The following is a 144,179-nucleotide window of genomic DNA, read 5'->3' on the forward strand; positions in this document are numbered from 1 at the left end:
CGTGCCCGTTTGTGACTGAACTCCATCTGTTTTTTCTCCTGGTCTACTTGCAGGAGTTGCGATTTAGAGTGGATTTTTTCAGCCTGCTCCTCCAGCTAAAGAAAGCAAATCAGTACACTGCAGTCAAAGAAACTATTGTACTGCAAAAAGACATACAACAGGCAAGCATACTTTATAAAAGATGGATTTTATGTAGGTCAGGCCAGTTATGCAACCTGAAGAGTAGCATTTATACAGCAGGTTTCACAGACGATGATTAGCACTCATTTGCCTAAGGCGACATTATGTGATCTACCATTACAGTGTTAACCGGTGTCTGTGAATCCAATCAGAAGCGTAATCGTGTGTCTTCGATTGCCTTTACAGTTCTCTCATTAAAGTCGCATAGGAAAACCATGAGATGGGTTTCTGCACTAACGCACCTGCATTCTCTGCTGGAACTGCATCTGAAGAGCACGTTTAGCTGTACTGGGCTCAGACAGGCTCTGTTGGGTGTCCATCCGCTGAGACAAAAAGTTATTGAAAGACTTCAACGTGGAGAAGACAGTGGTGTTATCTTCCAGATTATCCATGCTTGTGGTGTGCTCGGCTCTACTTTAGAGATGGCCTAGAGAGGAGGGGGTAATGCATACAATCTGTTTCAGCGAATGTTTAACAAAGCTAAAAATATAAATAATAAATTACTTAAAAGAACACGTGATTGGAGTCTTGATACACTGGTTTATGTGGAGACTGTTTTGCTGGACCACAGAATAACAAGTTAACCGTTCTGTTTACTTTCTACCTTTTGAACTGATAGGGAAACTATTGTAACGTTTTCTTGTGATTCCAAGGAAATATTTAACATCCTCCACACACATTCTGTTTTTGTTTTCCATAAATAAATAAATAAATACAATAAATAAACGTGCTCTAGACTCGGTTATACCATAACGGTTCTCTATTTAATATTAGGATATAGCGAGATCTGACTTTTAAGTAAAGGCCTGCATGGTCTTTGGGGGGAAAAAAAATACAATTGGTAACTTTGGCAATCCGACATGATCTGTCTGTACACCGACTCTCGCTAGCGTCAAAGTTATTTTTTCGTGTTAATAATAATAACTCAGAAACTGTGTCAGAAAGCATTATGCCTTGTTAAAAATCTAGCCGTGCTACTGTAGCGTCAGTACCTCACCTGCCTAAATTTGTAAAAAAATATTTTAAACTTTAATTATGATATACTAATAATGTAATATGTAACACTTAATTGCAGTTTGCACTCAGTCTCTGTCTGTGTTAGTGCACTTACATTCTTCAGATGCAATGGTAGACTTTTATAAATACTATTACAAATTAGGAAAATCCCTTTTAATTTACCTTCAAACGCCTTGCTTGTTCTCTGTTTAGCTCTCCCTCCGCTGGAACAAAATATAAATCTCGCAGAAATAAACTTTCGCGAGATTGAGCACTTCCTTTACCGTATTTCATATAATAGAAAGGCAGTTACGGTAACAAAATGCTCTACCACACTTCTCACAGTACGCGCACCTTCGTGTAGCTGTATTATGGTTATATAGGTGCCAGAGACGGGTGCCCGCCCACTTTTTTAATACCTCATCGTTCATCCAAAACAGTGACACAGATACGTCAAATAAATCCACAAATTAAATAACCGGGATTGTGTTGATAGACAATAATCCTAACGTGTTGCTAGCTGTGCCGCCAGCTTCGACAGAGGTACATTGAAGCTTTTAACAAATCGTTAGGCTTGGTCCTAACACGTTATTTGCAAAAATAGCATACATGCAAACAGGCCCTATATGGTCGGGACAGTCCCGATTTCCAAGAAAATGCCCCCCGTCCCCATGCATAGGAAGAAAGTCCCAATATTTACCCATTGAAAAATATTTATTCTGCACAGTAGAGTTAGTGAAAACCACACGCTGTGCTGTTCGTGTGGCTGTCACATGTGCTGATCACTAACTTATACAAAGGTAAGAACGCTTCATTATGTCTATTTTTACTGACATGATGGTCGTGTGGTGTTGAGTTGGAAAGATACGTCTATTATATAATGAGTGTTTTTTGCGTATGACCGCTCCGTATGACGCGTATGACATAAAGAAAAACGCCAAATAAATAACATACAATGAATATCATGGAAATATGGGAGCCATCGTTATGCATATTGCATTAATATTGAACATTAGGAATTTCTCATTGCACTTACTAAAGCAGGTGTCAATTGATGTCAATTGCTTAGATGGTGACTTTCTAACTAAATATAATTAAGTCTTTTTACTACTTTTCCCCCCATATTGTACAGCCTGTATCAGAAAGCGGACATTGAATACAGTCTGGTAAGCTTTTGTGCCCTAATGGTGCTGTAGTTTAAACTGTGGGGGTTATCAACACAACTTCCCTCTCCCTGAAGCCTGCTTGCTACAGGCAAACTTTGCAAACAGAACTAAAATCAAGTCCATTACTGACATGCTAGAACATCACCCCTATGACACGAGGTGCCAATTGACCAATCCTCTTCCCCACCTTGCACGCTTTCCCCCCAGGTATATCGGTGAACTGGTTAAGTTACTACTGGATCACTATAGTATATAAAAAATAATTTAAAAAAAGATTTTATAATTCCAGATTCTTCAATTGAAAATGAAACTAGGTTTTAAGTTAGGTTTAAAAGACGTAAATAATTTAAACAAATCACCTTCACGCAAAATTATATATGCTAACCTTCCTTAATTAGATTGGGAGTTCCTTCCCTGTTATGTGGTGAGGTCGAGTAAAAGTTCAAACCTCACAAGGCGGTTTACCGGTTGTGTAAATTAAATTCTATCCTCTGTTTTGAAATAGCTATATTAGAGAATCTGACTATAATACATAATACAGTATGCATCTTAATTATGGAAGAAAAAAACACAGCTGCCAATGCAGACTTTGAAAGAGTATTTTCCACATCAGAAGAACATTAAATATGTATCTTATCTATAATACTATTAAATAGAATGGGTAATATCCATCTGTGTCCTGTTGCTCTGTAGTGGAAACATAATACTTGCTGGAAAGGCACCAAATTTCTTTATTTTACATATTTCAGATTTGATCATGGTTTCATATTCCATGGAAGAACACACCTCATTTGTACAGTGCTCTTTCAGACAAGCTTCACTTTAGTGCATCTAACATCTAAAAGTAACTTTTGACATAAGAAATCAAAACTGCTAATCATTTCTTCCTGTAATTCTTTGCAAGTAAAAACATTTCGGTAGACTCCTTCCTACTGGCCCTTGGTTTAATGGTCCTTATGTCCTGAAAGGACTGAGCAAGCTTGTTTTTGAGCAGGCTGGTTTGTTCTCCATACCAGCATTTACATAGAAATGTGCCCCCCGGGCTGCAGAACTTTTCCGGCCAGCTCCAGCACTGAGAGACACATGCTGATCAGCCTCTCGTGATCCATCTCTTTAAAGCTACTGGCATTGGGTGCCATATCACTGAGGATGACATCCGCCCTGTGTGCAGGGAGAAGCTCCTGGAGTCTGGTTGGGGTTGCTGGGTCTGTCACATCCGAATTAGCCAGAAAATGCGCTCCAACCAGCGGGGCTATCCGAAGAAGGTCGACACCTATTACAAAACCAGTGGGGACTTCAGGATCTATAATGGTAATAGAACTTGGAAAGTTATATAATATACATGTACAAAGCATCATAATACAGCAAGCTGAAAAACAGTGAAATAAACTTTTCAGTGTAGATGAAGTATTTGGGGGAATGTAAGTACACTAAGTGTTTTACAGTGTTTCAAAATTCACAAAATAATGTGAAAATTGTTTACAACGACGTCATACTTAATTTACCATTACACACAATACACATGAATCGATAGTTGTTAAATATGACCAAACCCCAAAAGGTACATCGTGCAAAAAAATACTATCTCGTGCGCACAAGTTAACTTAATACCCTGCTGACTGCAGCCGAACGGTGTTCTCGGTGGATAGGTTAGGAGACATTCACCGTATTTTCTCATAGCATAACGATTCTGCAAACATGGCGTTTTTAGACTGCTATTTTAACGTAAATACATTATGTCATCCAATTGTATTCTCTTACTGTCTGGACAATTTCACCGGTTACAAAAGCAAAAGTGAAAGGAGTAATTTGAGCCATATTTCAGGATTTGCCACTTAATTATCTCATGAAGAAAAATACGCACATATATGCCCTTTTACATTGTACAGTATGATACGTCATACAACAGCTCAATACTGAAGACTACGTTAACTCGCAAGAGAAAGCTATTTTACTCTACGAAAGTCTTCATTAAGGCGTAAATTGACTCATGGCTCAGTGATTTGGGAGTTATTGAACCGACATATTGATGATCGAGCCCTATCCTGCTTTTGTTCTCAGAAAGTGGGTGCAACCGCAACGCAAAATTTCGTTCATCTACAAAAATGACAATATTGCAAAGACTCAGAAATTACAAAAGAATACTTAATACATGTAAGAGATTGTGGTAACCTCATTTGATTTTTTCTTCTTTTGTAACGATCGATACCTGCCCTAGTCCAGTCAAGCGCCCCTAAGTAAATACTGTAGTTGTTTTTATTTCATGTTTAGGCAAGAAAAGCTTATTTCCCCTGACGCTACTGTGACAGGTACAATCAAAAGCAGACGCAAGTCAATTAATACTGAAGTTCCAGCACATTTCCCATGATGTAGTCGAGCATCCAAAGAGTCGCGCACCATACATCGCGCATTTATTTTAATTTGTTTCCAGGTTCATTCAAACACGCAGCGCGACGAGTGTGTGACACCACATATCCCCGGCTCAAGTTTGCAGCACTGAAGGCACGTGCAACCAAACTTATTACTGTGTCGAAATTAGTTCATTTTGAAACGTCTAACCGTTTTTAGATTAAAACGTGGGTGATTACGCGACACATACGGACATGAACTTGTGCACGACTTTAAACCCTAACACGTTTTTTTTTTCTGTTCATGCCTTGTGGCGTTAAAAAGAACGGTAAAAAAAACGGCTAATAAGTCATTCATTCTGCTGCAGACTTGAGGTGAACAATAAGTGTTTTAATAGTAACTGAGCCACGACAACAGGGACCCCTTGCTGCAGTGCCCAGGTTGTCTGCGCGTGTCTCTAAACCCGCTACTGTGCGCACGGTATAGTATTTTTCTTTTACTGTTTCCCTTTAGGGGTTCCGTAAAATATAACAGTGTTATTATTTTTTTAAAGAAAGAAATGTACGTTCATGGTGTCGTGTTCCCCAGCCGAACAGGTTTAAATGAAACACATTTCTGTAGCTGAGGGTCCCGACCACGTGATGGATACAGAGCGCGCTGAATTCAGTAGAGGGAGGGACTTCGGTCATTCCGCGGGATTCACATTGGTTAACAAATACAGTACTGTGTCAGCAAGCAAAACGCTTTTCGTGATTACAAATAATATTTGTGCCAGGTAGGTACCCTCATTTTTTTTTTTTTTTTTTTACAATGTAATATGTTTATTGAAGATTACAGTTAAGGGTATCTGAGAGATGATGGCACGGAGTCAGCGTGCACAACACATTACATACAATACAAAGCAGACATGTCGAGTCTTACTCGACTTTAGTGAGACTCACTATTTTTTAGGAACTTTGTTTTTGAACTTTTTTTTTTTTTTAACCTACTTAATCTAGGAGTAGACTTGCACCCGAGAAGTTAGCATTTTTGATACATGTACGATTCATATTCAGAATTTGATCTGTGTATTGAGGCAGGTGCTTTGTAGGGAGTTAAGAATAATGGAGTCCTCATTGACAGATACTGGTTCAACATTGATCTAATTCTGTTAGTGGGTGGGCTGGACAATGTATGTATTTCGTGATTACTGTCTGTATACTGTGTTTTGCCTTAAGACGTATAACCAGTGTATGGGGGGGATAACTGTATTGGGATTATTCCAGCGCTGCACCACTTATCTTCAGAAGCAAGCCATGAGATTTTAATGTCCACAGAATTGAATTAAATCAAGTATCTTCAAATGGGTGATTCCGTGTTCTGTTTCTCCCATATGAAGCTATTATGATTTTTACCAAAAGCTTGTTCCATTAAAATCATGTGCCAATTTTACATTTCAACTCTGCTAGTCCCACCTCTATAGTATATATAGTAACAGGGATGGAAATAAGACTCCCATTGCATGGCGGTTTGATCCATTCCTGGTTCTACTACAGTACGAGTTTAAATAGACCCACCTGGGCTTGTTACATATACACTGTGGCCGATCAAGCTTGTAGTAAAACCTGGAGTGGGTGAAACTGCAATGCAATAAGGAGTCTTATTTCCATCCCTGCAATAAAGTTGAAATATGACATTGTCAATGTGATCTTTCAACTCTGCTAACCCCACTTACTGTAATATATAGTGTTGAAAGTTTACATTGTCGAGTGTTTAGAATGGAATGAGGAAGGCTGTTCAGTCCTGGACTTTATAATTTTGGAGATAAGCTGAGTCGGCTAAAGGCACGTTTAGAGGGAATATGGTAATAACTTAATATTGGAGCAATTTGTACTGTACAATGAAAAAATAAATGAACCTGTCAATGTTTTTTTTTTGTTTGTTTTTAAGAGAAACTATGCTGACGTCGAAGCTGCTGACCCTGGTTCTGGTGGTGCAGCCTGGGCGGGTGCTTCTGGGGATGAAGAAGAGAGGCTTTGGGGTCGGTCGATGGAACGGGTTCGGGGGTAAAGTGCAACCAGGAGAAACCATCGAGGAGGCAGCAAGGAGGTGAGTTCATTCAGAGACGCAGGGAACAGGAGGTGGAGAATGGAACGGTACAAACTGCCTGAAACCTGGAGCAGGGGGCCTGACTGCTGTGAAATATGTGAAGATCGGGCACTGGGAACTTGACCAGGTGAACACAGGGTCCCTGGCTTATTTGATTTATTCTCAGGTAAAGGTGTATATACCTTTTTGTTAAGAGTGCTGTACAGTTTCATGAAATCATTAAAGTTTCAGTTAGTTCCAGACTTTCAAAGTCGTTCTGGATGTTGCGATGCAATAGTGTTATGTACACAATAGATCTGTGGATTAGTCAACGAATGTGCTATACATTGATAAGCAATTTTAAATGTTTAGTTTTCTTCAGATAAAGGTTCACAATGAGCAACTTGCAGGGTAATTGCCTGTTCCATAGTAAATGTATGAATCTGACTATTTACCGATTGTGAGAAATTTAGTCTAAATCAAACTTCCTGCTGGATGCACATACTGTTGTTGTTTAACTATGAAACTCTTCAGTTTTTGTCTTTATTTGATTTGATTATGTACACTAAATATTTGGTGTGTTTTGACAGTTGGCAGAATAATGCTTTCTCAGCACATCACTTTAGGTCTATACAACTTAAAATATAATTTTAACTGGCAGGGTTCAATCTTTCCTGCCAGACACTAAAATTGCTTTGCACTGCTCTGAAAATCACCCTCAGAGTGGACTGGTAATTCTACAAAGTCTGGTCAGGATACCTGAAATACATCATGAGCTTGGATCTGTAAAAATGTCCACTGTGAAATAAGGTCCTACTAAAATGTGAATGAATGCAGACTCCAACATGCAGGACATGTATTTATTTACTCATGTCCTATACAAAAACACAATTTTAAATGAAGTTGAAAAGCATAAGTGCATAAATTGGCCCAGATTTCTCCAGTGTGCAATTTTCAGTTTACTTGTCATAAAAAAAACACCTGTTATTTAACCAAATAAAAACTGCTCTTAATATTCATTTTATGACTCATTTTTGCAACTACTGTAACTTGCTACCTCAATAACATTTAAAACCTTTTCTTTCATCATTGCATTGGTACAAATCCAAGCACAGTAAATTGTTCCCATTCATTTTTAGGGTAAGATAAAAAAAAAACTATTTCATAGTCCCATCCTCTGAAGTGTCTTTGCTGATGTGGGGATTTAAATAGAAATATATACAAGTAAAGATTTATGAGCTTCATTTACTGTAATTGTGTAAATGTGTTTGGACCCTTAACAGCAATGATAGACTAACCTGGTCTTTGTTGTTAAAAGGCAAGTTTGTTATCAACCACGTTTATCCAAACACCAGTAATTGGCTATTAGAGTTGCTGCAGTCTGGACTAAGGTATTGATGCATTCCACTTGAGACCTGCACCAGATTTCACTTCTGGTATCTCTGCACTGACAAAACTGACAAACACATTTTACTCCCCAATGCCTCCATTACATGATGCTTAAAATTCTGTGTTCTTGTGTCAGGGAGCTGCTGGAGGAGAGCAGCCTAACAGTTGACACACTGGAGAAGATTGGACAGATTAAATTTGAGTTTGCGGGAGAAACCGAGGTGCTTGACGTTCACATTTTTAGAGCTGACAGTTTCCATGGACAGCCAGCGGAATCAGATGGTAATAGTTCATTAAGTGGTAGATTGTTTCTCAATAGCCAGTGTTCTGCAAAGCATGACATTATTATTTATTATAGGTCATAAAATGAAATGCCTTTTTGTCAAGTCTTCTTCTCTGGCAAAAACTTCCATCAGTATCATAAAAAGTACAAAAGTATATCATTTTTAATTTCCATTTTAAAGTGTAAGCTGCATTGAAAAAAAAGATTACTAATCTTTCATATTTTAATTCACAATATGGAACATGAATTAACAGGTGAAGTTATTTTACTGTATCATGAATCTCAGGTCATATCAGTGGAATATCAACTGTACTCTGTATTATCAACAAACTTGGTGTCCTATAAGAATTTTTTTTCACAATGTAATATTATTTATACAGATGTTTAGGTCTACATGTATCTATTTAGACCTCTTTGTATTCGGGTAGGAAAAAGAAAAAAAAAAATCATTAAAAAAAATCAGTTAAAAACATTTCCAGGAGGTTTCTTTGTGAGATGGTTTAATATCACTATCACATGTTCTTGTTCCTCTGTCCTGTAGAGATGCTGCCACAGTGGTTTGATTGTGATAAAATCCCCTTCCATCAGATGTGGCCGGATGATGCTGACTGGTTTCCTTTGATGCTGCAGAAGAAGAAATTCTTGGGCTATTATAAGTTCCAGGGCCATGACATCATCCTTGAGAAAAAACTTGAGGAAGTTAATAAACTTTAAAGAAACACAGGATAGAGTGCAGAATTTAAAGGTTGCATTCAGTGTTGGGCAGCATCCATTTGGGATGGCTATCACCCTCGGTTTGAACCAGCATCTGAAAGATGTAAGACATTTCAGGCTAAGCCATTGCAGATAGTATCGTTAGTTTTTGCTGCATCTTTTTTTGTTTTTTGTTTTGTTGCATACAGTAGGGAATTGAGGAAACATCCTCGACATCTGTTAGCTGTGATGCTAGTTATGACTCCAGATTTAAAACACCTGGTCAACATTTCACCTGTCACAAACAATGTGTCTTGACAGCAGAACGAAAGAAACCTGCGAGCCTTGAACTGGTTGAATGGGATGATCTCTATTACAAGTACACTGCAGAGGACACCTGTAAGTCTTACAGGACAATCTGTTTATTCCCCTTGAATTATGCTTTTGGATGCAAGTACCTCCCCGTCCCAGGTTTTATTTCTATTTGAAGAATCGTTGCATTGCAGCAACACAAAGTCTGCCTGAACCTCTCGTTCCAGCTTGTATCTTTATCAGAAGGGTACAGTATTGGGATTTACTATAAAGTGTTTTTTTTTTTTTTTTAACTGAGCCTTCTGCTTTTTTCATGGTTTTAAAGACACACATGTTTTACAAGGAATTCCCATTTTCTCACAAAGTGCCAGTTGCTTGAAAAAATATTATAAACTTCCCCCTCGGGTTCATCCATGACTTGAAACACCAAATAATAAAACCTATAGTAATACTTCAGAAAAGGGGTTCATTTGACCAATCTGTACCCCACCGGGATAAACCACATCTGGATTTGATTTGAGCATTTTACAGCACCACGGAATGTCCCTGGATTTCATTGAGCACCTAGTTTTTAGTGTATAATCACGGATACAATCTAGGGTGGTTCCCCACTGCTGTAAAATACTCCTGTGGTTTATCCTGGCACTCTATAGGTTAATCAGATCAACCCCTTAGAAAAGTTAGCAAATGCTTCAACTAAAATATATTCATTTGTGTTCATTGATGCTAATAAATCTGTCCTGTTCTGTTAGTATCAAACGCTCCAAAAGGCATTCGACTCTTATTTCCTTGGTGTTAAAATATTAAATTAGAAAAATCTATTTTCTTTTCTGCCAGTACTGCAGTGTTGTAAATCTAAGAAAGTCCTCCAGAAGCCCATGGTGCAGGCTGAGGCTTTATGTATATCAATCAACAAGGTCTTTGTCTAATGAAAGAGCGTTGGGTTTAGACTTTTTAAACTCCTCATACTTTTTCATCATTTAAATTGGCAGCTTGACCCAAGACAGTTGTGTGAATTTAACTAGATTCTAGCAATTCTTTTTAGCGCTTTCCAGATTTTTTGTTCCACTGGGGCCAAAGCAATTTATTGTTTAATTTGTATTCAGGTGTTAAGCGTTAGCCTGGTAAAATGTATGCCTTGAATTGATACCATCGTTGTCAGTCAGCAGGTGAACAGTAAAGGAGACCAACATTATAAACAGGGCTTTTTACTCCACACTATTAAGTCGCTGAAAAGTAGTTATGTTTTGCAATTATGAATTCTACCAATTCATTATGAACTATAGTTTTTTTTTTTTTGTTTTTTTTTTACTAAAGTGCATGTTGTATTTTGAGAAAACTCCATTCTTCTATGTGGGGTTATGATTCTTAACTGAATATTTACCTTCTGTCTCTGCTGAGTTGTTATGGGTAGTATGAATAGTGCTTTAACGTAACTGTTACTGATCAATGTCAGATGTGTCAAACTGGGGAAAGGCAAAAAGATCAAATATCTAAGAGGGTAGGGATATAGTTAAAAGGGTCAGAACTGCTGCTGCTGTTCTTTACTCATCTACACCAGAACCTCAAATCAAACTGCCTTTCGAGTTCAGTTTCAAGTGAGGAACTGATTTTTCTATAAACACTTGTGGAGAATTTTAGAACTCTGAAGACACTGTACATAAAGATCTATTCTAGTGCAGATATACAGCTCATGATACTGCACATATACTTGGGATTGCACTTAAGTAGAAAAATAACTCAATAGCAAAAAAGCTGTTGTACGGCCCTGCAAGAAAAAAAGTATGCAAGTGGTTTTGAAGACAGAAGCCAGCAATAACTGATAAACTACAGTGCTTGTTTTAAAAGCCATTAAGCCACAAGACAACACAGTAACTGATTTAGTGGCTATCTGAAAGCCTGGAATTGTGTATGCTGTTCTATTGGCTATGTTTCATTCTTTAAAGTCATTTAGGATTGTGTCTAAAAAGTACATAGTCCATATGTAACTACTTCTGTAATGTCAAAAAAGCCTTTAAAATAAATCTCAAATTGTAATGAAAGAAAAGGTTTTCCATCATTTAAAACTGACAACGTCCTGTTATCAAGATGTCATTCACCAAAACGTTAAAATTAATTTTCTCAAAAGCAATGAGATTTGGGTATCATTTGTTTAATTAGTTGTCTGTTTTCACAAAAACTGATTAGCGTTTATCGTGTACAACCTTACCTAAGGAAACCCAAGGTCTCCAATCACTGGTAATTGGGGTCTTTGAACACAATTAAGAAAAAGTGAGTTTAATATCCTCTGCAGTGGGCATTCTGTGTGGTAATCTTTCAATGTCATCATCTTAAGCCTAAATACTTAACTTTTACCACCGTCAATTATCAAATGATTTTTACCCTTGCTTGTTTATAACAAACGCTTTATATGAAAACCACAACATGTTCTTTAAGTCACAATATACTTAGAAACATTTAGTACTTAGAACATTTAGAAAATTACATATTTATAGAACATTTGTGGGTGGGTGTATATATATATATATATATATATATATATATATATATATATAATCTCAATTTGTACACATTTAAAAACACATTTCAGCTTTTAATTCATTAGTTGTTCATTTCCACAAAGTGTTATTTTTTGCACTGACAGACATTAAGTACAAGCCAATCACTTGACAAATGCATCTAAATAAAGATCCAAACATTTCATATTGACTTCCTTTTACAACATTCTAGATTTACAATTTACTCAAATCTACATGATTATTGCTGGAAATGGTAAAATAATATACAGTGATTTACAAACGTATGCATGCATTCTGGGGGGTGTTATAGTTTTGGAGTAATTCCAGTAATACCACTAGCTTGGTTTTAACAGGATTTATATATATATATATATATATATATATATATATATATATATATATATATATATATATATATATATATATATAAAATCAAGCAAAAAGCAACACATCCATCTCCATGTCTCTTAAGGCAGAACATATATTTGTTATTACATACTGTGTAATACTGTACATACATTGGGTGAAGCAATTGAAAGAGAATAACATTAAATAGAGTACTATATTTCCTTGCATAACTACCTTTATAAGTGACATAAGTTTACATTTTACATTTTTTACACTAATTTCTGACAATTATGTCAGTGTGCATTATACAGCATATGCTCAAACGTAAGCTATTTACATGGTAAAAAAAACCAAAAACAATGATACGCTCATTTTATATTCCTCTTGTATGGATTAGGAATGCACTTAAAATTGTAATTCTAAGTAATGAAAGACAGACTTTTCTCCTAAACTGTAAGGTGGTCAGATGACCTTCTAAAATACATCTTTTCATTACAGCATGTTAAATTGAATAACAAAAGCAAATGTTAAACACTGTATAACAGCAGCTAGTATGCTGGTACCAACTCTAAACTTGTATTCTGTTATAGGCTACATAAGGCCTTTTCTGGCTAGATTAGATCTAGAGAAAATTACACATGTCTTTTATAACTTCTTTCCCCCCCATACAGGAATTAGCATTGGTCAATACCCAACTAATGACTGGAGGAATATGGCTTTTTAATACAAAGTTATTACTGAATCTCTTTGTGTATGTGTTCAGTTTCAAACTGACACATTCCTGGTGAATCGTCAAGGCACCAAGAACTGAACAATCTAAATGCATCACTGAGTTAATTCTTTATGCAAAACAATTTGTAAAGTGTAGACCTCAGCTCTGTTTCAGCTTCTTTGATAAATCAGACCCATAGTTATTTTAAATCTCTAAATATTAGGATTAATGTATTCACATTTCTATCTTTGGCATTCAGCTAGCATGCTACCCCAAAAGGGATTAATGTTCACAAAATAACTGAGCATTTTTACTTTTATAGCAGGATAATCCTTGTTCCCAAAACTCACCACCTGTTTCACTGTATAACAAAATACTTATATTTTACTTAAACATTTTCTGTATGGCTTCTATACAACAGTACCTTTTATTAAACAGCAAAACATACAATTCCTTGAACACTAGGCTCAAATGTCTTGCATCAAATGCAGCTCTTCACAGTTCTCACATAGAACAATCTACACTGGCAAAAATATGAAAACTAGGAGTGTTTTAATAACAATAACAAACAACAAAATCCCTTTAGTGTCATTATTAACAGAGTTATGAATCATAATCGGAAGAATACATATCTTTGTACTGATATAGTATTCACAATACTTAATTCTGTGATGTTATTAGTGTAAATCTTAGTTTGTCAGCAACCCAAAGAAAATAAAATATAGTACAAGTGTATGCTTGTCTAATCTTGGCTTATAAGTACAACATTTTAAGTATGTATGTTAGTATTCAATTGTAAACTAAGACATAGTAATTTTGATTTGTAAATAAGAATATAAAAATACTGAAAATCCATTTTGAAATAGGGTTAACATTTCTCAAGATATGCCAAATGTAAACTGATTCAAGAAAAAATATATATTTACTGAACTGTGCTTCCAAGACCAACCAAATTTAGTATGGTTCATCGATCCTCTTTGCAACCTTTGTAAAAAAAGACATTTTCAGCAAAACACTACCACCTGCTGGTCTTAAAATATACCAAACATGTGCAAGCCAAATGAAAAAAAAAAAAATTCCTAAACACTTATATTTCAAAGGCACGGGAAGTCCCCAACAAAATCACCAAGCTTTACCAACACAGTCAGATTGCAAGAGTTTAGGTGCAACAGATTACTGCCAGGCTGTGTTTATCCAAATAGGAGGAGTGTTCCCATTAATACTAACATTTTATAAGAACAACAATATTGGGTACAATTTTAGATACAAGACTTGACCCCTATGCTGTTTCCTTAGTGCCGGTCCTTATAAGAACAGTATCTTCTTGGTTGCATTATTGAGGCTCACTGTATTCCAAGCAATCTTTGCTGGAAACAGTGATGTTGATGGGTGCAGTGTCTCCTTCTTCACCAGTTAATTTGGGAAGAAGGCGTTGGGAGGCTTCCAGTTGCCCTGCTGGGGTGTCAGTGGGGGAGATGGCATTCCATTTGGTGCCCCAAACAAGCAGCCCAGCTTAGGCTGTAGGTCATTCCAAACTACACTCATCTGCAGGGAATCATAGTGAACAGATTTTTTAAAAGAAGGAAAATAACATCAGCTAGTATACCTTAACGTAGGATAGATCCGAGTTATAGGTCACCTCATTTCTGGATAAGCGTGAAGGTTTAAGCCCAACCCAAACCCTTACCCTAACCCTAACCCTTGTATCATCTGCTTTTAAAGCTGAATCCTATTCATTCATACATGTGCCAGTAATAACTATAATAAATGTACCTCCTCCTGATGTGTTCTAACTGCTCTCTTATTGTTATACAAATTTGTGTGGGCCTCTCGTACATTCAGTTACGAAATAACGTGTTAAACTGCGTGCTTACCTCCCTGTGCCCCTGTATCTGGGAGTTGACAAAGGCTCCCAGGATATGGGCAGTGATCTGAAGATAAGTACATATCAACTGGGTCTCCTGGTGAAGGCAGAATAGGGAGAAATAGTTCCGAAGCTCCATTGTCACAATTGCATTCTCTTGCTGAAAGGAAAACAGACAATTGGAGGTGTATTTCAGTTCTGTGGAGTCTACACAGTGGATTCATGGTTACTTTATATGAATTCAATGAAATACTCCACACCAAGAATGAATAATAGAGGTGTTCTACAGGTATTATTGCATATTCATATTAGTATGTTTTGCATATTAGTATGTTTTTTTTAGTTAACCCTACTATACCCAATTGTTGAAATCTGTTATATTTTGTGCAGAGTTAAGAGTTCTCTGGTGTGCTCCCCCTGTACCTGTACAATACGGGACTCCAGCTGGTCCACAGACACCTGCTCCTTGCTCTGCACAGTGGCGCTCATCATCTGCCTCTTTATCACACTGTATTTCTGGAGCGCACGCTGGTGATCATGCAGAACGCCTTTCTCATGCCGTTCACATAAATCCTGCAGGCAAAATCAAACGCAGACTTAAACCCCGTGAAGATTTTCAAACAGAGCACAATGGGTAGTTTGTGAATGCAGAGGCTTCTTTGCAGTTCATTTAGCCCCACAGCACAACATGAATCCCATTAAGGCAATTAACCACAAAAAATACACCAGGTGACTTGTTCCACTATTAATGAAAGTAAAGTTCTTTAAATAAAAGTTGTAGAAGCTTGAGAATGCTTTTCTTATAGGTCAGCTTTGCCGCCACCTTATGCAGCCTTACCAATACTGGGCTTCTGTTTACTGTACATTAGACTGCCAGGTTAAACAAGGAAATCTTCCAGAACAGTCAATGACAGGACTATTGATATAAAACGGAAACTGTCCCACCAAAATGCAATTTTTTTCAAGTAACTTTGTGTTTACAAGTGGCTTTGTGTCTGCACTTCTATTTTCTAAAGAAATGTATGGAAGCTGACTTCCATTGCATAGCAGTTTGAATTACTCCAGGTTTTATTATGAAGTTATTAGGCATTCCTAGACACGTTACCTTTTCACTGTGGCTCATTAACCTGAAACTGCTATACAATTAATCGTATTTACATCCCTCTAAGATCTAACCTATTACCTACTCGAATGCTATACCAGACTTGTTCAGAAAAACCTTATACATAACACAGCAAGAGTCTTGCAGAAGGGTTATTCATAGAATGTGGTCGGCACCATTCTGGTCTTCCACTCACTTTATATGACTGTAATAAATCCAGGAAGAGATTCAGTTTTTCCACTACGTCTTCTTCCTCTCTTTTACCCTAAAAGAAAAAAAATGTAACTAAAAAGGCACCCAGTTTAGTTTTAATTAGCAAATGAGAAAACTGCATTTTAAATTAAACATGGCAAAAGATGTACTTCTGTGGCCAACCAGTAGCAGAACAAGGCTTTTCTATTCTAGAAGCAAACACAGTTTAAAGTGGCAGGTCTTGCCACAATACAATGACAACTGGGTATATAACACCAATTAATTACTCATTTGCATTTGTTAACACACAACCCTATTTTATATTCTGATGGTAAAACAGAGGCGATTATTTATGGGGGTTTAAGAGTTTAAAGTCAATGAATATTAGTAGTCTGAGATTCAGATTCATCTTTTAAATAGGTAACCTGTAATATTACAGAGAAAGGCATTTATACAATACTTTTTTTATACTGTATTTATTCAAAATATTTAACCTGGATGAAAGCTGTTGAGATGAATCACCTCGTTTACAAGGATGTCCAGGGAAGATCACAGGGAGTATCAGAGCATATTCAAATATTCCATTTCATGGTACATCATCATTTCACTGTATAAATAGCTTATTGGAAAACCATTGAACTGAACGCTGAAATTGAACGTTTGCGGATTTTAAAAAACTGACACTAGTAAAACACTGCGCCATTACAGCATTTGCTAAGAGAACACTATGGTAAAATGCTTCTCTGCTGTTTTACTCACCTGTTGTGCTGCTTTGTCAGCCAGTAGAGCAAACTCCACCGAGAGCCCTTTCAGAGACTGCCTCATGGTGCCCCAAGTGTTGTTGTTTGTGGAAGCCCAGGACAGCACTGGCATGGTGTCCGAGCCCAGGGAACTGCAAATGTCAAAGACATCTCCCAGTCATTCCATGGGAAACACTACAGAGACTGCAACAATTCATGCACTTGAGAGTTCTGGGCTTCAGAAATCAGATCGATTACTAAGATTTGAAAAGACCCAGAGTCTGAATGTTTTGGCCTGTTTGGAAGCCATTGAATAATAGTAAAGTGTCTAACCACTATTTTTTATTATTATTATTATTATTATTATTATTATTATTATTATTATTATTATTACTTTAAATGGTTAGTTTTGTTGAATTCAAAAGAGCAAATTGATCTTGGGGGTGGGGGGATATTCTGGCATGTTAAAGTTGCAAATGGTTTGTAATGGCAAATCTTCTTTGCTTATCTTGTATTAACAATAATAATGACAAGCCAAAACAAACATTTGGAAAGTCTTTAAGGTATGTATCTGCTTCACTCAAAAGTACAGAGAAAGCACCACCAAGTGACCAAGGCCATTCCTCCCCCAACCTCAAAACAGCACTCAGCCTCACTGCCTGCCTTCTACCTGCCTCAGTTCCCTCCCAAACATCAGCAGATCCGTGGCGGTCTCCACTGAACGCACAGCCATCCTCTCCGCCCGGTCCCGCAGCTTCTGGAAGCTGTTGAAGATGTTTCGGATCATCTCCCTGCTGGAAGAAAACTTGGCTTGGATATCACCTGGAAGGTATTCCTGCAACAGAGTAATCACAATGCAATTATGCAGATCACTATTATTATTATTATTATTATTATTATTATTATTATTATTATTATTATTATTATTATTATTATTATTATTATTATTATTTAATTTATTTTCTCTGTACAGGATTTAGTATTACAAATGATACATTGTTGGTCTTATTGCTACTTGTAGAACTGTAGAAGTTTCTTTAATGTTATGCAGGAAGAGCTGGGGAGTTGGGAGTGTCTGGTTCCTGCAAAGAGAATATGTACCTTGGCCTGTGTTGCTATTTTACATGTCATGAATTCATCCCCAGCTGTCTTGAATGACTCACGCAGTTTGTTTTGTACATCCTAGTTGTAAAAACAAAACAAAAACAAATAAATGAACAAACAGAAAATCAGTCGAAACTCATATGATATCACTATATGAATATTTTTTCATTTTACCCCATTTTACAAAAAACACAGACAAGAAACTACAGAGAAATCTGCAATACAAGCATAGTCAGAATCATAGTTTCAATAAAGTATAAAAGCATTTTGGGCTGTGACATAAATAGCCAACTGAGGAGAACTTAATTACACAAAAGGTATTAGGAGTCTCCAGTGCCGTTATGCTCCTCAGTTTTAATTATGTTGAAATAAGCAAGTGCAGGGGACATGGTGACAGCACTGGGTAGGGTTGATCTGACCTCATTAACCTCCTACATAATTCACTTAAAATTACCTGGCAGGTCTTCCAGAGCCGCTCATCCAGTCAGTGGATATGCATACATTAATTTTAGTGATACACAACACAATGAGTGCAATTTTTAATAAAGGCATCGCCTCTGAATTAGATTATACACCTGAGATTTCTGGCAGCACATGCTGCTTACTGTATGCCACAGAGTATTTTAAAGAACATGTCATTTAAAAATAACACAATCACGAGCGGTATGGTAAATCCAGAGGACTTTGCAAATGTCTGCATCTTAAGAAACTGTGAATGTACACCCCTTTGGCTTCAATCTATTACCATGCCCAATTGTTAATTATAATAAGCATGTCATTGCCGTTGCTCAGATATACAAGGTAAGCCCTACATCATTAAACATAATTATATATGGCATGTTTAGGACTGATCACATTTTTTTTTGTTCACAGAAACAGCATGCAATGTAGCTTCTGCATTGTGAGAAGAATAAGGTGCCATGCTTTCACCTGATTATTGTTAAGCTACTTACTGAACCACTGAAAGTCAAGAAGATTTTTATGAGTCCATCCTCTGAGAAGAAAGGGTGTCGTGCCACCAGGTTAATGAAACGCCCAAGAGCTCTCCTCCGACCCTCAATAAACTCCCGGTCAGTCGTAGATGTCAAGACTGGAGGAGTAGTAAAGAAACAGAAAAAAAGAGTTACATTTTCTCATAGTCATGTTCTAAAGAAATAAAGCAATTCCAAGTCATATTTAAAAAAATAAATAAATAGGAACACTACAAAGTTATATAGACCATCAATACGCAACAGGTAAGTTAAAAAAAGTCGGCGAAATTGGCGTTTCCCGTTCTGGTGAGTTGCTTCACCATTCTGTTAAATAATTTTGTGCGTGTCTTGGATATTGCTCCTGTACATGTATTCATGACGCGTGTAGGGGTGCTGTGTTAATTTAGTCAGACACTTAGTTTATTAACATTAGTTTGTCTGTTACTTTATTATAGTTTATTAACAAACATTAGCCTATTGCTTTTCTCTTACGTATTCTGTTCATTTCATATGTTGATGCACGTGCGCCATGGCAAGTAATCCATATTTATTTATTGATTCATATTGTGTCAGTAGTGAACTCCGTCTTAGAGAACACTTGGGCTAAGAGAATACTCTGCTTGCTTCCCTAAGGCTGTTGTCTTAGCCAGAGACAACTGTACATTATTTCACATAACATTGTGATGGAAATGTTTCTCTCAGAATTTGTACGTCATTTGAATTCCCCTCATCAACTTTCTGAAAAGCTACACCTGAATGCCCCTACACAACCATGTGCAACTATGAACTACTCAGTTCCCTTTTTACAAAACAATGCAAAAATCCCCTTATATTTACTATGACATAAAACAAGTACTTAAAATAGCTTTATTGGCTTTTCCTTGCTGAAGCCAAGACATCATTGTTTTAATCCCCTGCTCTAACAACTTAGGCTATTTCCTTTAACTTCTACTCAGTCCCAAACTTACGAGCACAACTCTATATGGAAAGCGGAATAGCAAATTCTCAATAGATTTGAAATAGAACAATAAAATGACACAGCAGTTCGTTGTGACAGCCGTTTCACTTTTCTTCTCTTTCTGTTATTTTTGTGTTTTTGGAACTCCCAGAATCTCCTGTTTTTCAAGTTGCCTTCTTCCAACAGCACCCTAACAAAAACAAACAACAGGCAACAAATTGGATTGACAGAAAAGGTCACATATTTACCTCCCTTTAGCATCCTTTTGGGTGGGAGTGCTGGCACCATTCTGTAGGCAAACCTCTGTAGCAGAAGCTCATGAAACACATCAAAATCACTGTATCTGCGGTAAACCGAGGCTTGGAAACGCTGCAAAACAAGAACAAGAGTCAACTGCATGCATGTAAATTTCTTCCGAACATAATGTAGAAATGACATTCAGAGTAGGGCAATCAGATTATATATATATATATATATATATATATATATATATATGGTTCACAGCATAACACAGTGGAAGAATCATGTAGTAATTGTAAGACAGTATTGCCACGTGTGAAAACTTTAACAATAAAGCCGAAATTAAAATACTTTAATTTGCTTCAAAATATTTTCCAACTGGGGCTCACGAGTGGCGCATCCAGTAAAGGCGCTCCTTGTGGAGTGCAGGATGTGCCCTATAGTCTGGACGTCGCGAGTTCGAGTCCAGGCTATTCCTTTGCCGACCGAGGACAGGAGCTTCCAGGGGGCGGTGCTCAATTGGCCAAGCACCGCCCGTCTGTAGGGAGGGCTAGGTCGGCCAGGGTGTCCTCGGCTCACCGCGCACCAGCAACCCCTGTAGTCTGGCCGGGCGCCTGCGGGCTTGCCTGTAAGCTGCCCGAGAGCTGCGTTGTCCTCCGACGCTGTAGCTCTTGGGTGGCTGCATGGTGAGTCCGCAGTGTGGAAAAAAGCAGTCGGCTGACAGCATACGCTTCGGAGGACAGAGTGTTTTCGTCTTCACCCCCCGAGTCAGCGCAGAGGTGGTAGCGGTGAGCTGAGCCTAAAAATAATTGGCATTTCCAAATGGAGGAGAAAATAATGAAAAAATAATTGGCAATGACTAAATTAAAAAAAATATATATATATATATATATATTTCCAACTGGTTAACAGACTAGCAAGCACTGGCAAAATACCTGCACGTTGGATGTCTTCAGTAACAGTTGTATCTATCAATCAATCAAACATTTTGTTTCAGACTTTCTAACAAGTCTGGCATAAAAAATGTTGGCTGTTAATTTAAAAAAGTAACACAAAAATGCTTAACATAAAAAAGAAGTCATACTACAAGTATTTCTGGGGAAAAATCGGTAGTATTTCTTGCCCAACTCACGTAATAACTCGGAAAAGCATGGAAACACCCCCTTTTTCACCCCATGGCACCGATATGGAATTCTAGGTTTTACAGCATTGAACTTTGTTCCAAAGATTTAAATAAGATGTTCCAGAGTCATTTACTGGAGTCAGCTGCCACCTTGTACATTACCATGTCTTTCAATTTGAACAATTATTACCTTTTATTCAGAGCCTGGCTTATTTCTCAAGAAGATATAGCACGGTCCACAACTTGTTTCTGGGAGCAACCGTTTAACAAATAACCAACTGACTGTTCAATTTTAAATGCATTCTTACATGCTTTCCGTAGAACGCCAACCTTCAATGAGACTACTACTGTCAACATAATAGAATGTCCTTAGCAAGAAGCAAGCATACAGACTTGCTTTTACCTCGATAACACCAATGTAGGGTAAAAATAAAATATCTATTTGTATTGCAACACTCTTCTCAAAGAGATTACCAATCCACTCTCCCAGAGCATTGCTGGTGTGCTGGCTGTACCTGACTGGTGATCTCATATTCCACGTGCTTGAGAAAAAGCCCTTTCTTCTCAGGAATGAGCTCCACCTGCACAGTGTCGATATCCAGCAGCTCTGCCAGGGTCTGTGACAGGAGGAGAGGGTTTCCGGAGGCCGGCTGCATTCGAAGTGCTTGTAGATCTCCCAGACTGGGCTTTGGAAACTCTACCAAACGAACACAAATATTATGTAGCATTTTGGAACAGATGAGATCACTTGAAAAGACCATGTAAATGCATGCAAAACAAACTTCACCTTTATGTAATGCTTAGAACTGCCAAACAATTTAAAAATGACACAATGCCTGTCTAGAAATTTTGCAATATGTTGTTTGCTTAATATTTGCTTAGCGTCATGTGCAGGCGAAGTCATTCTTAGGGCTGTGTTGGAAGGTTCGTTCGCTGTCTAGCTAGGAATTCGAAGATAGTTTTAAACCTTCGAAGGTTTGTCAGGTGACATTCAGGCACTGTGTGCTTTTTTTTCTTTTTCTTCTGTTAACAGAAACCATTTGACAATTTGTGAATACTATAAATCACACATTAAATATCACGCATGCAAAATTCGATTTTGATTTATATAATGCATATCACTTAAACAAAAGTTGTTGTATTAAAATTCACTACCAAATCATTATACATAGCAACTCTATATGGCGCCGCTGCCGTGTATGCGTGTATGGAGCAGTGTATATTCCAAAGCACTGGAGGGTACCTATAGCGGTTGTACTGCTTCAGTAAAATATGTACCGAATGCCTAGTGTACAAGACAGTGTAAGATAAGTGCTATGGTAGAATATGTTTGAAACATACTAAATATACTTCAACACTAATAATTTAAATTTTGAAAACTGAGCACCATCCGCCCCTCCCCCTTCCAGCTCGTGCTATCCAGAAGCAAACCTTTCATTTCTTCATTTACCATCACGACAGCAAAGCGTTTTATAGCGTAAGCTGTATTGAAAGAAATGTCTCAAAACCCCTCTGCTGTTTGGGATTTTTTTGTTAAATGCATTATAGCTTCGTACTTGGCTTCCTGTAGTTCTGCTTTTATTCGTTCTGAATCTTATTAGAAGTACCCGAGAATACTGTGGCTATTGACAAGCGATTGCATAACATGCTGTCATAGTCAGAAATCAGAGAAAGTAATTCCACATAATTACCTCTGTTTGAGGACCTGGTGCTTTCGCCATGCCCTCTGAATGCCAGTTCTTGTTTGCCAAGGTAAACAACAGAATCAATCAAGCGTTTAAGAACCTCACAATTTTGTGATGTATTGTATCCCTGTGCTTCTGCTCATCCAGTTGAACACCAATCTGGGTTTTGATTGTTACAGTGTTACAGGGGCTCGCAAGTGACTTTGGGAACGCTCATGTTTTAGTGCTGACTTGATAGACATCCTAGATTGCTGTAGCTAGTGCTGTTCCATATCGCCTTTTCTGTACTGAACAAAAGACAGTTCCAGCAGTGTAATGTTTTTAATTGACAGCTACCAGTAAGCCACGGATACCTTTAATAATTTGTATTTTGGAAGTGGCGAGTATATCCCTTCCCTTCCTGTGTCAGTTCAGGTATTTGTGGTGTATACCTCCCTTTTTTTTTTTGTTAACAATCTCCAATTTTTCTGAGAAAGTTCTTCTTGAAAATCGATTCGGAACTAAATCTACTACGATGTCGCCATTGTCTGATGGCTTTTTTTTTTTAATTTGTAAAAAGCAATTCTAAATATTACTTCAAAGTTCTCAATATAATTCTCAATAACAGCCTCTATAACATTAGCAATATCGCTATTCTTACACCACTTACCCTAACATATTTATGTCCCGCCTCTGCTCACTAATGATTGGACAGCTGCAAAACCAGGTTAGATCATTTACTTTCCCATTGGTTAAACTCACAAGACCTTCAACTGAAAGTGAGAATACCTTCAACGGCGTATGTCCCGGCTCTGCTCACTCATGACTGGACGACTGCATAACAAGGGGCAGATCTTTGACTCTCCCATTGGTTAACCCTACTCAAGACCTTCAACTGTTTATGTCCTGCCTCCGTTCACATATGATTGGACTGCCGCAGAGAAAATGCAGATATTCTATTGGTTGATGTGATTTTATATAAAAAAATATATATTCTGCATGATTCAATTGTAAAAAATGTTTATCTGCGATCAACTCTTTAGTTGATTAATCGAAGCAGCCGTAATATAAACCAAACAGAGTCCATTAAAAAAACAGTTCAAATTGCATGAATATTATGGAACACTAAATAAAAATGTAACAAATATGTATATTTATTCAGCCACTTTCCCCAGTGAGTTTAAGGCATCAGAATTCTAGGTTTCAGCATGGTTTACAGGAAACAATGTTTTTCACAAAGGCAGTCTTGCATATTGGGAGCACCTGTAAAAACAGTGAGGCTCAGAAAGAGACTATGAACCGAGGGGCTAAAATCAGAATTGGTTTGAAAACAAGCACCATACTTAAGTAAAACACTCATAGTTAACACAAACACAAATAAATTACATTTTCTGCAGAGTTTTTACTTCTTTAAATAAGATCAATCCTTTCATTGCAGCAAAGTATGGTCCCTTGCATCACACATTACCAGACATTTACACAAGTGTGAACTACATAGTGCATGTTTGTTTTGTTCCATTTTTAGTCCTACCATAGTAAATGTTACTTGGAAATAAAATACAACAGAACTAAAACACAAGCCACTCATTTTAATTCAGGAAGGCAAGAGATTAAAGGTTCTGTCAAAACAAAAAGCAAGCAAAATTGTGCTGAGCCATTCATTTTCTGGTGGAGGAAAGTACAGATTCAGGAAAAAATAAATCAAAGCGTTGAGTGGATGAAAGCCAAGAAAGACAATCATGCATTATGTCCACTTAAGTATTTATGCTAACTTTAACTTTTCCATTATATTAGAGCCATTTAATACTTGCATTAAAATTAGTTTTAACAACTCCAGGTTACAATAAAAAGCACTTTGTATTTATCATGTATGGTAGTTTGTAACTTTCTTTTTTCTCAGTTAATGATCTGTAACACTCCCTATTATAATAGTTCAAATAAAGACATCAATGTCAAGCAATTTAACATCACTCCCGTGCTGTAATACCTTGGGTGAAGTTTTCCAGGAGTTTGGGACTCGGGTGCTTCCCTTTCTGAGCCAAAGCAATCAGGGCCAAGGCTTTGTACAGTGTCAGCTTGGACAGGAAACCCTCCTTACAGTCCAAATGTTCTGCAATCTAGAAAAAAAAATTAAAAATGAATGACACAAATAATCTTTGATGGCCTTTTGATTTGCCCTGACTTAAAAGGTTTATCACCCCATACAAAAAAAACAAAAAACATACCTTAAATGTTTAAAAGGGAGAAAGCTTGGGTGCTTAGAGCTGAAACTACTTTTTGGGGATGTAAAGAAACTGGGTAGCCAACAAAGTCTGGTTTCTAGAGCATACAGGAGGGTAAACAAGATGAATCCTGTGATGAACTTCCCAGATCTCTAATTTTAGTGTGCATTTATACCTAACTGTGGGACACTGTAGCTTTAAGCAGTGCTTCTTTTAAGTGATCTAATATACCTTATACTCCCATCCATTTAACCTAATGCAGTAATTCTGGGAATCTTCCTCTTTTATTGCTGTGATTAATTTGTACTACCTCAAGTGCCCTACCTGGCTGTGATACCACATTCCAGTGTATTCCTGGTCTAATTCGGATTTTCCTTGGAGCAGTTAATGAAAACTAGCAAAACACACACTTTCTCTGGGTTGCTTTGTAAAAAGTGATCACAAAATTGTTTTCAAGTTTGTCACAGCTATTTACACTTGGGAAGGGAAGCTATTTTTTCAGGCCTCCTTTTTGCTTCAGGCCTTCCTGTGCTAAAACAAAAAAAAAAAAAGCACTGACTTTTCTTGTTCGTTCAGTATGCAGCACTTATTATCTTCAATCCACTTGCAAGCATTGCTGATACTGCTTGTTTCTTTAGGCTGCTGTCAGCTGGAAACCCTTTATTGAAATACAGTTGTGCTCTGTTTCCAGGATTTGCCATCAAGACCCTTACAGTACTCTTAAGCACTATTCTAACACTTTGTGTGTGTCTCACTTTCTTGATCCATATTCACACACAGAAAAGATATGTCATACCATCAGATATCAGAAAACTATTCTTGATCTTTCCCATTTTTAATAGGGTGGTGAAGGTTGTGTTTTTCTACCTGATTCTGTACGGCGACTGGCAGGTCTGTCTTCCTCAGCAACCTCTGAAACACATCAGTTTGCACATGATCCTCCTGCTTACAGCGGATAGCCTCATACACCTCCCTGTAATAGGGAGGTACAGAACCTAGGAGAAAAAAACAGGTTTATGACTCCAAACAATTTGTGCATGATCTTTTACACCTACTAGAACAGAAGTGACCTGAAATTAAAATGATATTAATTAAAAAGAGATCCCTGACAAATCCCCGTTCTACCGTCCGCCACTCGACCTACTGGTATATATTTGCCTTAAGCTAATACCTACAACATTTTTTGATCTGCAGATGACGTTCAGTTCAATATTATTCCGTGACTTGACATGTGTTTAAGATATGTTTATTTTACTGCAACAACAACTTTTACTGTATAAAACAAATATGTTATGAGGGCACAGTGGCAGGCAGTCTACAGCGAAGAGTAATTGCAAAAACACTCTACTGAATATAAGAAAAACATTAGCGCTGGAAAACACCACGAACCCCACAATCTTGGCAGTTCATTTGCAATTAATATTTTAAAACGCCAAGAACTGAAAGAGGTTGTTAGTTTGGCTTGACTTAGCTTGCTATCTTCAGTGCGCCTTCAACGCGGGTACACTAGTGGAACTAAATACAAACTAATTAAAAGAAAAAAAGAGACCATTCAAAACAAATCGTTTTTCGCCTCTGTAACTTTTAATTAATTGTCTAGTGTCAACGCCATCCTTCATATGGAAAACTTTTTTTCTGCTGCTGTTCTTGCTGACAAAATTATAAAAGTAATCTTACCACGATATCTTAACACTGCGGACAGTAACTTACAATACGTACAAAATACAGTTTCCACCCACCACCGCGTATTACATAATGCTATGAATATACAGATGTAAGTCTATTAACACACTATGTATGTTTTTACCTTCATTGATCACCACCTCCATAACGCAGGCTGTCATGTGAGCTGATTGAACTCCACGTGATGTCCTGGTGAAACCCAAAGGACAATCCCAACAGCTGATTGCGGACAATAGAATAGTAACTCGGAGTAAAAATCCCTGTCGGAGAATTCCTAGAGCGCATAAGAACTGCTCCTATCCAGAGCTGACTAACATTTAAACATCTTTATGCTTTCCTGTTCATAAAACCATTGCATCTGTATGCAATCTGCAGAAAAAAATCACAAGACACCTCCCACGCAGAAAAGGGATTTTTCTGTTTCTCCAGCAACGCTATGATAAATGTAGGGGGTTTCCCATAGGGGACTTCTGTGATTAAAAGCATATTAGTTTTTTTTGTTTGTTTGTTTTGTTTTTGTATTTCACATTACCTGTACTTAAAATGGTTATTTTAGATTACCGGTATTTCAAAATCATGTACTAATGTCTTAGAATGCAGCCGAAGAGCATGCGTTGTCTAAGAGTGTAATAGTCCACAACAAACTCCAAGTTTGAATTTGGTCGTCCCAAAGAATGGGGGTGTTTTTGGTTGCTATTGACTACTTAAAACAGTGGCTGCGTTCACGATACGCAGGCTTTGCTAAGTCTGCAAAGATTCTGAAAATTAATTGGCTACTTGCTCCGGTTGACAGAATGACAAGAACGCACCCAGTTTTTGTTTGATTTTTAACATTGTGATTTTTTAATAATGCTATGCATGGTTTTTATAAGTTAGAGATATGCTGCATATCTTTGTACTGGTATAGCAGTACTCATTAGAAGTCAGCTATGAAATTTAAACTACAGTAGTTATGCACATATGTAATTTGCTGACGTATAACTGTAATGTCAGTCACAGATGAAGAACTTGAAGATTTGGTAAGTTAGTTATTTCCTGTAAATAGTCAAGAAAGTTATTGATTGTGGTTTATATTGACATTATGTAGCTTGCATGCAGGTTCAAGTTGAATAAAGATTAACTATGTTTCATGTGACGTTCCAAGTTATTTCAGTCAACCTGGTGCCTAAATCATACTATAAAATGATAGCCCAATTCAACTTTATATAACTCACCTCTTAAAGCTTGGTGAATAGGACCTGTGTATTTATACTGCATTAACCATAAACATTAACCTTATCAACTAAAAATCTACCTTTTTTGCTTTTCATTACTGTATGAATTTATATTTAAAAAAAGAATCCTATTTATATTCCTATGTGATTGAACGTTGATGTGTGGAAACCAATTGAAGATGTTAATGTATAACCAGTGTGTAGATGAGTTATAAAAGTCTTTCTTTACATTTAAAGGGTGAAGATGGAATTTCAATAGTTACTTATGAATCTGAGGCCGAAATGGTAAAGATTTGCATTGTGACTAAATATCAGTTAACTTAATTTCCATTCAATCCTAGAAACTAGAACTGTTTTCCTGCAGTATAATTGATAATTGAAATGTGTTTGTGGTCATTTACTTGATGGCTTTTTCACATGCATCTTGTAGTGCAAATTGTTAGCTTTAAGTACTTAACTATATATATATATATATAGGATATGTTCCTAGAACCACTGACTACAAAGAGAAAGAGGACATGTATGACGGGATCATTGAACTCAAAAAGATAAGCACTGTAACACTTTCAGTTAAGAATTACAAAGGAAACTCTTGCAGGATGAACTCTGTCCTTAAGCAGCATTCAAAACATGTTTTCATTTTTCATCTTGCCAAGAATGTGAAAGTCATAATAGTGTAAACAGTATTCATCTGGTGAATATTTTACAAAGGTGCAGTGCACTCTGGAAGTGGTGGTGGCGCTGGCAGCGGTAATGCTGCCCTCAATGCAGGACACTCCGGTGGTAGCAGAGGCGCTGGGCACTCTGGACATGGCATTAGCGCTGGCAGCAATGATATAAGAGAATGATAAAGCAGGAGTTGTGATTCTTATAGCTTGTGACTAATAAAACATCTTATTGTACAACAGCGTGAATGCTGAGCAGTTGTGTTGCTAGAAGGCTAGTTTGTGTACGTGCATAGTTTTTACTATGATATGTTTTTTGTGACTCCAGAAACTAGCAGGATAGAAATATCAATAAATCATTATTGAAAATCATTTGCTTGCCATTAGTCTGAAATCAATGATTTGTCCATTTAACAAACTTACCATTTTCATGGACGGGCTAAGTGGTATTTGATTTCATGTGTTCTTCAAAAATAAACTACCCATTCTTGTTTACAGTGCTAGAGAGCTTCTTCTTCTTGGGATGCTGGGTGCAGGTCCCGTCTCAGTCCTGAACAGGATCAGAGAAACACACCATCTCAACCCTCGTCAGCACGCTCTGAACAGCGCCAAAAACAGAAGCAGGAAAAGGCGGCCTGGGCCATACAAAAATACTGGCACCTGTATAAAGATAAGGTGAGGCTGACATCTTTCAGTAATCAAATCATGTCTTTACGGTGTTGCCTGGTGTTTCTCATAATGATCTCGAAATTGCTGATTTAAAATGTTTTACATAGAGAGAGAGATACATGGTATATAGATGTAAATAAGTACCATATATTTGACTCACATATGTGGACAGAAGCACAATTCACAAAAGTGCAACATATATTTTCATTTTATTTATTGCAATGCAGATATACTGCAGAAGCTATAATGTGTTTTCTAAGTAGGGTTTAGGAAACCAGTGATTTAGTACTATATGTCATTGTGAATATTCATATGTTTGTTTGTTTGTTTTCCCCAGAATGAAGATGAAGATTCAGATGAGGTGAGTGTTGTACAACTCTCTAATATCTTTAGTCTTTAAAATGTAATACTCTCCTTAAGGTACATACAAAAAGAACAGATTAAGTTGTCATAATGATGAAGCTTACATTAGCCAGCAGTACCCCTACAGGCAACAGCTACGGTAATATATTTATGAACGGCAATGACTTTCTATGAAATGTGTTGTCTGGCAGTAGCAAAGATTTTAGATTCTAGGACGTTGTTGTGATTCAGTCTGCTCTGAGAGGACATTTGACCCTGCAAAAGCAACTGGGGCCTGAAAGATTTAGAACGTAAAGGGTTCAAGATAATTCGACTTGTTTTGTATAGTGTATATTTTAAGAAAGAAGTTATTTTAATGTTAAAAAGGTCTGATTTGTGACAAGAAAACAAACTGAGTCACTTTTATACAGGAAGTGTTCACAAAACTCAGAACACCTGTTCTTTTTTTCAAATTGTAAATAGTGATTTTCTGGTATTGCTGTACTTCAGTGGCTTGAGAGCATTGCAGTACCCAGCAACAGCCACAAGAGGGCTTCAAGTACTGTATAATCTGGACCTAAGACAGTACAGTGCAACAGTGCACTAGATATCCTTCTTTTGTTGGAAGTATGTTATGATAATTAAGTCTTGTTATAGCTGCTGCTGACTGGTTGTTTTCAGAGTCCACGTGCAGTGAGAAGTAGCAGTGCTTACAGCCTGTCCCCCGCTGATGAAGACAGAGACGAAGCTGTGACGTTACTCCAGTCTGCATTCAGGGGTCACCTTGCACGTTCGGGACAGGTGGGCAACCGGTGAGATAGCTGAGAAATATAAAGATATATGTTAATATGTAATATAGGGGTTTTTTTGTTGTTTTTTTTTTACAGTTGCAAGAAATATTTTTGAACAAACTCAACTTAACTGAGTGTTGTAAACTTTGCCTTGCCTTGTCCCTAGGTCTTCTGATTCCAAGGTTATAGTTAAAATTTTGTGACAGATCTTTTGAAAGCTGTGGCAATTAGAGATGATGAAGAGATAGAAGAAGATCTGACAGTGGTTACTAGTGATAAAGATAAAGAGTTGGAGACAAAGGGATCAAGACAGCATACACCCCCATCCAACAGGAGGCCTTTCTCAGCTATGAATAATAATGGCGTGAACAAAAAGTATTCCTAGTCCTCTATCTGAGATCTCAGAAGCAAGGGCTTTTTCTGCTTGCTGTGATCATTTGGACTTCTGCAGAAGTGCTGGGGCTGTAGTTCCAACTGCATTTTTTCCAATCTAATAAATATACTCAACCTCTGATTTTGTATTGTATCCAATTGCTATTGTCTATTTATTTAGGTTTATGACTTTTAGAATCTTAACTGAATCCCAAATATCTGTGTTTAATTTGGCCAATTCAATTTTTATATTTGAACCTGTTTTTTCAAAGTTTGGTATTATTTTGAGTAAATCTCTCATAATAAAGAGCAAATAGATTTGTGCATATTAACGTAGACAACATCATTTCAAATGCGATCCAATGGTTACGTCTTACAATTTTTTTTTTTTTTCTGGCAACTGTTGAATGAACGAACTAAGTGTAACATTGAGATGCAATTCTTACCAAGTTGTTCAAGTCCAAACAGTTTTGATGTTGATATTGACCAATAAAATGTAGGAAAGTACTGTATATCTTTCCCTTAAGAGTTCATTCAATTTAAATCAGCAACAGCAAAGGAGGAATTGAAAATGTTCTACTTTTTAACAGCACAATCTAGTCAGTACCAGCCTAAGGCTCTCCCTGTTCAGCCATCTAACGACCATGACTCAGACGACTCTGATGACATCATTGTTTCACCAGACGACTCTAATGACATGATTGTCACCAGACGACTCTGATGACATCATTGTCACCAGACGACTCTGATGACATCATTGTTTCACCAGACGACTCTGATGACATCATTGTAATATACCTGTTCTACAACCCTAATTAACTACACTTCCATATATAGAAATAAAACCCCTAAACATGCTACAACATAAGTACAAAATTATAAGAAGGAAGGCACTGGGCTGTATTTTAAATATCGAAAAAGTGGCAAATCTAAATGCTGCAGGCCGGTTTTGACTTTTTGGATGACAGTACCGCAATACAGTAGTTTTATGCATTTTTAACAAAATATAAAGCACTAATTGACTGAGCATTTAAAAATAGGTTTGTAACTTTTTCCTTCCACTATTTAGGTATCATATTTTTACTATTTATCTTTTATATTAAAGGTCTGGATTTTAAGTGCTGTTACTGGAAATTGACATCACATTCTTTATAAATATATAAACTACTAGCAATCCTTAAGTGTCCACTGCACACTGTACATGTGAATAAAAGCTGCTGATAATGTGAATTCCTCTGTACTTCTCTGGAGCCTTCAAATGGGCACCTTCCATCCTCGGTGTTTTGACGACTAGCCTATGACACCTCAAGAGGGCTTGACGGTGATTCTGGCGTCCCAGTATCAATTATTATTAACCCATCTGAAATGTGACAGAAATTAGTTTATTAATTAATTTATTTTAATTTTAGCAATGTAACAAAGCCTATCAACACTGCCATGGCTTCCCCCAAAGACCCAGTGGGTAGATCAGAAATGTAACAAATTGCCATCAACATCGGTTGTCCATTTGACATAACTGAGAAATGCACTTCATAGCACATTCAAGTATGCTGTGGGTATTTCAGAGTCAAGTTGTGCATACTAATGTGCTCTTCCCATGGCTAACTCCATTAATGTAATGCAGCCTTAGTAATGCCTATAACTGAAAAGGAACTGGGTTGCTGGAATTCTATTTTGATCATATCTTAATTATAATGCAGTAACTGTGCCCTGTTATTCATTATGCATACCCCAGTGTAATCCTTTCTGGAGGATCTTTTTATTCAACATAATTTTTGAAAGTGGTTTTTTAACATCACTCAAATATGCACAGCTGTGCTACATAGCTTGCTACATGTATTAAGTTTCACTTTCACAACCAAATAAGCAACACAAGCAAATCCTTTTTTGTATGCATATTGAAATAATTGTATTCCATTTTTTTAAATAGCTGTGCAGTTGTAGTTAATAAATTATACATCTGCTATTTAAGCAATAATATAAACATTGCACCAGTAATATTATAAACTGCTATTAAACTGGAATATAAGCAAAGCTTTCAAGGTTGTTTACATTTCCTGACAGTTTACGTTAAATTGGCAATATTCAGCTCTTAATAAAAGCGTACTGGGATTCCAGAGAAATTTACAGTTTCTGAAATATAAATGGCTTTATTACCCCTCAGGAACCATGTACTGGTACAGCGTTTGAAATTTTGATTTTTCTAACAGTATTTCTGTGATTCGTTTTGATTGCTTGCCTTTCTTTTGTATGGTTCAGGAACTGCTTGCAGATGCATAAAGATAATTCCTATGGGAAATGTGTGTGTAGCACTGTGCTTAATCTGAAACATGCGTTTAAAATTAAGAAGCCAGAAGGCCATTTCTGAACTGCAGTGATGTGTAAGATAGGGATGCATTAAGGAATAAAGTTTCTGTATTAAAATATCCTTTGAACATTCAGAATCGGAGCACAAAAGTAGCAAAGCATGCCAAAAACAAGATGCCCCATAAACTGAAATCCGTGCAGTGTATAAACAAGACCCATAGAGGTCAGCAAACTTATATTTTCACCCTGTTGCAATCGCCTCCTAATAATCAGAGGACTAGCTGCTGCTGCAGTAGGATGTGTTGCTTGCTGATGGTGTCTCTCTTGCTCAGTCCATACGCTTTTTGACTTATGTATCCCCGAGACGCAAATGTAGACGAAAAAAATTGAAAAGGGGTCTGTGGATTAGAACTACAATATATAGACTAGAATCGACCCAGAAATATCTCGGGAACATTGGAACAATAAAGAACGGGGGCGCGCGCCGCGCAACAGCAGGGCTGGCATTTGTTATTAAGAAAAAGAAGAAAAAAAATAACTAAGTGATTTCCGAAGAAAAAGACTGGAAATATCAAGACAGTAAGATCTTGCAAATTATTTGCACGTCTTCTTGGAGATAACCTGTATATAACATGATTTTATAACCGTAACAACCATTGTGCAAATAAATGTTATGACTCGAGATCATTGTGTTTTGAATGGTTGGAAGTGAAGCCAGGAAGTCTCGTTAAAATAGCGTCGTTTTTTTTAATTTTAAATAACAAAGGCATTGCCGTACCATAACTTGCATTGTGTCTTATACTAGTTGTATTATAAGCAATGTGATCAGATTTACTGGGCTTTATTGGAGAGAGTCGTCGTGCTATTAATTATTCCTGGAATTCGGAAACAGAAAAATCAACACAATGTTGCCGGTACACGAAAACAGGATTAAGGAAAGCACATCCCACCCCTAATGGATTCTGTAAGATATATGCATAATGAAAATTAAATTGTTGAAGGAGAAATAGAGATTCTGTAAATTTAGGCGATCTCGCATGAAACATCCCAAGGGGGAACAACAGCGATACAAGTCGACAAATCTAACCGATGAGTGTAGTTTAACTGTATTTAAATGTATTTAATCAAAGGGGCATAACTGGAACATTAGTATTGTGTACTGTTACTTAGATTTAAAACACATTTATACCTGGAATGTTAAGGTTCTGAGTACCTCCCTATGAGTCAAGCTATACTGTGTTGATTAGAATACTGCTGTACTGTACTTTGGAATTTCCTGGTCTAGAACGCCGCGATCAAAGTTATAGGTTCTAACAACATCGGATCCCGGTTCAGCTGCTGACCATGGCTGCTGTTGTGAACTACTCGCCTCCTTGGTGGGCGAACCTGTTACACAGACTCCCTCATTTCAATCTCCAGTTTGAGCAAATAAGCGGAGAATTTCGTCCTGAAGATTCGGAATACCAGGAGGTAAGAATGATTTAAACACCAGGTCACATTGTGAGAGATCACAAACATATTTGGTCTTTTCTAAAATTTCATTTGTTAGGTGCCAATGCTAGTTGTATAATAATAATAATAATAATAATAATAATAAAACATTTTAAATGGCTGGCCAATAGTGTAAATCATTTAAAATTGATCTGTTGAAATACCTTTCTGACAAGTACATATTAAATGTGTAATGACCCATATGTAATGCAGTGAAAAATATTGTGCGACATTTTTCTCAGTTATGCACGCTGCATTTGGAACTGTGCAAGCTTAGAAATGAAATAAGAGGACAGCATGTCAATACTGGTTAAAGACATTCTTGAAATTGACATGGTCTGGTAGGTACTGAGGGTCCAGCTGTCAGTCTTGGTTGCTGCTGCAGTACCTACATCAGTTTCAAAACCATCTTTCTGTGCCCTGCCTGTATGGACTGTTGGGGGGAGGGAATTAGGATGGGTATTCTACGAAACACTGTAAGGGTAAACAGCTACAGATCAAATTTGGGTATGGTGGATTGTCCCGTTCAGATAAATCAGGATTTAGGACAAATGTAATCACTTCTGTCTATATTGAACATTGATGGCTCAGGTGAATGGCGTGTAATAGTAAATGAATACTAAAAGTAGGGGGAGGAAAGGTGGTCCTTGAGGTTCAGGACTACATCCCCCAGAATGCCATTGGGTTAGGAATTAGCCAGGATGGGCAACACCTGGCTGTAAAAGGTAATGCGGGACACCTTCCTGTCTTTTTAATAAGGTGTATAAAACAGCAGGTCTGCCTCTGGGTAGGGAGGTCTGTGTTAAGGCTAGGGCCTGAGAAGAGACTTGAGGCAAACCTTAAGAAAGGTATGTGTTTAGTATTTGTAAAGTATCGGTTTTGTTACTGGTGGCTTAGCTGTCCAGTTGAGTAGATAGAACTTGGGAAAAGTTTAGTAAGCACTCCTTGCTGGAGTTAGGCTTTTGTTTTGTGTTTTTGTATGAAAATAAATATACAGACACCACCCTGTTTGAAAATCTGTCTCTGGTCCGGAGAATATTCATTTACACAAGAAAAAATGTCCAGAAAAGTGGTAAAGCAAGCCACATCATCTACATACGCTTGAGGTTCCTGGAAAAGAGGTGGGAGCGCACATGCTCTCAAGTGCAGCAGCTTGGTCATGAAGAGGAATGATTGCTTGTGTCTGTGTTTGCTGTTTATTTCATTAGCATAATCAAGACAGCAGATGGACAGTGTTGGAAGGAGGACGATAGAAAAACAGGACACTAAGACAGGTCAGGTTTTTTAACTCGCCTCTAAAACACAAATGAATCGATATTAAATCAACAAGTAAAGTGAGTGTGGAGAGCGTGAGCAGCTTCAATAAGTGGTTCATTGTTTAATTGCGGTGGCAATTCTGTCGGGAGAGCATCATAACATGTATTCAAGTCGTATTGCTTGAAATTTTGTATGGTAAACAATATCTATCAAAATTCACTCGTTCTTTTAACCTTGTGGTTAAGTTTCAGTTTATTTTAACATTCCTTCCTGCTTCACGCCGCCCCAGCGCCAATCAGAAAAATACAGCAAATCAGCAGGCTGTATAGGTCTGATTGATGGAAACGATCCTCATAGGAAGTAATTCCTGCCCCCAGACAGGTGTGTGCTTTTGGTAACTAGTTAACAAAACAATTCAATTCCTGGACAGTCCACACTCACTTTACCTGTTCAATAAAATCAATTCATTTGCAGGTAGAGAGGTGAGTTGAAAAATCTGACCTGTCTTAGTGCAAAGGAATTATGGGGCCAGTTGGAAACCCTACTTGCTGATGTAGTGCCTGTGCTTGATGTTTCAGAGAGGGTGGAAGGTGTAGTGTGGAGGGGGCAGCGAGCGCTTTGAAAATCCACCACAGAGCACAGTTATGGACGATCTTGCTTCCCATCGATCTTCAAATGCTTGGGTTAAAATCTATCACAGTTTTTTGTTCTTGAGCGTTTGATTGTGTTCATACTTGTGAATATTGACTGGATTACATGCAGTCTAGGGTACAAAGTGGCTACATCCTTTATAAACGAAAAAAAAAAGTTGCAGAGATAATTTCGCTTGTGATGTGGACATAATTTAAAATGTTCGTGCGCCATCATTAGGTGCATTTTAGCCTTTGTCAAGCTAAAGCGAAACCTTTCTCAGTCATTTCACTGCTTACGAAATAGTAGTTTCGGCAGCAATAATAATACACAAGATGTCTTTACTACTGTGCAAATACAGCTGATATATTATGCAGGGACATTGAACTTTTTATTTATGGTTTGACTGAGGCCATGTCGGCTTACCTAAATAAAAACTCCCTAATCAGCCAGTAGGCACAGGAAGCATTGCTCTTGTAGAAATGTATTCTGTAACCGGATCCTTCATTTAATGGTGGATTACAGGAATACAGTGCACAAAAAGAGCTTTAGTGGAGTCTAAGAACAGGCAGGTTCTTATCTTCTGATCATGACGTAGGTATCCAGGTGCCCAGAAGCTGCACAAACCTTTGTTGAGGTTGCCGCTGCATTGATAAAGAGATTAACTTCTGAATCAAATTAAATTTAACAGTACCTAATCTCACCGCTCTGCACCATCGGAAACATCAGCAGACGATTGCTGACGGCCTGAATTTCTTGTTCGTGCAACTTTGTGTATACAGTAAAAGGTATCTTTACTCAGCGATTCATTTATTATAAATTTTTAATCTTTCTAATTTATTTTCAGTTAGTTTGCTCCAGGTTGGGTTTTGTGGGTATGGCGCGGCGCTGTGCTGTGTTCAGTACACAGTAAGATCTGGTTCTGGGATTTTAAATGTTCTTGCAGAAATTAAATGCCTGCTGTTTTGTTACCAGTATGCTTATTATGCAATTAAAATAGTTGTTTGGTGTGAAGTTTATGGACACAATATTAAGACAAGCTTCTAATAGCTGAAGAGGCAGCCAACATTTTTTTTTTTTTTCGTCATTTGTAATCCAGTCCAGACACACTTAGTTAAATGTAATCTTTGGTTGCCTTTGTCCCTGCAGGCCTTCAAGTGACATCATTCCCCAGAAGTATAAGGCTAATGCTGTTACGGCAGACCAGTGTCAAAATAAAAGCTTTTGAACCCGATTTGTCCTAATAAGTGGACTTCTGTTTGGCGTCTTTTGTTACATTTTGACTCTGATTCCACTGACATGATCTTGTAATGGCAGGATTATTGCCCAACCCCAGTCTCGAATCCCTCGGCTTGCTTAGTTGTGATTGGGACTGGCTACAGTAAGGCTTTTTTTTAGTTCAGCAACTACCCATGTTTTTGTGCTTTTCTTTCCTCTGTGTTTCCTCAATAGGCTAATCAAAACAATTAATATTTATTTATGTATTTTAACTTCCATTTCAATGCATTCAAGAACATTTGACCTATCCCTGTTCTTTAGGAAATGCAGAACTGCAACTACCAGGAAAACAAACTGTCCCTGTGAACCAGGATTATCTCTAGCCTGTGCAAGTCTGTCTGTTTTTGGTATTGATCTCACTACAATACTGATCACTATCTACCCACTCCCAAAGAAGCTGGTCACATTTCCTCTATTTAACCCACTTAGGAGTTGGTTAGTATCTGTTCTGCAGAGAGAGGATTCTGATTCCTAAATTTCCCAGTCCTGTGTTCTATAACAAGGCAAAGGCTGTCTGTCTAGGATTATTTCATGCGTGATTGGGTGAAGGATGTGTGGCTGTAGCTTTGCTGAAAATACTCATGTGGGTTCCATCCAGCTCTCTAACTCTAAGGTTTTCTGTTCTTCTGGTTGAGGGATATCCCTCCTCCTCCCCCAGTCAAAGAAAGTGTGCTGCTGCTGTTACTTTTATCACATCTTCAAATATTCCACACAGGATTTCTTTCTTTTGATATTAAGCGCTACAATTTCCCTCGAATTATTTCCTGGGCATATTTGGCAGGTGGGTAAAGAACTGAGCCCCTTCTGGCAACACTTAAAGGGGAGAGTATGTGCTTTGAACTGGAAAGCGAGCTAGAACATTCAATTTGGGTTTGCACAGGGTTTCACCGAACATTATTATTTTTATTGAAGCTTTAGGTGTTTTTACATCCATTTCTATTGGTATTTTCAAAATAGAGATGCTCTTATTCTGTGCATGTTCTTCACTACCCGTTACAGGTGGGCCCTTCAAAGAAAGTCTCTGGGGGATGAAATTGATCGGGGTGGGGGAGGTGATTGATTGTGACTGTTTGTTTTTAGAAAGCTTTTAGTGTGGATTTAATCTCCCATTTGTTCATTGCCCTTTCCTTGCATTGCTTTGTGGAAACCAGGATAAAATCAGCAACCAACCCCAGTGTGAAGAGAACGACTGGCTGGCTGGTTTAGTGTGCATGTGTGCAAAATGCAGGCCTCTGACGGAGACAAAGACTAATGACTTTGGTGTCTGCTGTTCCTACAGAAGAACTGCCACTAATAGGCAGATCTGTCTGGGGAAGAGCGGGTGGATGGGCTACTGGAAATACAAGCACCCTCCATTTAAATCATTTTAAAAAACTTTTATGATGTGATGTGTTGTGGTATTTGCATTTAAATATAGTATTTTCCCAGGTCATGGACACGTTTGTAGTGGAGAAATAAAAACACTATTCAGTGCTCAATTTGGTTGTAGTACATTGGCTTGACTGAGACATTCTTTTAAGCAGGGAATTCATGCTGAGTCAAAAATGCAAGACAAGAGGAAGGGAGGGGGGGTGGTAATTTCCTGTGTTTGCTTCAATTTAACACAATCCTGGGTGGATACCAATAATAAAACTCCTCCTTCTTGTCTTTTGTTTTGCCTGACTGCCTTAATTACTCATTTGTTTATTTAAACACTAAATTGACAAAGACAAAAGGGTCTGGCTTAGCCTTGTATGTTATTGTAATAGGCCCTTTTTCATCAATTAGTAGATGTCGAGCTCTAGATTGTAATGCCTTTCATCACACAGTACTATAAGAATGCTAGCAATTCAAATGACAGACATTTGACAAAATATTTTCATTAATTTACTTTTAATAAATGTGTCTTTGGCTCCCGAGTGGCGCATCCAGTAAAGGCGCTCCACATGGAGTGCAGGATGTGCCCTAAAGTCTGGACGTCGCGAGTTTGTCCAGGCTATTCCTTTGCCGACCGAGGACGGGAGCTTCCAGGGAAAGGTGCCCGGGGGGAGGGAGGGCTAGGTCAGCCAGGGTGTCCTCGACTCAACGCACACCAGCGACCCCTGTAGTCTGGCCGGGCGCCTGTGGGCTTGCCTGTAAGCTGCCCGAAAGCTGCATTGTCCTCCGACGCTGTAGCTCTTGGGTGGCTGCATGGTGAGTCCGCAGTGTGCAAAAAAGTGGTCGGTTGACGGCACACGCTTCAGAGGACAGCGTGTGTTCGTCTTCGCCCTCCTGAGTCAGCGCAGGGGTGGTAGCGGTGAGCTGAGCCTAAAAATAATTGGCCATTCCAAATTGGGGAGAAAATAATAAAAAATAATTGGCATTGACTAATTTAGACTGAGCTGCTGTGGTCATCACAAACTGAAGTGTGTAAATAAAGCCAAGAATTGTTCAAATTGCTATACAATGTGTACTTTTTATTTATTGATATGATATTTTTATGTAATTATACGGTATTTATTGCATCCCTAAATCCACACAGTTCTTTATATTGCAAGAACCCATATAACTAGACTCAAATGGAGTACTGGTCTTAAATGGTGATGTGATGTGGTTTGTGAATTTCTGGACTTGCCTGTGCCTGGTTTTAGACAGTATACTGACAATAGGAACAATCCCTGCTACTACTGTACCTGTCCAACCTCCTCTTCCTATCCCAGAACATGGCAGGTGATTAGATTTCCAGCTGTCCCCGTGTCAGTTTTGCTATCGTTACAGCCGAGGAGGGGAAGAAAAAGACACACAGTACACAAGTACAGTATTTCTTTTTTTCAAAAAAGTGCCTTAATTCTTTAGGCTTCAAACACATTTACTGTAGCAGTAGATTCTAAACTGCCTACAAACTCATGTATCTTTTATTCGAGAGTAATATTGTCAGTTTCAACTCCCACATGCCTGAGTTATTGTGGTTGATTATGTTTCAAATTGTACTTTTCACAAGGAAGTTGTGGATTACACTGCACGTGCAAAACACATATTGTGGTAGGAGAATTTACACACAGTGTTTATTATTATTATTATATTATTTCTTAGCAGACGCCCTTATCCAGGGCGACTTACAATTGTTACAAGATATCACATTATACATTATTTCACATTATACAGATATCACATTATTTTTACATACAATTACCCATTTATACAGTTGGGTTTTTACTGGAGCAATCTAGGTAAAGTACCTTGCTCAAGGGTACAACAGCAGTGTCCCCCACTGGGGATTGAACCCACAACCCTCCGGTCAAGAGTCCAGAGCCCTAACCACTACTCCACACTGCTGCCCTAGACATCCAATCCCAATTTCATTTCATAGAACAAACATGTACATATTATGTGGTGTTTTTGTACCAAAAACATTTATTGAGAAACTTGAAGGTCACACAGGGATACAACTACTGCAAGTCTTATTAACAAAAGAGATTGCATTTGTAGCCTGTACAGTATAGACCGCATTGCCAAAATCTAAAAGCAATTCCGCAAGAAGAAAACAACGGACAGGAATTGCAACACACAGCCAGAGAGCGATACAAAAACTTCCATGCAACTCCTCAGAAAGAAAGCCAAACACACAAAAGAAAAATGAAGTGCTTTGATGAATACAATTAATGTTGGTATTCAACTGTTGTTGCAGAAGATCACAATCTTTATTATAAAACGTTACTCGATATTTAACATAACTCAAAGTTAAAGCTTTGAGAATTGCTCCTGTAATTGTAGGTGTAATGTTCTGCAGCAAATGAAAGAACAGACTTTTCATCGTGTCCCTATTCAAACCTCAGGGGCCTCATTAGCTGGGGCAAATTCAGGATTAGCTGTTTTAAAGCTTGTTTGAAATCGGGTTAGCCCAACTAAGGACATTACTGTATGGAACTGAAACGCTGTTCAGGTGTCAGGTTACTGGTATTGAACTGATTATACTCAACAAATAACTAGTCATATTTTGACAGCATATACAGTATGAAATCGTTAGTGGAGAACCAAGATAACCAGAATAAATGTTGAGTATGACTGGTTGACCTCTAGTCGTCTAATTGTTATTTCTTTTAACTCTTCAGAAGCACAATCAGTGTAATACACATTAACTGCATGCACACATGGTATGTGCACAAATACATGCGATTGCTTGTTTGCTTGTGCACACTCTCACAGGCCCATGTGCATCAGCACGCACACCTAAGTGTATTTATCAAAGGTAAGACACAACTCGCATCTTTCCAACAATAACCTGAAATCTAAAATGCCTTTTACAGTAGCTGTCAGTGAAAAATAAAAGGTTGCCTGTCTCTGTTACTTTGCTCAAGGAATATAGCATCTTATGCTCCAATATTCACATGCACGCACACGACTCTTTCACTCATGAATGCGTATTCCCACGTGACAAGCGTGATCCTTTATAGAGCTATACAGTATTCTCCCTTTAGGAATATGCAAAAGGAGGTTTGTGTGTGTGTGTGTATGTATGTGTGTGTGTGTGTGTGTGTGTATATATATATATATATATATATATATATATATATATATGTATATATATATATATATATATATATATATATATATATATATATATATATATATATATATATATATTGTGTGGTATATCCTGGCTGAGAGCCAGATTCTCATACCCACAGGGCTCCTGCTTTTATTCATTTTAATTCAGCTGAGTGGGACTGAAGTACAAAGAGGTCAAATGATGTGCCTGAGGTCACATCCAGACATGGAGTCAGCCTGAGCACTGATTCAAACCCAACCCAATCAGAAGCCAACTTTAGGGCTGCACAGTGGGTCTGTCACAAATGATTCTCTTCTGTGTTGTTGCTTGTCAAAAGTTGTCAGTGTAATAAAAACAAAATTACTTCCCATCTCCCCCAGAAAGAATGACTGTATCTGCATTGACATACTTTAAAACTGTTTAAAGGTGCACTGCCCTATACAATTTACTTCTATGTATTGACTTTTCTCCAGTATTATTTCTGGTAAATGCTTACTATTCTTTTATACAGAACACTGTATGAATAGTTTTGGGCAAATTGAATGCTGCAGCAGATTGCTTAAACAGGTTTAAAAGTACAGTAATCAGATCTTCAATTAAAAGTATGAAGTTGGCTTTGGCACTGTTTTTGTGTTTTTTTTTTTTAACTTGCCAGCTGATTCTGGAGCCATTTCCTGACATTGCTGGAAACTTTTTCTACAGCATTGTTTTGGAGATTTAGAAATTCAATCCAGGTTTGTGTAGTTTAGCCACAGTCGTTCTTTTCAAATGTAACATCTTTTCAGGTTTGCCCTTACGAAAAAAAATCCCTGACCACTAGCTCTTTCTCTTTGACGAAAGGAGCCTGGGGTTGAAATATGTTTGGGGGGTCTCTCTCAGCCTAGTTCCTTTTAGTCAGGTGTTCTCTGACAGCTCACTTGGCACAAATTATTTCTTCCTTTGCAGTTACTGCTATAGTGCTAATTAGAACAGAGCAGGGAATGCACCCATTGTATATTGTTGCCATTGTGATCTGCTTTCATCTTTTTTTGAACGTCTTGGAAGTATTCTCTACAAATTGTGGTTTGTTAGCCTGTTGGTGTAGATTCTTCACTTCACAGTAGAATCTGTATACTTTGGTTTGACCCTTTCTTCTGGTCATAGCTTCCCTTTCATAAACACAGTGGTCGTGAATGTCTGTGGTGTAGAGCAGTTGTAATTGATGATGGCAGTTTTGACAGGTAGGAGGGGTACAGTGGTTACACCAAATTCCTTCTACTGTGAAGTACTGTACATGTGGTTTTAGTAATCTTGGTGTCAGGGTGCACCTTTGCCACTGTGCCTAAATAGTCCTAGATGTGGAACAGGTTAAGATTCATCGCTTTGACAATGCCCTGTAAAGCATCCTTAAATCCAGAAAAATTAAAACCTCAATTGTCTGTGAGGCTGATCCCATACACGTCGTCTGGTGATCCCATACACTGCACTCAGTGGTGGCCGGTGCAGTGGGTGTGATAGATTTACCATCCACTTGACGATAGAAGCTACCAAAACACCCTGTGTAAAGAGTTGACTGTTTGAACAACTGTGGAATGAGGGAGGTTAAGATGACCTTGGCAAAGATCTGAGTTTATTTAGGGATGTGTAGGAGGGAAAGGGGGAGGACTGCTGTTGATGACCCAACTCAGTGGATGATTTAACAAGCGGGCCTGGGTTTTGAGGACACTTCTTTCTTCCCCTCCCACACTGGTAGCTACTTCATAGCACACCCAGTTTCAGTGAAATAAAAGAGAAAATGATATAAAAAGGTATGCTACAGACAGGCAACCCTGAGCAGTTCAGCCAGTATTGTATTAACTATTCAGCACACATGAAGACTGTTAAGGACAGCATTCAGCAGGGCCCTGATGAAGGTCAGTGCAGCAAGGCCTTTACTTGATGAAGCAGAAAGCAAATTACTGGGATTACAGTAGCGTAGTGAAATGCGCGGCACATTTTAATATTGCAGTTCCACGGCAGAGCAAATGTTCTTTCACAGACCTGCCTGGTAAGTTCTTATTAGTACCCAATGGCAAAAGCAATGCAAAATTAAAAACCTGAAGATGTGAGAGACTTTCGGTCCACTACACTACACCACAGTCTGCATATATCAACAATATGCTAATTAACAGATGCTGAAGACCCTGTAGATTGCTTATAAGTTATAGATGCTGTGTTGTAAAGATTGATTCTGAATAATTACCTTGTTAGAATATATATATATATATTTTATTATTTTGCTGTGACATGCACGTAGCAAGTGTTGCACAACAAGCTGTATGATTGGGAAGAAAAAAAAACAGACGTCTGGTAGTTAACGTTAAATAAATGTTGACGTGAACATTTGCTTTTGGTCTAGATTGAGGGGATCAGGAGTTATTTGTAATATAGCTTGTGTTTGCAGTTTAATTTGACTATCGGTTGCTGTGCAGGCGCATCCTGTTCTAGTCTAATAATATACATAAACCTGTGACAAAACATTTGAAGAAACTGTAGACTACAAAAAAGATATGACTAACTGCACACCGACTGCACCGCCAGGTTCCTTAGGGCAGTGCTTTTCAGGGTTGGGGCACTGCTAATGAGAATGGTCGGGTAACTCATACACATGATGGACACAGCTTACTGTAATTGCAGGATTTGCAAATCAATATTAAATAGAATTACTTCTTTGTTGCTTCTTCATACACTCACCTCCACTAATTTGGAGCACTGACTGCTTGCCCCAGACTAAAAGCACAGTCGTTTGCAACTAAACAACCTGCTTAGTACTTCTAATACCAAACCTGCGACCGATGTGTCTGTGGGGGGAAAAAAAAAAGATGTGGAAAGCTTTGATTGAGAGTGTCTAATATCTGTAATGATTTTTTGGTTACATGTTTTCAGGTTACAGGCCCTTTTCTTTGTCATGTTAGTCGGATGGTTACCTTACTCTTGGGTCGGGTGTCACATTCTCTTCTCTTATCTATGTGATGGACTGCATTGACTTATTTTCTAATTAGTCAGCAGGTTAATTCCTTTGGGAATGGACAATAAAGAAAACATACTGCTTCAATTTCTGAGGGGTTTAACATCTGGGAATTCTACACAATACAGCCTTGTTGGCAATTCAGAATTGAGCTGTAAATTTACATGCTGAGAAAAACACAGCCATTAATGGGCCTGGAAAACTCCACAAGAGCTTGCTGAAGGCATGTTACCATGTGGAACCAACCCCGCTTACAGTGGAGCCCCATAAGAGCTCAGTTTGCTGGAATTGCATGACATTTCACTGCCTTTACTCATTTTACATGAGTTAGAATGTGAGAAATATTCAAACCACAATTCTACAGTTACAGTAGAGTTTTGAGACAATAAATAATTGGATCATTAATAGTTAGTGAGCTACTGTTAAGGGTTATGCAGGGGGCTGTATATGGAGTACCTGCTGAGAGGTTTTTAGTATATATGGACCCGGTTTCCTTGGTTACTGGTTTAATTGGCCAAATAGGAAACTATGTTTTGTTTAAGAAGGCCTTAGAAACTGTTGAATTTTGCAAATTGTCTATGCACCTGCGTGGTTCCCGCATGGTAAAGACCTTTGATGGAAAATAGGTTCACTTTTAAACTGCTCAATCGCCGTAGTAACTCCAGTTTAGTTAATAAAAATATAAATGTTGGAAACATTTTCCCTCTTGGCAGTTTACCGCTGTGTCTTGCTGTTGCCGAGTTCTTTGTAACTTCTGTTTACTGTACAGTTTCTGTTACAGACTCACTTGCTTCTCATTAAAAAAAGGTCATAAAAGGTTCATTACAGATGTAAACATGCAGTGTTGAAGCTGTCTTGGAGTGAGTGAGTAGAGGCAGGTGACCAGTAAGGGTTTGTTAAGAGAGTTATTTCGGCAACTCCCTTTCCAATAATATTGCCATACCTCATCAGGTTCTCCACTATCCGCTTAATACTAATCAGAACCTTTTTACTCTGTTTAATTACAGTGAGTAATTTGCAGTACATATTCATTTATATATATATATATATATGTAATTTAGATGAACGGTGATTTTTAGCTATTCTAATTAAGATTCTGTTTTAGAAATCTGTTACAATCAGACATTCAAGACTAAATGATAACTGTTATACTGGATTCATGCACTCCTGTACCGGTTCAAGATAATGTATTACACTGAGCAATAAAGATCGTCAAGTTAATAACAGCAAAGTAAATAACAGTTTTATCATGAGCGCTGTAAGAATGTGAGAGGCCATGGCTGCTGAGGACATTAAGTGAATGCCCCATTAGTGAGAAAAGCCTCCCATCTCAATGTCACTGACATTTTCCATCTATTCAGAGGACCTCGTCACTACAGTGTAACAGTATTACTCCTAATCTAGGCTGTCAGCCTGTCTGTGTCCAATGATATTGCGGGAGAGACTTAGTTTTCTGGCAATCAGCTGTTTTGGCTTAAGGAATGTGTTCTTGCATTCAGAAATGTTCACTGGGGAGACTATTTCAAGGCCAGCTTTTTATTATAGTTATTTTCTGTTGTCTAACCACAGTGTACACAGCGTGTCCTGTGAGATAAAGCCTAATTTGAGTGTGTTCTGAGGCTGATGTTGGAAGTCATGAGTAGTGCTAATATATTTATTGATTAATTATCCTCAGGTTGTATTCTGTTTCATGTGGAGTGAAACAGCTGTGGAGAGTGCATTCCCAGTTCTTCTACTGTGTACTGTATGCGCAGTTCTGCTTTTGAATAGGTGTTATTGCAGACTTCATTCAGGGGTCTCAGCACTTATGCTAAGGTGTTCTGTCTATTGACTACTTGCATTCAGTATAGTACAGTATGCGTGTTGTGTAAACTGACCAAGAGTGAGCAAACAAGGGTCTAAGGCTAGAATCCATACTGTGTGAATCAAAGTCTATGTGGTTGTATTTCGGATGTTGAAATGTAATTACTTTCCTGTGTTTGTGGCGTAACCTAGTACCTGAGAGTGGCGCCTTCCTTCCACCAGGGCTCCTCCTTTATTGGAAAAGCACAGCCCGAGGTTCATGCAAAACAATGAAATAGAAACTCAGCTATGACAAGTTTCATCAGCGCACAGCTCTGGAAACCCATTCCTTTGATAAATAGACGGAGTGAACATGCTTCATTCTCACAGACAGGCTAATATGTTACAAAATGACCCAGATACAAAGAAGTAAAGCGGTCTATTTTCAGATGAAGGGGGGGGGGGGGGGGGGGAGAGATTTATGATTTTATTTTATTTCAATAAAACACTGTATAAATCTATCATGAACACTACACCTGGAAGAAAGAATGTGAGCCCTTGTATGCTATTGAAGCAGCTATAATTAAGGGGCCTACATTCTTCTTGCCTACAGTGCAATATGTTAACAATTTGCACGCTGCTGTACATTTTTGTAAAACCATTAACTTAGTAAGATCCCTGAATGTGCTTTTCTAAAAGTCTGACATCACCATATACTGAGGACTGTTTCCACTCAACACTACTATCATTTTTCTTCTTAGCTGATCTGTTTTTCATTGCATGAAAGCTGTTTCACAAATGTCAAGCCTCCACCAGTTCAGTACTTGTTTCAAGCAAATCAATGTTGATATAATCAATGGGCTGCAGATGGAAGTTGAAATACTTAACTCATTCTTAGAAGCTATGGTATATCAATTTGCAGTGTAACTGAAAGTAAAAGTGAGATGGAAATTGATTTTAGCTAGTTTGACTGTATGCTTTAAACCTCAAGTCATTCTGTAGTACTGTAGCTCAAAGAAAACCCATTAAAAAATATATATGTAACGGGTCTTGTACTCCTTTGCGGATGCATATAGTGGGGGAGCCCATACATACTTTGTTATGCATGTCACGCAGATATTTTTACATGCAGTAAATCTAGATAACCTCTTGACTTTGCTATTGATATGGTTAGAACTATGTGTGGTGGCTTTGTCTCAGAGTCATAGACCAGAAGTCATACTATGGAACTGACAGACACTGCTGTACAGTAGTTATGTCTCTGAAGTCTGGGTTTCATGGGTTTTCGTATCCAGACCTGGGTAAGGTGCATTACCCTCCTAAGTACCTTACCCTCCTGTGCATTCTTTCAGCTCAATGCCGCAGAGTGGGCTGCAGTTTCTTCATGCTCTGGCTTTTTGGTGCTGATTATTAGATGTTGAACTGGGAGCCCAGAAATGATGCCTCTCCAAGTTACTTCCTCCTAGTGTCTTAGTTAGCATTGTGTAATTCTGTCTGTCAGAAACAGGGTTCAGGGTTTTTGTTTGCCACAGCTGTTGTTTTTGTTTTAGATTAATCTTTTTTTTTTTTTTTTTTTTTAAAGTAATCAATTCCAAACTGTAGACCACAGCAGATCCTCTCGTCAAAAACATGTTTGAGTTTTGGAATTTGAAGCAAACCCCCAGCATGCTGTGGAATTCAAAAGTTTATCTGACTTCTCTTCTTAGTGCATCCATGGGTAGAAATAATTGTAATTCCAAACTCTCTTGTAGATTTCAACAAAGATATTTTATTAGATTCAGCAGAGCAGCTGGGTACTCTATTTTCCTTAAGCACAAGTTCTAATAGAATCAACAGGACAGTACAATGTTTGAATTAATATAGGCTTCCCTTATGACATCACCCCTTTTTTCGTAACCTATCAGAAAAGACAATTACATACTGATGCAAGTTTTACAAGCCTCCTATCAACTAATAATATTATTGATCACATGGGCCCACTTTTCTCTCTCTACAAGAGAACACCACTTCAAAACATCCTTAGGTGTTTCAGTCACAAGGCAATAAAACCATAGCTGAAAAAGGTGGAAGAGAGAAGAATAAAGGAGTAAGCCTTTTTCCTATTTGAAGTTTAAACTGTGGAAAAGGAATGTTTAGCCAAAGGTGTCACTTCCCTAAGAATACAGTGCAGTCACCTTTCAAGTAAAATGTAGGGTAAGCTTTCCTGCCATGAGGCTGCTTCACTTAATATTGAAAACAAATTGCCTTCATACTAGCTGTCTATGTAACCTAGCTAATTTTTAAACTATCTAGTTTCTCTAAAGTATATGTTCATCCAACACATGCCTCAAAGCATACTGGACCTGAAAGTTTGCATTAAATTAATCTGCTAAACCTATACATACTGTAAGTCTCAGAAGCCTGTGTATTACAGTATATTGCAATTCCAATCATGTGGGCTGTAGAATAATTCAAACATGTTCAAAATATCACAGCAGGTATTACTGCAACAGTGCAGGGTGTCTGCACAAGTGATCCATTACAGTACATGGATTATTGGATTTATTATCTGTTATTATTGACTATTGGATATGTTGTAAGGTACAAACTACAGTAGAAACCAGCAGCTCAGCAGTTTAATGTATGCACTTTTAGATCTTGTCGTTTCAGTACAACACCGACTCATTAATATATCTCTTACACGATTCGCAGTATACCGTTTACTTTATGCATTTCTTCTTAGGCTACAGTACATACAGTGCTCCCTCGCTATAAGGCTCTCGATTATAACTTTATATTACTTTTTTGCTGCACCTTTCTCCGGGAGACGAGATGCTTCAGCTTCGCTTCAGCCCTGCTCCGACAGCCGAACCTGGGGCGAGCCCATTCCCTCTTCCCCTCATCCGACCCGCTGTCCTTCTCACTCTTGGTTTGCTTGTCTGTCGCTTCAAGCTGCACTCCCGACTGCCATTTAGCCAGGCTATTTATAGTTTAAAAATGGTTAATTAAAATGATCCATGAGTGGGACCGTTACCTTTTTTTTGTAAAAAATATAGCGTTGAATACAAGGTTAATTTAAAGAAAGTTATGTGCATTATAGAGGGAGTCATTTTGTTTTGTATTTTTGAATTTTAGTCAGATGTGTGTTGTGTCCCGCGGTGCCCCCCACCCCCTCCCCCGTTTATAACGCTCATATTGTGTGGCCCCCAAGACCCGCTTTATAGGAGACAGTACTGTAGTGTAAAAGGTATTGACAATTGACACTGTGTCTTTCATTCTGATTTCAAGCTCAATATACAAATATAGTTTAGATTATTTAAAACATATACATCCATGCTGATAGAATTATTTATAACCTGTTGAAGCAACTTCTTTCTGAGCTGCTTGTTTTCTGAAACTGTCATTTATCATTCGATTACTTGAAATGGCAATGTTTTTTTTAAAAAGAAAAAAATAGGTTCTAATTGGAACAACATTGCTTTGAACAGCACTAGGGAAGATAGCAGCTTGTTTTTACAAATGGTTTGCACATCATTTCTCTCCGTCTTACATTGTGCCATTTTCAAACCCAGTGTACTGTATTGTATTCCTTACATTGATGTGTTGTAACAGGATTTGCGTTGCTCTAATTAAAGGCTTTCAAGAGTGTGCGGGGGAATCATAATGAAAGCAGTATTGGGGGGTGGGTACACTTTACTACTGTAAGATGAACACAACTGACAACTTCATACAGCTGAGTGAAAGAAAGGAATGTGATTAATTCCTCTCTGGCTCCGTTTTAAATATTGAGGAATGGACTACAGTCAATTTATAATTTAAAAAAAAAAAAAAATCTGTGTCCAGTTAAATGAATATACAGCAAGTATATTATTGAAGTAGATTTAACAAAGCTGGATCTGTTTAGAGAAAAAAAAAACGACAAAATAAAATGACTTCCAGTAATTACAGTATTATTAGTGTGCACATTAGAGCCCGCCCCCTTTCCTGCTTTACTGTAGCAGTTGTGTTGGAATCCCACTGCACAGATGGGGAGGACAGTGAAATGTCTGTCTGGACAGAGATATGTTTCATTACAGTACACTCCTCCTCTCCTACCATTCCCATACCCCTATCATTCCCACGCATGAGAGCGCATGGAAACGCCCTAATGTAATGAGGTTCCTGGGCTTGAATCTTCGCTACCTGTTCATCAGTGAATGTTCATCATTTTAATTGATGAAGCAACACTGTTTTAGTACTTTTCTTTTAAATTTGAATTAATACAACAAATTTGTAAAAGCCAGTGCAGTGTGAACTATTGCCTAAGTATGGGTTTGGGAAGAAATGTTCAGTAAAGCAAAGAAGATATGTTCTTAAAATTGTATGGGTACTTGATAAGGTAAAATAAAATACTAGTAGTTTAATACAGATGTGATGTGCGATGTATAACTTGATTTTACGTTCTGTTAATTTTTAAATTCTGAAGAACGAATAGTTTCTAGCAGTTTAAAAACGAAAAAACACTAACATTTTTAATGGAATAAAATGTTGTAAACAAGGGTTATTTCGAAACTGAACCTGTGCATCTTTATTTATCAGTGTTGAGCATGTAGGAAAAAAAAATGTAAAAAAAATACTTTAAACACTAAAAATGTTTTCCTAAAATTAAAGTGGGGAGCGACTTTTACACCAGTGCGACCTATAAAACAGTTTTTACGGTAATACACGTTTATTCTCAGGGTCTTTATAAACAACAATGGACACTACTCTCGATTTATTCTCAAAATAAATATTTATAAATTCAATAATAGTTCATTCATTGCATTATTATCAGTAATAAGGAAAAAAAATGTACCTGACAGATTTAATTCATGAAATAGTATCTGCTTGTAAAAACATATATTAACACACGAGACAAAATAAATGTTTTAATATAACTATAATTTAAATACATCAGATTTACAGTGTTTTTTCATTTTTTATTTCTTAGCTGTAAAAAAGTTCTTGTCATGTTTTGTTTCTCTGTGCTGTTGAAAATGTGTCCGCCCTTTTAAAATTTAAGTGCCCGTCTCCGTGACGTCACACGAAAAAATAAACAAACAGACAGTGAAATTCAAGTCCTCCCCAGTCCAATGATACGCATTAACAACCTTTTCTGCAAACAAGTCAAAGAAACAAAGTGCATTTTTGATAGTGTTTACCCGATCGCGGGCCCAGCACGACACTTCAGTATGATCGTGTTTACACGATCACGAGTTGTTTGTTGTGTTGCTTAGGACTGTGTAACTGACTTTTGGGCGTTTACTCAAGGACCACTGTTGTACAGAATTTAAGATGATCTGTTTTTCATAAATACTGGTGTCAAAAATGTTTGGCTTTATCCGTTTCATTACTTGTCAGATTGATAGTGTCAGTAAAGCACACAGTAGACTGTAGAGCCAGTGACATCTTTTATAAAAGTGTCAGGTTGCTCTGGTCCAGGTTCACCCTTTTAAACGGGGCTAATAAAACCTCATAACCCCATTATTAAATCATGGAATGGATTCTGGCAACATTCTAGGATTAGGGTCTGGGGTATCCTCCTTACTCAAAAACATTTTGGACAAGGAATAATCTGACCTAAATTATCAATTATACTTTGAATTAATAAAAGAAAAGTAAAACAATCATATGTTCATAATGGCACCTGCACTTTTTACATTCATATTCTTATTCTGTTAGCATGCTGTAGGAATCTGATAAGATTGGAGGTACAGTATTGTAAATGTATTGTAAATTACACGGTATAAAATGATTCCATTTTGAAACGTGGTCCGAGAGCTCAAATCAATAGTTACTTATTTCCTGTGTATGGACCAATTATTGAGATAAAATCTTGAGATAATATTTGATGACATTATTTGTTTTGCTATAGCCTTCCCTGTCATCTAGATAACAAATCTCCCACAGGGATGAACTATAATGTGTTGGTATAACAGCCATTTTCAAGCTATACAGTAAGTTAATCAGTGATGAGAGATAGCCTACCTATTGCAATACTAAAAAGCTACTGCAAGACCCTGTCTTGCCAGAGCTGGTTAGTGAGAATTTGCCAACAGTAGAAAATAAGTTTAATGAGGTTTAGTCAGTCACAGGTTATATATACAGTATATATAATATATTAGTTCTGGGACGAACAGGATTTTCATGTTCGGATATTCACTCATAATTTAAATATTCACTCAGATATTCGTTTGTTTTTCAAAAAGTAATAAGCCATTATATTAGGAGTAAAGAATACATTTTTTAGGCCTTTGCACCAGTGAATTTACTACATAACAAAGGATTCCAAATACAGTTCAAGTTAAACATTGCTTTTTTTTATTCCTGAAATAAATACCACATAAAGTTGACACCGCATTTTATTTATTTTTTACTTTTTACTTTGTTTTATTTGAAACACTTCAAATAAAACAAACGTGGAAATGGAGTTGTAAAATGAAGGGAAAAAAACTCACTGTTTTGGTTCTCGTTTATTACATTCCACATAGTAGAAAATTACAGCAAAAATATATACAATCTATATAAAAACGCCTACACAGCATTTCCAGCAAGTTGGGTACTGTTTGAGCGAGGCATTTCAGAATGACGTGCTTGCCTTTTTTCTGTCCCATGAGATCCTGACTCGCTCTAAAGCAGCACAACATGTTTTTGACCCAGGTGGCCTCCATACAGATCACTATGCGTGCGCGCGCATAATCTGGTGTGTTTACTTTTTGCTGTCTAAAACTTTTAAACAGAGGTTCCAGAGCTGCTGTGTTGATGCTGTGCTTTTTAATTTTTTGTTTTTAATATATTAATCTCACATATCACACAGATATCTTTTTCATTTGCCATTTTTGAAACTGTCGCGCAACTTCTGGTAAGGTGGTAAATAAGTATCTGTGTTTGTGTGTGTGTGTGTGTGTATATATATATATATATATATATATATATATATATATATATATATATATATATATATATATATATATATATAATAAGAAGGACCGATACGCACAGGATTCATGGTAATACTCTTTAGTTGCAGTGAGCCTTAAGTCAATTACAGACTGTACTGTTTACTAAAGCTGGTTGTGAAGCAGCCTTGACTCCTGCTTCTTTTCAGACAGCATGCTGTAGGACAGATTGTGCGCAGAGGGTTCCAAAAGGGCATCATGAAATAACTTATCTGGCTTTTCTCCGATCAGTAGTTTTGTAGTAAATATTTGTACTGGCAATACAAATAGTTTACGTATTATTTTCTTTTTTTTATCGTACTTTGGCAGTCATACTGTATGGCAAACCAACCTAGTTTGCAATTCCTATGAAGAGCATATCACAATTGAGACCAGGCTCTACTCAATGTGGAGGCCTCTCTTTGTTACAAACAGCTCTCTATTGAAGACCATTGTACTAAGACCTAGCAAATGTAATGGCTTACTGTGCATTTCATGCTTTTTCTGTGTTCCTTAAAAAAACTGAAATGCAAAAGACTCATTTTAATAAGTCCTGCACTCTTGAAAACACCTGTATAAAAACTTCAAGAAGCGGAATCTCTACGTACAGTAATTGTACTTCAGGTTTTGAAATGCGGTTGTCATATAATATATATATATATATATATATATATATATATATATATATATATATATATATATATACACAGACGTGCTCAGATTTGTTGGTACCCTTACAGCTCATTGAAATAATGCTTCATTCCTCCTGAAAAGTGATGAAATTAAAAGCTATTTTATCATGTATACTTGCATACCTTTGGTATGTCATAGAATAAAGCAAAGAAGCTGTGAAAAGAGATGAATTATTGCTTATTCTACAAAGATATTCTAAAATGGCCTGGACACATTTGTTGGTACCCCTTAGAAAAGATAATAAATAATTGGATTATAGTGATATTTCAAACTAATTAGTTTCTTTTAATTAGTATCACACATGTCTCCAATCTTGTAATCAGTCATTCAGCCTATTTAAATGGAGAAAAGTAGTCACTGTGGTGTTTGGTATCATTGTGTGCACCACACTGAACATGGACCAAAGAAAGCAAAGGAGAGAGTTGTCTGAGGAGATTAGAAAGAAAATAATAGACAAGCATGGTAAAGGTAAAGGCTACAAGACCATCTCCAAGCAGCTTGATGTTCCTGTGACAACAGTTGCAAATATTATTAAGAAGTTTAAGATCCATGGAACAGTAGCCAACCTTCCTGGGCGCGGCCGCAAGAGGAAAATCTGCCCCAGAGTGAACAGAAGGATAGTGCGAATGGTAGAAAAAGAACCAAGGATAACTGCCAAAGAGATACAAGCTGAACTCCAAGGTGAAGGTACGTCAGTTTCTGATCGCACCATCCGTCGCTTTTTGAGCGAACGTGGGCTCCATGGAAGAAGACCCAGGAGGACATAAACATAAAACATAAAAAAGCCAGACTGGAATTTGCTAAAATGCATATTGACAAGCCACAATCCTTCTGGGAGAATGTCCTTTGGACAGATGAGTCAAAACTGGAGCTTTTTGGCAAGTCACATCAGCTCTATGTTCACAGACGAAAAAATGAAGCTTTCAAAGAAAAGAACACCATACCTACAGTGAAACATGGAGGAGGCTCGGTTATGTTTTGGGGCTGCTTTGCTGCGCCTGGCACAGGGTGCCTTGAATCTGTGCAGGGCACAATGAAATCTCAAGACTATCAAGGCATTCTGGAGCGAAACGTCCTGCCCAGTGTCAGAAAGCTCTGTCTCAGTCGCAGGTCATGGGTCCTCCAACAGGATAATGACCCAAAACACACAGCTAAAAGCACCCAAGAATGGATAAGAACAAAACATTGGACTATTCTGAAGTGGCCTTCTATGAGTCCTGATCTGAATCCTATCGAACATCTATGGAAAGAGCTGAAACTTGCAGTCTGGAGAAGGCACCCATCAAACTGGAGCAGTTTGCTCAGGAAGAGTGGGCCAAATTACCTGTTAACAGGTGCAGAAGTCTCATTGAGAGCTACAGAAAACGTTTGATTGCAGTGATTGCCTCTAAAGGTTGTGCAACACAATATTAGGTTAGCGGTCCCATTATTTTTGTCCATGCCATTTTCATTTGTTTTCTTATTTACAATATTATGTTGAATAAAAAATCAAAAGCAAAGTCTTATTTCTATTAAATATGGAATAAACAATGGTGGATGCCAATTACTTTTGTCAGTTTCAAGTTATTTCAGAGAAAATTGTGCATTCTTTGTTTTTTGTGGAGGGGTACCAACAAATTTGAGCACGTCTGTATGTATATATATATATATATATATATATATATATATATATATATATATATATATATATATTTTATATATATATATTATATTTTATGCATACTTGTGTGAGTGATCAGTAATGTGTAAGGTTGTCTAGAAGAAGGCATCAATGGATGTCCAGTAGCTACATTTAAAAAAGGAGATACTGTAGAGCACATGCTGCTGTAGTTTAAGATATACTATGCCGTCCCAGTGCTTTTGCTTTGTAGCGTAGTATTTCAGTTCATGTTAATGAATCAGATTATGTTTTATAGCCACAATGGCTTCTTCAGTTCCTGTGAAATCATTTTGAGACTACTTGACACCAGGTGAAAATAGGGAAATAGTCTCCAGTACATTCCAGCAGCTTTCAACAAGTGCTTGAATTAGAATAGGAAATAGAGATGTTTTATTTTTTTTTACTTGGAGCCAGTTTTCTAGATGGGCTTCATTTAATAACAATGATCCATTACAGAGAGAGAGTCTTTTGCTTCACCCAGTTTTAAACGATGCAGTTGATCCTTTTCATCCCAGTGCTAATGGATAAGTAACATGAAAAAGAAAGAATTGTTTCTTCAGAGAAGTCTTCTTAGGTGAAAAATAGAGCTGAGTGCAGACAGGTTAACTGTACTGGTCTAGAAGCCACATTCAGGGATGTAAAGAGCTTTGTGATGGTGGTCCACTATGAAAGACACTAAATAAAGATAATATTATTATTATTATTATTATTATTATTATTATTATTATTATTATTATTATTATTATTATTATTATTATTATTATTATTATTATGTGTAAAAAAGAGGATTTGTAGGACCTCAGGACACAAAGCATTCCCACCTTTGCGTTTTTATTTTAATTACGATCATGTAGGGAACGGTCACCTTGTACAGCATACACTGTGACAGGGCAGAGGCCCTGCACACTGGGGAAGGTGTTTTGTGGCTGTTTTACAAATGTAATTCTATAATTGTTTGATTGACCCAGGATCAGAATCACCTGGCTCTAATTTAATTAGGGACACCTGCTACTAATTGAGGCAGGTGTGTATATATATATATATAGCAGGTCTAAATGTTTGTGGCCTGTCTGTGTTAAGGCTAAGGCCTGGGGAGAGACCTGTGTGGTAGCCTTACGAGAAGGTACTGTGTTCAATACTTGTTTACAAGTGTGGTTTCGTTACCGGTAAACAGTGTAGCTGTCCGGTTATAGTTAAAAACTATAAGTTAAAAGTTTAGTTGAGCACTTCTGAAAGGAGTTAGGCTTTTGTTTGTTGGTTTATTTTGTTTGTGTGAGAATAAATATACAGGCACCGTCCTGTTTTCATTTCATCCATTGTGAGAGTTTCTTCTTTTAATATAATAAGGCAAGTGTGAAAAGGTCCCAAAAGTGGCTCAGCAAACCTTGGTTTGCTACAATACATATATACTTAAATATATGGATACATTGAAAATTGCCATCCCTGTTCATTATGCCTCCAGTAACCCTTTAGCTTTAAGCTGATTTGTACAATGCCCTTACACAGGACATTCAGTATCATGCATTGAGTATAGACCAGATCTTCTTTGTAAGGCTATTGTTGGTGTCTGAAGTTAGTTTGACTGTTAAGGAGCGGCAGTACAGAAACACACTAAAAAAACAATACCACACTCAGTTAGTGTGCCTTATGTAATGAGGCCAAAAAGTGAGTGACTGCTCAGACAGAGATTATAGAATAGAACAGCTGCAGGATTGTAGTCTTCCACTAATAAACTAGACTGTGATTACGTCCTCTCAAGTGATGTCACTAATAGTTAAGAGAAGGCTATCATTCTGGGACTTCAGGGATTTCTTGATTGTCTTTATGTGTTTGAAGAGTTCAGATATTGCAGGCTTGATCAAAGTAAAAGCCTTGCTTAATGGCGAGAGGCGATTAAGCCAATTAGAGATGGGACACCAGATGGAGACAGTGGTTTCAGAGTGAGCCGAGTGTACAGATGGATGACGAACAAGTGGGTTCAGAAAGAACTGGCACAACTAGCGTTATAAGCTATAATTAAACCATCAGACGGGAATGAGATTCTGTTCAGAATTTCAGAATGCTAATCCCAGCCCCTTGAATTGTGGTTCTATAGAGACCAGACAACCTTGTGCTGTCCATCCAAGCGTTTTATTAACAAATGTGCAATTGGTTCATATAGGCCAGTAGAGCGGTTCTTATTGTAATATATATTATAGAAATATTAGTCACATTTTCCGGACCTTTCTGATCAGTTGGAGTGAGTGTGGCAGAAATCTCATATATTCTAAAAAATATTGATTCTGTAGAATTAAGAATAGGGATACATAAGACTTCCAGATGTTCATACATTTTTAATGGTCTTCCTCTTTCCTTCCCTATAGATTTACAGTACACCCTTGTTAACTAGAACCGCAAACCATTTTATGTGGTCTATGTAGACTCATCATGTGCAATCCGAAGAATGGAAATTACCTAAAATATTGTTTCATTGTGTTTGGAGATGTTTACGGGAACTATTGGCAACATTTATTTATTTATTTTTTGCTGTATAATTTGAGAAAGCTTCTTAAAATGTCGGTTGGTTTTTTGAATGCAGTACATTGATGTTCCCTTCTCTTAAAGCTATACTAATGTTGTAGCTACTTCTGCCATTAATCTAATGACTCATAAAAACATGTAAGCCAGACATTCAGATCCCTGTAGAGTACCAAGTAACCTATGTATTGTATGCCTTGTTAATCACAGCCTTCAACACTCATCTCCTTCTCAAAACTACTGTAAAACAAGAACATTTTGCGAGCAAGAAATGTTTGCTAATTTCACGTTTATTAAAAATCTGCAAAATTAATGTGCCGTGAAATATATTATTCATACTTGTGCTGTACATTAAAAGAAAAAGAAGTGCAATCATTTATTGCAGCAAAAATTGACCTTGAAGGCCATTAACGAAATTAAGTTTCCGTAAGTGCACAGATATTAACACAAAATCAATGTACCATGAGTCTGTGCTTTGGGTACTATGCACAAAAACATGCTTCTTGAGTTTCCGTTATTTCTCATCTTGTGCTACACAGAATAATCCCACGTATTTTATTAGCATGCTTGCTGGCTGCATTGACCAGCAAACCAGTTATTGATTCTGATGTGGGGGAAAGCATCCGCATGCTCGAGGGAGTGCAGTAATACAGTGTTCTTGGTGTTCTTTTTCAGTCGTTGCTGCTGCTGGGGGCTGTAGCGTTGGCCTGCCTTGCTCTGGACCTCCTCTTCCTCCTCTTCTACTCCTTCTGGCTGTGCTGTCGCCGTCGGAAGAGCGAAGAACCGGCGAACGCCGACTGCTGCTGCACCGCCTGGTGTGTCATCATCGCCACGCTCGTGTGCAGGTGAGACGCTGGCTTGTCAAGGGGAATTGAATTAGAATCTTGAATTAGAGAGGTGTTTAAAAAGAGCCGTACAATCTGAACTGTGCAGATGTCAGAAGAGGATTGTCCCAGAACCAGACAGCCAGTCTGTACATCGCGATACACTGAAGTACATAGAAATGTCATAAACAATGAGCTGGATAAACAGCAAGTGCAGTTTCATGTACCAGTTTTGTCCAGTGTTCCAGTGTAAAATGAGTGTGTGTGTGTGTGTGTGTGTGTGCTGTTTGAGTTGAACTCTCAATAAGGGAATTGTGATTCCATTGTTCATATCAAAAGTCATTTGAGGAACAGAAAATGATACACAGTACTTCCCCTTTCGGATAGGCAATCATTACTGTATCTGCCTGAACCTGAGCCCTAATGTCTAGAGGATTCCTTTTTGCAAACCTTAGTTTTAAGGCAACCCTTTCCAGTTTTCCAGAAACAGGCCTACAGCATATTGTTGTAGGTTCTTAAAACATGCTGCAGTGAAGCTTGAATAACAGTATGGGCAGAGCTGAGCTTTCGTCCTTTTTAAGATGCCATGCAGGACAGCTCTGCTCTGCACAGCAAGGGCACTTTGCCAGGCTTTCCGTTGAGCAGGACTCTCTTTTGAACCTTATGAACCTGATCATCAGGGGCTCTGTAACTGCAGTAATCCATCCACTGTGGCCAGTCCCCGGAACAATGGAACCCAGTGCACATATGGAGTTTGTCACATTCTGATGCAGTTATTAACAGTCTCCTCTCTCTCTCTCTCTCTCTCTCTGAATTAATGGAAAAAAAAGAGCTCCATCCATTTCTCTTCAAAATAGGTGTAGTTTTTCTTCAAAGCCTAGAGCTACCATTACTTTTTAGTCTCTTGAGACTACTGTTCGTGAGATTCCTATAAGATAATAAAAAGGGGATTTTATTTTTCTTTAAGGGATGATGAGCTGCCTAACAGAAGCAACATCTTCATAACAGCTTCCCCAAATCTAATGACAGTGTATGGCCATTTGACAGCTGATTGTCTGTCTGTGACGGCTTTAACCAAGGTTGGACTGACCTTACAAATTGTATCCAAGTAGTCTTACCAATTCTCTGTGAAAGGACTTTATGTTTTTCAACACTGACTGTGGTAGATTGATAAGGAAACGTGTTCAGCTTCAATCGATTTCTAGATTCTCTTCAGTGAGTTAATTATATAGCTGTACATGAAAATCTATCAAATGACAAGTACTAAAAACAAAACACTATTTTAAATAATAGAAGCCACAGTAGATCAGCAGAATGCGGCAGTACTACTGTATGTTGGGGTTTGGATGAATGCTAGTGTCACCTAAACCTCTAGATTCAATTATTGGTTTTTTTGGCTCTGTCCTTCAGTTTGATATATTCTAGAATCATTCATCCAGAAAGGGCCCTGGTGAGTCTTTTTCTGGAGCCCTACTATCAAAATGAAGTGGCTAAGTGGCCTTGGCAGGAAGGCTCTGAAACGGAAACACATTTCTACTGAGCTTATTGGAAATACCGTGTTTTACTCTCCCCTCTGTGTTGTTTTCCGTACTTGATACAAACAGGAAACAATTTACAGGCGTTATAATAGCAGTTTAGTAGCAGCGCAGTTTACCCTGATAATCTGCTCTCTATAGCAACACATGCATGATTTTTCAGGGGAATCCCACAGAGATGAGCTGCCTTGCTTATAGAGGTGTCTGTACAGCTGGGAGAAATGTATTCAGCCTGAATATCGAGTGAAAATGTTATTTATTTTAGGCGAGAAACTGGATGTTATTATGAAATAAGATTTGTATTAACCAATTCTCTGTGAAAGGACTTTATGTTTTTCAACACTGACTGTGGTAGATTGATAAGGAAACGTGTTCTGCTTCAATCGATTTCTAGATTCTCTTCAGTCTTCCATTAAAGGCACACCAGTGTACATACTGTACAGTGTAAACCCCTCTTGCAGCAGTCATGGAAATACAGCTGTATTTTCTACCATTTACCAGATTGCTAAGAATAAATGCTTTTAGGCAGAAGGCTTGACAGTAAAGGAGTTCTACGCAAAACCCTTTTATGTGTCATACCAACAGCTGCTGTATGCTTCCCCCATGCAATTTTGAATTTGAGTGCTACAGAAGGCTGCTATTGAAACAACATGGTGCTGCATATTAACTAAATCAGCATGCATACTGTCACTGAATGCGGTTCAGCCTACATTTACTACAGTACACAAAGATGATTTTAAGATGGTGATGTAGCCTACTCTGCAAGTTCAGTAGCTTTCCATTTTACATAAAGAGGAGTTTTCCTGCTGGCTGACATCAGGTGCTCTATTAACACGCAAAAAACTTGATTTCTCCATCTTGGAAAGTACATATATGATTTATACCACATACATATATGGTTTAAGCCCCAGATTTGTGCATTCTGCATTCTTGATTTGTGAGAAAAGAAGATTCTGAATACTATTTAATGCCCGGAATTGGCATGCTGCATCCTTCTGGACATGGCAGAGCTAATGTCGTGATATTAAACAGACATGACAGGAGTATTTTTAGATATAATCCCCTTTCTAATCCATCAGAACTGTTGCACGGATGGCTCTGCAGTCCTTGTCTCTACCTGTGACCGGGAGAGTCCTGTCAAGTCCTGGCACTGGTTCCTTCGCATATGTGTGCAGCTGTGACGCATAACAGGAGATGCGTTGCTAGGCAACCAATTGAGCAGTTAGGCTCGCCCTGTGCTGAGCTGATCGGGAGGTCTGGATTGGCTGGGGGGGGGTGTCCTGGGATGCCAAGCGGAGCTCAAAAAACGTCTGCGCCACAGCTTGAGGCGACTGTATGCCCAGTCCTACACAGACGGGCGTTGAGCAAAATCTTGCGAGGAAGAGAACGTCCGCTCCACTGGATTAAGTACTACGGAACCCTTCAAGTGCAAGACGGTGGTCATGAAGGCATTGCCCAGCCGAGGCTGTTTGAAGAGGCAGGAGTCACCGTGAGAGGGCCGGGACTGGGAGCCCAGAAGTAGGTTAGTTTAGGGGAGGTTGATCCAAAATAGTATGGAGAAGGTTTTCGTAGTGTAGTGGGTTCCTTTTAGAGAGACTAGCCTTGTTTGGCAAACTTTTATTTTTAGCTTTGTTGGTTTTTTTTTATTATTATTAAATCCGACACTAGGATTACCATTGTTGGTACCCGAGCGTCGGGCCTGTGTTATTATTAAATCTACGTGCCTGTGCGGCGTGTCAACATCCACTGCTCTGTGTCTGATTTAGTATTATTGAGTGACAACCCACACACAACATGTCCCACTGTTGCACTATCACATATGAACCTGAAGTTAAATGTGCTTTTTACTGCGTGTGTAATTGCTGGTAAACAAATGGGGTTATAGTGCTTTAGGGTTGTAGGTCTAGGGTTTGTCTGTCATTCCGAAATTCATTTAAATTGAAATACTGTACCAATGTCATTCCACCTTCAGAGGAAGTGAAGGCATAGTTTAAAGTGCCTTGACTGTACAGCTATGGCCAAATGTTTTGCATCACCTAGAATTTTAGGCAATTGAGACATAATTTAAAAAAAAAAAAAAAAAACTATATGAACATAATTTAGATATTTTATTTAACATCATGTAATCAAAGAAACTACAAAATGATATCTCAAAAGTCTACGGGAAGCCATAATATTAGTACAGTATTTCAAGTTAGATTTCAAAATGTAATTTTCTTTAATTTGTCAGTTTTTCGTAAAGTACTGTACATGGGAAACTACAAAGCGATATGTAATTCAATATGTTAACATAAAATTATTCAGCACGTTTCATTCGACTTTATGAAGCAAAATGAGTTAATTATATAGCTGTACATGACAATCTATCAAATGACAAGTACTAAAAACAAAACACTATTTTAAATAATAGAAGCCACAGTAGATCAGCAAAATGAGGCAGTACTACTGTATGATGGGGTTTGGATGAATGCTGGTGTCACCTAAACCTCTAGATTCAATTATTGGTTTTTTTGGCTCTGTCCTTCAGTTTGATATATTCTAGAATCATTCATCCAGAAAGGGCCCTGGTGAGTCTTTTTCTGGAGCCCTACTATCAAAATGAAGTGGCTAAGTGGCCTTGGCAGGAAGGCTTTCTTGATGACTGAAAATGTGTCCTCTGAAACGGAAACACATTTCTACTGAGCTTATTGGAAATGCCGTGTTTTACTCCCCCCTCTGTGTTGTTTTCCGTACTTGATACAAACAGGAAACAATTTACAGGCGTTATAATAGCAGTTTAGTAGCAGTACACTTTACCCTGATAATCTGCTCTCTATAGCAACACATGCATGATTTTTCAGGGGAATCCCACAGAGATGAGCTGCCTTGCTTATAGAGGTGTCTGTACAGCTGGGAGAAATGTATTCAGCCTGAATATCCAGTGAAAATGTTATTTATTTTAGGTGAGAAACTGGATGTTATTATGAAATAAGATTTGTATGAACTATTCAGGGTTAAGGAGGATCTTCAAAATGTGGTGAAGCACATGATTATTAATCCTACTGCTGAAACAAAGAGCTTTCAGCTGACAGGATGGATGATCTGCTACCACCTGTGTGAAGCCTCGTTATGTTTTAGAATGAAATATACATCCTAAAGCATTGAGCAGCATAATTCCTACAGAAATAATAGTAAAACATGTTGAGCAAGTTATTTATTACTGTGGTTTTCTTGCATGTTTGTATGGGTATATAATACTTTGGTTGCCCTTATTTTGAACAGGAGGGTTTGATCACAAATTAAATGTACTGAAGTAGTAATCATATACTGCACGTGGGCTACATCTTGTGTGATCGTTTCTTCTGATGTGCGCTGATAGGATTATATAAAGTATTCATGTATAAGCAGTGGAGGCAGGCTTATGTAAATTCAATAAGAGCCCAGAGAAGTCCTAAAACCTCTTCAATTAGATGAGACAGATCATGGATTACTTCTTTGTGTTGCTTGAGTCTCTGGGGCAAACCATTAAGCATGGAAAATGGTTTCTTTCTGGAATGTCGTAATGTATGTACAGTCATAATACTAAAAGAAACATTTTGACTTGATGTCTTTGTCATTGCCTTGAAAGTCTTTCAAAGATTTATTTTACTGTAGTATTACTACAATACATAAATTCAGTGGTCGCCATTCTTAATGTTGAGATGGCTACAGACAGTGTCCTCGGTATAGGAAGGAGACAGCAGCCAAGCAGACTACTGTACAGCAGAACTGAAACGTGATAGCAAAGCATTTCATTATTTGCAGTATTTAGAGGGAGTGTCAGCAGTTGGAAACTAAGAGAGAGCTCAACAGCTTATTGGTGGTACAAGTAGATACTGCGATGCCTGTTTATTCTTTGAAGCCCCTTGCACAGCTTTGTTTCATCTCATGCTCTCACATACTTATTCTCCTGCTGAAAGTGGCTTTGATGCACGAGAGGAAGAAATGAACCAGAAAAGGGAGGTGACACTGGCAGCAAATTGGTTGTGTGGCTTGGGATTCAAATCCCGGTCATTTTTCATGGAGACATTTCACATGACATTTTAACTCTTCAAAGTAATAAAGTGGAGCTGTGTAAAGCCATGCAAAGCAATACACCTTGTTGAATTGGAGAGAGGGGTTTGGGGTGAATATAAAATAGGATTTCCCTGGTGCAGTAGCTATAAAACACAGTGACGTGTGAGCTAATCTAGATAAAGGACGTTTACTTTTTAAAATCGAAACGATGTCCCACCTAATATTGTGTAGCTGTTTTCTGCCAGGTCAGGCTGTAATGTGAGGAACTGTTAAAGTGTGCCGGTATTCAAATGCTTTTTAAAACGTACTGCACTAACCTTTAAGACCCCTCCGTCCCAGCCGTATCCGACTTCACAGTGTGGTCTTTCATTAATACAGCAACATCTGTCTGGCAGATGAAAGGGACTCAAAGAACGAGCGTCAGGGCAGGTGAATCTTGTTTCTCAAGCTATAAAGGTATGTTTTAACAATGGCACGTTTATGAAGTTGTTCAAATTGGGAATGGACCCATTTTAAATGGTTTGGAAGCCCCTATTTATAAGTGTTCAGTACTTATCAAATGTGAATGGAAGGAGTAGAGAGGAGTCCCAGAGGAACCCTGTGCTTGTGCATGTGTGTGTTTTCTTTCTATTTTAGTGCATGTGACAAATGGATGGATTGACAGGGCTAGCTGATGCTCTTCTGTTCAAGACCAAGTGCAACCAGCTGCAGTGTTTTGCCACCCCCCACCTCTCCCCTCCCCCTGCCATGCAATCCCATTTTAGCCTTTACAATAACATGGCACCCTGGGGTGAAATGATAATTTAGCCCCCATGTGTATATGCCTTGTGCCTTTGAAACAAATGGTGGCAATTGTGCATAGCTGTGTCCTGCAACTGGTCTGTGTTGTACTGTATTTACAGTGCTTGTTTATGGGAATAAATTAGGGATTTTCTTGGACGATTTACCAATAACAGTTTAGCTCAAAATTATTATTATTATTATTATTATTATTATTATTATTTAGTATTTTATGTCGGCTTACCACCCTAAACCACATGTAGCATACAAAAATGTAGATTAAATAGTTAAAGGTTCTACCCAGTTCACAGAGAAATACAATTTACATTTAGTTTTGAGTTAAATGCAATTAAAAGTATCCACCAGACTGATGCATTAATGTTCCATTCTTGCTATTAATTCATCCTTGATTTAAGCTTGGGGGCATAACAAAATGACAGAAAAGAAATAGTATCGCTGACTATGGAGATGGTACAGGGGCTTTGTGGGTTTTAGGTTTCCAGGAGTATTGATTTTCTGAAGCATCAAACTGAGTGTTGCTGGTTGGAGTTGTCAGGCTCACAGATTCAAATCCACAAAGGCAGGCCAAGGTTATTTTTCAGTTGGACCTGCAGTTCAATCTACAGTGCATCATTTCTTCCTTGACTGGGTTGGGTACAACTGGACCCCTGTCCATCACTGTAGAGTGACCGGATGAGGGATGATTGCAAGATAAACAGAGTAGGGATTAGGAAACTCAGAGGAGGCAAACATAATTTTGCCTAATAATAATGAGCAGAAATATGACTTATGAAATGTTGCTGATTTTCATAGTTTTTTTTCCAAAATGTTTAAAGTCACTATCTAATTTTATGGAGAACCCATCCAATTGGAGGTACTTGCTCTGCTTGAAGAAGCCACAGAATTATTATTTATTTATATTTCACTTATGTGGTTTTATTATTTCTCCTTTCCTTATTATTCAGTTTTTTCTGCCACGTTACTTCTAAGACGGTCCTAAAATCAGGGGGGGGGGGGGAAGCTGAGCTGAAGCAGGATGAAGAGGTGCAGGAGGAGTTTTAATAGTGAGGCTAAATGGAGCTACTGTAACTGAATTGCAATTAGAGGGGAGAGGAGTGGGATCAGCATAGTGGTAGGTGGTGAAAATCAGTAGTGTTATCAGAGGTGGGAGTGATGAATCAGTAGCGAACAATGCAACAGAGCAGCAGGAGTAATGGCTTTGATGCATGACAATTCTCTGCTTCGTGACTCTACTGTACATACTAGTAGTGTCGGAAAGACATGTCTACAGTAGAAGGGTACACATTATTTAGTGAAATATTACAGCCCCTGATTACAGTTTATTGTGCAATTCAGTTCTTTTACTTACTGGCATTGCTGACACTGAGATGAACATTATTTCTTCTTACAACCACAGGTACAGTACTATTTAAAATGGTATATAAACAAACTTTATTAATGTGGTTTGGAAATAAGACTGGGTTTTCTTCACCGCTCAGCCATTTTTGATGGAACCTGGTTAAGACATTCGTTACAGAATCTGGGTGCATACTGCAAGGAGGAATCTGTCCCTACTATCTTTGTGATCAAAGCTCTGTCAAGCCAAACAAACCACTATCCAAACTGATTATTGGAGTTCAATAGCCCCTTCAGCCAGCAGCAAATTAGTGGTGACCATACAATGTGTTTGCAAGATGCACGAGTTTGACTGACAAAGACATTCGTGCTTCATATCACAAGGTGTGCTCTATTGAGTCAGTGGCTGTGTTCCAAAATCCGAAAATGTCTTGCTGCCCACACTTCCTGTTTTAAATTGCACAGTGTGTTGGCAGGGTCTATTACCTAAGCCCCTTTCACACAGAACCTATCCGGATAGGACCTGGTGTCATGCGGGTCGGGTACGCGATTTCATACTGCTTTTGATAAAGCAGGGTTAACCTGGATGACAGACGCAAATACATAATGCGTGTGTCAGTGCCCCAGAAGCTTATCTGGATTGAACCGTCGGCTTCATTTTTAATTAGAGAAAATGTTTCTACATCTCTACTGCAGTCTGACTCATGCTGTGTCTCATTCAACAGAAATATGACTAAACAGAAACATTCCTTGCAGAAGTGAAACTTTCACGCAGGCATAGCTGTTTGTTATTGCGTCGGCTCCCGAACAGCTGTCAAGCATTTTGTCTTGCTCAACCCGGGTCAAAGCGTATCAACCCACATGCTGAGGTGAGTCACTGGGACCCGGGTCCGGACCCAGGTAGGAGTGCCAGTGTGAAAGGGGCTTTAGACTGTGAGATCCTGCATTAGGCAGTAATGAAGATAATGTATTAAGTTAACTCTTTCATGACTCTCCCTACTTGGCCTCTGCATCCCACAAAGACTAGTAGAGCAAATCCTTATTATCCAAATTGGTTTTACATGGGGGGGGGGGGGGGGTCTTAAAAAAAATAAAAAATTATAATTCTTTCTGTAAGCATGGAGGATTTAATTTGGTACAGAAAAAAGCCTGGGTTGTTATCTTAATCTGTAGAGATGCTGACTGACATTCATTTTCATTATCATTGTGGGTGCTTGAGAGGGGGGGGGCATGATTAGTCACTCTAAGCCAGATCTCTGAGTGCTAGGGTAGGGAAAGCTCATAGAGACTGCCAATGTTGTGTTGTGCGAGGAAAGGATTCCCCCAGTTGATAGGGAGATTTCTTGTACTGCACTATACCTTGTTTACTGTAACTTCCATAACTATTTGTTAGTTTGGAGGCTCAGTCCCATACTGGAAATAACAATAACAAAAGTGTGAAAATACATCAAGAAAAGTGAACTGCAAAGTGGTGGTTGCCTATGAAATATCTAATCAAATATTGCAGTCTGTTGTATGGCATGCACTGCATTTCACTCTGAGCTGTGTGTACTACAAAAAGCTGGTGTTTCCTAAAACAATAACAAAGGCAATATGTCTTAAGAAAAAAAACCTATGCAATGGCAAACTTGAATAATTAAATTCCTATTCAAGAATAAATAATCCCAGTCCAGCATCACAGTGGCAATGACAGTAGTCTGTTGTGTATTGGAAGGCATCCTGGGAGCTCTCCAGCACATTCCTGCTCAAGCAGTATAGATGTCCTTACAGTATAGATGTCCTTCAGCACTACGCTGTAAGAGGACACTGGATGGGCACTGTTCTTTTCAGGGATCACGGATCCATAGTTGGACCGGATTTGACGTTTATGTGAGCAATACCATTGTTGGCCCAATTGAGATTAATTGTAACCTTAATCACTGGCAGTGGAACTGATTAGATGGTTATAGTAGCAGAACAGAATGATGTGGTCAATATGCCCAAAAAAAGTGATTTCTCAGATGGCAAACACATCTGTTGCTGGAGTAAATACTGGATTCCAGTTCTGTTCCCTTTGCATAGGAGGTCTAATCCCCTTCAGACACATTTAATTTTTGAATAGTCACAAGTATGTGCTAAATACTAAGTATAATGTGTATGTACTGTATGTGGTATACCATATTTCTGATCTGTATAAGATGCTACACAGTTGCATCTATTATCTTGGGCTCAGAGGGGTTGCTATGGAAACAAGGGCAGAGTTAACATAGTGGCAAAATGAATTATATAATCAGCCGATGTTTTGAAGGAATTTATAAAGCAAAAGGCAATAATTCTAATAATTACCTAGTTATGTTTTTTAAAAAAAACAAACAAAAAAAAACACATATTGAATGCAAATGAAGCACCATAAGAATAAAAGCGATTGGAATGCATATGAACTTGTGGGCATTCATTTAAAGTGTAGCCTCCGAACAGTCATTTCTAATTTGAGATAAAACAAAGCCTTTTGCCGCAGTATCCACGTGGATTAAATGATGAATTGAACTGAATATATTTCACTGCTTGTCTGCAGTTGGATTATGTAAATGTGCGGTTCTGACCTCACACCGACCTTTCCTTTTTTGTCCATTCTGATTTAAAGCATGCATGGTCACATCCCTTGCAGTCATGCTCGTTTATTTTCTATTCAGAGCATATTGCGATTGTGTCCCAGAGTGTCCCATTTTTGCTGTGCTGTGTATATTTTATGTTTTTCTTGTTTGTCATATTAACTACAGAAACTACTGTGGCTTTTGTTTCGCCAGTATTATCAGACAAGGAGGAATGAGATTAATTCTCAGCAAAGCATGTCATTCTGGGGGCAAATCACTTCAACTCCCTAATCCCTCCATCCTACCTGCTGTACAGTGCTTATTCAAGAAACCAGGCAGAGAATACCAGGCTCCACATTGATAACGATCTCTATTAATCTGTGCAAGTAAATTATCTATTTAATATATTTCAATGAACCAGAGCCCATCATAGATTACAAGGCATCTGTGCAGAGGGTGGTTGGATCCCCTCCACCTTTAAGACAGTTCCCCTTATCACGTGAGCAGCCTGGTTGTAAATGTGATAGACTTGTGCCAGCAGATCTATACTAGTCTGCTGTAGTGCTCGCTGTAAGCCGGTAGCAGCTCAGAGCCTCAAATCCTCATGGAGCATCAGGGAATGCAAAATGTGCGTTAGTTAATATTCTTCATAGGCAGATATCCTCTTTTTGCCTTTTCATACAATGTCTACTCTTGATCTTCCCACATTAGAAACTTCTTACTTGACAAGAATCCCCCACATAAAGAACTGTGAGGTGGTTCTAAACTAAAAATAAAGGTACACAGTACAGTATTGGTATCAGAACATAAACTACTATTAAAGTTACATTGATATAATAGGACATTGTATTGGGTGAGGGCATTTTAATGTTTGTGTTTTGATCTGATTCCACGATGATGCAGATATTGGACATTTTAATACATTTTCCCATATGGATTTAAACTTATATAACTGTATGTAGTGCACCAGGTAAGTTTTTGGGTTATTGAGTAATTTACTCTCCAATGTAGACACTATGGGATATATATTCAAAGGTCTTGCACATTTTCTCCTCTTTCTCGGAACTCTGCTTGCGTGAGTGAAATCAAAAGGGTTGCGGAGAAACTGCAATTATTGCAGCGCTGCGGAAATTAATAAATTAACATGAATTAACACAGGAAAGCAACCGCAACTCTCTCGAGGTATAGAACCATCGCAACTCTTTGCAAAAGAAGACGCATTATTTGGGCTTGACGAGGCATAGCCCCAGCACCTCTTCAGCTATGAAAGTTAAAAATGTCATTAAATGTCATTAAATGTTTGCTGTCAAATGACAATTCTCAACACAGTTTTATCCATGCTGCAAGTTCTTGCGTGCGCTAAACAGAGGCAGTCCACTGCCAGGGACATTTAATTACTTTACCATTTACGTGCCATAAAGATGACACTGGCTGTGAAAGAAGGACTGCGACTCTATTGTATCAAATAAGCATACTTGATCTGAAAAACGCCTTGAACGATACACGCACATTCCTACACTACTTGGTTTGATAGAATGAGTAGTACACAACAAGCTTCAATATGAAAGCTGAACATTTTTAATAAAAACAAATATTGTAGCCTACTTCACTGAAGTGAAAACTGGCTTCTCTTGTTTTTAAATACCACTGCTTCCAATTATACTACTGCTTAATAACAGGATCGACATTTTATTTAGGGTTAGTGTTGAACTTAAACGCGTTCATGCCTGCCTGTACCCCTACCCCCATGCAGGAACACTGCCTGCTAACTTCCCCTATTCAAAAAATATATAAAAAATATAATAACTGTCTGGTTCTCTTTTTCCTTTTTTCAATGAATAGAATTTTATTAATAGAGAATAAAAACAAACCAAGCTAACAACTATCTAGCCGTAACAGAAATGTATTTATTTATTTATGTATGTATGTATTTATATATTTTTATATTTTTATGCAATCTCCACAAACTGCGGGTTCTGTTGCATTCACAGTGCTGATAATGTTAGATATAGCTAGATGTTACTACAGCGCGGACCATGGGTCAAACCAGTGTTTGTGTAGGGTGTGTGTTTTTTTATTTTTTTTTATTTTTTTTTATCAATGTCGGCCTTCTGGAGTCATCTGAATGTCTTTCCAAACACACGGATACAGGCATGTATATATATTCATATTTTTTCAATGGTAAAACACCCAGTTCGCAGCTTATCCGGAGCCCAGACTGTATGACAAGTTATCTTTTAAACGATTGTAGAACATGGATATAAAACACTGGGAATTCAAGGGATTTAATAATTGAAGACAGTACAGTTGAGGAATAGAGAACTACAGTATGGAATAAGCCTCCTCTTATTTTAGAGGTATGGGTTATGATTAAAAATATTATACATGAGCCATCAAAATGTATTTTTGTTTGATATTGTTTATTTATTTAAACCTTTAATTTTAATGTACTCAATGGTAGCACAGGGTGTCTGTGTATCTATTGACTGATATTTGGGGTGTGTTTATTGTACACTAGCAGATGAACTGATATTTTGTGAAAATAAAATGTTCATATTAAGTAAAATAGAAATAGGAAATGGTATTGGTAAATCCAGAAACATAGAAGGGGTAGTCGCTGGGTTTTCAAAAAGATTATCTATGGAAAAGTATAGTACTTGGGGACAAATGATACAAGTACAATTATAAAACTGCTTGTGGTGACATTATGTTTGATAAAGGTGCACAACACATGTATTGTGCAGTTAATATGCTATCAGATCAATGCGTTAAAAGTAAAACCCTCCTGATACGTAACACAAATAGTTAAGCTGATAAGCGCACACAATTAAAGTTCTTTCATAATGTATTTTTCCTTGTTAAATAACCGCTAAATTTACTTGACTTCTCTCCAGTTGGTGGGAACTGCTAAATAGATGTGGGAACATTTGCAGTGTGATATTTTAGCTCTGAGAGTTTTTTTTGTGTCTCTATCTTGTATGCTGAAATGAAATTTGCTGAATATCAGCAGTTTTGAGGACTTGCTGGCACAGTGGATTTGTCCTGATATCGGAACTCAGCAACTTGTGTCAGAAGTCGGTTCTTGTGAATGGCTCATTGTTTCCATTTTCAGGCTCTGCAAAGCCTTGGACTGCAGGCAATCTATGGTGGTCGCTGTATTATTGTATTGATTTCATTATCAACTTATTCAGAGGATGTGCACATTAATTTGCCTGTAACTCACCTGGTAAAAAAAAAAATGAAATAAAAAGAGTTGTTTTTGCTGGTGTCTATAAATGAATATGATTTTACTGTTAATGTTAACTCTTCATGTTGTGCTTAATCCACTATCTGAATCGGCTACAAAAGCAGAATAAAAGACAATGAATTACAGTCATGGCACTCATTCACTCAGAAAAACCTAACAACTGAAAGGGAATACACTAAGATACACTACATTATATTTGCTTCTTTTTTATGGCTGTTACTATGGTGGCTCGCAGTGCATCTTGGGATTTATTTGATACAGTGTTGGGACACACCCATGGATTCTTTTAGAGGACTTTGCAGTACTAGGGAATCCACCTTCTTGTTATATGTAGTGCGCTTCTCCCAGTGCTGTAAAATACAAACTGAAAATGCCTAGTTTGAACTGAGAAAATACCTCCATTGTCTGATGTTTGGTTATTTCATTTTTTTTTTTTTCATTTTAAAATGAAAGGGGTTCCAGGGGGAAAAAATAGCTGGGTTACTTGAGCACTGTACACACAAGTACTGTGTATAGTATGCGATAATAGGAAAGAAGATACATGTACGGTACAGTACAGCCTTGCACAGGTCTGACTGATTCTTACATTGCCCCTGTTCACTAGCACAATTCCTCAGCGGTCCTCAATTCAGGTATGATGTTTTAATGAGGGCCATGTTGTAGCTTTGCTGCTCACCCGCAGTGTTGGTGAATATTTGTTTGTGACAAGCAAAAACAAACAAAAAAGAAACTTAAGCAGGGTTTAGGGTTAGCCACCCGCGCCATATTTCTTGCGCTGATGAAAGACGATGGCAAAATAATAATTAATCTTGCAGTGCTTCTGAGCCACAGTGCCACCTGGTGGCCAGGGTACAAAAGAATGAAGGAAGTCAATCACTGCCCATTACTAATGCCCCTGCTCTCTCCGTTATTCTCTCTACACCAAAATAGTTGACAGTTACATGGTGTAAAACATTTTATTTGACAATATGTTGTTCAGGCTATGTTGGTCAACGCATCCCACCTCACAAGGATTACACACGCGTTATGGAATACAGTATCTGCATTTCATTTGGTATTGATATTGTTGGTAGTGGTATTGTTCACAAACCACTACCAACCATATACAACAATGCTGTTGCATACTGCACTATGTTGGTTACTAGCAAGATAATGACAATTGCATGTAATGTCTCACAGAAATCCGCATTATGCTGAATTACCTGGGTGCAAAAACAAACTGTTATGCTGTTTTGTACATAGTTTTGAATGGCTCATGGTCCTTTTTTCATTCTTGTCTTGCTTTTATATTTCAATAATTTACCTCTTAAACCAATTTTTGCCCCCACTTTTACTTCCTGTCTCCCAGTCACTAAGGCTGCAGTTACCAAGGTAATCAGGAAATTAAAAATCCCTTTCTGTTTGTAAATGCAGTGAGGCCTTGCTGGTAACCAGGGAATAATAAAATAAATACACAAAACTTTCAAAGAATGAGAACGATTTGAATTTCAAAACACAGAAAACACATTTGGATTCCCAGAGGCAAAAAAAACATCTTTAGCGACTTTTTGTTTAATCTTCCTGCTCCAATGATCCACATTATACACACACTCCAGCTTCCTGTTCAGTGAAGTACATGTGTACACGGAACAAAAAAAATCAATATGGAACACTTATTAGTAAACACAAGCTTTCCTCCACTTTAATCCTTTTTTAAAGTAATGAATTGCACAGGGGACTGGCGGTTGAAACTGGAGAATGCAGGCTGTGACAGGTGTCCAGAATCTCATTTCTTTTAACTCTCAAGTATGTTTTTGAACTTGTTTACTTTCACTTGCATTTGCTTTTACTGTACACAAAATGAAATCGAACAGTTATGTTGTGATTATTTCCAGCGTTGCTGATGCCTAGAGGTGTGGACTCCTGCCTTCAAGGGACTTTAGCATGGATTTCAAGCATCCTATCAGAATTACTCACATGTGCTTAGATTGGGTCTGAGGTCAGCTTGTTAAACATCTGACCACCCTCTTTAGAAGACAAACATCACATTCCTTGCTGTTTTGAACTTTTTGTGAGGCTTAATCTTTCTAAGGAGTTCCATTTCAGTTTTTTTTTATTTTGTTGCTTAGCTCCCCCATTGTCACTCCATGATGCTGAATATATAATACATTTGAAGCCCTGCTCAGACTTTTTAAAATAGACAACAGCCTTCTGCAATCAGAAGGAATTAAAATCTGCTCTGCTTTCCCTTTGCAAACATTCAATAGAAAGACATTCTTTCCAAAAATATGACCTCATTTTTGTCTTAGGGGACGTTCCCCAGACATTGCATACTGTAGTTGGATTGCCAGTAGCTCTCCAGCACCATATTCATCTCTTAATGTTTCCAAGAATTGTGTGCTGACAGTCTTCAGTCTGAACCAACTCCCCAGTAATGTTGTTGAAGCTGACACCCTGGGATCCTTCAAGAAGCTGCATGAGATTCTGGGATCAATAAGCTACTAACAACCAAACGAGCAAGATGGGCAGAATGGCCTCCTCTCGTTTGTAAACTATCTTATGTCCTTATGTTCTTATGTTCAGATCCTATTTGACTGACTGTGTTGAATTGGCCTCTTGAAATTTTTTTAAATCTATGATATTATTATTATTATTATTATTATTATTATTATTATTATTATTATTATTATTATTATTATTAATAGACGCTTTTATCCAAAGCGACTTACAGAACATTTTACAAAATATACATTACAGGCAATAAAAATGCAAAATAAGCACATACCAATGTATACTTCATATACAATATAATTATAAAGAAAATACAAAAATATATAGAAATAAAGATTGAATATGTATTAATATTATCTTAGTGATTCTATGAATATTTTAACATGCTTATGTCACACTGTGCACAATTATGGATGTATTGCCTCTGAATTGCCACAAAGACTTAATTTTACCCAGTAGGAGATCTCACTGTCTGTGAAGCTTGTTCCCAAGAAAGCTTTCCTGGCTGGAACACAGTGTTGTGCAACTGTGAAAAAAAGCATCTTGACTGGTGTCCTCCTAGACTCTTTCTTGAATCCTTGTGGCCGGCAGCAGCGTGCTTCTGTTTTCTGCTGCTGTTTTGTGGGTGTTTGGTTCACAGGGACTGCTCAGCATTGACAGACTGGGAGTTGCCAAGGTTCTGTTACACAGCTTTAGAAAAAAGTTCAATAACTGTCTGCCTGGTCTAACCTTCTCTGTCAGCCTTTGAGGCTGGAGGAGAACTACAGACTGTTGGGTTCCCACAGCTTGGTTACGGTTAACACCCCCCCCCCCCCCCCCCCCCCCCACCCCCTTTCTGTTTGTTCTCTTTCAGTGCTGGCATTGCTGTAGGTTTCTATGGGAACGGTGAAACCAGCGATGGAATCCACCGGCTCACATACTCCCTCCGCCATGCCAACCGAACCGTGGTGGGAGTGCAGAAATTGGTAAGTATCGGCACGTCCTTCAGAATGTTCCCAAGGAGCTCTGAACAAATGGGTTCTGTTTATCTCTACTGCTGAAGGATGTGCATGCTGTGAAATTGGTTCTCTAAAGGAATACACTGTAAGCTCTTTGTAGAACTGGTTAGTTAAAGCAGATATAATGTGACCTGTTTTCATCCTGCTCTTAACTTCCTTTCATCTTGAAGTGCATTGCAAATGTGTTGTCAGAATTCATGTTGTATGGTGTTTTGAGTTGATACTTGTGAAAGTGGCAGCACTTGCATCTCTCTGGATGGATGAATATTGTATACGTATTTCCGGAGCTCGTGTGAGAAACACCCACAGGAATACTGTCGCTTGCTTGCCCAAACTATTTCATTTAAAGGAGGGATGGCAGAGTAAATTTGCCATTACTTTATCAACAGAATGTGTGTAAATTGTCTTAAATATGTAAAATAAAACAGTGAACCCCTTTTTGTGCAGTGTGAGACAGATTCTAGAACGCAATAGGGACTGTTGTGGTCACTGTAAGAATGGTACATTGTTGCTTTTTAAAGAGCAGTACTTATTCCCTTTATTGCAGAGGGTCCTCCATTGTACTGATATTTCCTCCTTAAGCAACTTCATTAACTGTCCTCTTTCATAAACCCAGTACACTGACCTTGAAAAGACTTCCGCTAGTGTTGAAACTTCATGGTGCTGTCTAGCAGAGAAACCCAGGGATGAAAACACTTGTGTCACTGATGTTCAGGTCATTTGGCAGAACAATTTTAAAAATGTCCAAAATGTATTCATTAGTTCCAAGAATAAAGTGTCCCTATAAGGGAAGGACAGCCCAGATAAAAGCTCTTTATTCAGCAATGTCTTCAGACTGCAAGAAAATAATGCAGTGATGTGCCACTTCAGTGGGGCTAACAAAAGAAGATCCGGTGGGAAGTGCATTTCAAGTACTTGTCACATGGAAATATCTGCTTTACCAAACATATACACGAGGGCACAGGAATCATGACAATCAGACCTTGATTGCTTTTCTAATTCAATTTTTACTATGAGCTGCATTAGCCACAGAGTGTAGGTAACCATCTCCTCTGTCTAATTAAGCTCATAATAAAACCTGGCACAGCGAAGCCTGTTCTGGCCAGGGCTCCTTGGGAACGTGACACCCTCTCCCTCACTTCCACAGGTTTCTGAAAGCACTACCTCCCTCAACCAGACTGTGGACGTGGGTCTAGGCGAGCTTGAGGGGAAGTACCAGAAGCATGCTGATTACCTCTCCATCGTGCAGAAGCTGCAGGGCCAGCTGGATGAGCTGGTGCGACAGGTGATCGAGATCCCCTTCTGGCGGAATAACGAGGCCTCTCTGGAAGAGCTGGCTGTGAGAACTGAGCTCTATGACTGGTACAGGTACGGTACAAATACAGCGATTTCCTGTTCTTCTACTTCCTGATCTAACGTGGTAACGGCAGAATGGAATCTCTCTATTGCAACTAAAGGGAGTGAAATGGTAAACAAAAAATAAATAAACTAGGTTTATTTATTTAGTTTATTTTATGTTAATAATGAACAGTCATGAAATGCATAATATAAATGACTTCTATTATTTTCAGAACAATAATATTAGGCAATGGATAAAACACTTAACATGATGGCTAATGGAATAGAAACTTTAAAGAAAAAAAATAAAACAGGTAATAAAAATTAAAGGAAAAAAAGTAATATAAAAAGCTACATTATGGAACCGAATGACATCATGAGCATTGACACAGCTTGCTCCATCAAGTTTCAAGGAGTTTTATTTCTGCACTGGTTATTGTGGGTTTTGATTTGAATAAATGTTGCTGGAAGGTGCAGTTTTTACAGTATGGATCCTCCCTGACATGAGATGTGTTTTTAGTTTCATCTGCACTTTCCCTCTGGGTGTCGAACAAGGGATCACATCCCAACAGACTGAGGAATCAGTCTTAACACGTATCTAATGCTGCTCCGGGCAAGTCTGGCATCTCTTCAAATGAATTGAGGTTTTTAATCCTGTACATCCTCTGTTTTGAGCCTGTGTCAGGCTGCTGTTCCAGATACAGAATATGTATCTGTGCTGCTGTTAGAGAGTGAATGGTATACAGTGCATTAGCTCCATAAAAAAGCCAGCTTACCATTAACACAGCTTTTAACTGTCCATTTCAATCTGGAGACAATCGGATGCATTTCCATTTATTTGGACCCCTTTTCTCGGTGCTTCCCCAGTATTCAGATTGAGCAAATACCTTTTCCAGCTTTCAGGTGATTGATATAGGCAGGAAGACAATGAAAGACATTAATTATTGTGTAATGCTGGTAAAGTAATTGTGTTGAACAGTTTATAAAACCGTCTATAAAAATGTGCACATAAGGAGCTGGCAGTTTTTCATTTCGATTTTAAGTCTGTCTGGTAGATTTCTTTGTCAAAGGAAACTGCTGAGATTTGTATTTCCCTTATACTTGGTATATATGAGTTATACAGTTTGTTTAGCTGTAAGGGAGATTGAAGTTGAAGGAAGTAGGTTGTAACTATCAGTTTTATTTCCCTTGGTGCTAATTGCATTTCTGTGTTAAAATCTTGATGAATCTGACACATTGTGTTGTCTGCTCTTGGCTATACTATATGCACTATATTGTAATACAAGTGTAGGCATTCCCACAGCACTGGGCTACCCTTGTTTTTTTTCTACATATTTAACACAACATAATAGAAAGATACCATTTTTAGAAAGAAATATCCTGTGAGTGCTGTTCTGATCGAATTCTACCGCTTATAGGAAGATCATGTGGGATTTGCTGGGAAGCAATTAAAAAAGTTTGAGCTGCAAAGCAGTTTCTGTGTGAACTCTGGAATGCTGCTTTTTATGGGAGAAAAAAAAAAGCAAATAGCCTTCTTTGGAAGAATGGATATTGGGAATACTGTATATATAAGAACAGATTGTATTTTTAATTTTGTTATATATACTAGTTTCTGCCAAGTCCAGGGGGTGAAGAGTTGATGTTAAGGCAAAAGTGGGGGAGGGTCTTGACTCAAGACAGGGGTGAAATAACAAGCGACATTACTGTAATATTTGTAACATTAGCTAGATAGATTACGTTTAGAATTAGGCATGTTTAAAATTCAAAAGGCACAGCACACAGTTACGCTATAGAATCAAGAAGTTAACATTTATTAAGGTTTTTTTAATCCTGTACCTCCTCCGTTTGGAGCTTGTGTCAGGCTGCTTTTCCAGCTACAGAATATGTATCTGTGCTGCTGTTAGAGAGTGAATGGTATACAGTGCATTAGCTCCATAAAAAAGCCAGCTTACCATTAACACAGCTTTTAACTGTCCATTTCAATCTGGAGACGATCAGATGCATTTCCATTTATTTGGACCCCTTTTCTCAGAGCGAATATCCGAACATGGAAATCCTATGTTCGTCCCAGCACTAATATATGTAATTGAGTATGATTCTACTAATTCTGTAGTTTATTCTGCAGAAAGGACATTTAGTTTTTCAGTACTGAATGGACCAGCCTCAGCATACAGGAAGATGTAAGGTGATGTTGGGTGGTAAAGGGACAATTGGGATTTCAAGGATCACTCTGTGGTTAAGAAGCTTATATGGAGTCTAAAGGCTGCCACACACCAGACAGGCTTGCAAACTGCCAGATCTATACAGCTGTTAAAAATTGCTATTGACAAAACTTTTGATCAACTAGTTGTCGTGCGTTATACCGCAAAAAATCAGATTCAATCCTATTCATTTCGCGTCGCTCCAGTGTCACCATGATGCCCCCCCCGCATCACCCGTCTAGGTCAGAGCATGTGAGCAGAGTGGAGCACTCATAAACGGCACTCCTCGCTCTCTTCCTCTTTGAAACCGCTCGCTCCAAGGCTTTAATTTCCCCAGTCCCCTCCAGTGCTTCTAACTCTGCAGCCAGCTCTGCTCCACTGCTAGTGTAAATCACTTCCTAAATGTAGAGATGTGCGGAACCGGTTCTTTTGAAATCGGGTACCCGGTTCCTGCTTTGGTTTTGACGAACTGGATGCAAATATCAGGGATCCGGTTCCAGCTATTCTGTTTTTAGTAAGAAAACATTAATTTCTGTCAAATACATTTGATAACTATAATTGACATGTTCACACTCAAAAAAAGGTCTGCAAAATATTTATTACAGCATTTATTTATTTATTTATTTATTTATTTATTTATTTTAATTATATGTATTTCCATGGAGAATAATTCAGTCTCACTTTTACATGAGGTGATGAAAACGCTTTGGGTAAAGTGAATCTTCTGCGCCTCGATGGGATAATTCGCAAAACAACCCAGAGCCAAACACGACACGGTTTCAGCTATCTAAAAAAGTAATTTAACCCCAAGCCCATGGGGTCGTATTTCGGCTTGGGATCCTAACGTACACTAACCACATGGTACAGTATGTGCAAAAGGGTCAAAGATTTTTTTTAATTGTATAAGCTTTGTGAACTGTGCAATTAACATGGTTCATATACAAGCACACAATGGCATTCACTGTTGTAATAAAACTCTTACTGTGCAAATTGGATATTATCGATTATTTTGTTAACTTTAATTATACAGGGCGATGTCATAGATTGCACAATACTGTCGGATCATTGCAAAAGCTGCATCGTTTATGGATCATATATGTACAGTGTCAAATATTTTTCCTTTGCATCTTTTGGAGCGGGCGTTGGAGCGAGAGCAGTGCCAGAGGCTTTTTCACGCTCTTGCTCAGTATGAAGAGGGGCAAATGGAAGTATCCCTGCTGGTAGCCCTTTGTAACTAACAGTACAATGTGTAGTGACAATAATAAAGTGTTTGTCTCTTGTTGTTTTGACAGGTGGCTGGGGTATCTCGGTCTGCTGCTCTTCGATGTGCTCATCTGTCTGCTTGTGCTCTTCGGACTCATCCGCAATTCCAAGGGCACTCTCATTGGGTAAGTCTGGTCACATGACAACTGACTTGCTGTCAGAGCTGTTGTTCATTCTTTATGAAAAATGTATATTGTTCTTGAGGATAAACTCCCCCATTTGCCATTCAAAACAGATTAATTGAAATCGTCTTAACTGTACGAGGCCTTGAAGGGAGCTTTGAGAGGACCTAATTTGTCTTCATCTTCGATATTGTCAGTTTAGAAGATCAATGACTGTCATTACTGTGACTGGATGTATGAGACAGTGTGGCCATTGATTTTAAATCTGGAATAAGAACATAAGAAAGTTTACAAACGAGAGGAGGCCATTCGGCGCATCTTGCTCGTTTGGTTGTTAGTAGCTTATTGATCCCAGAATCTCATCAAGCAGCTTCTTGAAGGATCCCAGGATGTCAACAACATTACTGGGGAGTTGGTTCCAGATCCTCACAATTCTCTGTGTAAAAAAGTGCCTCCTATTTTCTGTTCTGAATGCCCCTTTATCTAATCTCCATTTGTGACCCCTGGTCCTTTGTTTCTTTTTTCAGGTCGAAAAAGTCCCCTGGGTTGACATTGTCAATACCTTTTAGAATTTTAAATGCTTGAATCAGATCACAGCGTAGTCTTCTTTGTTCAAGACTGAACAGATTCAGTTCTTTGAGCCTGTCTGCATACAACATGCCTTTTAAATCCGGGATAATTCTGGTCGCTTTTCTTAACACTCTTTTCTAGAGCAGCAATATCCTTTTTGTAACGAGGTGACCAGAGCTGAATACAATATTCTAGATGAGGTCTTACTAATGCATTGTAAAGTTTTAACATTACTTCCCTTGATTTAAATTCAACACTTTTCACAAATATATCCAAGCATCTTGTTGGCCATTTTTTATAGCTTCTCCACATTGTCTAGGTGAAGACATTTCTGAGTCAACATAAACTCCTAGGTCTTTTTCATAGATTCCTTCTTCAATTTCAGTATCTCCCGTATGATATTTATAATGCACAGTAAAAATATTTCAGCTTTTTTTATTTTTTTATTCAGCTATGCTCTGAACCCTGATTCATTGTCACCAAATCTTTAGCATATTTTGTGTAAACCTTGTGTAAAAAAAAAAAGAAGCTGTAAAGATGTGTTTTGACTTGAATCATTTTTCAAGCACATACTGTAAATAAACTGTGTGAATAAATAGCAGATTTTCACAAACTCAAACTGACAAAATATCACCTTAATTGGTGATGTTTTCATTTTTCTAAATACTTTAGTTTATTCAATGTGGTTCCAGTTGCTTAAAAACGTAATGTTTGGTAAACATGTCTAATGTGTAACCATGCTACATTGCTCAGAGAATGCTCTTATCAGACTGGTCCACAGTAATTGTTTGTATTGTTTCTTGTGTTTGGTGTGGTAGGCTGTCCCCTTCCTTACAAAATTTGCACGCGCAACGCTAACAACGGCTGTAACTTGTTAGTGCTGTTAAATTAAAGCAAGTCCTGCTTCTCCTGTGGTTCTAAAGTAGATGTAATCGAATGCAGGACCCTCGCTCACCATGCAAATGTGAGAAAATTGAACAATTACATGGCTAAAAAATGGTGATTCAGAAACTCATTATCAGTATTGTACAGGATCCACTGCAGACACACGTACACTCAGTTTGTTTTAATTTCTCTGCAACATTTTGCTTGACTCACTCAGGTTATTAGAAATGACATGGCCTTGCAAGTGCAGAATTGTACTAAATTAAAGATACACAAGATATTTGGAAATGGAGGTCTTAGTTGTGATACATTTAAGAAATATTAATGTAAGTACTGTAGATACAGACATATTAAAACATTGAGATGTGATCATATTTCTGACTGGTTTTAAGAGGTCATAATGTGTTAGTGGATTTTTTATTATTATTATTATTATTATTATTATTATTATTATTATTATTATTATTATTATTATTATTATTTATTTCTTAGCAGATGCCCTTATCCAGGGCGACTTACAATTGTTACAAGATATCACATTATACATTATTTCACATTATACAGATATCACATTATTTTTTTTATTTTTTTTTCATACAATTACCCATTTATACAGTTGGGTTTTTACTGGAGCAATCTAGGTAAAGTACCTTGCTCAAAGGTACAACAGCAGTGTCCCCCACCTGGGATTGAACCCACGATCCTCCAGTCAAGAGTCCAGAGCCCTAACCACTTCTCCACACTGCTGCCCTTTTTAGAAATGCATTGTCCAAAAAATGTGAGAATTGGCAGCATGCTGCCTGTCCAATTATTTAAAACTGCTGTTACTCAGACGCAGGCCAAATTTCAAGGACCTGAATCTGTTGGAAGCACAGCCTGAGACAAACTTGCACATACTTTACCAGACCATTACTGTTGATGCGTTTTAGAAGCATACAGTTGTGATTCTAAGCTAATGATAGTTATATGCTACATGATCATTTAGTTCTGCGTAGAGATAGATGGGAATGTTTGTCTATTGTAATTTCCTGACCCGATTTGTTCTAAATTCCATACTCTGTAGAAGTGGCCGAATGAAATGGGGCAATTAGGGGCAATTGGAGAAAGGCTGGCGCTCAACCAGGCGCTCAACCAGAGACCACTTCAATTTGTTGCACTTTTAGGAACATTGCCCTGGCAGTTAGATTGGGATGTGTTAGGAAGGATTTGTGTTGCAGTGAAATAGGACAGGGTTTAACTGTTACTATATGAGTGTTCAAGTCAAGGAATGAGTAAAGAATTGTTTGCACCTTGGCTATTCCACATAGCCTCTTTAGACAACTAATGTTGTATACTATTAACTTCATATACAGTATAACAATATAGAGCACAATGCCTCTGTTTCCCCCAGTGACAATAGAAAAGCACTTTGACAGAGTGTAGAAATTGGCAGAAACAAAATGGAGAGATGAACCACAATTTTATGTAGCTCCACCTTCCCCATAGCATTGAAAGGGGTTGAGTGCTATTTAAGAGTCCTTCAGGTGCATGTGTGAAAAGGACAAGCCAGTCATTGTTGTGACTTGAGATTCAAATGGCTTCAGTAACAGCATTGTATAGCATACAGAGCAGGTGGATCCAAAATTGCAAACCCTAAAATCATACCTTTCTTACAAATCTCGAATCCACAGGAGGGTCCAGGATCTTCCAGGGAAATAGGAATTTGACTTTCATTAGAGAGAGGGTTAGTAACAAACAGAAAATGAACTTGCATTCCCAAAGCAGGCTCCTGATCACTGATCTGAATCAGGCATTGACAATAACAAATCGCAGTGGCTCTTCAAGACATGTTAGACTTGTCTGAGCCCCCAGGGGTCACTGTGGAGCAAGGTCACCTTCACACCGAGGAGAGCAGGCTGCTGCTGTCACTGATACAGTCAGCACTCGGATATCCATTACCCAAATACACGTCAGTCTGTATTGAGAATAAAGTCAAACCCCATTTGATATATATGTAACAAATTAATGCACTTACAAATTAATGCAATCACGTGCGATTTCCACCCCCGTCACCAGTTTTCTGATACAAAGCCCAACTCTTCAATGTTACAATTTAAAAGTACGTACGGTATTACAGTTAATGTGTTGTCTCTAGTTTTGGCAAGTGTTATTTTCAGAATCATATTGTTCTGAATTAAAATACTACTTCTGTTGAAAATATAGTACTGTACCAGCAAAACCATTACAGTACATCTAAATGGAAGCTTACTTATTTTAAAACACAGTCCTATCAGCTATGTATTTTTGATATTGTATCTTTTTCGTGTTCCCTGAAAAATGGACAAGGGTTGGAACGGGCCAAAATGAAATAATCAGATATGTGTCACACACGTTTAACCGTCACTGAAGTAAAAAATGTATAGGGTGTATACAGGCTGACTGTATTTATTTACAAAGGATAGCTGCCCTTAGAAGGATATCCTATCCTAATTATGAGGTTTGGATAATTAACAAGGTGATAGACCATTTAAATGAACAAACCTTCCCTTTTTTAAGGTATATAAGCTTTGCTGTAGTTTATTTTTAAAGCAGAGTTTACAGTCTTTGCAGGTGTCGGCGATCTATAGCTAATCCATCTCTGGTGTGATTTGATTTAGGTACTGTATCAGCAAGATCAATATTTCAAATGGGAAATAAAAAAATAACCAGTCTGAGCTATTAAGTATGTGTGGTTGCTTTTAGCTTTCTGTATATCGATGACTTCACTTCTCTGAATAATGACCTGTGGTGTGTGACTCAGTTTGACAAATCTGTATTTCAAACCAAGACACTAAACTGCTTCTGGTCAACCTTCCACCACTTGATGTGGAAATTGCAATAATTGCCATAGCCATAGCGATATACAGACGTGCTCAAATTTGTTGGTACCCTTACAGCTCATTGAAATAATGCTTCATTCCTCCTGAAAAGTGATGAAATTAAAAGCTATTTTATCATGTATACTTGCATGCCTTTGGTATGTCATAGAATAAAGCAAAGAAGCTGTGAAAAGAGATGAATTATTTCTTATTCTACAAAGATATTCTAAAATGGCCTGGACACATTTGTTGGTACCCCTTAGAAAAGATAATAGATAATTGGATTATAGTGATATTTCAAACTAATTAGTTTCTTTAATTAGTGTCACACATGTCTCCAATCTTGTAATCAGTCATTCAGCCTATTTAAATGGAGAAAAGTAGTCACTGTGCTGTTTGGTATCATTGTGTGCACCACACTGAACATGGACCAGAGAAAGCAAAGGAGAGAGTTGTCTGAGGAGATCAGAAAGAAAATAATAGACAAGCATGGTAAAGGTAAAGGCTACAAGACCATCTCCAAGCAGCTTGATGTTCCTGTGACAATAGTTGCAAATATTATTAAAAAGTTTAAGGTCCATGGAGCTGTAGCCAACCTCCCTGGGCGCGGCCGCAAGAGGAAAATCGACCCCGGAGTGAACAGAAGGATAGTGCGAATGGTAGAAAAAGAACCAAGGATAACTGCCAAAGAGATACAAGCTGAACTCCAAGGTGAAGGTACGTCAGTTTCTGATCGCACCATCCGTCACTTTTTGAGCGAACGTGGGCTCCATGGAAGAAGACCCAGGAGGACTCCACTTTTGACAGAAAAACATAAAAAAGCCAGACTGGAATTTGCTAAAATGCATATTGACAAGCCACAATCCTTCTGGGAGTATGTCCTTTGGACAGATGAGTCAAAACTGGAGCTTTTTGGCAAGTCACATCAGCTCTATGTTCACAGACGAAAAAATGAAGTTTTCAAAGAAAAGAACACCATACCTACAGTGAAACATGGAGGAGACTCAGTTATGTTTTGGGGCTGCTTTGCTGCGCCTGGCACAGGGTGCCTTGAATCTGTGCAGGGCACAATGAAATCTCAAGACTATCAAGGCATTCTGGAGCGAAACGTCCTGCCCAGTGTCAGAAAGCTCTGTCTCAGTCGCAGGTCATGGGTCCTCCAGCAGGATAATGACCCAAAACACACAGCTAAAAGCACCCAAGAATGGATAAGAACAAAACATTGGACTATTCTGAAGTGGCCTTCTATGAGTCCTGATCTGAATCCTATCGAACATCTATGGAAAGAGCTGAAACTTGCAGTCTGGAGAAGGCACCCATCAAACCTGAGACAGCTGGAGCAGTTTGCTCAGGAAGAGTGGGCCAAACTACCTGTTAACAGGTGCAGAAGTCTCATTGAGAGCTACAGAAAACGTTTGCTTGCAGTGATTGCCTCTAAAGGTTGTGCAACAAAATATTAGGTTAGCGGTCCCATCATTTTTGTCCATGCCATTTTCATTTGTTTTCTTATTTACAATATTATGTTGAATAAAAAATCAAAAGCAAAGTCTGATTTCTATTAAATATGGAATAAACAATGGTGGATGCCAATTACTTTTGTCAATTTCAAGTTATTTCAGAGAAAATTGTGCATTCTTCGTTTTTTGTGGAGGGGTACCAACAAATTTGAGCATGTCTGTACCTTCTGAAATACAGCAAGAGGATCTAAAAGACTATCAGCCCTTTAAAAGCTCTTTCGCCGCTTATGCATTCCATCATTATTTATGCACAAAACCTTGATGCAGCCCTAGCTTTGCAAACTGACGCCGCTGTTTTGTTGTTGCATTGGACTAGACAGACACTGATGTAAAAAATGTTTGGAGGTTAAAAGCTGAAATAAAATGACAATCATATTTCAGGTCGACTAGGCTGGCCTAGTAATGTTCTCTCTTCTTTTTCCCTTTTGACAGGGTCTGTTTCCTGGGGGTGCTGACCTTGATTATCAGCTGGGCATCGCTGGGTCTGGAACTAGCCGTTTCCGCGGTGAGTATCTCCACAGCAACAGAATGTGCCAAGAGAGCTGCTGAGAACGACAGAAAGCTGATGTGGCGTAAACATGACCTTCAGGCTGTAGTGTGTCGCTCAGCTCTGACATGTGGTGGATGTATTTCAACTGGAAGGTTGACCCTGCCAATGGAGATGGCTTTCTATTGTCTCCATTTATTTATTGTCTCTGCAGACAGTCTGTACATTGTGTTATTTTGATGGATTGCATTCTATATATAATATGCATCACTTGGCCTTCACCTGGGACAAGGAGTGTAGTAAAATACAATAAAATGCATAATCCGATTCCAACATTTAAACATACCATAGTGACGCGTGACATTTAGGACTGACATTTACAAGATGGATATCGTTTTAGTTTTCCCATAGCTTTGCTTGTATCCTTCGTCTTGTCTGCCTAATGCCCATTTTTGTTTGTCAGTGTGGGTCTGGCAGCCGTATTACGTTATGTGCTTCACTGTGAAAGAATCAGGTCAAGGTAGAACAGATTTTGTTTCTGTGAGAATGAAATATACGACCTCCGAGTATTAAATCAAGGTTCCCTGGATACGGTCCAGGTAGTCTGCTGGCTGAGTGAGAACTGAGAGATACCTGCAACCTACAGTAATTGAACTGAGCCTCTGCTATTGTCTTGATGATCTACAATGTCTTTGACCCCGTTCTTCAAAATGGAAGTTTGCTTGTATTGCTTTTCCTTCCTGTCCTGTTCTGCTCTTTAGATTTACAGGTGAACTGTACTTGCTAGCCTTTCTCTTTAAGAGTAATACTTGCCTGATCAATATGTATTATCATTTAGTTTGAATGAGTATAGGTATGTTGTTAAACCTGTTGTACTCAGTCACTTCAGCCAGGGAGAAAACAGTTTGTAAAGTAATGATATTTATTGGTTGTGTGCACTGTAGATGAGGGATCTTTTGAATTCAAGTACGTTTTGAATAAATGTGTTCAGAATGAATTGGGGGATTGGAACATAAGCGCTGCAAACCAGTTAACCTTAAAAGACACCATTTTCAACTAAAGAGCCTTGGAATACAAAACGAGAGCCTTGTGTCTTTATTGTTTTTCACTTCATACAGTGGCAAGGGTGGGCAACGAGGGGACTAAAAGACCAGAAAAGTTTTTTTTTTAAGAGGCAGTATACATGATATATCACTGGTACTCGCTTGTATTGTAGCTCTTTCCAAAATAGGTCTTTATTTAATTGAATTCCAAGGTTCAATTAACGACCCTGTTGGAACAAGGCTCCGGACTGACAAATTCAACTGGCCTATATCAAAGAGTCTATTCACAAATACCTTCACCACATAGTGGAAAGAGAATTGCTTTAACCTAAATAGCACAGCTGCTGTACCATCTGTAAAGTAACCAGGGGGTCTGGGTTCAGTGATCCCCAGTTAATACCTTTATATTTTTTCTGATTGAATTTAAAATCTGACCTTAGAAAGAGAAGGACTAGGGAATAAAGAGTGAGGGGAATCAAACTCAAGCATTAATGGATACCACTTCTGCTTCTCTTTGTGTCAACGAGATCTTTTAGGGCACAGCAGAAGCAGGTAGAGTGGGAGAGCTCCCCCTGGATGTGCATCCTGGGGTACTGGTATGATGTTTTGGATGCAGAGGAGAGAGAGAGAGAGAGAGAGAGAGGTTGCACTTAGCATTGCTTATTTGAGTCCTGGGTTGCCGGTGGCAAATTGTTGTTGACGACTCCAGTATTGAGTTTTCAGAATGATAAATAACGTGTCACTCTTTATCTTCTCTCCTCAGGGTTCCTGTGATTTTTGCGTGTCCCCCGACATATACATCTCCAAAGTCGCTGAAGAGCATGAAGTTGTCAGTAAAGGTATGAAGAAACGCAAGTGTGTGTCTGTTTAAAGTATTCATGAGCAGCCTTTTCTAAAAGACCAGGGAGTAGGGACAAGCATATTCTATCCATGGGCCAAGAAACAGCATTGTGAGAGGTAAAAATATTTTTTGATGGGTTAACAAAGGACATAAATACAGTTATTCACCAGCTTACAAATAGTGATGCTACCAAAACGTGATAACCATTGGTTTATTGAACACATAAAGAATATGTGTTGCACAGGGAAATAGGATTAGAGAGAACTAGGCAAACGTGCAGTATTTCTTGAACACATAATCAATCATTTATATCTGCGGTGGGAGTTGTTAAAATGTAAGATATAAAAATTATATCAAAGTATGATTCAATAAATTCCCTATTAAAGCGAGAAGAGAGGATGTGCTCTTGAATTTTAATGGACAGTCGGAGTCGGTCCTTCTCTGCCCTTGGGGGGGGATTTGGCCAGCCTGTTTCTGTTATGAGCTGTCGCATTGGAAAGGATGGTACTTAAGGGGCAAGCACATACTGAAAATAAAGCAAATAGAAGAGAGACATGCACAGAGGGAGGGAGCGTGTTTTCGTTATGCTGGAGACCTTGTGACCTTCACTCTGTCTATTGGTGTTTTTTAGCTTTATTATTCCTAACCGGTGTGCTCGTTAACATCTGTCAGGTTTAAACCAATTGTAGCTGCATCTTTTCTGAATTGGCCGCAGCTCACTGGCTACACTCCTATTTAAATGTTTCTGTTTTCCTGAAGAAGCGCCCTTTGTACAAACAGCTTTTACTGAGAGAGAATTAACCCTGGCTTTCTCGGAGCCGCAAACCTGGGTGTATACAGGCTGTTCTAAACAAACCCTTAGTGAGCTCCTGAAACTGAAAGCAGTGTGGTACTGTATAAGAAAAGCCAACGCTTTTCTTTGTGGCAAGTACCAGACGTCATGTGTTACCTCTTTCTGCAAGTGGCCCGAATCAAGATCGAACATGTAGATGTTTCTGAGGATCCAGTGCTGGCTTTGTTTTTGTTTTTTGTTCTTGCACACACACAGCAGCATCTGTTTGACCCTGTTCCCACTATTTTTATTGGCATTATACGACATTCTGCATATGAAAGTTGCCTTCTAATGAAATATAATTTTATGAAATACTGTAATGCTTTTAAAATACGTAACACTTCTCCATGGCCATTACCCTACAGTAACTGTCAGTCCTCCTGGATAAAAATGTTAAACCAGAATAACGCTCCCTAGACCAATTTGTTTGCAGTCCAGTCAAATGTGCAGCAGGGCCCTCGAGGATAAACAAGAAATAGTACAGTTGTAAAAGGAAAACTGCTTAAGAGTTATGTTAGTCATATTTTATTTAAAGTATGGATGTATTGGACCTTTCCCTCCAGTCCCTTATTAGTCATCAGCACACCATCAAATGCCTTAAGGAATTACAGCATGCATGTCTTTGGAAATGTGTGTAAAATCGCAGATGATGTAGTGCTATTAACAAGGTTTTGCTCGTTCAAGTCATTTAAACTATAAGAATGTATTATTTTTTAGTGGGGGGTGTGTGGTGTGGAATACGTAAATCCTAGAAAAATAAAGTAACGTCAACCAGATCAGAAAGGGAACGCTATTAAAAATATAATATCAAGCTTTATGTATAGACACCTGAACCAGGAACCTTACTTTTTGACACAAATAGTTTGTATTATACAACAATGATATTTAGATTGATTTACATGGTAAAGTGTTTCTTTTCATCGTTAAGTCCTACATACAGTATTTAGAAAGTCTACAGTGTCATTGTATAAAAGGTCATTGCATTTAAATGGCTCCCTCAGTCTGCTTTACCGTCTCACTCAACTGTCTGCCAGTCAGTCATGAATACAGATTTTACGGATGATAGACAGTCGACCAAATACAGACCTTGAATTGACAACAGAACCGGCAGAAGGCACAGGTGTCGTTGTCCATCAAACCAACAGTACGAAGGTCACTCTTGAAATCAGGACTTAAAGGATGTGTTTCAGTAAGAATACCTCTGTTAAGAAAGGGGAACAAGACTAAAAGGCTAAAATATGCACAAGAACACATAAAGTGGACTATGAAACAATGGTCAAAGGTGCTTTGGACTGTTGATGGATGGACAACGACACTTGTGCCTTCTGCCAGTTCTGTTGTCAATTCAACGCTTGTCTTCTTTCTATTCCTTAAGGATATTATCTTCACGTATTGCTCATCCTTGTTAGACAGCTTTTTGGGTCTTCCAGTGCTGGGTTTGTCAGTTACAGATGATGTTTCTCTGTACTTGTTGGTTATGCTTTGGATACCACACCTTGAAAATCGAGTGATGCCAGCTATTTCACTCAATGTTTTTCCTTCTTTATGCAAGTCAAGGTTGTTATAATAGTAGAAAACACTAGTGGAGGCTTTGAGTAGAAAAATGCAACATGTCTAAGACTTTTGCACAGCAGTGTGTGTGTATATATATATATATATATATATATATATATATATATATATATATATATATATTGTTTAGTGAGAGAAATGCTTCCTGAAATTATATTTAAAAATATATATTGGCTTAAACAGCTTAAACTAGGTTAGGCATTATGTTCTATTGGTCGGTTCTGCTATTTTCTGTTGTTGTGACATATGTAAAATAAAAGCATTTTAACCAGATCCTTTAACCTTATCTTCAAACAATGTGCAGTAATAAGAGAAATGCATGACGTCACATGCTCTTATAGTATATTATTGTAAACTCTTAGATTAGAACTTGCCAGGCAAAACAGAATAGCCTGGCCAACAAAAATTAAAATGAGGTTATAATGAGAAAAAAAGAATTATCTGCATCCAATGTAATTGTGCTGTTTAATTTGGACTTGAATATTTATGCAAAACCTTGTGCTTGCCGGATACAGTCTTGCGGTTTCTGTCTTTCAGCGTTTCATATTAAAGCCATAATAAAATCAATGTCCCATATTGGCGGCAGAGCATTTCGGTGCAGGCGACTAGCTCATTGTCTCGGATTGAATTTTTTGCCCTGCATTACAATGACCATAGGAATACAATTAGCCTTCCTATTAAGAGGAATCATTAGCCAATCATTTGAAGCATTATATATTATCCAGTAATACAAGCCATAAATTTGGAGAGGCCTATTCGGTTTCTTGTATATGGCCATCCCTGAATATAAATTCATACCCACTTCGTTTCACTTATCAGCTGTATAATTACACTATTTATTAAGCGTGCTGGCAACACTGCTATACAAGACATGCAGAATAGCTCATCCATAACTACATAGAGATGGGGAATGCCTCCCTCGTAAATCTGTTTAATGTGTTGCTAGTTCTGAATTCTAGGCAGCAAGAGCTGGATGTGCTTTTTCAAATCAATTAATTGATTAGCAAAGTGTCTCGTGCGCAATTCACAGATTGTCAGCAACACAGAGAAAGACTCCATGGAGTGGCTTGATTGATTGATTGAGAAAATTAAGTGAGTTGCTCTCACAACAGCACCAAGAGTATTCATTGTGGAGCTGAAAACCAAGTGTACACTTAAATACTGCTCATAAAAACACATCATCCTAGTTGTATATTTTTCTGTCTTTCCTTTTAGTAGACCTACAGCAGTGGTCTTAGTGTTTTGGCTACAGGCAGTTGTGTATTTGTCATAGGTTTTGAGGGCTTGATAATTTATTTCTTTACTTTGAACTACCTTCAGTACAAATTTAACAAATGTCACAAGACCAGAGAATGAGTTAGTGACGGCTTTAGTTCCCCTACAAAAACATCAGTTTCACAATAGTTCGTTTTGGTGGTAGTTATTGAGAAAGAAGTAGTACAGAGGAATAGAAGCCAAGATTACCGCCCAAAAACTTTGTTTAGGAAGTGGCCAGGACAGGCTTTGCTTTGCTTGAAAGTTAGGGCTTTATTCAATTAACAAAAAAACTTCCCCTGGCACGACGTCTTTATCAAAGGCGACTCTCAGAGACTAGGGTGTGTGAACTATGCATCAGCTGCAGAGTCACTTACAATTACGTCTCAGCCGGAAGGCGGAGCACAAGGAGGTTAAGTGACTTGCTCAGGGTCACACAGTGAGTGAGTCAGTGAATGAACCGGGATTTGAATCGGGGACCTCCTGATTACAAGCCCTTTTCTTTAACCACCGGACCACACAGCCTGCATTTTATAATACCCCCCAAAAAAGGAGATGAATTCTTAAGAGAAGGCTTCAATCATTATTTTGGGCAGGTTTCTGATAAAACTAAATCTCTCATACCTCACCAGTGCTATATAGTCTTTTCATTTCCTGTTGTGATTGCAGAGATATATTCTGTTGAGTTGTATTCTGTCCATTGGGAGGGGGAAATGTGTGTGTTTTTTGTCCTTATTATATTAATATTAGTTTTTTATTAGACTGTTTTTAATTTGTTCTATTTTGACATCTATATTTATCTTTGTTTTTCTAACTTTACAATTGAATCATTTTTTGTTTTTGTAATTGCAATTTTATAAAAAAAAAATTGTATTAGACTTTTTAAATTGTTCTATATGCAAACTAGCGTTATCTTAGTTTTTCTAATTAAAACGACGCTTTAATTTCGACCTCTTTTTTAATTTCAATGTGATTACATTTTGTATTAGACAGCCTTTAATTTAATAGTTTGTTCATTTATGTGTGTGTGTGTGTGTGTGTGAAGCATTCTGGGATCCTTGTGATGAAAGGCACTATAGAAAAGCGTATTGTATTGTATGATACAAACCATATTGTAATAACAGTTAAAGTATGTGTGTGCCTTTTTTATATTTTTGGAATTTGACTACTTCTGGCCTGGTTTATTGCGCATAGCCTGGAAGTTGAGGGGTCTGACATTCCTGTTAACTACAGTACCATCACTCAGCTAAGAGCACAGAATCGTGGATTGTTTTTTATATTCATGCAAAGACAACAGATGCTAGAGCGCCCCAAGGTTAATGCATAATGAATGCCATCTGGTAGGTTAATGTGCCAGCAGTCAGGGGGGAGTGCTTTAAATATTACATTCAGATGAACATTAGAAACAAACTCAATTCTTAACATGCTTTAATATATATTTGAATACTGGCTCTCTTGACAAAAAATGCAAAGATTAGCGGTTTGCTGTATTCATTTGAATTCAGAAAGTGACATTGTGTGCCTGACAGGCTCAATGAATATATAGAGTGTATTGGAAAACAAGGACACAAAACATTAGATCAAATTTAGCAGAAGGAAAGATAAAAAAATGCATTGCAGCAACAAGGCAGTGCGGATGGGAGGGGAGAGAGAACTACTAGCTGCTTACACCAGGCAATAATTGCTAGCAATTACTCGTCAGCAATTTTTCTAATCTACACAGGGGCGTGCAATTTTTGAAAAAAACTTATTATCCAAGGGACAATGCTAGAAAAATGTACTTGTCCTTCTTAAAAAATCTACTTGCCCCCTCCCTGTCGCACAAAACACACACAAAAAAGTAGAATATAACTTGTAGGACTTTAGGTTTTATTTAACAGTGAACGCAATCAATCAATCAGTTAACAGGGGCAGCTCTAGTCTTGTAGCTTGACTGGTTCACTAAATTCTTCAAGAAACACAAAAGGTTCCCTGTGACCCCACTTCACCTCAACAAATTTATAACATACTTTAAGGAAATGTTCCTTTCAGTGCTGTTTGGAACACATTTGCTTGTAAATTCAGTAGTATACTAAAAGTACAATACTTGGGAGTTATTCAAATATAACAATAGCTTCTACCTGGTTTTTTTTTCCACTCTCTTGTTGAATTCAACTGATATACAGGTGTTTTAGTTTGTTATTATTATTTGTTTATTTAGCAGACACCTTTATCCAAGGCGACTTACAGAGACTAGGGTTTGTGAACTATGCATCAGCTGCAGAGTCACTTACAATCACATCTCACCCGAAAGACGGAGCACAAGGAGGTTAAGTGACTTGCTCAGGGTCACACAATGAGTCAGTGGATGATTTTTTTTTAATATAGTATTTAAATCTAAAAAATATGTAACTAGGTTAGCAACACTAAAATCGGAAGAAAAATTGTTACATTTTTTACCAGGAAAAGTTTGTCTTGAAATGCTTCTAAACAGTAAACTTTTTTTAAACATCCCAACAAGGAATCGCTTGACCACAAAGTTTCAAATCCGCTATTACCTTAGCGACTAGGGTGTTTTTTTTTGTCACTTTACTAGATTGATGCATTTAAATGGCAGGTTCATGTATTAAGAAAGTAGTATCACTTATTTGCTGATTTACAAAAAACGTAAAGTTTAAAGATTAGCCTGTGCCTTGCCAGAGGCTCTTAGGGCAGCCATTTCTGGTTTTCTTTGTAATCGATAGACGTGATAGGGGTGGGACGTAAACACTTTTTAAAATGTTTGTGTGTAGGTGCTAGACTTCCGCAATTCAGTTTTCAGAAACTTGTGTGGCTCTCTAGAAATATACCCAGAGCAACAGAACGAACGTAGGAAAAATAAATAAGTAAAAACTATTTGTCCAACTAGTATAACGGCAAAACTTGTTGTCCCTCTGTAATGGGGTACCCCTGCCCCTGTGTTTTATTTGTCTTGTTTTGTATTATTATTATTATTATTATTATTTAAATGTACTGTATATTTTCGTCTCTGCCAGACTACATCTCACGAGAATGCGTGGTCGGCAGCAAATGATTTAGCTGGGCGATATGAATTACACACCCCTGCTACACTTGTCAATGTATTGCTGGCAATATTGCTGCAATTTCATGACAATTTAGTGATTTAACTGAAAACAGAGATGAGGACTTTAGATAATGGCTACAGTATGTGCATAACAAATACCAATGTATAACTAAAGACAGTACTGTACACATATATGAAGACATATTCAATATGTTTATATTGGGTATTTAGATAGTTAGCTTAATATATGGTTTCAAGTTACATATAGTGAAGTTGCATTTCAAATGGATAACATATAGGGAAAGTATCAAATCCATGTAGCTCCTCAATCTCAGATGAAAATTGTATCTGCGTAGTTGTACTGCTATAATTCAGTACAATATTGCCCTAAATATAACTTAATCTCTCGATCAGTTTAAAACGACCACATAAAGGAATATAAAAATAAGCACTGAAAATTTACTGAAATACTGCCAATTTTTTTTTTTTTTAATCTGGGTATAGGTTCCCAGATTAAATGTGCAGTTAGCAAAGTAATTAATCAACTCAAGTGTTTAAAAACTAATTAATCAACTAAGGTGTTTACGTGGAGAATAAAAATAGTATTTTTTTTAAAAATAGTATGTTTGCAATAAAATTACAATGTTGTTATCAAACAGAATTAGTAACAAAAAATAATAATAAATTACAAACACGAGTAACAAAAAACGGTCAAAATATTTAACAAGCTAATTAAAATGCCAACACAATCTATTAAAAAAAGATATAGACAATAAATACGTTGCTTATGCCAAACTGTTATGTTGAATTTTAAGGCAAGTTGAGAATATAGCATGTCCATTTTTCTATTTAATTTTAAATAATCTGAATGTTTGCAGTTGCAAAGACATTCAATCGATATCAAGGTAGTTGGTAGAGCATTAAAGAAACCAGCTTTTAAGGGTTTGTCACAATTCTTGTGTATAAATGTCATAAAAAAGAACAAAAAAAACACTATTTAATAGTAGTTCCTGAATACAGTTTTCATATTTGTAAATTCATAAGCAGCTAATGTGTCGTGTTTCTGGTGTCTCTTATTATAACAGAAACCATTTCACACAATTTGAGCAGCCAGCTTTGCTTTTTGGTCCTGTTGCCCAAACTGCATGACATTACATCTCTTTTTTTAATAATAAGAGACAGCCCACTCACGGCATATTAACTTATATTGTGTGCAGAAAAAGACTGCGTCCAACTTAATGATGTTTATCTAACGGAATGCCTCACACTGTGCATGAAGTTAAAATGTTTACAGTTGAAATGCATTGTGTGGGTTGTTTTCTTTTTTCTGTTTTTGTTTGCAGCTTAGTAGTTTAACTAAACCAGTGCTCAGGGTTTGTCGAGTGTGTCTGGTTTTTAAGACAGGTTATGCAAGGGGACTCAGTAGAGATAACTTTTAATACGTTGACCATCCCTTCTCTGAGAAGGGTGATGCGTCAAGCACATCTGTTTCCTGATGCCATCACGGTGTCTCAATTATGGAATCTCAAATGCAAGGCGTTTCGATACATAAAGATGTGTTTTGTGAATAAAATAAAAGCTTAGTTATGCAATAGTGCTACACTGTACAGTAAACATTGTATTATTTTATTTTAACAGATATTCTGCAGTATTACCTGAAATGTAGCACTGGGCACCCAAACCCTTTCCAACAGGTAAGGCTGTGTCGCTTTTGTTTGTCTGTGTTAATCTTATTGTAATCATATTTTGCACACCATTGTGAGACTAACATGTATAATAGTTTAAATAAAAGATACAGATGAGGATTAAAGTGTAGGTTGATTTAAATATTAAACTGTTTCATAACACTTAATGCAGAACACAAAAGATTTAAAAATAAGAAATAGTCTGAGAAATCGGACAGATTGTCTAGATTTAAAGGATGGCCTAGTGAAGGAACCACTATAATTGAAAATGTAGTTACTGCCTGTTTAACATCTTGGATGATGGAGTCCCAGCATTCTCAGAGAAAATGTGTCCTTCCGTCATCATTACAGAGCTATCTATCAGACTGCCACGTACACCTAATCACAGGCATTCACGTGTGAAATGGATGCACATCTCATCAAGCAGACCCACAAGTCCCCTTCAGTGTCTCTGAAAACCCTCAGTATGATCTGAGTGTAAACACGTCCTTTAGGATGAATGATGAGGGCTAACTTGGACATAATTGTATTTGTTGGATTTTAATGTGCAGTCATACGTTTAATTAATCCCACTGTGTCAAGAGGCTGATGGCAAGTGGGAACCCGTAGAGCCTGAATGCAAAAAAATGACGTCTGCTTTAGAAGTCAAGGCCAACGCAAAACTCTTTGAAGTAATAAATCACTTTATGGAGAAGCATTAAAAACACTGAATGCAGTTCTTTGAGTATCTCACTTGATTACGAATAAACTGTCGCCAAATAGAATCTGATTGTGTGGCATTTACAAAATTACAAAGAACAATTATTTGTTCATTTTATTTGTTCATGTCGGGCAACGTTTTAGCACAAACCTGGTATATTATACTGCCTATTCAAGTTATGCCAAAGCGATCATGTGACCTGTCAAGGATCTCAGAGATGGGGCACAGTTCTTGTGGTTGTCATGACTCTCCTGTTAAAATGACAAAACTGAGAACTGCAGACTATAGTGAGATTCAGAGCGATTACAAATGTAGGGCCTCCACTGTCTATAAGGATTCCTTGTCAAGTAACTATTCCAGTTTTTCTGAGCCTTTAATAGCAGCAGTTTTCTGTTAATGTACTGCAGATTATTTATTTATTTATTTATTTATTGATTTATTGTTAAGCATGACTACATATATTGCAAGCTTGAGCCTGCATCCCAGTTTTTATTCTTATATTATATAAATAATGGAGATTCATCCTTCAGGCTACATAATCCAGCATGTTCAGACCTTAGAATGTGCATTACAGAATTTAAAATTTAAAAAAAGATACAAATATAAACCTATATTATAGTTTTCAATATTTAACCTTATAAAAATCTGTTGCTATAGAATCCAGACATTTGTATCAATCATTTCTTTTTAAAAAAGCATTAGCTGCATTTAGAACCCAGTTCTGTGATTTCAGTTGTGTTATGTGCTTTAGCTTGCAGCATGTATTGAGGAATGCTAAATATTGATCATGTCTTCATTTTATAATGGATTACCCAGTATTTCTTTTGAATGTGTTTCAGAAACTGTCAGGCAGTCACAAAGCCCTTGTGGAGATGCAGGATGACGTGGCAGAACTGCTGAGGTCAGCTATCCGTGACTACCCCCAGACCAAGGTAGAGGAGTCTGCTGTCCGACAGATAAAGCAGACCGTGGGGGCTACTCTATTAATCTAAACAGTGATGTCAATAAATGAAAAAGGGCCCTTTTGCATATTAATGATATGAAAATCAAACCGTGCATGTTTAGAATATTTGTGACTTAATGTAGGGTGTCAGCAAAGGTCCCATTTTAATGATTTAAACCATGGCGGTGTTTATATTTGCCACTGTTCATATCAGTTGGATAGACCCCCTGTTTATTGGTACAGTAACTATTGAACAAAACCATACACCATGGAACTGTGATCCCCTGAAATGTGTTTTTAACAAAAAATCACTGTACAAATATATTGCTTTGGTTAGCATTTGTGGCTGTCAATAGTTCAAATATATCTATTGTAGTGTATATAGTTGGACGGGTATGAGCTGTACTAAAAGACAAATACATCTAAAAGAAAAAAGGGACAGAAGCAGCGTCAATTACAGAACGGTACTTATTTAACCTCCTAGCTATTTATGGACACATTACAGCTGTGTGTCTTTTTATACTTCATGTCTATAGCGCGATGCCTCTCTCCTTTGAACAGTGAATGGCGTAATTGTTCCTCACTGACCTCTTCAACTGTCATTGCTGGTCAACAAATTGCTGCCTGACAATTTTGTGTCAACAACAATAGAAATCCACTTTGGTGGTAAAAGTTTCTATTAACAATAAGTGCAGTCTGTCAAAACCTTTTTTATGCTGGGAGAAGAGACCGGTTTACTGCAGAGATTCTGCTGCACTCCACCTTGGGTGGGGCAAAGGGGCATTTTCCTGTTTCCATGTGAGACTTCTGTTTTTTTTTTTGTTTTTTTTTTAAAAAGAGTAGCCTCAAATGTCTGGATTGACCCATTCTAGAATATCATAAGAGGTATTACTTGAAAGTTGCATATAATATAAATCTCAAACATATTTTATACAGTAAATCATTTTTATTGACATAGTATGAATAACACTGTATGAATGACCACCATTTAAAAATAAATACATACATAAACTGTATTCTGTTTTATACTTGGTATTGTGTTTCAGGGATGTTATAATTGCGGTAAGGCATACATGTACCTACGCATAACAGGCAAATTGGTATTATTGCAGTATAATGTAAATAGGTTGCAGTTTGTACCCTTGGGCCTTTCTCCCCTAGTCACAGCTGTTTTTATTTATGTACAGAGCTTGGTTTTAGTTGTATTATAACTAGCCCTGATACAGCATTGTTGTGTAATTCCAAAGGGCTGTGTTAAGCGGTCATACAAAAACCTTGGTAAAATGAAAACCTGTCATGCTCCTTATTATAAATCCCTGTATTACAGTGGGGAAAATGAAGCTCTATAGCACCTTCCATACCCGTCGTACTGAACATGTTTGTTAGAATATAACTTTTTTTTTTTTTCACATTACTGTTTTGGTTGATAAGTTAAAGTGCAGGCAGGCAACGTTCAGCTCCAATAAGAAGCTGGAGGCGTTCAAACAATTCTACGTACGGTTGTTTTAAGATTTTCTGTGTCTTCCTAACAGGGGACTCTGGAACAAATCCAGGGGGTGTTGAACTCCACAGAGATCGGCCTCCACCAGCTCACTGCCCTGGTTGACTGTCGCAGCCTGCACATGGTGAGTGACAACAGGGCTGGGTAGCCCTCAACGTAGTTCCTGTGAAGACATTAGCTTCAATACACAGTCCAACTGGTATTAAAGGAACCATTTTAAACACAGGGGATGCCCTTGTTTATAGGAGGTTGTGTGGTTCGGTGGTTAAAGTAAAGGGCTTGTAACCAGGAGGTACCCGGTTCAAATCCCTCCTCAGCCACTGACTCGTTGTGTGACCCTGAGCAAGTCACTTAACCTCCTTGTGCTCCGTCTTTCGGGTGAGACGTTGTTGTAAGTTACTCTGCAGCTGATGCATAGTTCACACACCCTAGTCTCTGTAAGTTGCCTTGGATAAAGGCATCTGTTAAATAAACAAATAATCATAATAATAAATAACCTGTAATATAATGACAATTTTAGCTAATTCCTTTTAGTGGTTGTTATTGTAAAGGCGGACTTTTTTACAACCTTGTTCCATTGCAAACAATGTGCCAACATAACTCTTTAATATTTATTGTGTCATCTTAGGATCCCAGATGGTTTTTGTGAACTTCGCCCCCAGCTAAAAAAACTATTTCTATTAATGGTTGATGTTGGCTAGTTCTGCCAGATGCCTGGGCTCCACAATTTGAGTGTTTGTAGTTTTTTGAAAAAGGTTCCAGCTTTTGTTTATACTGCTACTTTTGGCCTGTCTAGCATTCATCAATATTGTAGGGCAATAACAAAAGCTGCATTAGGATTTAATACCTCCACCCTGAGCTTGCAAACCCCTGGTGATCCATTTGTGCTGAAACTCAATTAAGACACCAAAATGTATTGACTATCAGAATTTCTGCGTAGAGTGAAGAGATGTCTCTCTGTGTGTCTTCATGCATATGTGTATGTCACACATTTCTGCATACATCTGCAGAACCGCTGGCCTAATTGCAACCTTGGTTACGGCATAAGACGTTATGGAGCGTGTAGGTCTTATTTTGTATTTACATCTAAAACATCCGTCTCTCTACCCCAGTAATGTTGTTGAAGCTGACACCCTGGGATCCTTCAAGAAGCTGCTTGATGAGATTCTGGGATCAATAAGCTACTAACAGCCAAACTAGCAAGGTGGGCTGAATGGCCTCTTCTCGTTTGTAAACTTTCTTATGTTCTTAAACAATTGTTACAAATTCAGAATGTGGAGGTAACGAGAGATGAGCAGATGTTAAGACAAGCATTCTCAGGTTAACAGGGTTAATAATACCCTAAATACAGCACATTTACTTTGTACATTTCTGTGCTAGAGAGCAACGCCACAAATCTTTCTGTTAATTGCACTCTGACAATTGACAGAGTCCATGAGTCTGTTAGATTATTTGACGTTGATTGTTCGATTGTAGATCATTTCAGAAGCCAACAGTGTTTCCAAGCTCCTTTAGTGATACAGCATTCAAATGTGTTCCAAAGCCCAAGTAGTTATTGACTGGCAGAATGAAGCTTTTGTTCTGCCTATAATAGAGATTGCGTTGCAAATCACCTCAAGTTGACTACCGAGATTGATTGGACGACCGATCATTACATGTCCTGTACAAATTGCTAAAGCAAAATATTTTATAAAGCTTAAAACATTACTCATTGCTTAAAGGAAGGTCAGGCAATTGCCTCCAAGGAACGTAAAAATCTATGCTAACATGAAAATACACTTGTAATTAAAATAGTGTATTAATAATTGCAGTATTTAAATAAACAGTTTACGTGTTAACTATTTCCAATATTTAGACTTGCTTGCTTTTCTTAAGGCATGGTATTGGCAGTTAAAAGGTTTTTCCAAAACAAAAAAAACACAAAAACACTTTAAACAAATATTTGTTTAGCCTTTTTGCTTTCTGCCCCACACATTAAAAAACAAACCAAAAAAAAAAAAACAGTTGGTAGAGCATTCAATTATAGGGCCCGAAAACTCTAGAATGATGTGCCTAGCTCTGTAAGGGAAGCCCCAAGTGTCACTGCTTTTAAAAACAAGATTAAAAACACACTTTTATAATGTAGTGTTTTTATGCTAAAATGATGTTCCTTTTATTCTCTGCCTTGTTTACTGTTCTATGCGTTTCTTTTGTTTTTATTGCTTTTCTTGCATTGTTTTATTAATATTTGTCAATGTTTTATTCATGTGAAGTGCTTTGCAGCCTATTTTATTGTGAAAGGCTCTATATTAAAATAAAGAATTATATACTGTATATATATGTGTGTGTATATATATATATATATATATATATATATATATATATATATATATATATATATATATATATATATATATGTAATATTAGGTCTGTCACTCGATTTAATTTTTTAATTTTTTTTTTTTAATTTAGTCATTGCCAATTATTTTTTTATTATTATCTCCCAATTTGGAATTGCCAATTATTTTATAGGCTCGGCTCACCGCTACCCCCCCTGAGCTGACTCGGGAGGGTGAACACACGCAGTCCTCCGAAGCGTGTGCCGTCAGCCGACCACTTTTTTTCACAATGCGGACTTACCATGCAGCCACCCAAGAGCTACAGCTTCGGAGGACAGCGCAGCTCTGGGCAGCTTACAGGCAAGCCTGCAGGCGCCTGGCCAGACTACAGGTGTCGCTGGTGCGCGGTGAGCCAAGGACACCCTGGCCGACCTAACCTTCCCTCCCCCCGGGCGACGCTCGGTCAATTGTGCACCGCCCCCATGGGAGCTCCCGTCCACGGTCGGCTGTGGAATAGCCTGGACTCGAACCGGCGATGTCCAGGCTATAGAGCACATCCTGCACTCCACGCGGAGCAACTTTACCGGATATTCTTTCAGTAAAAGTAACACATTTTCACAGAAAATGTAAAGCCATGAAAGAGTTTAATAGCAAAATATAATGCACAAGAACTGAGAATACTAACATCAATAAAACAAAATGTTGTAGTAGCAGCTTGTGACACTAAAAGACATTTACTCACCTGAAACTATGCCAGGCCAAATGAAGGAATCGTGAAAAATAAATGCTGCACTGCATTGTCAACTCCGTTGAAATGAACTTTGTACATCCAACTTAAACATAAAAACTCAATTTTCACCAACATAGTTTTAAAATGAAGTCTGCTTTGATTATAGTAAATTTAGACATATTTTTCCAAGCTGGCAGCAGACGTTGAGGATCGTTCTGGACATTGTAGAAAATGTAAGAAGTGTGTGTAACAACAACAAACCAGATACCAACTGACAAGCCTTCTCACACAGATTTTTTCTCAGCAGGGGATGATGGGAAATGGAGTTCAAAATGCCCGTCCAAAAAAAAGTCAGATTTAAATTGTAAAATAAATTAATCTGCGATCAACTATTTAGTTGATTAATCGGTCTGATATAAAATATATATTCATTTTTCTCCAAGACTCCAAAAAACAAATTCAAATTGTAGACACGTATTGTTGAAACGCTTTTTGAATCTTGTTTTGTTTTTTAGATGTAAAATATTGCTGCTTGCTTTTTACTTTCTTGAACATCAAGTCTAAAATGAATTAAGGATACAACTGAGCCATCCTGAGTGTGCGACCCACCCAGTCTCTGCAAACAACAAACAAGTGTACTTTGGCTTGTCTTTTACTCAACATGGTTGATGATTAAACTTGGGCTGTGCATGAATGACTTTTTCAATATATATATATATATTCAATTTTCTCCAAGACTGTAAAAAAAAATAGTAAATAGTAGAAAATCAAATATATAATGAGTACATTTTTTGATGTAGATTTGATGTGTTCATCTTGTCCCGTAACATTGTTTCCCCCCTGCCTGCAGGATTATGTCCAGGCTCTGACAGGGTTGTGCTATGATGGAGTTGAAGGCCTCATCTATCTGGTTCTCTTCTCCTTTGTCACTGCCCTCATGTTCAACTCCATCGTCTGCAGTGTCCCACACACCTGGCAGCACAAAAGGTAAGGCTACCCAAAGCTTGGAAACAGGCATGTACCACTACTTCCACAGAGACTTCCACTGAGGCTGGATCTGCAGTGAAACGCCGTTCCATTACAGGTTTAATAGGCAACATGGACAAAGGATTAATTGATTCAATTTAGTAATAAAGGACATGGTTGGAAAGGCCTGGGCTGGATGTGTCAAGGTTGCTTACGAGGAAATTCTGCATTTGTATTTTCAAATATATTATCTCTTGCATGCAGGAAAAAGGAAATGCTTAACAACAGTGTGATGCCTGTAAAGAGAATTTGAAAACCAATAGATTTGCTCTGACAAAGAGGAGCCTATCATTGTTTGATTGGGTATATTAAGACAAAAGAAGCTAAGGTTTTCTTTTTTTCAAGTGTGAGTGGTGGCTTGCATGCTTTAACCTGATAGTGGACATTTACCTACTCATTCTTGGTTTGCTTGAAGAAAATGTCGTTGCCCTCTAGTGGAAATTTGATATTTTACCAGTATATTTAGCATTGTTCATTTTTTACAAACACTATGTATACATAGTGTAACTGTAAGTAATTCATAAATATACCTACATGTATACTGTATATATGGTAGAGGTTTGTTTTATTTCATTATGTACACTTGGCTGTTCAAATTAGGTGAAACAAATCGCTGTATGTGTTTGTGTCCGGTTCCCTCAGTATTGTATTACTTGGACTTGTTACAGAATACTAGAATTCCAGGTGGAAGTGGTAATGCTTTTTTTTTTTTTTTTGCTTCTTACTTGGTATTCTAAACTAAAAGCTGAACGTGTACTAAAGAAAGCCTTTATGCTAAGTAGCCTCAGTACCTTGGAACCTTTTAAAACTTTTAAAAGAATAAGGGTTTACGATTTAGCAAGACTGACTTTAAGGGTGTCATTTTTCCCTCCATTTATTATTATTATTTTTCTCTAATTGCATGAACACACTGTGATGGAAGTTTTATGTTTTGAACCCTTTTAGCCAGGAACAGTTTCACAAATCCCATTGTCATTCCCTTCCTGTTGGCAAATCCCAAGGTTCTGTCTGGTTACATGGAGAAATTGATTTCAGTTCAAAATCGCGAGAACTCTCCAAAGTACTTGATACCTAATTACTAAACAGATGTGATAGATTCTGCAGTGTAGAGAGGAGTGGATTAAATGCATCATTTCATCAATTACTGGTCAATTTGGGTTCTCCCATCGCACAGTATGGTCTTTAGAAAACAATCTTCAGTTAATATCTGTAGAAGGCGGGTTTCTCATAAGCTGCTTCTATTGTGATTTTATATATTTCTTTTACATTATTTTACATTTTGCAACAAAGTGAAATGGAGTCTCTGGCTGTTGTCATCTTCATCCATACTAGTCTGTAATGTGCTGCAGGTTAATCAATAAAAGGATATAGCTGTATTAAACTGGCTTGATTCCCAGTCTGTTAAAACAGTTACAGCAAGGATGACTCACAGTGCATAGCCGTTTTAGCTATTCTGATCTGGTCCTCTCAATGGTTTGATATTTAATCTCACAGTGTTTATTAAGTTCACTGTAAAGCTTGGAATGGCTCAAGCTGCTATGCAATGGAAGTCTGTTTCCGTAACTTCGACAGTTATTCTTGGTGTCCACTGAAAGAAATATATTTATATATTTTTAATAATCCCTCATTTTAGGATTTCTTTTGATTCTTTTGGTTTCTATAGGGGTGTGGATAAAAAGGGCTTTTCCTTTTAGAGAAACTTCCCTTTAAAATAACAGTGCTGACACTTTGAAGTGCTGCTTTTACTTTTTTTAGGTAAATCTTTTCAGTTAACTTTTATCCCATAAGCTCAGATCAAGGTTTATAGATAAGGAAGTTTGTACCATTTTGGATCAGCTACCAGCCTGATACATGTTCACATACTCACACTAAAACACGCACCATGACCAAAATTGCGGCCAACAAAAAAAAATTCCAATGTTCAGGGTGAAGTTTCTTAACCTTTTCTATAAACCTTGCTGTAGATGATTCGTCAACAATAGTGGTAGTAATTATTTTGAACATGTATATGTATAGAAGTACCTTGTACTCTATTGTTTGTTTTCAAACACACTTTCCTTTGACAAAGCTATGTTAAACATACTGAAACATTGGGAAGTTGTCAAAGTTTTTTACATCCAAAAAAACCTTTTCATTTCTTTAATTTTTCTCCACTGCAGTTCTACCTCCTTTCAAACCTATATATAGAATTTGGCATACAAAAAAGGCCACAGTAACAAACACTTGCAAAGAAGAGTTAATCTTATTCAAGTACAGTAGACTCGCTCTAATCCAAACAAGCTGGGAACAGACCCTGTTCAGGTTAGGAATTCTGATCGTATTCCGCACCATACTAAAATTATATTAATAGTGAAGTTTGGTTATACAGCTGCTGTCCAAATGCATTATGACAGCATGGTTCGGATTATAGGTCAGTTCGGACTAGTGTAGTTTGGATTAGCGATAGTCTATCTAGATCATTTTACTTTATTCAGACACACATTTCTTGAGAAAGAAACACTATTATTGCTCTTTTCACAGCATGTTTTGACAAAATAAAACCAACCGCTTCTCTCTCTGTCTGCCGGAGATAATTAGGTGATTTTCTTCTTTATTTATTGTCCTGTATTTTAAGCAAGGGGGAGAGTGAGTGCTTGCCGCCTGTGTTTCAATGTGCTGTTTTCTTCGTCCTGAAGGAGTGAGGAGGATGGCGAGGAAGAGTCCATGGCTCAGGGGAATTGGCAGACTCATGATAACCTGTACCGTGTACACATGCCTAGTCTGTACAGCTGTGGAAGCAGCTATGGTAGTGAGACCAGCATCCCTGCTGCTGCACACACAGTCAGCAATGCACCCGTCACAGAGTACATGTGAGTTAGCAACATATGGGGGCGCTGTTTAATCAATGTGCATGCATTTCTACAAGCCATATTTATACACTTGCTTGGACACAAAAATCAAACATTTCATTTTTTAAGTACCTTATAGCTTAAGCCTACTTCTCTATAGAACAAATATGTCAAAGTTTAAATAAAAATGGTACATTTAAAAGTAACCTTTTCTACAAAATAGGGGGAAAAAACCAACTGCTGTTGCCCTTTTGAGTAACATTTTGATTGCAGTTGAAAGCCTTCTCTTTCTGTTGTATACGAGCTCTACCTGGCTACACATGACGCAATGGTAAAAGAAGATGATGGTTAAGGCATTTGATATTAGCTTTGAAACCAATCAACAGACAGCCCAAGACTGCTTGCTGCACTCGCTTGTAATTGACGCGCCTGGACTGAGCTGCTGGATTATAAATTAACCTAAGGGCTTGAGGGTTTGATCTGCGGGATGGGAGTAACTGAATGTGTGTTTCTATATTGTGACGCAGGAGCCAGAATGCAAACTTTCAGAACCCTCGGTGTGAGAACACGCCTCTGATTGGCAGGGAGTCCCCGCCTCCTTCTGTAAGTGTGCACCCTTTGTTCATTTTTATAATGCACTGAAGAGTGTCATTTGACAGCCATGTGTTCATGCCCTCCCGAGGCCTCTCGATGCACATGCATGTCCCCATGGCAAATTACCATTGGTTAAAACAGGCTCTATTGGCTTATTAATTCTGATGAAGTAACCTGTCCTTTTTTAGTGGCCTCCTGCTCACTCATTGCAGTGTGCAATTACAGGGATAGAGTAGCTCCTCTAAAAGGAAAAGTACTATGTACATGGGTAAAAAGCAAATTGTATAATTAGCAAAAAAGCTGATCCTTGTGCTTTAGTCAAACTTTTCTATATAAAGGAACATATTTGCTGCATGGAGTTTACAGTAGGTTTAACTTAACTTCCATTGTATCAAATTAGATGGATGAATCTACTCTTTTTTTTTTTAAATTTAGTAGTCGGCAGTTGTTTTTTTTTTTTTATCATTTTCTCCCAATTTAGAATATCCAATTATTTGTAGGCCCCGCTCACCACTACCACCCCCGCGCTGACTCGGGCAGGTGAAGACGAACACAAGCTGTCCTCCGAAGCGTATGCCGTCAGCCGACTGCTTTTTTTTTTTTTTCACAATGCAGACCCACCATGCAGCCACCTCAGAGCTACAGCGTCGGAGGACAATGCAGCTCTGGGCAGCTTACAGGCAAGCCCACAGGCGCCCGGGGGGTCGCTAGTGCGCGGTGAGCCGAGGACACCCTGGCTGACCTAAGCCCCTCCGCGGGCGGCGCTCGGCCAATTGTGCTCCACCCCCTGGGAGCTCCCATCCACGGTCGGCAGTGGAATAGCCTGGACTCAAACTGCCGACGTACAGGCTATAGGGTGTATCCTGCACTCCACTCAGAGCGCCTTTACCGGATGCGCCACTCGGGAGCCCCTGAGTCTTTTTAAACACTTTGGGATGTGTTGCAGTAATTGCATAGGGCTGCAGTGCTTTTCCTGGCACGCTGATGCTTTAGTAATACAGCCCTTTAAGTGAGACCTCTAAAATCAGTTCCAGTGGTGACACTACATTCCAGAGGTGTAGCGTCTCCAAGATCCAGCCCTGCAAGGCTAAGTCTTTAGTTTTATATCATGAAGATAAACCTTGTCTGGATCAGTCTACCTGTATTGGAACTAGATTTAGCTTCTTTAGGGTATAAATAGGGCTTCTGGTTTTCGGTTTTAACCGATAGAAACCTGGTAAAACATCCCTGATACAAAAAAAATGAAATCGGTGTATTTATTTATGTTTATTTGACAGGCACAACGTACAGTTTTTTACATTTGACATGTCATAAGATGTATTGCACCCAGATTTAGCTATGACCTAAATTTCTTTGGTGTATAGAAATGACGAAAATAAATAAACAAACACAAAAAAACAGAAAAAGTAAATACAAATAAAGTAACATTTACAGACGAGAGCAATTTGCAATTGACAGTTTAAATAACTTAGTTATCTCCTCAAACATAAACATAATGCAATTATTCCCTCCAAACAAATACATAGTTATAATAACGAAGTGAAAGCAGCACAAATTCATAGTACCAGAATAATAATAATAATAATTACCCTCCCACCCCTGATTTCAATAATTGCATTACAACAATTGCCAACATCTATAAATATATCACATTTGTTTTGTTTTAACCATACTTTGTTTATAAATAAAATCTTTAAATTCATGAGTACATTTTAAGTTTGTCTGGTAAAGAATTCCGGAAAGTTACACCTTTAAGTGAAAATACAAATTTTGTACGTCGTATTGCCTCCATGCAGTTACCGTTAACAAACCAATAACCACCAGAAAACACAGAAAAACACTGGAAATGGTTACAATTCACGTTGACTTCAGCCCTTTCCCATTTAAAAAAAAAAAAAATACCTTTCCCAGTGCAGCTGAGCAGTGCCCCTCCTTTCTGACTTGTATCTATCGCACCAAGTGTGTCGCTTCACACCGGCCGTGTAGCAAAACAGATGGCGTCTGAAATAGACTGTGTTCCTATTTCTCTGTGCGCGCCTGGCGTAAATGTACTTATTTAACCTATATATATATATCTAAGAAACAGGGATCAGAAAACAAAGACTAGAAGAAAGATAAACATCTACTGTATCTACAGATTGCAGGAAATAAGAGCTGGGGTTATGTACGCTATGTAAGTTTTGGAGAAAGTGAGTATGTATTTTCTACTTGGGTACACTGCATTCACAAAATAAAATTTAAGTGGCTGCAAACCAGGGCTATATGTATATGAAGATCACAACCAGGAGTTTACAGTAACATACATGTGTTCAGAATTTCAACAGCCAATTAGCAGGTAGAAAGCAAGTGTTCATACAGTTTTATAATTAAGTATAATAAAAATCAATTAATTGTTGTACGCCTGACGCTGATGCTTTGACGCGACGCGCTTGGTGTGAAAAGACCTTAACAGAAAACAATAATTTCATAGTTATAAAAAGCGAAAGCACAGAAAAAAACGATTTACATGAAACTCAAATAGCTCAAAATAAGCACCAAAAAATGAAATTCATAAAAACCGAAAAACAGAAGCCCTAGGTATAAATAACACTGCATCGAGCAAAGAAAAACTACTTGCATTTCTAAAAAGAACATCACTGGATGTTAATGGTGTGGTGTCCCATTTTTTATACATAAAAATATAGAACTGTGTTAACCTTACAAGTTAAAATAAAATAAAAAGTGGTTTCCAGTGAAATGTTATTGGTTTGAAACACAATCTGGGAAAAGGGGTTTTCGTGTTTTTGCTTCTAGCTACAGCAGCTTGAAGATGTAAAATATCAAGACTAGTGTAGGTACTGCAGTCGTGCCAATTTGGCTCACAGAATGCTTGTCAGTCTAGTGGCAAGCAGGGTTTACATAGGAAATAGCCTGCAAGGAAAGCTGAACTGTGGAGGGATGCAGTACACAAGGAATTGCATAGTGAAAAGCTGAATATGCTTGTGGGACACCGTCTTTAACAGAAGTGGTATTGGGTGATATTTGAGGTTATCGGGATGTTGTTTTCTTTGTGTTCTGCCGCAAAACCCCACTCTTGTGCAAAATTCTAAACCGAGCAAGCTTTATTAATCACGGACGTGGAGCAGGAGCGCGGTACCGTCTCAGTGAAGGGGTTTCCTTCGCATTGCATGGCATCATAGAGATAGCTCTCTCATACAGAAAACAGCCAGCAGGCATGGCTTGTCTTTGTTTTGTTATCACAGCGAGCAACTTTTCAAAAAGATTCCTTGACTCTGCGGAAAGTCTTTCAATCGATGATGACCGATACAGGGACAGTAAAGCAACTTCAAAATCACCCTGTGTCATTTTAAACGAAGGATATCACACACATTTACCTGAGATATTTTAGATACAAATATATACCAATATATAAAAATATAAAATGTAGTTTTTTTTTTCCTTTGTCCCCCCCCCCCCCCCCTTTTTTCCGGCTTGTTTTGCCCCAGTAATGTCCTTTAAGATCTTAGTTTGGAGGGACGGCCCCCTCTCTTTGCCCCGTGATGACTGACCCACACTGTGTGTGTAATTAATTGCACGTAGAAGCTGCACTGTGTTGTGTTTTCTCTTTTTTTATTTTTCTTTCCTGCAAACCCACACAGTTGTATTTGGCTGCCATGGACAATAACACCCATCTCAGCTGGCAGCTAAAGCCTTCGGACAGTGCAAGAACGTATTGCTAACGACGTCCACTAATCTAACAGGTACTGAAAATACGGTGCCCCACACCCTCTCCCTCCCACCCTCTCTAACCCACCCCCTCTACCTGCCCTTTCCCTTGCAAGTTCACCACCCTCCCCACCCCAACCCAGCTCTCGTTCCCCTGGCCTGCAAAAACAGTCATTCGGGCAGCATGTGTGAACTCCTCCCGAACTGTATTACTAAGCACTTCGGTTTTTCTTTCTTATTTTATTTTTGTTTTGGCATCTATAACATCTCATAATGCGTCTGGCGAGATAATACAGAAGAAAAAAATATTGTAAATTATAAGTGTTTATTTTTTACCCTCAAAATGATTCAATTTCACGCAGACATTGTTCTTAATCTCTCAACGTTTGATAACAGCTATTAGTTAAATATGTATTTCTAGGGACTAGAGGGTTTTGGCTGGTGCTCTCATCAGTGTATGAAGGCAGCACGCCTACTTATCTTTGCTTTGTTATGAGTTTTATCATGTCTGTGATTTGGAGTTTTGGATGATGAATGGGTTCTACAGTTCTCCGCTCCATTCAGAGGTTTTACATGAGTATGCTCATGTCTGCCGGAGTGCTACTGGACAGTAGAGCAAAATACTTTAGTGAGACATTTCAGTGCTAGCAAATGAGGTAACGCAATTCCACTTCCATTTGTGTACTGAAGCTGACAGAAATGAATACACAATCATTCCATTAATTTCATGATCAGGATCTGGGAGTTACCATGCTGCAATAGAATATGTCTTTGACAATATATCCTTGTTTTACCACCCCATACGGTGTACTGTATATGCATGCTATAGGATCCTGAGATAGATAGGAGTCGTGCTATAATTTACTTCATGCCTACTTGAATGTGTAGAATCTAGATACAAAAATGAAATCCTACCTGAAAATCTTATCCAGTCCAAACACTATCCTGTCGGGGGTGGGGGGGGGGCTTGGTTGGCCAGGGTGTCGCTTAAGGTTGGCCAGGGTGTCCTCGGCTCAACGCACACCAGCGACCCCTGTAGTCTGGTCGGGCGCCTGCGGGCTTGCCTGTAAGCTGCCCAGAGCTGCGTTGTCCTCCGACACTGTAGCTCTGAGGTGGGTGCATGGTGGGCCTGCAGTGTATAAAAGAAGCGGTCGGCTGACGGCACACGCTTCGGAGGACAGCGTGTGCTCGTCTTCAGCGCGGGGGTGGTAGTGGTAAGCTGAGCCTAAAAATAATTGGCTTTTCCAAATTGGGGAGAAAATGATAAAAACAATTGCTGACTACTAAATTAAAACAAAGTAGTTAGTCCGAAAGATACCATTGCCAATTCATCTTTCTCCCCACATGCTTTTTTTCCGTTTTTTGACATGGAAAGGAAATTCCAGTAACTTGCTTATTTACTAACTTACTAACGAACACGCTGCATAATTGTCATCAGGAGTGTCTGAGACATTTCTTTCCTGTTATCTTTGTAAAGACTTGCAAATGTGTTGATGCATTTGTAAAGCTATAGGGTGAGTGGTTTGGATTTCTCATCATCACCCTCAACAGGTTGGAATACCTGAGTGATCGGTGCAGTTCTTGTAGCACACAGCAGGTGGTGCTGTTGAGGAACCAAAGATGCAAAATAAGCTGTGGCATATAGCCTTTATTTAAAATACATTTTCAAAAGGAAAAATAGAGTGCAACGGTTAAAGAATAAAATGTCCCGTTGTTTAAAATTATATATCCATGGCTATTCTGGGTTGGGATGACACAACTTATAATTCTTTAGAAGTTTAACAATTACACATGTACTGGAAGACATTAGGTGATAATCGCATTTTGATAATAATCATGTCAGCCCTTGTTAATTAGTAAGAAAAAGCTTTTTCTCAACATTTGATGCTACTACATATTTATTTCCTAAAATAGTTTCTCTCGTTCGATTTCATACCAGGTATCAAGTTCTATAGTATTGTTAATCTTGTACTTTTAAGACCTGACAATACAAAATTAAATCCAAGGATTTTTTTTGTTCCTGAATGCAAGAGTTGTTTTTCATTCCTTTTAAATCCCAAAGCATGCATGTGCCTTGACCTGAATTCATAAAGTACAATACCTGGTTATTCTGGGATTGCTACAATGCTTGGCTTTTTCACAACAGATGGGTATAAACACGTTCTTGTGTTGTAAGCAAAGCACCAAACCTGTGGTCGGCAACTCCAGTCCTGATTGGCCGATCCAGTCCAGGGATTTATTGAGGATTTACTGTAGTATGAAATGGTTCAGTTTAAAGATCAAGGACATGGTTGTATGAAAGACCTGGACTGGAGGAGCCAGGCTTGCCTACCCCGCCATTAACCATACCTGCATAGTTTAGTATGTCAGCCCCCTGAATCTGTAGGTTTGTTGTGATGTGAATGGAATATAGAGAAGACGGATGGTCTCGTTTGTATTGTGGTTTGCCACATGGGTGGGTTGTGTGGGCAAATGGGCACAGCAAGGAGTCCCGTATTGATTGCTATCAGAGCCTGGGATCTTTGAGCTAATCACACTGACTGTACAAAGCTGTGATGATAACAAATAGCAATTTGATAACATGAAGCTACATCAGAATTAAATTGGGCCAGTTTTTAGGGCACAATGCAGGTGTATTGTGCCCTAAAAACTGGCCCAACTTTTGTAAAGAAGGGGAGCATGTCTTATATTAGAGGCGTTTTCATATGTCTCTGTATGCAGCATTTCTGATTCGGAAGGGGAAGTATATGGGAGAATCTGTATAATTCAAATGTTTCCGTGATTGCACAGGCTGTTCAAATGATGCTTTAGGAGTCCAAAGACATCTGTTCACTTGCTGTTGCCATGTGTGGTGCAACAGTCAGCACAAACAAAACCATTACGAAAAACCATTGAGGAACTGGTTTGAGCATTTATACTGCGTAAAGCTAAATAATTCTTGCAGATCACCACTTAGTATTACTGATCTGTCCAAAAAGCACAAACCATGCATGCCTAAAATAGAAGAAGTGCTTAAATGTAATTTCATTACAGCTTAAAACTGTTGGACCTTTGAAATGTTATGCATTTGCTATTAAATAAGTGAGATTACTGTCATTTGTTTTGGGTATCAGCTTGTGTGTGTTAATTTGAGTACCAGCCATCAAAGTTTACAAGTATGTTTAAAAAACAATTACAATATTCATTCATTACATAGTCTGGTAATCAAAAAAATAAGCGACTGGGCAAGTACAGTAACTTTGATTGACTGGAGTAGCCAGGAATATATGTATTTTTTTTTTTTTTTTACTGGGGAAGACTAAAGTTGGTGCATCTCTGACTTCTGTTTTAAACAGTCAACAATATTTTGGGTTTCTCATTTTTTACAGAACTACCAAAATCACTCCAGAGTTTCTTATCCTGGTTGTAATTTACTTGTACACCCATTCCTTCTCTCTCTCTCTCTCTCTCTCCAGTACACTTCTAGCATGAGGGCAAAATACCTTGCCACAAACCAGCCCGAATCCAACAGCCCTGCCTCCTAAATTCCCCTAACCTGCATGCCCCTGGAAGCAAACTGGGGATCACCAAGCTTCCAGACTTCCAACAGCCACTCGGATCCCTCGCTAGACAAAGCTGTACACCAGAACTTGGAGCTGTTTCAGCTGATGTGCACTTGTAAGTCTCTTTTTTGTGTAGAGATCTGCCCCTGGGCTCAAGTTTTAATACCAGGCAGATTCAAATGTTTTTGAAACCTTCCACCACCTGATGTACATAATTGTTCATTTTTCAAAAGGAAGATCAAATTTAGTGGTTTCATTTGTTCTTTTTTTATTTTGTTTTAAAAGGCATACTTGCAATGCTATTGACATTTTTTTAATACATATTATAAAATCTGTTGCTGCTGGAGTAAGTGCATCTGTTAGACACTGCATCTTCAGTCTTCACCCTCGCCTGTTTGTTTCATATAAATTTTTTACAAACCACTATAATATTTGTGTGAGTGAGTGTTTTTACACAAACATATTTTTACCTTTGGGGGGGAAAAATAAATAAAAAAAATGCTTGTAACTGTAATTGCAGTGAAGATTTTGTATTTGTATTAAATAAAATTACCTAAGCATGCTTAGACTGTATCATATTACCGCGCTCTAACCTGTGTGTAGAATCAGCCTTCATTATGTAACCTTTCAGAATCTTTCCTTTTTTTTCAAACAATTCTGAATTTCTGTTGAATGTAAGATCCGTTTCAACCCAGATTAGTGATGTGTATTAACCAGGTGGTTTTGCCAGTGATGTCTGTAGAACCCTGGTGCTAGAATTGCAGTGTTCTAGAATTGCAGTGTTCTAGGCTTGCAGCATGAATGTAGATCACTACATGTAGGAATTTTAAATAGGCACAGGGATCCGTACCTAGGTCGAACTTGCTTCAAACTAATCAATAAATGGTTATGTCATTATTATCTGCTTTTGACAACTAAACTTAAGTTTGGGAATTTAATAAATTCATACATTTTAATCGTTATTATTTTGAACAGAATGCAGTCTAGTGGAAATTCGGAGACTTGTAATGTCAGGATTTCTTTTTGATACATTTCTTTTACATGTGCGGTTAATAAACAATATGTTTTAATCAGGAAGATAGTGCTATTCAAGTCTTGAATAGTAAAACTTCATAAGCATCAGGCTACACATAGCTGGAGGTGTACTGTTTTTATTTGTAGAGCTAGAAGTGTCTCTGTGGGGCAGCTTGTATTGTCTACTAACTCCAGCTGTTTTGTTTCTGCTTAAAAAAAAAAACATTCCTCGTCTTAAAAGACTGCAAGATGTAGTGTATTTATTATTCCAATGTTGTATTGTTTAAAAAGAATAATGTCTGCATTTGTATTAACTTCAAACATATCATACAATGGCATGACAAAATGCGCAACAGGTTTTATATACGCATCAGAAGTGCAGCAGCAACAGAAACTGAAGGACAGACCAGTGGCTTCCCTGATTATGATGATGTGATCTGTGATTATTGTTTAATACAGGTTTTTTTTTTTTGGGTGGGGGGGGGGGGGGGGTACCATTGGAATGAACTGCCACTAAATGAAAGAAACTGAAGCGACTTGTATATGGCTTCAATTGAATTGTGAGCACCTATATGCGTATGTTAATGTGAATTGGACACAACGTGTTACAGCATCCACTTAATATGGAGGGCACAATGACCACGACCAAAATAACTGAAGAAACAAAACAAAACCGGGTATATCTCTGGATGAACCTCCCCCATTCTAATAAGGGAAACATTTCAAAAGGAATCGCGATATCCAAAGTTAATCAAAAGGCAAAGAAGATCTGTGAAGGATTCATATAACTTTGGCTTTCTTTGGTAAAAACAGTTTTTTAATGAGGAGCAACGTACCTTTTGACTCATCTTATTTAATGTTGTTTTCTGTACCTAAAGCATTGCGACTGCACAAGATCATGGAAGAAATAGTGCTTTCTACCTGTAATAAGGAAGTGGCATACATGTAGTGTACTAACCCAAGCACTCGTAGTTGTTAACAACAGGTTTTGGTTCCTTTATATATATATATAATTTTTTTTTATATAACGATGGACCTTACAGATGTATGCTTTTTTGTTTTTTGTTTTTTTTAACAAATTTGAGTACACAGACTGTGGTTCTTTCGACTGCCAACAGATACCTAAAGTCCTTTTTCAAAAGCACAAGCGCTCTTGTTTTCACAAACTCTGGACTCTTGAACATTAGTTAAAAAAAAAACTGTGTAATGTAAAATGGAATAGCGTGCTGTACGCCCCTCACGCGCCATCTTGTAAACTGTTGAAACTGTAAGATACTTTGCTGTGAATCTCTTAATCTCCCTGTGTTTTCTAGTGGTGGTGTTAGTAATTCTGTATGTAAAGTAATCAATGTGTTTGCTTGTCAATGGAATGGGCTGAAATCCTCCCCTAATTGTAAATAGAAAGCAGGACTCTCAGAAATGTTATGATGTCAAATTAATACCTGAGGTATGTATCCTTAAGAGTTTTATGCTTAATGATGACTTCAGGTGTTTTATGCAATCTGGACTGGCACTCCGTTGACGAGTTTAAATTAAAGGCATCAGTGATTTCTTTTTTCCCAGCTCCCTGGATAGCCAAAACAAAATCCCAGTGTTTATTCCAGCATAAGTTCAGTGACATCATCACATTTGTGTTCCGCATGAGGTCATGCTCATAAGCCTGCTGCATTTTCAGAACAAGATGAACACAATGATTAAAGCACCACCTGCCAAGGAATAATACGAATGCCAAGACTACAGTTCCCTGCAGGAATTGAGTAACCTAGAGAATGGAGGTTGTTTTGTGTTTAGTTTTTTATGTATCTGGATTTTTTAGCAGTACTGAAGCTATGGCCAAAGGTTTTGCATCACCCTATAGAATTAACTAATTTTGTTTCATAAGGTGGAATGAAACCTGCTGAATAATGGTACGTTAACATATTGAATTACATACCGCTTTGTAGTTTTCCCATATACGTAACAATAAACGGACAACTCCTAAATCTAACATGAAATACTGTACTACTATCATGGCTTCCGGTAGACTTTTACAATATCATTTTGTAGTTTCTTTGATTACATGAGGTTAAATAAAATATCTAAGTTATGTTCAAATATATATATTTTTTATTATGACTCAATCCTAAAATTCTAGGTGATGCAAAACTTTAGGCCATAGTGCCAGATTATAATTGTGGCCAGCAAGGCAATCTATATGAAAGCAAAGCTGTAGTTGTTTTTGAGGGCTACTTTTTAGTCTTTTTCTCCACCACCTACAAAAATCTGCATTATGAAACCTGTGGATAAGTAAGGGTTAATCCATTTCTTGTAGCCACAGAAGGTCAAGAAGTACTCTCTAAACCTTGCCAGTCAGCTAATGTGCAAGTCAGACTACCCCATGTTTATATTATATTACTCCTGTGTTGTGCTGGAAAACCAAAACATTCCCTCTGGAAATTTGAGCCCTGACTTTCTAAAAGAAATGAAATCTGTATTTTTCTGTATTTTTGTTTCTATGGATTTAAAGACCATTTAATGTAATAGTGAGACATTTTCATTGTTTTTAGTAGTAATGTACTCATTATTAATCATTGATAGAACAATGCATCTAAAAGTAACTGTTTGCACGACACACACAAAAAAAAAGGTCAAATGCAACTTGCCTTTGTAATTTACTATTTTTCTTTATCATACCACTTTTTTATATATATTTTGGAAATAACATTGTAGGTCCTGTAATGTATTCACAATACTTTTTTTTTTTTTCAAAATTTTGAAATTGAGTCTACATTGCTCTGTTTTGACAACAAAAAATATACTGTAGCTGATGACTTATTATTATTATTATTACTTTTTTTGCTATTACTAAAATATTATACATGTTAAACCTGTGGTTTTATTGAGCTTGAATTCAATGTTTTAAAAAAAATCAAATTAAAGTTACCTTAACAGACCAAGATTGCATTCATTTTCATTTGTGTACCTCTGGTTTTAATTGCAGAAGCATTAGTTATTTTGCTTATACTTCTATTTGCATATACAGTTTAAAAAAAGGGCCCGATATGCGAGTTTTACCTTATATTATATAATTGCTGTTCCATGATTCTGTGATGCATTTAAAAAAAAAAGATCTGTGATCGTTAGTTGCTTTTGTGGATTTTCACTTGCAAGTGAACTGTGACATTTTAGGGCCTTATCGAGCACTATATTCTGCAATTTTGAAAACTGACTTTGTATACGGTTTTAATCTGTGTTTTTAAATCTTTTGCTAAATTGCATTTTACTTTTTAAGCAGCTCTGTGCATGGGTAACATTTTGATTTAATTTTGCTGTTGGGTCATTAATAGGAAATTTTACATACTACTACAATTTAAAAGTATGTACTGTATTACAGTCCACGTGTCATCTCTTTTGGCAAGTGCATTTTTAGAATCATATCGTTCTGAAATAAAATATTTCTGTTGAAAATATAGTACTGTACCAGCAAAAACAACTACAATACACCTATATGGAAGCCTACTTATTTTAAAACACACCTTTCAGCTATTTATTTTTGACATTGTATATTTTTTGTGTTCCCTGAAAGACGGACAAGGGTTGGAACTGCCAAAACGTAATAATCAGATATGCGTCAAACGGATATGTGAGTGCTGACTGTAGTATAGTGTAGCCTGTTGACATAATCTGCGAGATTTTAGAAAACTGTTGATTTCTCAAAATAACACCAGATGGCGCTAGGTGTCCATTTCTTTATCACAAAATAAATTCAAGTTTACATTAACATTAAACAAATTGCCACAGAGTAATCTGAATAGTTTATGCATGAGACAAAATAAGTAAAACCTCAAACTAAAAATGCTAATTATCTAACCATTTTGCACTCCTGCCAACCTGGTAATTAAATAAAACTGGCTTCCACCAGTTTGACGATTTGAAATAGCTGGGATAGCAACTCAACAGGGAGAAAGTGGGGCCCATAAAGAGTGAACACAAATTGCAGGCTGGAAAATAGGGGACTGATAGGAAGCATTTGTGAATTTTGCCTGTTTGTCGTATAGGCTTTAACAATCATGAAATGAATGTTACTATAAAGTTGCAAGAAAAGGTTGATCAGGTTATTATTTGGCTTTCCCCAGTAGTATTCAGGCTGACAACACTGCTTTATTTAAAAAGCACTGGTTAATTGAGTGTGTGTGGCAATGTGCTCCGCCCCTGTGTGCATGTGTGTGTTATATGATGTATGTTGCGTGTGTTAATGTTGGTGTATAGAGATTGGTACACGGGATATAAACAGGTCTGTGTGTCACGTGTGATTTAAATTGTATAATTGTATTTAGGCACGAGGATGGCACAAATCACTTCACGTGCATTTAAAGTATGTAATATGTGAGCACGAGGTTGCACGTAATTAATTCACGTGCTGGGATTCAAGTGAATAATTAATTAGTAATTGAATCCCAGCACAACAGTATGGGCTGGGATTCAATATAGACACATTTTCATTCACTCGGGGTTGTGTGTTCAGGGCAAAGGAACGGGAGAGAGTGAGGAGATAAAGTAAAAAATAAGCGAATTGTTACGTGGTACGTGTTTGTTTAGTGTTCGTCCCTGTGTGTCAGTGTCTGTTCGTTTTGTTTATCTGTTTATTTTGGCGTAAGTGCCGTGTCCTGTTTTGTGTTCAAACCTTTTATTTTCTGTTCTGTCAATAAATTATTAAATGCTGCGCACGATCACGCGCTCAGCTTCACCAAAACCCCAAGTCTCTGTCGTTTTATTTCCTGGATCTGGTCTGACGCCACCCACTCTGGCCGTCTTTGTGACAGTGTGCCATTGTGTGTTTTTTAAGGTGCCCCTCCTCACAAAGTGAAGTTAATATCCCTCCTGTGTTTTAGTTTGTCGTTTAGACAAATATACAGAGTGCACTGGTACAATGACTTTGAGCTGTGGAATAGTACCGAATCTGCATTGGTTTCTTCAAGCTGTCAAAGTGATGGATTTGTACAGAGCTTCTGAACAAGGAGCACTCATCCACAGAGCACCTTCTGCACATCCCTTAACTGGCCAGCGGTCACCAGAAAAACAACCAGCCACCATGAATGGGCCGATGTGACATTTGATAAGTGGTGACAGAAATCATTGTCATGGTAGTGCTGTACTTGGGCCCTTGTGACACTGAAAATATATTGAGTTTACTTATAAATTACAGATTCGCTAACAAGTAGAAGAATTCTGCGCAGAACTGAGGCTTAGCAACAAGTGTTTAACTGTTTGTTTTGCAAATTAGTGTTGAAAGAAGAATATTTTTTAAAGGGAAAAAGAGAGAGAAAGAGATAAAATCTGACCAGTTTAACCTGTAATTGATATTCCCAATGTGTTTTTTAGCAGCTGCTATGTGGATGCTCAAAGCAGCATTATTTACATAACCCTCCACAGAGGGATCATACAAGAGCAGATTGAACCTAATTTAAAAGCACTGGAGAGAATTAAACCCAGATTTAAACCAATTTTATTAAGTTCATGTTGCATTGGGTCCTGCAGACTGGGCATTCAATTAGGTGGTCCATAGGGTCTTTGACTGTGTTAATATGGACCAAGGCAGAGTAAAGAGAGTGACAGCAGTGTGTCCTGGTGGTGACTACCTCTTCACGGAGTGTCACCGCTGAGGCTGCGGAGGATGGCTCCCTGCGGCCCTGACTGACAGGAGGAAGGCCGGTTTTGTTTGTCTGCTGTGTGGCAGGTTAAGGGTCTGGCGACGTCAGTTTCCTTAGGCTCTGCAGTGATTGCTGGGGTCACAAACAGGACAGAGCGAAACTGCCGCTTTCCTGGGGAGTGCTATTGTTTAAAGGCAGGCAGCTGCTGAATCTTTAAGCCTGAGTCCTGTTTGCGAACACTTTGGGCATTTAACAGACACTTTAATTACATTAAGATCAATGTGACAGCCAGCAGTCACACTGCTGTTTCTTCACTCGGCCACATGACCTTGGAAGGTAAGCTGTCTTCAGTATTTTCTGACTCTGCATTTTCAACAATGCCAAATTTGGCATCAAGAAAGTCAACACTCCTTGTAAAAGAGATACAAACATCCTTGACCTTCATCTAATTAAAACAGAAAGAAAATGTTAGTTCAGATAAAAGTGGCAGTCTTCAGAATAGGCGGTACCTATCGGTAATGGAAGACTACTTCCTTGTCATGTTAAACAATTGTTTTTTGAACTCGGTGAACTTCACATTCATTCTAGACTAAATGGCGTCCTTGCTAGAATTGTAAAAACCATTGCCAACTTGCTGAAGTCTCAGGAGCATACAGAGTATAAAAAACGGATTCATTTGAGACGAATGTTGATTCTGATGAAATTTCACACATCTGTATTTTGCAGGAAATCCAATATCCCCCCCTTCTCAGTATCAAACAATGGAAACGTTATGGATCCTTTTAGAAACTAAGCATGCTGGAACGAGAGTAGGGGCAGGCCTCCCGGACCAGGAGCTCTTTAACTTGTTACATTCTGCATGCAGTAGCCAGCAACAAATTGGCAATTGGCATTTATCTTCTTACAAAGCCTACTTGCACTTAGCTTAGTGCACATCCTGTTGTTCTGCAGCACTGTCTGTGCCATGGAACCATGGTACATGAATTACTAATAATGGTACATCAATCTTGCTTAACATCTTCAAAAAACTGTTTTCTGCTGACTGCACTACCCCGGCTTGGGTATAAAATCAGGAATGGAACCAAGTTGCACAATATCAATCTGTAATTTGATGTGACTTCAGATCCAATGCTGCTCGTATTGAAAGTATTATACTAAAATTCTGCAAAAAGGACTACAGTACTCATATATTTAGCAAGTTAGGGGAACTGCTGTTTATAGGATTGCTGGAAACTGTTTAATATACTAAAATACATTATGGGTTTATATGTGCAAACACACACCCCCCCCACCCCCCACACCCACCTGTTTTTGGGAGAGTGCAAACCAAACCAACAAAAATAAGGCAAAAACAGAATAATGCTCCTCTCTGGTATATTGGGTTTAATGCAGTCCAGGGGTATCCTTGGTGGTGTTTTCTGTCAAATTTCCTAGAACAAAAAAGGCAACTGCCAAGAAACAGGATTCAAGCCTGCTGACATCTCATTGTTAACCTAAAAAAGATTTGGAAGGGTGAGAGGGTGATCACTGCTGTAGTTCATCACTTAGCCACAAATAAATGCATACATCGATTGATTTGTATTATTTTGTATCTATGCCTAATCAGTCAAAGCATAAAAACTAAGTCACTTCACACCAGCATCGTGAAATGATTTTTTTTTTTTTCTTAGGACAACAAGAAAAACAGAATTTGTAAGTTGTAGCTATGTGGATAACCATATTAAAAGACCCATCTTTTTTTACTGACATATAAATCAGACATTCTAGTGTTTTGTTTAATATGAGTTCCCCCAATACAAGACTAAAGAAGCAAATAACTAAATACGGCTTATTATTTTTATTCAGCCTTTGCGGCGTTAGCAGCTGCCAGCCTAGTTGTCTCAGACATTCTGACGCACTGGGAGTCAAGGAGACGTGCCTGGTTGTCTTCTCAAAAGGGCGTTATACAAAGGCGGCAGCTGTATTCTCACTGTCCATGTCCCTTATATTCACACCCCAGTGATTTCTTTAACCCACCTAACTTACATGAAAAAGGATGAGTGTAACAAGAAAGAAAGAACTTTTACCCCCGCAAACCCCCCTCCCCCCCCCCTTTTCTTTTTATCCACCGTGGAAACCAGTTTGGTATTGAATTGTGCCACAAGGAGTGCAAGACTGTTAACCTCTCTCCTGCCTCCTCCTCTCGCCATTCAGATGGAAATGCTACAGGAACACTAGGCCTGGTTGAACACACAGCTCAACACTTTTTCACTTGAAAAGATAAAAAGTTACATTTGTTACATTCGATACTGCAGTTCGCTGGTATTTCTTTAAGACTTTGAGAGCTGTTCCACATAGTTAAAACATACATTTGAAGGAAAAAAACCCCAATTATATTTGCCAGCGTGACCATGTGAAGTAAACTCTACAGATCAACAAGGTTACACATTGCTGGGAGGCTCCTCGGTTTTGTGATGTGAACCTCAACAATACTCTGAGGTTTGGGAGGTTTGTGGACTGCAGTCCATGGAAAGACAATTATTGATGTTGTGCTTGTATAACAGCTCAATGCAACAAATCATTTTTATACAACACATTTGTTTGTTTTTTTCGTAATGAATTTGAAACCAACAGCAAAATGGTCAATGGTCACCTTTTTAAAAATAAAAAACCTACTCAATTGGTCAAGAGAAAGGAATAGTCCTTATTACTCTTTTGCCTTCAAATAGTTGAAGCTTTTCTCAAACACCCAAAAATGTGAACCACATGTCCATAAATCCTAATTTGCTAATTGTATTGGCTTTAAAACAGAACAAGGTGTTTTTCTAAGTAGAGTTTGGACTAAGTGCAATTATATCCCTTTGGAATCTTTAATATACAAACAAAACAGGGCAGGGCAGTGCTATTTGATTAATTCATCCAATTTCTCATGGTTTTGCCAAGTTACATGCTGGGGAGGGTACAACATCTATCTCCAGCTGTCTGACAAGAATTAATGTGTGAGGCAGGCAAACGCTGTGATTTGACAGGTCTGCATCAGAATGTGAAGCCCTGGCTGACCCCCTGACTGGCTCAGTTTTACCATGTGGGCATGTTGTGTCCTTTCAGGGATACATCAATAAGATCTTCTGGCAGTGGAGATGGGGAACTGACACAGCCAGGATGTGGTGGCAGTGGCTTCCGACTTGGCAGCCGAAGAAACGGAGAGAGGCATGGTGATTTAATGTTGATGCATTCAACAAAAAGGGGTATCAAAAAAAAAAAAAAAATACTGTATCAGACATACAACCGTAGCAATGACTCTCGTAAGCCTCTCTGCACTTCCTGCATAAAGACATGCAGCACATTTTTTTACTGATACCAAGTCTAATGGTCAAGTGACCCATACAGAACTCCTTGAGGCAAAAATCATGACATATACTCTATACAACAAAAGACGGTTTTCCCCATTTGATGACATCTGGGGAAATTTCTCAGATATTTAAACGAGAAGGATTATCAATCGATCTTTGGCATTACCAAAAGGACCGAAAAACTCCCCACACAGTGTCAATATGTGGGAATGTGAAAACCCCTGTTTGCAAGCTTTCACAGGTCTTGCACAACTAGAGCTGTAAATGTGTCATAGTGTAAACCCTCCTCTTCACAGGCCAGCAGTTTGCTTGGCAGAGACCCTGAGCACAGATTCTCACTGGTTGCAAGACAGCTTCTACAAGTTTAATACACAGTATTGTGATTTTTGTGTATCTTTTATTTTTCATTTCCTTTAGGTCATTTCTTAACACTCTCACAAAAACGTAAAAGCAAGCAGAATGTGACTGAAACTCCAGGGTTTTTCCATACAGTCCCTCTGAACTACATGTTCCAAATGATAATGTTTTATGTGTAACTCTATATGTGTATTTTTTGTATGTGTCATCTCGAGTCTCCTCTGGATCCTGGTTAGTAAACATTGTGAATGAAATTTCAAAAATTGGAAAATAAAAAGCAACCAATCGGATTACAGTATAGTTTAGGTTGTGTGACTCTTGTGTTGGCTGCTTCTCAAGAAATCATTGCTGCCAAATTAACATTTGGTTTCTTGCGTTCCTGCTTGGATCATTAGTGATGGGTGCAGGCTAATTGGTATTAATCTGCATGCTTCCAGGAGATGGAAGTTTCTCTCCTTCTGATAGACATTACTAATTAATGATTGATTAGTTTCAGGGTATAGGACTTTGTCTGACATCAACACTGCTGATAGATTTTTTTTTTTTTAATTACAATTTCAAAAGTGCATGCAAAAAATCTCAAACTTAAAATGAAATTACTTATTTCTTCTTTTAAACCCACTAGTACATGTACTACTCTAACTATGGTACCTGTGCATGGGATATTGCAGTCATTTTCTGAACAGGTAATTGGTACATTAATATTTAAAACCTGCTTGACTCGTTTGTGTTGAGGAAACACTTCAGCCTGTAGAGTTAAGAGGGTAAAATAACATGTGTTGGGTATATATAAAGGAGTTGACAAAGCAGCTTTAATGGCTGAGTAGCTGCAAAGAGAGAACTGTGACTACCTGAGAATTGTTCATTGTTCTGGGAAATATGGACTAATTTTAGATGATTTAGTGTGGTCCAGTGGTTAAAGTCCAGGGCTTGTAACCAGAAAGTCACCGGTTCAAATCCCATCTCTGTCACTGACTGACCCTGAGCAAGTCACTTAACCTCCTTGTGCTCCATCCTGCGGATGAGATGTTAAATCAATGTTCTATTGTAAGTGACTGCATATAATCCACAGTTCACAGCCTACCTCTGTAAAGCACATTGTGATGGTGGTCCACTATGAAAGGTGCTATATAAAAATAAAGATATTATTATTATATTATTTAAGCACTACTGAACTGAGAATAGGCCATATAAAAACAGATGCCTATCTAATAAAGCATCTAATAAAACAAGATTAAAAACTTGAACCTGATCTCAAAACGATTCCTTTCTACTGCAACGTGTTGCAGGTGATGGCAGCGTACAGCAGCATTGTTAAATCTGAAAGTTTGCTGCTCACATTTCTTTTGATCCAATCCCGAACAACATCTGATCTCAGGCTACTGCCAATCCATTTAGCATGGCTGGCATGACTGCGCTCTTTCAGTGTTATCAATTGAAATGTGATCTGTATACACAAACCTTTAGAAGTTCACAGAGATTAGGGACTGACTGTCCAGTTGCTAACGGCGCGCTCTCCAGGATGAATGGATACGCCACCGTGGTTAATCCCAAATTCTTTGCTTGCAGACTGTTGTTCATTTTGAGATTCCATTCTGCAGCGCAGGGTGTCTCAGTGACACAGCACAAGCCACTCCAGCCCTGCAATCCACCAGCAATTTGAGGAATGTCTGTTTTCTCAGCCTGAAAGAAGACCTCCAGACAGCTGCAGCATACACCCACAGATCTCTCTTAATACCTGAGTGTTACAAAATCATACCATTGTTCTGCTGTTTATCAGGCACCTTATGTCTCTCTTAATTAGCATGGGAAAATGCTAGTAGTCTGTTTTGAGTTATTAAATTAGGGTGTACTTGAATTTGCTGTTTGGCTTTTTTTCAGCATCAGAGTACAGCCTGTACTCTGGAATAAGAACTCCAGTCAGAATGGAACCCTGGTTTTCATCCTGGAAGTGTATTCTGAGTGATTGCTACTGCCGGTGCTTCCATATACTTTGCAGTCGACCCAGTGCCCTGGGCATGCTTGGAGTAACTTTGACCTCCACTGCTGTCAATACCTGCCAAATATTATCAGCAGACTCCCCTGGCAATTTCCCATTCACTCCTCCCCTGAAGAGCATTCATCCAGAACCCAATGAGCATCGCTTCAGCTGTTTAGCATAATGGCTTCATTATAATCATTTAACAGGATGTGGTTCTCAGCTTGACAGCCAGAGAGACGGTCTCACAGGATTTTTAATATGATACCAAAATTCCGTAGGCAATCCGAATGTTCTTGTTGACCATGTCACAGGTGTTTGTTTTAATCTTAAAGAAAAATAATGTCATGCAATGTCATACGATGGGCTGTCCAAAATGTTAAAGGGTTAAGTATCTATGCTTTTCCTGGAATCAAATGTAATGTTACAATACTGTTAAACATTTTATTTACTAAGTGGTTCCAGTTAGCCCAAAAGTATCAGTGAGTTCAGATTAATCAGTTGCTTATTGATGCTTGATGTTGCAGTGCCAAACATTTCACATGCTAGATTTTTATTATCAGCATGTTAAATCATACATATATCAAGCCGTGAGTGTGGAAAGCACAAAGCAACACCCACAGAAATTTTCCCATCAATTTCACACATTTTAAGCATTTCCTGTGTGACATATCAGATGAGGTGCAACCTAAAAAGGTACTTTAACCCAGTCTTAAAAGCAGCTAACTGCCAGAGAGTGTCATCTGATTCCTTTATATTCACCATATTCAAACAGACTTTCCTTTTTATTCTAGTGCAACTCTTCTGCCACTTCAATGGTGTACTACAGGAGACTAGTCTATGTTTTGGGGGGGGGGTTTCTACAGTATGTTCTATGGTTTTGGGGCACCATGGTCTAGTAAAGGTAGAATATGCAATATTAAAAATATTCCTGCCTTGGTGGTATGCAATGTTGCTTTTGACTGGGGAAGTTGTGGGTACATATAGTGCCTCCCATGTCAGGATGTGTCAAAATATCTTCTTTGTTAAGAGAAAGAAATCGCCATAGTAACAGGAATAAGCAGCCAGGTCCCATAACCCCTGTAATGGAGTGGAGTGAAGTGTTGTGCTTCTGCTGAGGGTCCATACCAGCTCTCAAATCCGAAGGCGTCTCTGGTGAAACCTTACTTGTGCAATATCTCAAATATCAGTGATTTCTCACACAAAGCGCCTTCTCAAATACGGTGCTTTATTTGCAAGGTCTATGTCACAGGTGTATTCCCTTTACCTGACCACTATGTGGAGCTCTCATTACCTGGGCTCCCAGGAGTTACAACCTTTTGCCCTGAAACCCAGTCCTTTCATGCCAACCACAGCACAAGATACAGTCAGTAGTTTATAGAATACAATTTATTATACAGTATACATTTTGTTTTATCAGGATTAGTCTGCAGATAGGTTAAACACAGGTTATCTGAAAGCTATGGGTTTCGTTCTTTCTATATAGGGTGCGGATGATATGTATTGAAAGTGGTTCATAACGTACAAGGGCAAAGAGTGAGCACTTTGTTAAGATTAAAAAATAATATATCTGAGTAATTTGGTATCAACAAGAAAAGTAATTCTTAGATAACCTAATGTATTTTGTGATCACAATAAAATGTTTGTTTTGTTTTAAATGGCATGATGTTTCTCTGCTAATAAACGTAAATAGAATATAAAACCTGTACATACTTGTATTCAGAGATTAACTTTAAATCAACTGAGATTATTGAAGGCACAGTTTGGCAAAATGTAATTGGCAGAATAAGCTCACCTTTAATTATACAGTTCTCTGTAACAGTGAATATGTCACCCTTGGTTTCCAAACATAAAAAACAGAACTTCTTTATTATCAAACGCAATATAATTGTTGTTTATTTTGTTAAACAGCAAATATCTGTACAATATGTGTTTATCTGCTGTAGGTACGTAACACTAATGGGAAGTGAATGAACTGAATGTAATGCTTGGGGCTAGCTCAAAATACTTTTTAAAATTATCTTACATATTTAAACAGTAAGGTATATTCATAAAGCATGTCAAAACAAGCAGTAGGAACCGGGAAAATATTTTCCAAGACTCAAAGAAATGCAAGTCTACATTACCTTAATCCATTTGAATGCTATTTGTATAACCCCAAATGCCTTTCCTGTAATACCTTTATCTGATGGGAAATTTGCCACTTAACACATGTGACCATTATTATTATTTGTTTATTTAGCAGACACCTTTATCCAAGGCGACTTACAGAGACTAGGGTGTATGAACTATGCATCAGCTGCAGAGTCACTTATAATTACGTCTCACCTGAAAGACGGAGCACAAGGAGGTTTAGTGACTTGCTCAGGGTCACACAATGAGTCAGTGGCTGAGGTGGGATTTGAACCGGGGACCTTCTGGTTACAAGGCCTTTTCTTTAACCACTGGACCACACAGCCTCCTATGGTGGAAGGAACATAAAGCCACTTTTTCAGGAACAGTGGCTTGAAACCTGGGTACAGGAGACAAGGGGAACCTAGTTTGAGACAAGTTTGTTGTATCAAACCCCAGGTCTCCCCTGGTGTGCCATGCAGTGGCCTGAAACCTGTAAAATGGCTTTATGTTCCCTCAGCTTAAGAGGACTTGAATCAGGAAAGCTATTAGTGCCTCATCAAAAATGTTTAAACATTAAGAGGTCACTTATTTTGCTGTCTTTCTTCATTGTTACAAAATGTATTTAAAAGGTATGCCTTAAAATTAAATGCTTTCTTACCATTACAATTCTACTTAGCTTTGCTCAGCCCCTCCAAAAGACACTATTGATAAGCTGCTTTTCTTCTAAGCCACAACGAGAGGATTAGCAATTTCATTGAACTTGAAAAGACTCTGTGTGCTAGCCTTTGAAAAAGAAAGGGTTCAAAGCATTGGCTAATAATATCTTGCATTCTATTTATACATTTTTGTTTTCTATTCAGCACAAGGCAAGTGGAAAATATATCAGCTTTAATGATAACGATGAAAGGTTACCTGACAAATATTTCCACTTGGTGTGTGTCACTACGTGAGCAAAAGGGAAACTATGCAATTAATAAATAAACATGTGACTATAGTATTGTATGCAGTGTTCTGAACAATGTGAATGTATTAGATTTCCAGTGTTTGTTGGTTTATATCATGTAACTCAGGGCACAGCTAGCAAATCTCCTCAGAATAGGTATTGTGTCCTGACAACTAAAATTATGTCTGGTCTGTGTTTTTAAACGATTGTAACAATGAATGAAAACCACTAGTGTAGTTTAAACTTCCTTACTCCAAAGTAAAAAAAAAAAAAACTTTAATAAATGGAAACAATGGGAATGTCGTGCCCAGCCCCAACACGCTTGCCTTCTATAATCCAGCTGGATTTCAATTAGCTGACTAATAACCAGCTGTGGGTGTAATGTGCTTCTAAAAAGAGTAAACAACAACTCACAAAGGCTTTGAGGGTTTGCAACTTTAATTTGCTGCTCTTACTGTATCTCACTTAACAACGTCTGGATTGGTTTGTGGTATAAAACAGCTGCAAGCACATGCTCTTCTCGAAAGAGGAAATGGTTTTTTACAGCAAAATGTTGCAAGGAAGACAAATTCCATGTTTGCGGTGTTTAACGGTGCATTTTAAGAGGCATTTTGTAGACTCAGTGGTGGATTTTGTTACTCACAAATATGTGTGTGTAGTATAAAGTACAATGATAGATGATTAAAAAAAAATAAATGCATTGAGTTCTTTATAGCCCTTAGAAATACAAAAGCCAGACTGGGTCACAAGCAGGGCTTTTTTTGTAGGCCTTCTTCATTTCCTTCAACTTTTTCTTGCCTTTTTATTTAAATGTATTATATATCTCTAAAATGTGTTATTTATACATTTAAAAAAAAAAAAGACAACTAGTATCATGGTTTTCAGAATTAGCTCAGGCACTGTCAGTTACAGCTTCCCTGGAAGAGAGATAATGATCTACATGACAAAGTTCAGTAAAACCGTTTGGTACAGTAAGCAATATTCTGCTTTATACTTGTATGTTTTTGGATATACAATAAAACGTTAGCCCTTAAGTCATTCTAATTTGGGTAGGTTTTGCATTTTCATTCTTTAATTGTGTCGGCAACGGTCACTCACTCCCTTAACTGCATTTACTTCATGTTCTCCTCAGTCTCAACAACATGCTCACACATGCATTGAAACAGACTGGAGACTGGGTGGTGCAGGCCAGCTGGAGAGATGTCAGACACATCAGACTGTTACTCATGCTTAAGACAGTGCTGTGAACTTCAGTATCATACACATGCTAATATAATGCAAACAAGCTGATATTAACATTCTTGACCTTTTGAGGGTGGATGCCGTGTTTAAATTATTTTTATGCTACTGAATGATTTAAGATCACTGACTTGTTATAGAAAACTCTACTTAGAAAGTTGAGTTGCCAAAATATACGATTTACTGCCACAAATGAGCCCCAAAATAAACAGCTTTTAAATTGAATTGGAATTTATTCAAATTTTAGAGTGTGTTAATTGCCAGAAATGTATTAATTTTGGGAACCACCACTAGCTCCTAAACGCCTACCAAAGCACGCCTACATTTTCTGTAATGGTCTTTTTTATTGTACAAATAAAACCAAAACGTTAGAACGAGATCATTTAATCAAAACAAACAAAAAATAAAAAGCTATGGATTTTTTTTTTTAAATGTGGTTTACATGACTCTGCAGTTATAACATGAGCTTTGCAAAAAGGTTGTAGCTGTTATCAAGGCTGGCTGAAGGGAAGTGATATTCTGGTGGTTATTGAGCACAGCCATTGGTATATTGCATTAGTAAAATAATATACTGATGTGAAGGTCATGTGTTTGCACTTGAGCACAGCTGGTCAGGCTCAATCCAAACCTCTGTGACCAATTCAATGAATTTCCTCTCTAAGCTATGCTAGACAAGGGGGCTGTTCTACTTGGTGTTCCCTGGAAATGAAAAACTACGAGCTTGAGCTCTGTAGAAACCAATGTCACATGTGAGTTGGAGGATCTTTACAAAATTGTACCAAGAAACATGCTTTAATACTGTAGAGAATGGGGTGGTAGCAATGCTGAATATTGAAAACCTAGCAAACGGAAAGTATTATATGGGGTTTTTTTTTTTTTTTTTTTAAATCTTGTTCTTCCACTTACATTTGCAAAAAAATGCCTTAGGATTACAGAGATAATAGTTTACCACACCTTCCATCTGTCTTATGTACTGCATATTCACTTATAAAAGTTTACCATGGTATTTTTTCAGTTTTCCCATGCTTTTCCCATGGTTATTCTATGCATTTACCATAGTTTACCCCGGGTTGCTGTATGTATTAATATGCTTCACTATACCTTGCTATTGTTTACTATGCATACCTATGCTTTATTACACTTTTATTATGGTAAAAAATTCACTATTTTGTATAGGGGGTTTTGTGTGTGTTTTGTGTGTGTGCAGTTTTACATGTTGTGGAGCAAGTGAGAAAGCTGCTGACAACAGGCTTAAGTTATAAGCATATAAATGTTATTTAAAGTTTTTAAAAGTGTATTTTTAATGAAATAAAAGACTGGAACAAACATTTTAATTCACCAAGACAGTCCTTAAAGAACTGTTTGTGAATATGGTTCCATGTTGCCTAACATATTGAATCGTTTTGAATGCAAGTATGTATTTGCTGGATCAGATACCACTTACACACAGGTAACGTGAGTGAGCAATACGACCAAGAACAGTAAGCACCAGGAGACAGGAACAATGAGGTTCATCAGCCATTAAGCTGCTTTATTAAAAGCAAATGATGGGTACCATTGGAGTTTCCATGGTAACAATATCAGGTTATTATCCCTGAGAAGCATTTGTATTTGATATGTACAATTTGAATAACAATAATAAAAAAAAAGAAATTCCAGATACTGGAATATAAATTAGAGGAAAAAGCAATGATTACAAGCGGTAAACATCATCATCATTTAAAAAGTTTGTCAGAAGCATTTCTGATCCAAAGAAAAAAAAAAAAATCCATTGTCAAACACTTATATACACAGTTATTAGAAAAACAAAAAGCACAGTAAACAAATACTGCTTCCAATTAACATTTACAAGTGTACCCAGTATGGGACGTCATCACAGAGATGATAGTCATGCTCTGCGTTCTCATTTAGATTAATGCTGCCATTCTTGAGAAATGTCCTTTCCTTTTCAAACAGCCCCACATTTTCACAGTATTCTTTTTTAAAATGGGTATGTCTAGAATCCTTAGTAAGGGATGGGGATAAAATTGCAGTCTCTACTTTCAAAAGATATCAGTCTATTTTGTACATATTTCTTCATCTTTTCAATTGTTTGTAGGTGCATTAACCACATTTTAAAATCTGAGACAACAAAATTAAACAGTGATATCTTTGAAAGCACAGGACAAAGGCACAAATACAGGACAATGTAGTCTGCAACCTTTAAGGAGGGATCATAAAGTTTTTAGCTGCCACTGGTTTTATGAGCAAATCTGCTATATTTATATGTACTGTAGATAAAGACTTTGGGACTGTTTAAAAAGGAGTGAAGCAATAAAGGAATTTCACAATACTTTATATAATTATTAATGCAAGACGTAAACAAGGAAATTCTACTTTTTTACTTGTATATTGTGATATTCCCTTATAGCAAAAAATCTACAAAAAGGCAACATTTTGTAATAAAGGAAAACATGACATTTTTTTACACATCTATATGCAACACACTTAAAAGATAATTGTAACATTTAATTTTAACCATTGCTAATATATTATTTTTTTCTTCAAGATTGTTGAAAAGGCAATAAATCGTATTAAATATCACAAGATCTATAAAAATAATGTACATTTTTGGGGTATACGTCTTCCTTCAATTTCAGCACAGATTCCAAGCGTAGCTTGCCTCAATCTGTGATTGTACTCCTTGGACATTTAAAATAGGGGGAAAGTGCTTCGCAGCAATGCACCTCAGAAATAAACATCTGAGCTCACATCTAGAAACTGCCTACAGCCAGCTTAAATATTGTAACGCTAAAATGTCTGAAGAAAAAGAAAAGAAACTTCATCTCAATTATTCTATCCGGAGTCTGATATAGTAACAACAAAAAATAAAAAAGCCAAGATAAAAAATGCATGTAAAAGCTGGCAAAGGCATAGCATTATAAATATACATTCTATGAGAATTGCAAATATATCATAAGCAACATTTACAAATTACAAGCAAAGCGAACTGCCTGTACACCACACACTGAAGTCCAAAAATATGTAATTCTCCGCTGGCCATCAGTGACAGCAACAGCTTGGAAGGAAAAGTCTGTAATGAAATAGCGAGCCGCACAGCAGCTCAATATAAACTAGCAAACGCTGTGCATTACTGCAGCAAAAACACAGTAGCTTCACAGCCGAATAGACACTGGTCCCATGGGCCCTTCAGATACCAGGGCGGCACGGGACGAGGGTAACAAGAGGGGGGTTGCTGTTATTAGACAGCGTAGGAGGGGCACCAGGGGGTGTCCGGGTACAGCAAACAGTGTACAGACTTGAACCTGGTGAGGGGAGAGAGAGAGAGAGAGAGAGAGAGAGAGAGAGAAAAGGAAGTTAGTTTCACAATTCAGGGAAATGGCACAAGTAACAAAATGAACCCAATAATGTCTATGCTTAAATCTGTCTACAGCTATGGCCAAAAGTTTTGCACTACCTAGAATTTTAGGATTGAGACATAATAAAAAATAAAAAAAAACAATATGAATACAATTTAGATCTTTTATTTAACATCATGAAATCAAAGAAACTACAAAATGATATCGCAAAAGTCTTCTGAAAGCTATAAATACTAGTACAGTAATTCATGTTAGACTTCGAAAGGTTACATTTTTACTTTATTTCTGCAAGTTTTTTGTTAAGTATATGGGAAAACTACAAAGCTGTATTTACTAATTCACTATCTTAACGTAACATTATTCAGCAGGTTTAATTCAACTTTATAAAGCAAAATCAGTTCATTCTACAGGGTGATGCAAAACTGTTGGCCATAGCTGCATACTTAAAACTATGCAATATGTTGCCGTACTGCATGACAGCAATGTCTGACTGAAATAGCTAACAAGCTTTGGTTACAAACTTTTTACAGGAAATATAGTATCTTTCAAATGGGCTGAAAGGACACTCCAAGAGGAAGATGAGAGGATATTGGGGAGGATGGGGACAGAGCAAAGATGAGGAAAGATAATATTAGCAAGTCAGAGCAGAATGATAGCTAGTGTTTTTGTTTGTTCCTTTTCCGGCTGCTTTTAATACCGTATTCCTTTGAATATAAGACACCTTCGAATTTAAGACACAGCCCAAATTTCCCACCCTCAACTTGAGGGAAAAAAAAAATAATCAAATAAAGATACATTTACAAAGACGACGACGTATGGAGACAGTTTGCAGTGCCAGTTCAAGGTTACAGCACCACGGCCACAGCTACACAGGCGGGCGTTGAGCGAAAGCTTGCTTTATTTACATTGAGAAGGAGAGCATCCACTCCACAGGATAACTACTAGGGAGCCCTTCAAATGCCAGTCAGCCACGTTGCTATTTGTGTACTCGGATATCTTTTGTTAGCGATTTTAATACACGCGTCACTATACTGTACTCGAATTTAAGACGCAGGCCATTTTTGAGAAGAAAATTCGAAGGAATACAGTAGCATATTCTGATGCTTTCTTTGTGGTTGTGTTATGTACTGAACTCAGTGGAAATGTCAAGCTCTGTTCAAACTGTAGATCGAATAGGTCCATTCTTACCTGGATGGGTCCTCCTCCACAGGGAAAGCCCCATTCATGATAATGGCATTCCTCTTGTTTTCAAACATTCCATAGCTCAATGTTACCTGCAAAGAGAGAATTAGAGTCTCATTTAGCATAGGAGTTTTAAAAGTGTAATTATCAGTTAACATAAGATGTACTCCAACTCAAGCATGGTCAAACATGTATTTCCTATTAGCATTAGCATTGTTGTAACCAAAGAGTAAGCTAAAGGAAATGCTGGTTCTATTATTGTATGCAGAAAGCAGTTGCCTAGGCTGTGTTTGCCCTATGCGGAGGTCCTTGTTTACCTGCTTGTGGAGTTCAGACTTGGGCACCTGCTGCAGGTTCTCCAGGTGAGAGTGGAACTGGTTGCTGCGGATCAGTTTGACTCCCAGCACAGACTCGATGATGTAGCCGATCGTGCAGTCGTCAGGGAGACGGATTTTCTCTGCTGTGTTCATGAAGTGTCCGCCACTGTAGAGGGGTGTGGAAAAGGGAAATGTGTGTTAGACCAGCTGTCCTACAAGGAGTACATGCACTGTATCACTGTCACTGGGATTTACAAAAGGCAGGGTTTTTTTTTAATCTTTCAAGGCATTACAACAGAAATTCTTATGAAAAATTAGAGCGGTTAAATACCTTGCCCATGGGCTCATCTTCAATGCCAGACCACGGCTGATACAGAACCCAGCACCTCCAGTAGCGAACCAAAAGTTAACGGGCCGCTGTAAAAGAGAAAGAAAAGGAAATATTGATTATTTAATTACTTCAACCAAGCTGTCTACAGAATCTGTTGCCATATCTACATGATTAGAGATGATAGGGTGTTGCTCCACTTACCATTAAATTGTCTCCGAGTCTCTCCGTGGCTTCGATGGGCCGGTCCAGGCTGGGCTTGCCGATGTAGATATCCTGAGTGTGGGGGTAGTTGGACAGCAGTTTCACCAGAGTCCGCATATTCACGTAGTTGTCATCATCCACGTGGCAAAACCATCTGAAACAGGGTTAAGGATTAATTAACAGGGTCAACCGCATTTACAAAAAAGGACGTTCTGGTATTTCTAATGGGCAACTATAACGAATAAGTGGGGTCTATTACTGTAACATATTAATAGGACTTATTTATCACCACTGACATATGCATGTTTTGAAGTAAAGGCAATGGGGTGAAAACAGTTCAAAGTTATTAATAACTCACTTTTTTCCAGATTCTATATACTTGTCGTACTCCACTGCCATCTTGCAGGACAGAGCTTGCCGACTGTGTGCGGCTGAGCAGTTTGTGTTAATGGCGTGGCTTCCTGTCCACAACAACAAAAAAAAGAAGATAAAGGGTTAACATCACTGCCAAAAATGACTGATAGCCTTCCGAAGCTGCACAGCCCGTTTTGTCAAGTCTATTCCATTTTGGTTTACTCCAGCATCTGCCACCTGTTACAGAGTAAGATGGGAGGCTTTGTGAATCAAATCGATTGGAAACACAATAGGGGTAATTAACATTGAGACTATGGGGGGTTTGCAAGAGCAGCTGGAGAACAGTAGTGGGGGTATGGTGCTGACTGAATGGCCATCCTGTCCATTTTACTGAGGGAACCTTGGACTGACTGTTTGGAAATGACATATTCAAAACTCAATAATGGACCTATATTTAACAGCATTGTTTCTCGTAGTACACCGCGTTTTAACACAGTGTACTTCCTGTTGAAGGGATGTGGAGTCACATAGTATTTTGCAAAGCTGAAACACCCTCTGTAAAACCACAAGCTTGCTCAACTTAGAAAAACATCTCTTTGCGTTGCCCTTAACCTTCTTTAAAACTAAGTCTGGTAGTTCCCCTTTATATAAATACCATAGTGTAGAAGCTGCATTCTAATGTGTGGCTATTACTTCCTGTCTTATAACAACACTAGCTGCCTTACACTGAATAACCCCCCATTGTGCCATTAATAAAAGTTTTGTGGTAAACGAACTTACAATTACAATGTTTTTTTTTTTTTTTAATTTAGCCGATGACCAAATTGACATTGAAACCACACAGTGCTTTTAATAAAAGTGCAAATGTGCATTTGCTGTTTTAATCAGGCAACTGGCTACAGTTTTATCCTTTTGACTCACCTATTCTTTTCTTTAGCTCCTCGTCCTCTCCATCTGTGAAGATGTAAGTCTGCAAGACAAATAAGAGGAAACAAAAGATTAGTTGATATTTTTACTTTTGAAAAAATAATGCAGAACCACTATAGTGCTATACAAGGCTAGAAAAAAAAATCAGCAAAAACATGTGTCTGTGTCTCGTTCTCTTTTTGTCTTGTGTGTGTCTGCAACATTTTTAAAAAAATCTTGTTAAACTGTGGTCGTGGTTGAGGGAGGGGGTCTTATCGTTTTACTCCCCAAAACTCAGCGAGTTAAACAAGTCAAACAAGCTCACAATGCCCCCCAAAGAATTACTTGGGAAAGAAAGCTATCTTGTGCTCCTGGACAATGTCTCCATGGAAACGGTGTTGGAGCACTACAGCATCCCAGCCCCAATGCTGAGACCGCAACAAAGAGGGGTGCAGCCCTCCTTGACCCCTCTTTCACACAAGCAGCCACTGTGTTAAAAAGAGGAGCGGGGGGAAATTAACCAGCAAAAACTGGTTTCGCTAGAGCAGTTATATTGTGGACTCTTTATAACACTCTTGGTTCACAACTATTTGATCTGTAACTATAAACTTTCCAAGTATCACAAGCAAAGCCAGACCCTGATTAATTGAAGCAGGTGCTGCTGCACAGTGAATGAAACGGGTGTATTAGCACAACAAACAAGTGCACCTGATTAAAGAGTACCTTAACCTGCTTTCCTTCTACCATTGTTCATTCAGGTGAGACAACACCTGCCTGCAGCTGCCTTGTGCTGCCTTACCTCTGGCACGCGCCTCTGCCTCGCCCAACCAGTCCAACAAGCCAGATACTTACACCTGACCCCCACTGCACACACTTTTTCTTTAACACACTGTCCCTCCCACACACAAAAATCCCCAGTCCCTTATAAGTAAATAATATCTGACAATGGGCTGAACCCACACCAAAGTAAAGTTACCCTGCCCACTTTACCTGAGACAGCTGCCTAACCCAATCTCGTTTGTTTGTTGAACTAATTCTGAGCAGATGTCGCTTGTCAGAGTAGGATTAAGACTTCTGTTTGCTTTTGAGGGGGCGGCAGTTTTGATGGCGGGGGTGGGCTGTTGGCTAAAAGCCAACTGAAAGCAAAAAAGCTAAAAAAAAAAAATGTAATCAAATGCTGCCAAAGCTATAGAAGGTTAGTGATAAAAAGAAAAAAAGAAATCTGTGCCCAGGACTTACAATTGAATCTGAATTTGCAGCATGCTGTAACTCACCCTTCCCATCTCTAGAATAATAGTGCTTTTCAGGCTGGTTTAAATCCCCAGTGGTAAAGTTTAAAAAGATTTGATCACATTAACATACAGCTGCACTGGTTAACTAAAGAAAAGTCTGTATACGGAGGGGAGGGGGGGGGGGAGGGGGGGCAATGTACCTTATACCCTACATTTTGCTCCAAAGCCTCTTTACGGAGAATATACTTCTTGAGGAGGGGGGATAATCAAACACAAAAAGTAGAAGACTGGCCAACTACTTAATTTGCTTTTTGGCCAAATACAGCATCTTGTATATTACAATATATTATTTTAAAAAAGTACAATAATAATTTATGTTTTTGTTCCTATGAATTGGTGCTGGATGCCACTTTTATTAACTCTCCCCCTCACCATTGTTTAATTAGGAGTTTTACTTCTTCCAATCTATTTCAAAGCCCTGCTTTTAAAATAAAAATAAAGACACTGGGCAACAATGAAAGCATATCTCCACCAAGCTCACCACAGGAAAGCAAACCACAACCTCCGGAAGCCCGTAGCCTAGCTGGCTGTCTGCATCTCCCCGGACAGGAAGGGCAAAGCCTGCGCAAGGTCTTGGTGTCAGCCCCACTGAGTGCCTATCTCCACCCTACAGACTTCTCCCAGCCTCCACTGACACCCTCCTGGCCCCCCTTTCCTTCGTCAATGCTCAGTAGCAGGCCTTAGGCCAGGAAATTCAATTAAGAATTCAAGCAAATCTTTCATTACTTTTAATTTTCGTCCCCCCTTTTACTATAGCTAGCCCATATGCATGCACAATTAATTACTTTACCAAGTAGCTGATTCTAGCTCTTTCCCTAAAGTGTAGCCATGTTAACAGGTAAGCTTCACTGCCCCCTAGAGGACTGGAAACTCCTTGCCACGAGGAACCTCTTTTCAAGATTTTCAAATCTCCCTTTTCCTTTTGTTGTTTCTTTTTCTCTCCCTAGGCCATTTTGACAGTTTGCTGCCCAGAAACCAAAGCTGTTTGTTTTTTGTTTTTTTATTGTACAGTAACTGCCTCTGATGCACTTCCCAATCAATGAAATGTTCACTGGTTACAATTAAATTAAACTCAAGAGTCACCCCAGTACACTTGAACAAGCAGGTCCATAAATTGTCTGTACTCTCTTTGTCTGAACTCTAAGTACTGTCATCTTTACTGAGAACATGCAGTTTTAAACCCTAGTACTCAATGTGCAATTCAGTCTCTTATTGTAGAGAGTACCACCCTTATTCTATACCTTACTTTGGGAGTGGTATAGACTATTGTCTAAATATAGTACTTCACAGGTGATCAGATTCTTTGTCTTTCTTACTGCTTTGTCTGTTTAACTACATCCACAGCTATTGTATGTTAATAACTCGGTAAATGTACATTATAGCAAAGCTACCCTCTTTTATAATATGAGGTGCAAAAGTCTTTCATCATGAAGTCTTTGCAACATTAGAAGCCCTTGACTGGTTTGTCCTCTGAGAACTCAAACCAAAACATGTTGCCATTCACTGAACTTACACTATACTGCAGACTTATATCACAGATGGCCTCGGATCTGACTATTTCTGCTCCTATTGTTATCCACTGGGTCTCAGATGGGAAACTTTATTGTTTGAAGAGGGTCGTTTTAAGAAACACAGGAAGCTACATGTTAAAAAGAACAACAATGCTACAGAAACAATAGAATAAGAACACATTCTCAGGATTATCCTGTTATCAACAAACTGTCATTTTATTAGTGTATTTCTTTTTTAAAATGCTGGTGGTTATGAAAGTTTAAATCGAACATAACTACTGTGGATTCTCAGATCTGGGGTGCTATGTGTAATACAGTTTATTTACATGCAAACAGCAGGCCTTAGCAGTGTGTCAATGGTACTTCCTAGCTGTTGCGGTACAGTGATTAATATGAACACTGACATTTTCTGAAGGTCATCTTTGAAGCAAAACCTGTTTCTGTTTACTCTTCAAACAGTACAGCCGTTTTTATTTATTTTTTTTTTTTGGTCCAAGCTCTATTTGTGTTCTGAAATGTCCCCCGTTGTGCTAGAAAAGGTACTGATGATGCTGGTTTCCACCTGCATTGTTTTTGCTAACGGAGTGTAAAGTTTCAGGAGGCGGAGCAAACAAACTGAGGCCCTCCTTGCCTTCTCTGCTGCCCTTGGGCTCTGACATCAATGCACATAAACCATTTAGAAAAATATTCGACAGCTTTACAAAAGTTTTACAAGAGTCAAAGGCCTACAATTTCATGGCATCTTTTAAAATGATGTATACAGTCAGTGCTGAACTCCAAACTGAAAAAAAATGTTTTACACAATGTCTCCTAGCAAGCCAATATTAATGGTATCAGACAATGCCCTAACTGCAGGTAATTGCTGCACCATTAAAATGGGTTATTGGTATCAGACCAGTGTTTAATGGACTGTATACAGGTAGCCACCTCCTTAACTGAAATGGAGTCAGCACTGCATCTTGCTGTTGTTTTTATTGGTCAGAACTAAACTAGTCCCCTTACGCCCTGGGATAGGGAACTGGATTTACCAACAGCCAGCCTCTACCTGTGTTTACAGTTTCAACAACACACATTGCACGGGCTTCTGAGCAAGTCATGTTTACATGTACACAGCGTCTAGCAGCATGCCAAAGGGATGATTGGGGTGGGGGGGGGGGGGATACAAAAGTCTTGCTCAAACGGTCACATAGCCTGTTAGAAACACATATTTCAAATGTTCCATATTTACATTCCCTACAATACTGCATTTATTATTTCAAGATACAGTACTGCAACTCATTATTGACTAGCGAGGGTCTATCATTCCATTATTTAGGTTTAGGTAGAGCCAGTTAATAAATGACAAGTTATGTTTGAAATAAAGAGGCCTGTTATGCAAACAATATACTGTACGTTGCATGAGAACAAGCCAACGTATCTTTGTTTTGCGCTTTCTCCTTTCCCACTGGCACCCTTCCTTTCTTCGTTCGACTCCTGCTTTAATTCCAAGCATGTTCCTATAGCCCCACCAGAGCCTGCTGTTAACTAACTGATGATGGTTAAACTTCCATTATCCCATGAAGTAAGTGAATGCAATAGTAGTGCAGTGTGCACCCCCTGCAAACCATACAGTCTTTACTTAAGAATTACGTGTGGGTATGTGAATTTTGAATGGGGATGTACCGTCTTTAAACCCTTTAAATGACAGAAAAATGCCTGTTTGGTAGATGTGTAACAAAACAAACCCCAAAGCAGACACATGCTAGGTTTGGAGATCTGGTAGAAGGCCTGGTGTTAGAAGTCTGGGTTGTTTCTCCCTAGAATTTTAACATAATCAAGACAGAGATTAAACCACAAAAATGTGGGCTTCTTTATGTTGTCCATAAAGAAGCCCCAAATCTTCCCAACGCTCTGAAGCTTGACCCAGACACTGTAACCCTCTCTCCCCCAC

The 144,179-nt window shown here is 38.1% G+C and overlaps 5 protein-coding genes and 1 long non-coding RNA gene across 14 annotated transcripts in view; 3 read left to right on the plus strand and 3 right to left on the minus strand.

Moving 5' to 3' along the window:
- Window positions 1–1,526, minus strand: part of mad1l1 (mitotic arrest deficient 1 like 1) — a 246,651-nt gene extending 245,125 nt beyond the window's left edge. For 2 of the 4 annotated variants that reach the window (XM_058995957.1, XM_058995958.1), the window contains exons 1-3: window positions 1,360–1,524; window positions 423–607; window positions 1–95 (exon numbers count right to left, since the gene is read on the minus strand). The exon at window positions 1–95 is cut by the window's left edge and continues 46 nt beyond it. In XM_058995957.1, the coding sequence (XP_058851940.1) occupies window positions 1–95; window positions 423–572 (245 nt within the window). In that variant the 5' untranslated portion in view covers window positions 573–607; window positions 1,360–1,524. Of the gene's footprint in view, window positions 96–422; window positions 608–1,359 lie in introns of all 4 variants that reach the window. The other 2 variants (XM_058995955.1, XM_058995956.1) reach the window with 2 other exon arrangements.
- A 3,769-nt stretch (window positions 1,527–5,295) lies between these two features.
- Window positions 5,296–9,402, plus strand: nudt1 (nudix (nucleoside diphosphate linked moiety X)-type motif 1). Its single transcript, XM_034052149.3, has 4 exons — window positions 5,296–5,466; window positions 6,621–6,779; window positions 8,284–8,429; window positions 8,972–9,402. The coding sequence occupies exons 1-4, from the start codon at window positions 5,333–5,335 to the stop codon at window positions 9,142–9,144; spliced, it is 612 nt and encodes a 203-aa protein (XP_033908040.2). The 5' UTR covers window positions 5,296–5,332; the 3' UTR covers window positions 9,145–9,402.
- Window positions 9,403–9,696: 294 nt separating this feature from the next.
- On the minus strand, window positions 9,697–27,278 carry LOC117431222 (sorting nexin-8-like). Its single transcript, XM_034051960.3, has 13 exons — window positions 27,002–27,278; window positions 26,062–26,189; window positions 24,960–25,089; window positions 21,824–22,005; window positions 20,194–20,314; window positions 18,970–19,106; window positions 18,014–18,094; window positions 17,587–17,747; window positions 16,932–17,064; window positions 16,177–16,245; window positions 15,302–15,451; window positions 14,889–15,038; window positions 9,697–14,559 (listed from the first exon to the last, which is right to left on the minus strand). Exons 1-13 carry the CDS (start codon window positions 27,036–27,038, stop codon window positions 14,428–14,430), a joined length of 1,611 nt encoding a protein of 536 aa, XP_033907851.1. The 5' UTR covers window positions 27,039–27,278; the 3' UTR covers window positions 9,697–14,427.
- A 304-nt stretch (window positions 27,279–27,582) lies between these two features.
- Window positions 27,583–32,183, plus strand: LOC131699400 (uncharacterized). Of its 2 annotated transcripts, XR_009308108.1 has the most exons (6): window positions 27,583–27,896; window positions 28,329–28,376; window positions 29,255–29,431; window positions 29,763–29,786; window positions 30,449–30,579; window positions 30,725–32,183. It is a non-coding gene; the product is annotated as an uncharacterized LOC131699400 (long non-coding RNA). The 2 variants fall into 2 exon arrangements; XR_009308107.1 differs by lacking the exon at window positions 28,329–28,376 and having other exon boundaries at window positions 30,725–32,182.
- A 1,297-nt stretch (window positions 32,184–33,480) lies between these two features.
- On the plus strand, window positions 33,481–120,134 carry LOC117431489 (protein tweety homolog 3). 5 transcript variants are annotated; one of them, XM_058995959.1, is made up of 15 exons: window positions 33,482–34,707; window positions 59,649–59,818; window positions 76,667–76,778; window positions 77,959–78,179; window positions 81,643–81,738; window positions 87,977–88,049; window positions 89,838–89,913; window positions 98,255–98,310; window positions 99,841–99,933; window positions 101,477–101,569; window positions 105,344–105,480; window positions 108,195–108,368; window positions 108,875–108,950; window positions 112,580–112,681; window positions 116,102–120,134. In XM_058995959.1, the coding sequence occupies exons 1-14, from the start codon at window positions 34,582–34,584 to the stop codon at window positions 112,658–112,660; spliced, it is 1,584 nt and encodes a 527-aa protein (XP_058851942.1). In that variant the 5' UTR covers window positions 33,482–34,581; the 3' UTR covers window positions 112,661–112,681; window positions 116,102–120,134. The 5 variants fall into 5 exon arrangements, with proteins under 5 accessions (XP_058851943.1, XP_058851942.1, XP_033908329.2 ...); XM_058995960.1 differs by lacking the exon at window positions 108,195–108,368 and having other exon boundaries at window positions 33,481–34,707; XM_034052438.3 differs by lacking the exon at window positions 112,580–112,681 and having other exon boundaries at window positions 33,483–34,707.
- A 14,167-nt stretch (window positions 120,135–134,301) lies between these two features.
- Window positions 134,302–144,179, minus strand: part of lfng (LFNG O-fucosylpeptide 3-beta-N-acetylglucosaminyltransferase) — a 12,008-nt gene continuing 2,130 nt past the window's right edge. Inside the window, exons 2-8 of the mRNA XM_034051709.3 lie at window positions 139,462–139,510; window positions 138,545–138,647; window positions 138,187–138,340; window positions 137,986–138,071; window positions 137,655–137,820; window positions 137,344–137,429; window positions 134,302–136,101 (exon numbers count right to left, since the gene is read on the minus strand). Coding sequence (XP_033907600.3) covers window positions 136,038–136,101; window positions 137,344–137,429; window positions 137,655–137,820; window positions 137,986–138,071; window positions 138,187–138,340; window positions 138,545–138,647; window positions 139,462–139,510 — 708 coding nt within the window. The 3' untranslated portion in view covers window positions 134,302–136,037. The remainder of the gene's footprint in view (window positions 136,102–137,343; window positions 137,430–137,654; window positions 137,821–137,985; window positions 138,072–138,186; window positions 138,341–138,544; window positions 138,648–139,461; window positions 139,511–144,179) is intronic.

The sequence above is a fragment of the Acipenser ruthenus genome, chromosome 22 (genome assembly GCF_902713425.1).
Source record: "Acipenser ruthenus chromosome 22, fAciRut3.2 maternal haplotype, whole genome shotgun sequence".
Classification (NCBI taxonomy): Eukaryota; Metazoa; Chordata; class Actinopteri; order Acipenseriformes; family Acipenseridae; genus Acipenser; species Acipenser ruthenus.

Excerpts from the sequence above, each read along its gene's own strand:
- LOC117431489 (XM_058995959.1), top strand. The coding sequence starts at position 34,582 with ATGGCTGCTGTTGTGAACTACTCGCCTCCTTGGTGGGCGAACCTGTTA. Across the intron at positions 89,914-98,254 it reads GCATGAAGTTGTCAGTAAAG|ATATTCTGCAGTATTACCTG; the intron begins GTATGAAGAAAC and ends TTATTTTAACAG. Across the intron at positions 108,951-112,579 it reads GGGAGTCCCCGCCTCCTTCT|TTGTATTTGGCTGCCATGGA; the intron begins GTAAGTGTGCAC and ends AAACCCACACAG.
- nudt1 (XM_034052149.3), top strand. The coding sequence starts at position 5,333 with ATGGATACAGAGCGCGCTGAATTCAGTAGAGGGAGGGACTTCGGTCAT. Across the intron at positions 5,467-6,620 it reads ACAAATAATATTTGTGCCAG|AGAAACTATGCTGACGTCGA; the intron begins GTAGGTACCCTC and ends TTTGTTTTTAAG. Across the intron at positions 6,780-8,283 it reads ATCGAGGAGGCAGCAAGGAG|GGAGCTGCTGGAGGAGAGCA; the intron begins GTGAGTTCATTC and ends TTCTTGTGTCAG.
- LOC117431222 (XM_034051960.3), bottom strand. The coding sequence starts at position 27,038 with ATGACAGCCTGCGTTATGGAGGTGGTGATCAATGAAG. Across the intron at positions 26,190-27,001 it reads GGAGGTGGTGATCAATGAAG|GTTCTGTACCTCCCTATTAC; the intron begins GTAAAAACATAC and ends TTTTTCTCCTAG. Across the intron at positions 18,095-18,969 it reads TCTTGACTTTCAGTGGTTCA|GATGTACAAAACAAACTGCG; the intron begins GTAAGTAGCTTA and ends TTTTACAACTAG.